This window comes from Chrysemys picta, chromosome 20 (genome assembly GCF_011386835.1).
Source record: "Chrysemys picta bellii isolate R12L10 chromosome 20, ASM1138683v2, whole genome shotgun sequence".
Classification (NCBI taxonomy): domain Eukaryota; kingdom Metazoa; phylum Chordata; order Testudines; family Emydidae; genus Chrysemys; species Chrysemys picta.
In genome coordinates this window covers 495,013-634,115 of record NC_088810.1, presented here as the reverse complement: position 1 = coordinate 634,115, position 139,103 = coordinate 495,013, and the positions used below count along the sequence as shown (strand labels likewise).

The 139,103-nt window shown below is 59.8% G+C and overlaps 3 protein-coding genes and 1 long non-coding RNA gene across 4 annotated transcripts; 2 read left to right on the top strand and 2 right to left on the bottom strand.

Moving 5' to 3' along the window:
* The first annotated feature begins 10,503 nt into the window (after positions 1 to 10,503).
* Positions 10,504 to 20,405, top strand: CEACAM3 (CEA cell adhesion molecule 3). The gene is made up of 6 exons (XM_065573898.1): positions 10,504 to 10,783; positions 11,593 to 11,976; positions 18,038 to 18,148; positions 18,267 to 18,358; positions 18,609 to 18,650; positions 18,994 to 20,405. The coding sequence occupies exons 1-6, from the start codon at positions 10,609 to 10,611 to the stop codon at positions 19,039 to 19,041; spliced, it is 852 nt and encodes a 283-aa protein (XP_065429970.1). The 5' UTR covers positions 10,504 to 10,608; the 3' UTR covers positions 19,042 to 20,405.
* Positions 20,406 to 42,596: 22,191 nt separating this feature from the next.
* On the bottom strand, positions 42,597 to 136,616 carry LOC101946241 (hemicentin-2-like). The gene is made up of 17 exons (XM_065574632.1): positions 136,541 to 136,616; positions 135,368 to 135,727; positions 127,126 to 127,401; positions 126,588 to 126,848; positions 126,330 to 126,428; positions 126,094 to 126,185; positions 125,822 to 125,863; positions 125,430 to 125,473; positions 113,972 to 114,044; positions 101,592 to 101,940; positions 100,406 to 100,777; positions 98,428 to 98,703; positions 98,000 to 98,266; positions 97,741 to 97,839; positions 97,506 to 97,597; positions 97,211 to 97,252; positions 42,597 to 43,342 (listed from the first exon to the last, which is right to left on the bottom strand). The coding sequence occupies exons 1-17, from the start codon at positions 136,593 to 136,595 to the stop codon at positions 43,295 to 43,297; spliced, it is 2,847 nt and encodes a 948-aa protein (XP_065430704.1). The 5' UTR covers positions 136,596 to 136,616; the 3' UTR covers positions 42,597 to 43,294.
* Positions 58,793 to 88,524, top strand: LOC135976725 (uncharacterized). The gene is made up of 2 exons (XR_010594026.1): positions 58,793 to 58,873; positions 87,808 to 88,524. It is a non-coding gene; the product is annotated as an uncharacterized LOC135976725 (long non-coding RNA).
* On the bottom strand, positions 65,756 to 69,781 carry LOC135976718 (carcinoembryonic antigen-related cell adhesion molecule 6-like). Its single transcript, XM_065573869.1, has 6 exons — positions 69,769 to 69,781; positions 67,761 to 68,009; positions 67,305 to 67,571; positions 67,049 to 67,147; positions 66,807 to 66,898; positions 65,756 to 66,214 (listed from the first exon to the last, which is right to left on the bottom strand). The coding sequence occupies exons 1-6, from the start codon at positions 69,779 to 69,781 to the stop codon at positions 66,167 to 66,169; spliced, it is 768 nt and encodes a 255-aa protein (XP_065429941.1). The 3' UTR covers positions 65,756 to 66,166.
* Positions 136,617 to 139,103: the final 2,487 nt, after the last annotated feature.

Here is a 139,103-nt window from a genome sequence, read left to right as displayed (position 1 = left end):
AGTGCTGGGGCAGCCCTTTCCCCGTGGCTGGGAGTGGGAGGGAGGAGGGGGCGGAGTTGGGGCGGGGCTAGGGGGTGGGGAAATGGGCGGGGCCAGGGCCCGTGGAGGGTCCTCTTTTTTTATTTATTAGATATGGTAACCCTATTTAAGCCCTTTAGGGCAGGAGCGGGGAACCACCCCGCTACACCTGCAAAGGAACCCTGAAGCCCATTAACCGGAATGTGTGCCAGCCAGTGCCCTCCCTGACTAAAGGCTCAGTCACACCCAAACAGCTAAAATTATCCTGGCCCTTTTAGGCTAAACGACCAGGTGCTGCTAACAGGGAGTTTCGCAAGGGAGTTGGGAAGGGGAGTGGGAAGGGCGCGCAGGTCCCTTGCTGGTTCTATCTTATACCCTTTTCAGAGTAACAGCCGTGTTAGTCTGTATCCGCAAAAAGAAGAACAGGAGTACTTGTGGCACCTTAGAGACTAACAAATTTATTAGAGCATAAGCTTTCGTGGACTACAGCATCCGAAGAAGTGGGCTGTAGTCCACGAAAGCTTATGCTCTAATAAATTTGTTAGTCTCTAAGGTGCCACAAGTACTCCTGTTCTTCTTTTTGCTTATACCCTTTATTCCCCTTAAAAGCTATAAACCAAACTACATTCAAAACTTCTTGCTTTAAACAACCCTTTCACTAACTAGGAGACAATGCAGCCAGAAGCCCAGCTGCAGAGTGGGGGCTATCCAGTTTATTGCACTGAGTGCAGCATGTATGATTACCTGCCCTGTGGGGGGTTGGTGTATGTGTGCATTCGGTGCAAGGAGCTCCTGGCCCTCAGAGACCACGTACGGACTCTGGAGGCCAGGGTGGCGGAACTGGAGGAGCTAAGGGAGGCAGAGAGGTATGTTGATGAGGCTTTCCGGGACACTGTAGAATTGTCCCACCTCCGGTCAGACAGCCCCTACGCTGTTGAGGAGGATGAAAGGCCCAGGGAAGCAGAGCAGTCAACGGGAGCAGAGGGAAACCTTCCCATAGTTGGGACCCTCCTTCCAGATGGTACTGGGGTTGCCTCTCACACTGAGGTTGCCTCTCCGGGGGAGGGAACTCCAGTTGCTAGGAAAAGGCAGGTATTAGTATTGGGAGATTCAATCATTAGAAACGTAGATAGCTGGGTTTGTGATGACCGGGAGAACCGTATGGCGACTTGCCTGCCTGGTGTGAAGGTTGCGGATCTCTCGAGGCATCTAGACAGACTTATGTGTAGTGCTGGGGAGGAGCCGGTGGTCGTGGTACATGTAGGTACCAATGACATAGGGAAGGGTAGGAGAGATGTCCTGGAGGCCAAATTTAGGCTGCTAGGGAAGAGACTGAAATCCAGGACCTCTATGGTGGCATTCTCAGAAATGCTCCCAGTTCCACGTGCAGGGCCAGGTAGGCAGGCAGAGCTTCAGTTTCTCAATGCGTGGATGAGACGATGGTGTAGAGAGGAGGGGTTTACATTCATTAGGAACTGGGGAAACTTTTGGGATGGGGGAGCCTATACAGGAGAGATGGGCTCCACCTAAACCAAAGTGGAACCAGACTGCTGGCACTGAACATTACAAAGGTTGTAGAGCAGTTTTTAAACTAGGAGATGGGGGAAAGCCGACTGCTGCAGAGGAGCATGTGGCTCGGACAGAGACTTCTCTTAGGGAAGAGTCTAATGGTAGAGAATCTCCAGGTTATAGTCAGGAGCAGAGGATGGAGGAGGATAATGTAAGGGCCAGATCAGATGAGAAACATTCACATAAAAGAGAATCTGACACATCAGAAAAGGGCAGACAGATAAACAGTGACAAGTTTTTAAAGTGCTTGTACACAAATGCTAGAAGTCTAAATAATAAGATGGGTGAACTAGAGTGCCTCGTGATAAAGGAGGATATTGATATAATAGGCATCACAGAAACCTGGTGGAGTGAGAGCAATCAATGGGACACAATCATTCCGGGGTACAAAATATATCGGAAGGACAGAACAGGTCGTGCAGGAGGGGGGAGTGGCACTATATGTGAAAGAAAATGTAGAATCAAATGAAGTAAAAATCTTAAGTGAATCCACATGTTCCATAGAATCTCTATGGATAGTAATTTCATGCTCTAATAAGAATATAACATTAGGGATCTATTATCGACCACCTGACCAGGACGGTGATAGTGATGATGAAATGCTAAGGGGGATTAGAGAGGCTATCAAAATTAAGAACCCAATAATAGTGGGGGGTTTCAATTATCCCATATTGACTGGGAACATTTCACTTCAGGACGAAATGCAGAGATAAAATTTCTCGATAATTTAAATGACTGCTTCATGGAGCAGCTGGTACGGGAACCCACAAGGGGAGAGGCAACTCTAGATTTAGTCCTGAGTGGAGCGCAGGAGCTGGTCCAAGAGGTAACTATAACAGGACCGCTTGGAAATAGTGACCATAATACAATAGCATTCGACGTCCCTGTGGTGGGAAGAACATCTCAACAGCCCAACACTGTGGCATTTAATTTCAAAAGGGGGAACTATGCAAAAATGAGGGGGTTAGTTAAACAGAAGTTAAAAGGTACAGTGACTAAAGTGAAATCCCTGCAAGCTGCATGGGCGCTTTTTAAAGACATCATAATAGAGGCCCAACTTCAATGTATACCCCAAATTAAGAAACAGAGCAAAAGAACTAAAAAAGAGCCACCGTGGCTTAACAACCATGTAAAAGAAGCAGTGAGAGATAAAAAGACTTCCTTTAAAAAGTGGAAGTCAAATCCTAGTGAGGCAAATAGAAAGGAGCATAAACGCTGCCAAATTAAGTGCAAGAATGTAATAAGAAAAGCCAAAGAGGAGTTTGAAGAACGGCTAGCCAAAAACTCCAAAGGTAATAACAAAATGTTTTTAAGTACATCAGAAGCAGGAAGCCTGCTAAACAACCAGTGGGGCCCCTGGACGATCGAGATACAAAACGAGCGCTTAAAGACGATAAAGTCATTGCGGAGAAACTAAATGGATTATTTGCTTCAGTCTTCATGGCTGAGGATGTTAGGGAGATTCCCAAACCTGAGCCGGCTTTTGTAGGTGACAAATCTGAGGAACTGTCACGGATTGAAGTGTCACGAGAGGAGGTTTTGGAATTAATTGATAAACTTAACATTAACAAGTCACTGGGACCAGATGGCATTCACCCAAGAGTTCTGAAAGAACTCAAATGTGAAGTTGTGGAACTATTAACTAGGGTTTGTAACCTGTCCTTTAAATCGGCTTCTGTACCCAATGACTGGAAGATACCTAATGTAACGCCAATATTTAAAAAGGGCTCTAGAGGTGATCCCAGCAATTACAGACCAGTAAGTCTAACGTCAGTTCTGGGCAAATTAGTCAAAACAATAGTTAAGAATAAAATTGTCAGACACATAGAAAAACATAAACTGTTGAGCAATAGTCAACATGGTTTCTGTAAAGGGAAATCGTGTCTTACTAATCTATTAGAGTTCTTTGAAGGGGTCAACAAACATGTGGACAAGGGGGATCCAGTGGACATAGTGTACTTAGATTTCCAGAAAGCCTTTGACAAGGTCCCTCACCAAAGGCTCTTATGTAAATTAAGCTGCCATGGGATAAAAGGGAAGGTCCTTTCATGGATTGAGAACTGGTTAAAAGACAGGGAACAAAGGGTAGGAATAAATGGTAAATTCTCAGAATGGAGAGGGGTAACTAGTGGTGTTCCCCAAGGGTCAGTCCTCGGACCAATCCTATTCAACTTATTTATAAATGATCTGGAGCAGAGGTTCCCAAAGTGGGCGATACCGCCCCCTGGGGGGCGCTGGAACGATCCAGGGGGGCAGTAGTAGCCTCGGGTGCAATTGGGGGGCGTTGAATAAAAATAAGGGGGCAGTGGAAGCATAAAGAAAGAATATAAGAAAATTTTGAAAAACCGTTCGTACATGTTTCATCTGTTGTGTAACATAGAGTTAAAGTTGTAGTGATTACTTTATTTTCCAAATAAATTCACAAATTATAACCGATCAGGTGTCAAGTCTGCCAACAGCTCTTAACAAGCAAGTGTTGGCAGGCGAGCGTGTCGCGCATTGTCGGGAAGTCCAGCATGCATCGGCAGGAATATGTGCGTGTAATGACTTGTTTACAATACGATACTATAAATAGGTGACATGTATGAAATCTAATTTAGATTGTTTCTTAATTGTGTAAAAAGCAGTTAACAATAGTGCAATAAGTATTTAAAATTTTTTATTCATATTCAATACCTTCGATCTTTACGGATTACAGATCACATACAAAGCAAATTGTATTATTGTTGTTTCAATAAAACAGCAATTTACACGTGAGTATTTTTATACATTTTCTTACATATCTACCGTATGTTTCTGTGTCTCTAGTGCTTACTAATAATAAAATCGTAGCAGGCTTGTGTCGGTACAGTACTATTTGAAGTGTACAGTCAATATATTTGTCATATTTTTTATTACAATATTAACGAAAACGGGAATGAAATCATAAAAAAACTTAACTATTAACATTTATTTATATCTATCGAATCATCTGTGTTAATTGGTAAATAAAGCGTGTGTTAATAAGGGACAATTATTTAAATAAGGGCAAACTAAATTAAAACTATTAACTGATTTTTAATTGCATATTGATTATTTTTTAATTAATTATTTCTTGATAAATTTAGTTTGATATTTGACAATTTAATATCAAATACATATATCTAATGCTGAGCAAAGAACAAAACCCAGTTTATTAGTTTCATTAGTATTTTAGTTTGGTTGTCTTTTGCCGTATTACGCAAAAACCACTGTATACCTGATGTCGTGGGCGATATTCTAATAACACATCTTTCTTTACTATATTGTAGGACGTAGGTAGAAATATAGATACATAAAAGAACACAAATTTGTCACTGCATCTTTCTGTTTGTTCGCTTAAAGAAGGTAGATTTCTAGGGGGGCGCTGAGTAATTTTTTTTCTGAAAAGGGGGGCGCTGAGTAATTTTTTTTCTGAAAAGGGGGCGGTAGGCCAAATAAGTTTGGGAACCTCTGATCTGGAGAAAGGGGTAAACAGTGAGGTGGCAAAGTTTGCAGATGATACTAAACTGCTCAAGATAGTTAAGACCAAAGCAGACTGTGAAGAACTTCAAAAAGATCTCACAAAACTAAGTGACTGGGCAACAAAATGGCAAATGAAATGTAATGTGGATAAATGTAAAGTAATGCACATTGGAAAAAATAACCCCAACTATACATACAATATGATGGGGGCTAATTTAGCTACAACAAGTCAGGAAAAAGATCTTGGAGTCATCGTGGATAGTTCTCTGAAGATGTCCATGCAGTGTGCAGAGGCAGTCAAAAAAGCAAACAGGATGTTAGGAATCATTAAAAAAGGGATAGAGAATAAGACTGAGAATATCTTATTGCCCTTATATAAATCTATGGTACACCCTCATCTCGAATACTGCGTACAGATGTGGTCTCCTCATCACAAAAAAGATATATTGGCACTAGAAAAGGTTCAGAAAAGGGCAACTAAAATGATTAAGGGTTTGGAACGGGTCCCATATGAGGAGAGATTAAAGAGGCTAGGACTGTTCAGCTTGGAAAAGAGGAGACTAAGGGGGGATATGATAGAGGTCTATAGAATCATGAGTGATGTGGAGAAAGTGGATAAGGAAAAGTTATTTACTTATTCCCATAATACAAGAACTAGGGGTCATCAAATGAAATTAATGGGCAGCAGGTTTAAAACAAATACAAGGAAGTAGTTCTTCACACAGCGCACAGTCAACTTGTGGAACTCCTTGCCTGAGGAGGTTGTGAAGGCTAGGACTATAACAGAGTTTAAAAGAGAACTGGATAAATTCATGGTGGTTAAGTCCATTAATGGCTATCAGCCAGGACGGATAAGGAATGGTGTCCCTGGCCTCTGTTTGTCAGAGGGTGGGGATGGATGGCAGGAGAGAGATCACTTGATCATTGCCTGTTAGGTTCACTCCCTCGGGGGCACCTGGCATTGGCTACTGTCGGTAGACAGGACACTGGTCTGGATGGACCCTTGGTCTGACCCGGTACGGCCGTTCTTATGTTCTTATAATCCTAACGAAGGTTTCAGAGTAGCAGCCGCGTTAGTCTGTATCCGCAAAAAGGAGTACTTGTGGCACCTTAGAGACTAACAAATTTATTAGAGCATAAGCTACAGCCCACTTCTTCGAATGCATAGAATGGAACATATATTGAGGAGATCTATAGACACGTACAGAGAGCATGAACAGCTGGGAGTTGTTTACCAACTCTGAGAGACCAATTAAGTAAGAAAAAAAAACTTTTGAAGTGAAAATCAAAAGTACAGTACAGACAGGTTGATAAGAAGTGTGAGAATACTTACAGGGGGAGGTAGATTCGATGTTTGTAATGGCTCAGCCATTCCCAGTCTCTGTTCAAGCCTAAATTGATTGTATCCTAACACAGTGTCACCAAATCCTCTAACCAATCCCACCCCCCCCCTTCATTCATTTACACCCAGCAACATTAATTCTGGAACAGACAGAAACAATCAAAGACCAGCCAGAGACAGAGACGCAGACGCAGTAGGGAAGTGGGGACAAAACAGATAAAACAATGAAGAAATGAGGATTTCACAGCCACAGCTATTGATAAGTGGTTTCTTGGCAGACAGATGCCGTCAGGCTCAGTTTTCTGTACCCAGTTGACGGTCGGTGTCTTTCCCTGGGGGAGGTGGGGGTCACTGGGACGGGGTCTCCTCACCAGCCCCAGATGTCAGCAGTTTAATGTCATTTTGCTGGAATGTGGGGATGTGACGCCCCACTTCTCCCCCAATCGCTGCTGCCCCCTGCTGGCGACGCGCGGCCCAGCCCCCCGCAGGGCTCAGCCGGACAGGGGCTGCCCCGGGAGGGAGCTCTCGGCCCCCCTCCTGGTGAGCCGGGGGGCGGCCCCGCTGGGCCAGGCCTGATTTGCACTCCTGGACTGGGACCCTCTGGGCTTTGCCCCCGCCCCCCGCTGCAGGGGGGGGGCCGGGCTGGGTGGGGGGCCCAGGGAGCCGTGTCTGGTTAAGGTGCCCCAGGAGACTGGTTTAGTGGGTGTTTGGAGGCGATGGGCAGCGCTGGTTTGGGCTTTGTGACCCCAGCTTGTCCGTCAGGCTGGCTGGGGGGGGGGGGGTCTGTGTCTGGCTGGGGGGGGTCTGTCACCTGTTTCTGCTGGTTCCTGTTCCCCACGTGCCCTGTCTCTCACCCTCGGCTGCTTCTCTTTTCAGGGAGTCCGACTTTCCTCCTGGCCGTGCCCTGTCTGACCGCACGGGGTGGGGGGTGGGGGATCTTCACAGGGAGGGTGGGGGCCCCGTGACCAGTCAGTCCCTGCCCCTGACTCACCCCCCCCCCCACAGGACAAGCCCAGTCACGCCAGGCTCTGGGTCCCAGCACAGCCCCCTTCACGCCCTGCCGAGCACCAGGGATCCACCTGCCTGCCAGGGACAGGACATGGGGCAGAACTGTGACCCCCGGGGACGGCCCCACAGTGGTCAGCAGGTGGGAGGGGCTGGTCCTGACTGGTGGTGGGAGTCCAGAGCTGGGCTAACAGGGGGCTGCAGGTCGGGAGTGAGGGGCACCGGCAGAGCTAGGGGGGAGGGCTCGGCTGGCAGGGGCTGCAGGTCGGGAGTGAGGGGCACTGGCAGAGCTGTGGGGGGAGCCCAGGGCTGGGGGTAGCAGGGGGCTGCGGGTCGGGAGTGGGGGAGGCTGGGGGTGGGGGAAGCCCAGGGCTGGTGGTAGCAGGGGGCTGCAGGTTGGGACTGAGGGGCATCAATTTGTATCAGTCTCTCTTATTTCTCCCTCGGCCTCCTCTGGCCTGAGCTCCTGCCTCCAGCTGGCCGCGGAGCCCAGCTCCCCATCGCCCCGACCCACAGAGCCCCGGGACGGGCGGGGAGCCAGCCTGGCCCTGCAGCCCCTGGCCTGCGGCTGGCACCGCTCAGCGAGTGCAGATGGAGCCCGACGGCCCCTCCCAGCCCCTGCTCGGCCCCACGGCCCCCGGGGGCAGCCACAATGGGCCGGCGACTCCCCGACATCCCGGGGTAACGCTCAGCCACGCCGGGAACCGCTGGACGCAGCTAGTGGGGACCCCACCCCGGCCCCCGTGTGTCCCTGCACCCCCTGCTGGACGGGATGGGCCCTGATCTGTGTGTGTGTGTGGGGGGGTGAGTGTGTTCAGGTGTGTATGGTGGGGGTGCAGGTGTGCATGGGTGTGTGGTGTATGGTGGGTGTGGGTGTAGAGTGTGTGTGTGTGTGTTTATGGGTGTGTGCGCATGTGTGTATGGTGGGGTTGGGGGGTGTTACCCGAAGCTGGAGTATTGTGTCCAGTTCTGGGTGCCGCATTTTAAAAAAGATGTGGAGAAATTGGAAAGGGTCCAAAGAAGAGCAACAAGAATGATTAAAGGTCTTGAGAACATGACCTATGAAGGAAGGCTGAAAGAATTGGGTTTGTTACGTTTGGAAAAGAGAAGACTGAGAGGGGACATGATAGCAGTTTTCAGGTATCTAAAAGGGTGTCATAAGGAGGAGGGAGAGAACTTGTTCACCTTAGCCTCTAAGGATAGAACCAGAAACAATGGGTTTAAACTGCAGCAAGGGAGGTCTAGGTTGGACATTAGGAAAAAGTTCCTAACTGTCAGGGTGGTTAAACACTGGAACAAATTGCCTAGGGAGGTTGTGGAATCTCCGTCTCTGGAGATATTTAAGAGTAGGTTAGATAAATGTCTATCAGGGATGGTCTAGACAGTATTTGGTCCTGCCATGTGGGCAGGGGACTGGACTCGATGACCTCTCGAGGTCCCTTCCAGTCCTATAATCTATGAATCTATGAATCTATGAAATTGGGCCAGCTAGTGAGCTTAGGGAGGACTAATGACCCACCAGAGTTTGGCAGAAAGCAGTACGTTTATTATATTGATAGCTAAGCTCAAAAGAAGGGGGGCGGAGGGTCACACTCACACTCGCACACTCTACTCCCAGGACAGGCACAGCACTGCAGATGTCAGGATCCTTCAAGGTAAGTGTCCCTCAGCGCAGCGATGGATGGGGCGATGAAGGTAAGTCTTCCCGAGGCACGATGGACTGCAACGCGGCGAACACTGGCCAGGCGGTCCGGTGAAGGGCCTTCACGGGAGGTACAATCTGGTGAGTGCACTGCTGAGCACAGGGCCCCTTCCCCTTTTACAGACCTGCTCCTCATGGCCTGCGACTAGAGATGACTTGGCTGCGTCTGGCTGGTCACACTCCACCTCGGGCAGTGCCCGTGCATTGGGTGTGTGAGCGCTGCCTAATCAGAGTCCCAGATACCTTGTCTGCCTGGGAGCTCTTCTGATCTTCCAGCCCATGCATCCCACCAGCATTGCAGGAGGGGGGGGGGGGAGCCACTTCACAGGTATTCAGAGGGGGGCAGGGGAGTGCAACAGACCTTTTGAGCATACAGGTTATACAGAGCACACAGATCACTGCTGCTCCTATGTGTGTGTGTGTGTGTGTGTGGTGACCAGACAGCAAACGTGAAAAATTGGGACAGGGGGTGGGGGGTAATAGGAGCCTATATAAGAAAAACCAGGACTGTCCCTATAAAATCAGGACATCTGGTCACCCTAGGTGGGGGTGGGTGTATAGGTGTGTGTGTATGGGGGGGGGTGGACACATGTGGCCCCACAGGCATGTCGGGATCAGGCTGTCCAGCCCAGCTCTGGGTGTCTGTGCCCGGGGGCCTCACCCTGTGTGTCCTGTTCCCCCCCCCAGCCCCGGCCCATCCTGCGGGGGGGGGGCGCTTTGACTCACAGCAATGTCCCAGGTTCCCGTCAGTTTGGGCTCTGCCCCCCCAACACACAGGGGTCCCCCTGTGCCCCCCACACCCTAACAGAGGGTCTATCTGCTCCCCCCACTTCCCATGGGTGGCCTCCAGGGATGAGCCCCCCCCCCACACAACCTCCACTGGGGGGGCGATATCTGGGGGGATTCCTGGAGGGCCCTGTCCTCTTCCATGCCCCAGCCCCCCAGGGGACGATTTCTCCCCCGTGCAATCCCCCCCCCGCATGTGCCAGGGCCAGACCCACCCCGCCGAAGGAACAGCGGGGGAGGGGGGGGGGCTGGAGACGCCTTTGCTATTGTCAAGTATCAGAGGGGTAGCCGTGTTAGTCTGAATCTGTAAAAAGCAACAGAGGGTCCTGTGGCACTTTTAAGACTAACAGAAGTATTGGGAGCATAAGCTTTTGTGGGTAAGTACTTGCATCTGAAGAAGTGAGGTTCTTACCCACGAAAGCTTATGCTCCCAATACTTCTGTTAGTCTCAAAGGTGCCACAGGACCCTGTGTTGCTCTTTGCTATTGTGTCCGTCTGGAGTTCCCCTGAGGCTGCAGCGACCGGATTGCTACACCGCTCTCTCCCCCGCCCCCCCCCCGTGTCTGGGTGGGGCAGGGGGAGGGGCGGGTGAGTCCCCCTCCCCCCGGGGGCAGGCAGGGCTGTCAGGAAGGGGGGGCACGGTGCCAAAGGGGCCGCACCCCCTGCCCCGTCCCTGCGCTGGGCCGGGCAAGGGAGGTGCTTCATGCCAGCTCCGCTCCCCCCCACCACCACTTCCCCCGTCTCTGCCCTTTGCCCCCAGCTGGGAACCAGGCGTCTCTGCCGCCCCGGCAGCTCCCGGCGGGTCCCGCAGCAGCGACGGGCGATGGGGCGAATCCCCCACAGACCGGGCGGCCCTTGGACGGGGATTCTCCTGGCAGGTCAGAGGGGAGAACGTGGGACCCAGGTGTCCGGGACACAAAGGCCTCCAATAGGAGCCCCTGTCAATGAAAGCCGAGGGGCTGCGGGTCGGGACTGAGGGGCACCGGCAGAGCTGGGTGGGGGACCCCAGGGCTGGGGTAGCAGGAGGGGGGCTCTGACACTTCCCTCCCCAGGCTGGTTCCATCCCAGGCTCCCCCGAGGCTGCGCCCCAAAGCCCCGGGGACCCCATAGAAGCCCCATTGTTCCCCCCAGCTTCTACTTTGTGTGGGGGATTATCAGAGATCAGTTGTTTGTTTGTGTCTCTGTCCCAGAGCACTGGGGGGGGGGACACACCCAGACCCCCCCCCACTGAACTCCCTCCCCCCAGATCTAGCAGGCGGAACCAGCCCCACGCAGAGACCCAGGGACCGGGAACCCGCAGGGGGAGAAGGGAGAAGAAAATCCCCTCCCCCTCCCCCCACTGGTTCCTTCCTCCAAAGCGAAGGGGAAGTGGGCGGACGAGGCCGGGAGGGGAAGTCTGAGGCCGGAGGGGCCCCTGGGGCTGCCCTGCCTGTGGGTCCGGACTCCAGGGTCCCGGCCCAGAGACGCTGCCCCTGGGTCGAGGCAGGTCCCGCTCCAGGAAAAGGCGCCGGGCGGCACCTGGCGAGGGGTCCCTTGCAGCTGAGAGGGTGGAGCGGGGGCAGGGGGGACCCAGGTGTCCGGGACACACAGGGCTGTAACAGGGGACAGTGCAAATGAAAGCAGAGGGGCTGCAGGTCGGGAGTGAGGGGCACCAGTTAGTATCAGTCTCTCTGGTCTCCCCCCGCAGCCTCCGTCCTGGGCTCCTGCCTCCAGCCGGCGCCGGCCCAGACCCCGACCCCAGTGACCATCATCATCATCTCGCCGAGCCCCGTGGTGGGAGGGGGCGTCAGCCTGGCCCCGCAGCCACCGCCAGAGAACTTGGTGTCCTGCAGCTGGTACCGATCAGCGACCGTGACTGATCCAAACAGCCGGATCCTCACCTACGTCCAATATCCAAACCCCGTTCAGATCCCCGGCCCGGCCCACACGGGGCGGGAGACATTGGGGCCGGGCTGCGCCCTGAACATCGCGGGGTTAACGCTCAGCGACACCGGGAACTACACGGTGCAGATACAGATCCCTACCGCTCCTAACCCTGATCTCTCCATCACGGTGGCTCTGCGCGTCTATGGTAAGTGCCACCCCTCCCCCCGGGAGCTGAGCTGATCCCAGGCCGTGCCCCCCCCATACCCTCCCCCCAGCGATGGGGCTTTGGGCGTCTCCCCCGGGGATGAGCCCGGCTGGTGAGGGGCTGTCGGGGGCCTGTGTGTGTGTGGGGTCTGGGCCCCCCAGGGCGGGGGTGTCTCTGACCCCTCCCCGTTTCCCTAGAGCTGCAGGCTGCACAGTGGGGTGTGTACGACCAGCTGCGGAGATGAGGCCCCCCCAGGTACCTTGGTGCATGCTGGGAAGACCCCTGTACGGGGGGAGGGCGGTGTCTTTGTTGGGAGGTGGTGGTCAGACCCTGCTCTTTTACACCCACTTTGCTCAGTTTTGGCGCCTACGGGGTGGGGGTGGGGGGCTCCTGACGTTATTGTGGGGCCCTTTGCCTGGAACTCCCCAGATCCAGCCCCCCCCCAGGTTGTCTGCGGGGGGGGGGGAGCCAGGCGCTGTTGGGGTCACACTCACCAGTCCCTGAAGGTGAAACTGGACCCAGAGCACCCAGCTGGAGGGCTGACCCTGGGGGGCTCAGTGGGGGGTACTGGGACCTAATACCCAGCCTGGGGGGTCACTGCTGGCCCTGGGAGGCTCGGCGGGGGGGCACTGGGACCAGCAGGCATCCAGGAGCCGGATGGCTAGAGCCACGGGCTGGAACCTGCCCAGGGAGCTGGCGAACGCCCGGGCCCCACATGCGGGTCCTGACCCAGCCCCCCAGCGAGGCCCAGCGGGGGCAGCTCATCGGGGGAGGGGGGGCTCTGCCTGTCAGCGTCTCCTGGGCGTTGCTGGGCTCAGCTCCTGCTCCGGGACGGGGCGTCCCTCGCGCCCAGTGAGCGGCTGGTGCTGTCCCCTGACAACCGGACCCTCACGGTGCTGGGTGTCCCCCGGGGCGACGCTGGCGCCTACCAGTGCGAGGTCGGGAACCCCGTCAGCACCATTGCCCCATTGAACGAATGAGGAAGGCGTGCAAGGCAGGCACCTCCAGACAGCTGTAACCCTTGGAGAGGGGCTGGGAGCCAGACCAAGGACAATCAAACTTGTCAAGTGGGCTGACTAGAGAAGAGCAGACATGCTGACGGCCTCAGGGGTTAGAAGCCAGCACCTTCCTTTGGGAACACCCTCTTTGCAGCATTGGCACAACCCCCAGCCCAGAGAAAAGCAGCAAAAAGGACCAACAGACACAGTCCCAGATTTTGAACCTGGGAGACTTGCCCCCATCCAGCCACCGACTCGCCCCACCTCCAAGTATCAGGAGTGGCAGGTTTGTAGAAATCTTGGTGGTGCCCAGAACGCTCAGAGCCTCCTGCCCCAACTCTGCCCCACACCTGCCTAAGGCTCTGCAAGGGAGTTTGGGTGGGGGGAGGAGGTCTGGGGTGCAGGCCCTGGGTTGGGGCAGGGGATTGGGGTGTAGGACGGTTGAGAGGTTGGGCTCTGGGAGGGAGTTTGGGTGGGGGGAGGGGGTCTGGGGTGCAGGCCCTGGGTTGGGGCAGGGGATTGGGGTGTAGGATGGTTGAGAGGTTGGGCTCTGGGAGGGAGTTTGGGTGGGGGGAGGGGGTCTGGGGTGCAGGCCCTGGGTTGGGGCAGGGGATTGGGGTGTAGGACGGTTGAGAGGTTGGGCTCTGGGAGGGAGTTTGGGTGGGGGGAGGGGGTCTGGGGTGCAGGCCCTGGGTTGAGGCAGGGGATTGGGGTGCAGGACGGTTGAGAGGTTGGGCTCTGGGAGGGAGTTTGGGTGCTAGGTGCAGGCTCCGGATCACAGGGTCGAACACTCACCAAAGCCCCAGCAGCGGTTCAGGTGAGTGAGGTCCACTGGCTGAGGATGACCTGTCTGTCTCCAACCGGCAGCCCCCTTGGCGTCTCCTCCAGGTGGGTGCCGGGGGAGGGGAGGGCTGCGAAGCACCTGTGTGCCTCCTCCCACCCCCATCCTGACATGAAGCAGCCGGGTGCTGGCGTCCTGTTGCCAAGGCAGCAGCGGCTTGTCAGGCCCATGGGTCCTGGGGGGTCTATCCTGGCGGGCTGTGGCCCATCTACACAGAGGGACGGGATCGGGGGGAGGGAGGGCACCAGCAGGGCAAGGTATAAACAGGTGCCTGCCCCACCCGCTGACCCTGAGGTGTGTCACTGACTCCGTCCCAGCCCCGAGCTATCGCTGGGTTCTCAACGGCACCGACACTAACGAGACCAGGAGAATCTTGACCTTTAACCCCACGACCTTGGATCAGCTGGGCACATACAAATGCCAGGCTCACAACCCCGTCACCGGCCTCACGGCTAGTGCGGAGACCGAGGTGCTGGGTGAGTAGCCAGGCACCGCGCCCCACACACACCTCTGTCTGTCCAGCCAGCGCCCCGGCCACTCCAGATCTGTCCAGTCTCCAGCCGGGCTCCCTGTCTGCCTGGGACATTCTCTGTCGCCTGTTACTCTGTGCACCAACCCCGCGGGTCAGCACCGTTCCTGCGCCCTGGGCTCTGCCTGTCTCTGAAGCCGGGTCTGGGGTGTGACGAAGTGGGACTGTTCTTAATGTTTCCTCTGAATACTGTGTGTGCCTCAGTTTCCCCTATGCAGCTCTTAAGTCTCTAGGAGGTGGGATAAAGGCCAGTGAGCATAAATCACTGACGCTCTGTCTCCCTGGCAACAAATGGCCAGGGCCTTTCCCCCCTGCATGGAAATAGCTAAAGGTGAACAAAGTGATCAGGTGACCTCCTGGCCCAGGAAAGAGACAAGGGCCAGAGGAGAAGGGGCTGGAGGGGGTTTCAGTTTGGAGCTGGCTGGGGACTAGGAGGGAGGGCAGACATGGGTGTCTAGCTCTCTGAACCCCAGAATGGACCCGGCTGAGGGTTCCAGTTCTCTGGACCTACAAGCTCTGTTTTAGACCATGTTCCTGTCATCTAATAAACCTCTGTTTTACTGGCTGTCTGAGAGTCACGTCTGACTGTGAAGTGGGACTGTTCTTAATGTTTTCCTCAGTTTCCCCTATGCAGTTCGTAAGTCTCTAGGTGGTGGGATAAGGGTGTATGGTTGCTGCAGAGCAAAGGGCCAGGGTACATAAATGCCCGACACTCTGTCTCCTAGCAACTGATGACCTGGGCCCCTCCTCTGCAAAGGTGCCAACTGAAGGTGTTGGAGACAAAGGGATCAGGTGACCTCCTGGCCTGGGAAAGAGACAAACCCCAGAGAGGAGGGGCTGGATGGGGGTGGGAGTTTGGAGCTGGCTGGGGACTGAAAGGGAGGGCAGACGCGGGTCTGCCTCACTGGGCCCCAGAATGGACCCTGCCCAGGGGTCCCATTCGCTGGACCTACAAGCTCTGTTTTAGCCCGTGTTCTTGTCATCGAATAAACCTCTGTTTTACTGGCTGGCTGAGAGTCACGTCTGACTGCGAAGTGGGGGGTGCAGGACCCTCTGGCTGCCCCAGGACCCCGCCAGGACGGACTCACTGTGGGAAGCGCACGGAGGGGCAGATGCTGAATGCTCCAAGGTCAGACCCAGGGGGTGAAGCCGTGTGAGCTTCTTGCTCTGAAGACAGTCTGCTCCGAGGGAGAGGAGGCTCCCCAGAGTCCTGCCTGGCTTTGTGGGGAGCAGTTCCAGAGCATCGCCCGGGGACTCCGTGACATGGGGTCTTCAGCTCAGTTCTGGATTCACCCCTCAGGCTCTGTTCTCCAGGGGACGCTCCCGTCTGTCTGGATCAGACACGGCTCTATCACCTGTCACTGCCTGCGCCGATCCCGCTCCCCGTGCTGGGCGCTCTCGGCTAGTTCACTGTCAGTCCAGCCACATCCCCCTGCGCTCCGGTCCTGTCCAGGGCCCAGCTATACCCCGTGGGCTCTGTCCTGTGGGGGCTGCTCCCAGCCGTGCTGCAGCTGGGCCGGACGCTACCTGTCGCTTTCCAAGCGGTGCCCGACCCGTCCGATCAGCGCGTCGAGTGCCCTGCTCTGTGCCCGTCTCTCCCTCCCGGCTCTGTCCTGTCTCTGCCCCCCGCCCCTCCGGGGCATCTGTCCCCTGTGGGACACCCCACTGCAGCTCCGACAGCAGATTCCTGTCCACCTGGCGCCTGAGATCTGGGCACTGCTGGCCCCGGCGCTGCCTCCTGGGGGTGGGTAGCGGATGGGGCAGATTGGGGGGGGAGGGGGAGGCACCATCTCTCTGAGCCGCTGTTTTCTCCTTCGTTCTCTTGATTCTCTCCTGGGACTTACCGGCTCCTTCCTGGTGCGCCTGCCCCCCACGGCCCCCGCGCTGCTCGGTGCCCCCCAGCAAGGGGTGCTGGAAAGTGAATTAGCCAGTGGGCAGGACAGGGAGCTCGGAGCAGGACAGGTGGATGGGGGCTGCCCTGAGGGAAGAGACGGGAGGGGACGTTCCCAGCCCCCCGGGGAAGGGGGTACAGACTGGAGGAGTTTCCTTGGCCCTGCCGCTGGAGTCCGGATGCCCCCTCCCCAGTCGGACTCTCGTGGGTCGTGGGGAGAACCCAGGGGGCCTGGGCTGTGAGGCCCTTGCTGAGCTATAGGGCTAGGTGGGAATAGGGGGCAGTGCTAGGCTGGGGGGCTGCCCCCCTCACCCCCACTGTGTCTCCCTGATCCGAGAGTAACACTGGCTGACTGCCCATGTTGCACCAGCGGGGTCACCCCCACCCCCGGCCTGGGTCTGGGATGGGCAGCGCCGTCCGGGTCAGAGGGGACAGCAAGGAACCAGTACAGGGCTGTGCCCACGGGGTGTCCCATGGCACCAAGAAACCTGTGGGGTCGTGATATCAAGTCCGGCCTGAACTGTCATGGGATCGGCTTGAAAACCCTTCAGTCGGGCTGGAGCCTGGGAGCCAGAGCGTCGCTCTCCCTTTGAACCACAGCTGAGAGTCTCCCAAAAATCACAGGACTCCGGGAGGCAGAGCATCAGGGAGGCACCAATAACTGAGAGACTCAACGCCAGGGAGAGGGACCCTCTGCCGGACCCCAGAAGATGACCGCCCATCTCCGCAGCTCTGAGGGGCAAAGGGCGAAGGACCCTTTCCACGACACCGGAGGACAGTGGCGCTGGGACCCTTCCCACAACCTCACATGGTGGCAACACCAGCACCCTTGCCCCGGTCCCGCATGGAGGGGCAGAGACACACGGTAATGCTCTCTCTGTTCCCTGCACAGAAATGCTGCCCAGGCCCCCAGTGACGCCAAACCAAACCCTCGTGCTGGAGAACGGGGCCTTCACCCTCACGTTTAACGGCTCCCCCAGTGCTGACACCATGCTCTGGGACGGGTCGTACCTCGTGCCCAGTGTGCGGCTGGGGCTGTCCCCTGACAACCGGACCCTCACGGTGCTGGGTGTCACCCGGGGCGACGCCGGCGCCTACCAGTGCGAGGTTGGGAACCCCGTCAGCACCAACCACAGCGAGCCCAGCACCGTGACGCTGGCCTGTGAGTAACTGCAGCCCCAGCCGCACTGCCCCTGACCCTGCCGGCATCACCCAGCCACGGAGATGCGGCTGCCTCTGGGGTGGGGCAGGGTGCTGGTTAAACAGGGACCCCTCGCTGGTGCCATCCATCCGCTGACCCTGTCCCTCTCTGTGGAGATGGGCCGGACTGTACCAGGATAGACCCGCCAGGACCAATCGCCCTGACTCAGGGTCAGGGGAACCGGGACGTGCGTCGCCGACTCTGTCCCAGCCCCGAGCTATCGCTGGGTTCTCAACGGCACCGACACTAACGAGACCGGGAGCAGGTTGACCTTTAACCCCATGACCTGGGCTCAGCAGGGGACGTACGAGTGCCGGGCTCACAACCCCGTCACCGGCCGCACTGCCTGGGCGTCTGTCGCCGTGCGGGTGACAGGGACGGGTGAGTCCCTGGGATGGAGCAACACGCTGCAGACACAGGGATCCCAGTGCTGGCACCAACGCCCCAGCGGGCTCAGTAGGGGGCGCTCTCCCCTGGCAGTCAGTGCTGCCCCCAATGGGTGCTGGGGGGTGCTGGGCTGCAGGGAGTGGGGTGGGGGGATTGTGGCTGAACCATCTGATCCAAATCCCCTCCCCCCCTCCCACCCACGTCTCTCCTCCAGACGCCCATCGCTCAGGTTCTCCTTCAGGTCTCATTCCCGGGGCCGTCGCTGGGATTGTCATCGGGTTACTGGTGGGGGCGGCGCTGGTCGGAGCCGGGGTCTATTTCCTCTGTGAGTAACAGCCCCCCACCCCCTGGGGAGCCAGGACTCCTGGGTTCTATCCCTGGCTCTGGGAGGGGAGCGGGGTTGGGAGACAGACCCCAATTCCAGCATCTCTGATTCCTCCCAGACTCTCGCTGCCAGAATGAAACCCCCAAGGAGAACGAGGCACCCGTCCTGGTGTACGAGAACCTGCCCCCGACAGCCTGGATGGGGTCTGTGGTGAGTGACAAGGGCTCAGCCCCTCCCTCTGCTATTCCAGTCCCGCCCCCTCCTCTGCAGGCACCACTCAGTCCCGACCTGCAGCCAGTTTACCCTGTCCCCTTTGGGCGGGGGTGGGGGGGGTTACACAAACCCGGGGTCCCATTGACTGTCCCAGGGTCTCTTCCCCCCACCCCCCAAGCTAAGCTGGAGGGAGGGGGGGGTCTCTGGGGTCTGGTGGTAACGACCCTCTTGCCTTTGCCTCCTGCAGGCCCAGCCCGGGAACCCCCCTGACCCCAGCCCCACATACCAGGTGAGCACCGGCCTCTTGTGCTGTATCCTCCCCCTGAGGGGTGGTTGGACCCAGTGGGGGGAGGGGGGAGCTGCCCCCAAACCAGCCCTATGGCTGAGAACGGGGCTGGTTATCACATCCCAGAGCTGGGGGGGGGGCAGAGTGAGCCACAGGGGGACCAGCCAGGAGCCCCAGAGCTGAGGGGAGGGGCTGGGGGGGCCCAGCACTGGGGGGGAGGGATTGGCCTGCAGGATGGGAGGGGCTTTGGGGCCAGTGGGGGGAGCTAGGGGGCTGTGTCCTGCAGGGCGAGGTCCTCAGCTCTCCCCTGGGGCGTCTCTGGCTGAATTGTTCCTGTTTCCCCCAGACGCTGCAGCCCCGACAGCCGGACGTGTACGAGGAGCTGAAGAAGTGATGCCCCCTTCTGCCCCCCGGGGCATGCTGGGAGGGGCCCGGGGCATGCTGGGAAAGGCGCGTCCCTAAGCCTGGGTCCCGCCGCCCCGAGGACATCCTGTTGATGAAGCGTTAAAGGGCAGGAACAGTCACCACCTGGCCTGGGGGGTCCGTCCGTCTGTCTGTCCATGCTGCTTCCCTGGGGCCCATCACCGCAGAGTCTGGGCCCCTGCGAGGAGATCAGAAATTCGGCGCCTGTGACTGGCTCCGGCTCCGTTGTGCCCAGCCCAGGATTTGGCTTGGTGACGTCTCACGACCAAACACCCCCAGCCTGGGCACGTGCCCTGTTCTCTGCCCGCCTGACCTGAGCCTGGCGCTCTGTGTCCCACACCAGGCCGCGGGAGCTCCCCACTGCACGGAGGGGCCCGGGCGGCTCAGTGACTGGCCTGGGTCCCACGGGGAGTCTGTGGGGCTGCAGGGACTCAGACCTGGGTCTCCCCAGTGCCCGGCTGGTGCCCAAACCAGGGCCAGGGGACCCTGCCCAGGGCTTCCCCCGACCCTCCCCCCAGCGCCCAGCCCTGCGTCTTCCCCTCCCCGGGGCAGTTCTCCCCTGCAGAGCTGTGAGCAGCGAATCCGACCCGCCCGGCCGGGACCCGGGGCCCCTGGCAGAGGGCACAGGGGACCGAGGGACTCGCAGGTCCCCTGGCTCTGATGTCTCCAGAGGGGACTCGGGAGGTCCCTGCCCAGAGCCGGCAGCGCTGGGCACGGTGACCGTGGTGAGCTGTGTGCCGGAGGCATGGCCGGAGCTGTGTCTGGCTTGGGTCCCAGGGGCTGGTTCCAGCCGGGCAGCAGGAGGCACCAGGCCGTTCCCTCTGTGAACCCCACAGGAGCTGTCAGGGGCGGGTTCAGGATGTCGGGGCTCTGGGAAGCGTGTTCCCATTTTATTCTCCATGTCACCCATTGTCCCGTTAACTCCATAAGAACGGTGATACTGGGTCAGACCAAAGGTCCATCTAGCCCAGTGTCCTGTCTGCCGACAGTGGCCAATGCCAGGTGCCCCAGAGGGAGTGAACAGAGCAGGGAACATCCAGTGATCATCCCCTGTCACCCATTCCCAGCTTCTGGCAAACAGGCTAGGGACACCATCCCTGCCCATCCTGGCTAATAGCCACTGATGGACCTGTCCTCCAGGAACTTCTCTAGTTCTTTTCTGAACCCTGTTATAGTTTGGCCTTCACAACCTCCTCTGGCAAGGAGTTCCACGGGTTGACTGCGTTTTATGAAGTAATTTCATTTGCTGACCCCTAGTTCTTGTGTTATGAGGAGTAAATAACAGGAGCCCCCAGCGGCTCCTTCCCCCAGCTCTGGGCTCTGGCTGGTCCAGACACTCAGCCTGGTTTGCTCTGTAAGGCCTGGCCGTGCCGGGGCTGAGCGGGGCGCTGGCTGGGGGAGGGGTCACTGCTCAGCTGGGGGTTCGGGGCCTTGGGGGGCAGCTGGGAACTCGGCCAGTGGGTGATTCGGGGGACGATCATTGACCTGTCGAGGGCTGAGCGGGGGGTTGTGCTGCCTGCAGAGGGGGGTCGGGGGTCTGACCCCCAGCAGGGCCAGACGAGGCTCCTCACAGTGGGGCAGGGGGTCACAAGGGGCCTGCCGGTGCAGGGGGAGCAGAGCGGGAGCAAAGGCCCCACCCGTGAAGGAGCCAGACCGCGGGAGCCCCCGGCGCGATCCGGCCCCAGCAGGGCCAAGGGGACCCCAGTGCATCTGGCCCGGAGCCCGGCCGCGCTGGGCACTCGCTGCTGCCCCCTGCTGGCGAAGCGTGGCCCAGCCCCCCGCAGGGCTCAGCCGGACAGGGGCTGCCCCGGGAGGGAGCTCTCGGCCCCACTCCTGGTGAGCCAGGGGGCGGGCCCGCTGGCCCAGGCCTGATTTGCTTCCCTGTGTAGATAAATCTCTGATAATTTTCATATGACTTTATATTGTGCCTCTTCATGTAACCTTGTAGTGGGTCTACCCATGTGGGACCTCTGTTTTCATGGGACTTTGTATCAAAGTCTCATATAGAAACCTTGTTCTGATGAGCCTTGGTATAATGTTATAGCCCCTAAGGATAGAATAAGATAAAAGAAAAATGTCTTTTTGCTAGCAGTAGAACAAGAGCTCTTCCCCCGGGCCCCCCATCCACCCACACTTTGTAATCAATTGCCCTGTTGAATGAAGGAGGTGTGGATGAGGAAGGCGGGAGGCAGCACCTCCAGACAGCTGCAACTCTTGAAGAGGGGCTGGGAGCCAGACCCAAGGACAATAAAACGTGTCAAGTGGGCTCACTAAAGAAGATCAGACATATTGATGGCCTCGGGGGGAGGGGAGGGACGTTAGAAGCAAGTACCTTCTTTTGAAAACACCCTCTTTGAACAGCATTGGGACAACCCCCAGAGAGAAGCAGCACAAAGGACCAATGGACACAGACACGGATTTTGAAGCTGGTACAGATTTGCATAAGAGAAAAGCTGCTATAAATGTGAGGTGTCTTGCAGAGGACCACGGGTCTCATCTTGTCAACACGGGAGCATCAATCCGGATCGGCAGAAGCCCGGCTCCACCCCTCCCACATCTAACTCACCTGGCCAGTGCAGTGAAGGGGAGCAACTAATTGGTAACAACAACAAGACAGAGTGTGCTTGTGTGAGTGCATGAGTGTAATATATTAATTGATTGATACATGTATTACCAATAAATGTGGCGCTTTGCCTTATGTCACGGACTCACAGATCGTGCCCACTCTTGGCCCCATGCGTTCCGTGGGGGGTGCCCCTTTCAGTGTGACAGCCCTTCTCGGGGGTCCACTCTCTCCCGGGGTCAGGCCCCTCCACCTCCTGGAGCCGCACCTCTCGGAGCCTTAGCACGTCTGTCTCTGCCGTGGGGCCCCTGTGATGAACTGGGATTGTTCTTAATGTGGTCTTTGAATGCTGAGTGGGGAGTTTGGCTGGGACGGTCTGCATTGGGGGATGGGAGACTGGCCTTGAGGGAAGATACCTGAGCATGTAACGTGAGAACCCAGGAAGGGGGTTGCAGGCCTGTGACGAACTGGGCCTGTTCTCACTGTGGTCTGTGAATGCTGACAGGGGAGTGGGGCTGGGATAGTCTGCATTGGAGGATGGGATCTGCCGGAGGGCGCATACCTGAGTGTGTAACATGAGAACCCAGGAAGGGGTTGAAGGCCAGGTGACTCCTGAGCCCGGGAAACTGAACAAAGGCTGTGGGAGGGGTCGCTGAGGGCAGAGTGCTGGAAGCGAGCTGGAGAGATGGCTGGGAGACAGAGATGGCTCTGACCCCCCCGAAGGGGGGTGGGCTGGAATGCCCTGGGACCCCAAGCTGGACTTAACTGAGGGGGTCCTGTTGTCTGTGCCTGCAAGACCTGTCTTGGACTGTATTCCTGTCATCCAAATAAACCTTCTGCTTTACTGGCTGGCTGAGAGTCATGGTGAATCGCAGGAAGCCGGGGGTGCCGGGCCCTGAGTCCCCCAATACTCGGTGACAACTGGTGGCAGCGGTGGGATCTACTGCACCCCGTGGACGGCGCTTCCTGCAGTAAGTGACTGGGGAGCAGTAAAACGAAGGGGGATTGACGGGGACCAGGCCTGCTGAAGAGTGGGCGAGAGACGGTTATTACCCCTGGGAGTGTGTGACCAGCGAGAAGGACTTTTGCAGTAACAGGGTTCCCCGGGGGGATCGCAGCGAGTGGTCCCAGGGGCGGAGGAGTCTGCAGCTCGACCCTGGCAGAGAGGCGGTGACCTCGAGAAGGGCTGGCACACTAGGGGTCCCCCTGGGAACTGTGGGGAGCTGTGAGCACACAGGCCGGTGAGTGGCCAGCAGGAAGATGTATGCCAAGCGGCTTAAGAGCGACCTGGTGGAGCTGTGCAAGCAGAGGCGGCTGCGCATTGGGAGGCTCACCAAAGAACAGCTCATTGCCCAGCTGGAGGCGGAAGATCGCGCGAATGAACTGATCCCTGTGTCTCAGGGAAGCAGCCTGGCAAATGCAGCGCAGGCACCAGTGTCTGTCCCAGCTGGGAGTGGTCAGCCGGCTGCTGAGGGCTTCCCGAGACCCCTCCTTCCTATGCCTAGGGGAAGGGTGGGGAGGAGCCCAGCAAATACTGAAGGCGCCGTGACCCCGCCGGCCAGCAGGGGATCCCCCCGGCGAAGCCCGCCGGCCAGCAGAGGATCCTCCCGGCGACGTTCGGCATCCGTGGAGCGGAATTGGCTGGAATGGGAGAAAGAGCTAAAACTGAGAGAGCTGGAGGATCGTGAACGACAGAGACAGCATGAACGGGAGGAGAATGAGAGACAGAGACAGCATGAAGAGAGACAGAGACAGGAGAATGAGAGACAGCGTCAGCATGACCTGGAACTGGCGAGATTGAAGGGCAGCGAACCCCCGGCTGTGGTGGGTGAGGTGGGACCCAGGACTGCACGGAGCTTTGATAAGTGCATCATGGCCCCATACAAGGAGGGGGAGGACATGGATGACTTCCTGGAGGCCTTTGAGACGGCCTGCGAGCTGCACCGGGTTGATCCCGCGGACAAACTCCGGGTCCTTACCCCCTTACTGGACCCCAAAGCCGTGGCATTGTACCGCCAACTGGGAGAGGCAGAGAAAGGGGACTACGAACTATTCAAAAAGGCCCTGCTACGTGAGTTTGGGCTGACTCCTGAGATGTACCGGGAAAGGTTCCGGAGTCAGGATAAAACCCCTGAGATCTCATATCTGCAACTAGCCGTCCGCATGGAAAGATACGCCAGCAAGTGGGCTGGTGGGGCCCAGACGAAGGAGGACCTGATTAAACTGCTGGTACTGGAGCAACTGTATGAGCGGTGCCCCTCCGACCTGAGGCTGTGGTTGGTGGACAGAAAGCCAGAGAACCCGCGACACGCAGGGCAGCTGGCTGATGAGTTTGTAAAGAGCCGGTCAGGGGGTGGCAGGGAGGAGCCCCAAAGGAACAGGCCCGCCGCGATGCAGAGAGAGAGTCACCCTGGGACCTCCCAAAGGGGGAATATGGGGAATCCCCTCCCACGGGGAATGCCCAGCGTCAGGGACAATCGACCGGCTCGAGGGGACCCATGGGACATGAGCTGCTATTACTGCGGCCGAAGAGGCCACGTTCGGGCCCAGTGCCCCAAGCTCAAGGACAGACTGAGCAGACCGAACCCGCACCGGGTTAACTTGGTAGAGGCCCAGACGGACGAGGGGCAGGCTTCTCACGCAAGAGGGGCTGGCAGCTTATCAACTGCTCAAGAAAGAGAAGGGCCCCAGGCCAGCTTCTCTGGGGGGCCAGATGCTCCGGATTCAAAGTTCTCCGTTTACAGGGTTGGCGCGGGGCTGTCCCTGCGGAGCGAGTGCCTTGTTCCCCTGGAGGTGGATGGGAAGAAAGTTTATGGATACTGGGACACGGGCGCAGAGGTGACACTGGCCCGGCCCGAGGTGGTGGCCCCAGATCGGGTGGTGCCCAACACCTTCCTGACCCTGACCGGGGTGGGCGGGACCCCATTCAAGGTTCCCGTAGCGAGGGTACACCTGAAATGGGGGGCCAAGGAGGGCCCCAAGGACGTGGGAGTGCACCACCATTTGCCCACTGAGGTGTTGATGGGGGGGGACCTAGAGGACTGGCCAAGCAGCCCCCAGACCGCCTTAGTCGTGACCCGCGGTCAGAGCCGGCGAGGGGCACTGCGCCCTGGCCTTGGGGGGGGTGCCTTGCCTGAGGCGCAGGACCCTAACCTGGTGGGGAGGGAGCGCCCAGGGACACGGCTCAGGGAGGCTGCAGCTTCGGACCCAGCGGGCGAGAAAGAGCAGGTGGCCATCCCTGTCCCAGCTGCTGAGTTCCAGGCCGAGGTGCAGAAAGATCCCTCCTTGCGGAAGATAAGGGACCTGGCCGACCTCAATGCGGTACAGACCATGGGACGAGGTGGCCGGAAAAGGTTCCTGTGGGAGAAGGGGTTCCTGTACCGAGAATGGGCTCCCCCAGGGAAAATGGAGTCAGGGGGGATCAGGAGGCAGCTGGTGGTACCCCAGAAGTATCGCCGCCAGCTGCTGTGCCGGGCCCATGACATTCCCCTCTCAGGGCACCAGGGAACCTGGCGTACCCAGCAGAGGCTGCTACGGAGCTTTTACTGGCCTGGGGTCTTTGTTACTGTCCGACAGTACTGCGGATCCTGTGACCCCTGTCAGAGGGGGAGGAAGGCCTGGGACAAGGGGAAAACAGCTTTAGGACCCTTGCCCAGCATAAAGGAGCCTTTCCAGAGGGTGGCCAAGGTAAAAAGGGCGGCTCTAAACCAAGAGAGCCCAAAGCACAGACCTCCAGACTGGAGCGCTGGGAGAAGACCACAGCCCAGTTGGAGCCCCAGAGGTATGGGGGTGGGAAAAGGGCACAGGCCGCATAAACCTTCCCACATGCGAACTGCGAGTGCCATCAAGCACCCCCGACCTAAGGGGGGGGCGTGAAACTGGAGGGGCCTGGTGTAATTCTCACCAAGGAATGGGAGGGATGCGGGGGCATCCATGGGAACGGGGGTAGGTTCGAACTTCCCCGGGTCACTGGCTAAAGTGACCCTGCTCAGTTCGGTCTCGAAGGGGGGAGAGATGTGACGAACTGGGACTGTTCTTACTGTGGTGTGTGAATGCTGACAGGGGAGTGTGACTAGGATGGTCTGCATCGGGGGATGGGAGCCGGCCCAAGGGAACATACCTGAGCTTGTAACATGAGAACCCAGGAGGGGGTTGGAGGTCAGATGACTCCGGGGCCCGGAAACTGAACAAAGGCTGTGGGAGGGGTCGCTGAGGGGAGAGTGCTGGAAGGAGGCTGGAGAGATGGCTGGGAGGCAGAGATGCATAGGCAGTTGCTTGACTACACTTCGGTTTGTTATGAGGTAGATTCAAGTGACCGAATAACCAGGATCAGCGAGGTTTATTGCTGAAAGCCAGTAATAAGATAGTACAGGGAAAAGGTTCTATACGATACCAGTCTCCAGGAAGCCGTCTCATTCAGCGTTGTTACATTCACCTAACACGGAAGGTGTGCTCACGAAGTTACGCCCCTAAAGCCATCTTTTTATACCCTGTCTGTTTACAAGTACAAGGTACTCTGTATGTCATCTGAAACTAGATTTAACTAATCCGCTTTCTACCTTGTTTTCCTGGTACCATGTCCTACCCCTTATCTCTTTGTTCTGAAGACTTGCATTCCAGGGACCAAAGAGCATGAAGGCACCTCCTGGGTCTGAGGGTACATCTACACTACAGCGGGGAGTCGGTTTAAGATACGCAAATTCAGCTACGTGAACAGCGTAGCTGAATTCGACGTATTACAGCCGACTTACCCCGTTGTGAGGACGGCGGCAAAATCGACTTCTGCCGCTTTTTGTCGGCGGCGCTTACTACCACCTCCGCTGGTGGAGTTAGAGCGCCGATTCGGGGATCGATTGTCGCGTCCCGTCGGGACGCGATAAATCGATCCCCGAGAGGTCGATTTCTACCCGCCGATTCAGGCGGGTAGTATAGACCAGACCTGAGAGAGGGTAGAACAATCATGTCTTGTCCTTTTCCTTAGGGACATTCCAGTATAGGCCTATAAGAGCAATTCCTTATCTGGTGCTATGGTAAAACTGTCATCTGTCCTGGGCTTGACAGCTTCCCTATTTGCTTAAGCCAAAACTTTCTTTAGAAAATGGAAGGGGCTATGGGATACTTAGCATAAGTGAGCAGGGTTCTATAACAAGCATAGGCCACTCTAGGCTATGTAACTGTTATATTGCTCTTATGTGTTTTAATACTTACTGATATATACCTATTGATAATGTGAGTTATATAAGCACTAGCCCAGCATATATTAGTCAACACACGTCTCCACTCCTGCTGGACAGAGGCAGGACACAGCAGAGGACCTGGCCCTTCATCCATCCCTAATACAGAGCATGGACGCAGCGATGCCCAGGTGAACCCAGAGGTTTCAGCTGCTCCATTACTAATGCACTAGCTCCGGCAGAAATTACACTTTGTTTCATTTTAATCCTTAGCTGGAGCCTGTTTAATTTCACTCTGACTTTGCAGCTATGTCCCTGCCACTCGTCACTACCGAGCTCCACAAGCTAGCCTGGCTGCATACAACATAATTACCTGCCGCCGCAAGCAACGCCAGCACGAGCCACATTGTCATACTTCTCTCCAGGCTGTTGGACAGAAAAGAACAAGCCCCAGCCCTCAGGTATTTATAGGGGAGCTGTTATGGAAAGGTTATTACTAATCTGCTTGCTGGAGGTTTCTCCAGGTGGGCAGCAGATGCGGCTTTCACATGAGCCACTGACAGGGTAATGAAACATGTGATAAAGTATGTCTGGCTTGTTTATTTCTGATTCTTAGCCAGATCTATTTTTCTAATACTAGACACCTCAATATGCACCATAGGAGCGGTCCAATGGCAGGTGTCTGGACTTCTGGATACCATTCCTAACAGTTGGCCTTAGTAAAAACCCAGGTTGCTACAGGGAGTGGGGTGGGAGCTCAATAGAGATGCTCTTCCCTTGCAGTCAATGCCCAAGTGCAGTGTTAGGGGTTGCTGTGCTACAGTCAGTGGGTTGGGGTCTATTAGGGGGTGCTCTCCCCACTCAGTCAGTGCTGGACCCAGTACCCTATCATGGCACTAGAGGGAGCTGTATTACACAGAGCCAGGTGGGGATGTGAATGGAGACACTCTCTCCTTGCAGTCAGTGCGGGCCCCAGTGCCCCATCATGGCAGTATGAGGCGCTGTAGGGTAGGGAACAAGGTGGGGATGTGAATGGGGGAACTCTCTCCTTGCAGTCAGTGCAGGCCCCAATACCCCAGTGTGGCAGTATGAGGCACTGTAGGGTAGGGAACAAGGTGGGGATGTGAATGGGGGCACTCTCTCCTTGCAGTCAGTGCAGGCCCCAATACCCCAGTGTGGCAGTAGGGGGCACTGTGCTGCTGGAAGTACCATTTTCGGGCTGGGACATGTTACCCTGGCCATGGATTCTGTGGTTGCTGAAGACCCCATGCCATCAGCTGTGAGAGGTCGCTCTTAAGCCCCCTGTCCTGGCAAATCCCAATAAGCTTTGAGAGAGGAATGCAGTGTGCACCTGGAGAAAGTTGTGAGAATGGCAGGGTTGTTGCCTCATGGCTCCCTTTCTGTAGGAGGTCTTGCTAAGGTTGTGCCTGCACTGGGCCATTGGGGACCTTGGCTCTTCTCCAGTACAGACAAGGCTATGGAGCAGGGGAAGCTCCTTAGTGGCTGGCTGCTTAGACTGTGAGCTCTGGGTCAGGGTCTGTCTCTTGTGTGTACAGCCAGGGGTGTGATGGGGCCCCGACCCCAGACTGGGAAAGTCAGCCATGCCCATGGTACAGTAACCTGAACCCGCTGGACTCTCCAGATGCCGCGGGCAGAGCTGTCCCAGCAGTGAATTACAGACCTGCTTTCCTAGTGTTTAACTAGTGGTGCTATTGGCGATGAGGGACAGGCTACACAGCTCTACAGCCAAAATGCTTCTGAAATAAATGTAGTCAAACTTTACTAATTCTGGGTCACTGAGAACGAAAATGATGGTTAAAATTGTTGATTGGCTCTAGTTTTCAAGATATGCTATTGGGTCAGTATATACGACCCTTGACTTGGGAATGGCGGAGGATAAGTGAGTTATAAAGGGAAGGGATCTCAATTTAAACCAGAAATGACTAAAATACATCTTTGACTGGATCTATGAATAAATCTGTGACTGGGTTTGGACAGTACTTGCTTTTTAGGCAAAACAATGAATGATGCAATCTGAAGCTGGTATTGCATCATACATGATATGAATTGCATCATGTTATTCCTAGAAGTCATGGATGATGCAATCATAACGAAGCTTACATCACTCTGCTGAACAAATTGCCCTAAATCAGCTCTAGAAATCACACAGTGTTGTGCTCTCTTATTTGTCAGTGTTTGATTTTGCAAAGGGACACATTTCTGTTTAGCCAAAATGAGCAGAGATGCCTCGTACTTGTGTGAACAGTGCAGATAACTTCTGCTATGTTTGTGGTGAAGTGACTTTTGCATCACAAAAGCGCAGTATAACCACTATGGTTAAGAAAGCCTATCACCTTTCTTTTGGCTGCAAAATTGGAGCTCAGGACAAGAGGTGGGCCCCACACATATGCTGCATCACTTGTGCAACAAATCTTCGCCAGTGGTTGAACAGGAAAAGGAAATCTCTGCCTTTTGCAGTGCCAATGATTTGGAGAGAGCCAACAGATCATACCAGCAATTGTTACTTCTGCATGGTGCCTCCAGTTGGGAAAGGTGTGTCAAAGAAGAAAAAGTGGACTGTGCATTATCCAAACATTCCATCAGCTATACGCCCAGTACCCCACGAAGAAGGACGGCCGGTTCCTGATGCACCAGAATCATTCTCACTTGAGTCACTCGAGGAAGAGGATGAAACTTCAAGCCCAGATTACAGATTTAAAAGTCACTATCATTGAACAAAAAAACTTCAGAAACAGACTTCAAAGAGAAACAGCAGAACTAAAATTCATTTGCAAATTCAACACCATTAATCTGGGCTTGAATAGGGACTGGGAGTGGCTGGCTCACTACAGAAACAGCTTTTCCTCTCCTGGAATTGACACCTCCTCATCTATTATTGGGATTGGACAACATCCACCCTGATTGAATTGGCCCTGTCAACACTGGTTCTCCACTTGCGAAGTAACTCCCTGCTCTCCACATGTCAGTATATAATGCCTGCATCTGTAACTTTCACTCTATGCATCCGAAGAAGTGAGGTTTTTACTCATGAAAGCTTATGCCCAAATAAATCTGTTAGTCTTTAAGGTGCCACCAGACTCCTTGTTGTTTTTGAACAAAGGCTGTGGGAGGGGTCGCTGAAGGGAGAGTTTCAGGAGCTGGCTGGGGAGATGGCTGGGAGGCAGACAGGGCTCTGACCTCCCAAGGGGGCTGTGGGGCCCTTGGGACCCCAAGATGGACCTAACTGGGGGGGATCCTGTTGTCTGTGCCTGCAAGACCTGTCTTGGACTGTATTCCTGTCATCTAAATAAACCTTCTGCTTTACTGGCTGGCTGAGAGTCATAGTGAATCGCAGGAAGTCGGGGGTGCAGGACCTTGTGTCCCCCCACACTCCGTGACAACTGGTGGCAGCGGTGGGATGTACGGCACCCCGTGAATGGCGCTTCTTGCAGTAAGTGACTGGGGAGCAGTAAAACAGAGGGGGGACGGTGTCAGGGGGCGATTAACCCCTAGGAGTGTGTGACCAGCGAGAAGGACTGTTGGAGTAACAGGGTCCCCTGGGGGATCGCAGCGAGCGATCCCAGGGGCGGAGGAGTCTGCAGCTCGACCCTGGCAGAGAGGTGGTGACCTGAAGAGGGGCTGGCACACTAGGGGTCCCCCTGGAACGGTGGAAAGCGGAGAGCACAGGCCGGCGAGTGGCCAGCAGGAGGATGGATGCTAAACGCCTTAAGAGCGACCTGGTGGAGCTGTGCAGGCAGAGGGGGCTGCACATTGGGAGGCTCACCAAAGAACAGCTCATTGCCCAGCTGGAGGAGAGGGATCGCTTGGATGAACCGAGCCCTGTCCCTGAGGGAAGCCGCCCGGCGGATACAGCGTGGGCCCCGGGGCCTGACCTGGCTGGGAGGGGTCAGACTGCTGCCGAGGACATCCTGAGACCCTGCCTACCTATACCTAGGGGAGGGGTTGGGGGAAGCCCAGCGAATACCGAGGACACCCTGACCCCGGCGGCCAGCAGGGGATCGTCCCGGCGGAGCTCCCTGTCCCGGGAGCGGTTGCGACTGGAATATGACAGGGAGCTGAGACGGGAAGAGCTCGAGTTAAGGCAGCAAGAACTGAAGCAGGAGCGGGAGGAGAAGGAGAAACAACGTCAGCATGAGCTGGAACTGGCCAGGCCGAGGAGCAGTGGGGCCCTGGCTACGGTGAGCGAGGGGGGACCCAAGACTGCAAAGAGCTTTGATCAGTGCTTCCTGGCCCAGCGTAAGGAGGGGGAGGACATGGATACCTTCCTGACGGCCTTTGAGAATACCTGCGAGCTGCTCCAGGTTGACCCTGCCAACAGGCTCCAGTGTCTCATCCCCTCAGTGGACCCCACAGCCAGGGAGGTGTACAGCCGACTGAAAGGGGTGGAGACAGGGGACTACGAACTGTTCAAAAAGGCCCTGCTCCGCGAGTTGGGGCTGACCCCTGAGATGTACCGGCAAAGGTTCCGGAGTCAGCGTAAAACCCGTGAGGTCACATACCTACAACTGGCCAACCGGGCGCAGGGGTATGCCCGCAAGTGGACAGCTGGGGCCCAGACTAAAGAGGACCTGCTTGACCTATTCGTACTGGAGCACGTGTATGAGCAGTGCCCATCCGACCTGAGGCGATGGTTGATGGACCAAAAGCCAGAGAACCCGCAGCACGCAGGCCAGCTGGCCGACGAGTTTGTGAACAGTCAGGCAGGGGATAACCGGGAGGAGTCCCAAAGGAACAGGCCCGTCACAGCGCAGAGCGAGAGTCACCATGGGACCTCCCAGCGGGGAAATATGGAGAACCCCCACCAAAGGGGAACATCCGGCGTCAGGGCCATCCGACCCGCTCGAGGGGACCCACGGGACATGGGCTGCTATCACTGTGGCCAGAAAGGCCACATACGGGCCCAGTGCCCCAGGCTCAGGGACAGACTGAGCAGGCCAAACCCACAGAGGGTTGACTGGGTAGAGACCCAGCCCGGCGAGAGGCAGCATTCCCCGGCCAGGGGGGCTGGCAGAGTACCACCTGCTAAGGAGGGAGGAGAGCTCCAGGCCAGCTCCTCTGCGGGGCTGGATGCTCCAGACTCAGGGTTTTTGGTTTATATGGTGGATGCGGGACTGTCCCTCCGGAGAGAGTACCTTGTTCCCCTGGAGGTGGATGGGAGGAAGGTCAATGGATACTGGGATACGGGCGCAGAGGTGACACCGGCCCGGTCCGAGGTGGTGGCCCCAGATCTGGTGGTGCCCGACACCTACCTGACCCTGACGGGGGTGGGCGGGACCCCATTCAAGGTGCCCGTGGCGAGGGTACACCTGAAGTGGGGAGCCAAGGAGGGCCCCAAGGAAATGGGGATACACCCGTATTTGCCCACTGAGGTGTTGATGGGGGGGGGACCTGGAGGACTGGCCAAGCAACCCCCAAAGGGCACTGGTTGTGACCCGCAGTCAGAGCCGGTGAGGGGCACTGCGCCCTGGCCTTGGGGAGGGTGCCTTGCCCAAGGCACAGGACCCTAACCTGGTGGGGAGGGAACACTGAGAGACACGGCTCAGGGAGGCTGCGGCTTCAGACCCAGCCGGCGAGAAAGAGCAGGTGGCCATCCCTGTCCCAGCTGCTGAGTTCCAGGCCGAGGTGCAGAAAGATCCCTCCTTGCGGAAGATAAGGGACCTGGCCGACCTCAGTGCGGTACAGACCATGGGGAGAGGTGGCCGGAAAAAGTTCCTGTGGGAGAAGGGGTTCCTGTACCGAGAATGGGCTCCCCCAGGGAAAATGGAGTCAGGGGGGATCAGGAGGCAGCTGGTGGTACCCCAGAAGTATCGCCGCCAGCTGCTGTGCCGGGCCCATGACATTCCCCTCTCAGGGCACCAGGGAACCTGGCGTACCCAGCAGAGGCTGCTACGGAGCTTTTACTGGCCTGGGGTCTTTGTTACTGTCCGACAGTACTGCCGATCCTGTGACCCCTGTCAGAGGGGGAGGAAGGCCTGGGACAAGAGGAAAACAGCTTTAGGACCCTTGCCCAGCATAAAGGATCCTTTCCGGAGGGTGGCCAAGGTTAAAAGGGCGGCTCTGAACCAAGAGAGCCCAAAGCACAGACCTCCAGACTGGAGCGCTGGGAGAAGACCACAGTCCAGTTGGAACCCCAGGGGTATTGGGGTGGGAAAAGGGCACAGGCCGCATAAACCTTCCCACATGCGAACTGCGAGTGCCACCGAGCACCCCCGACCTAAGGGGGGGCGTGAAACTGGAGGGGCCTGGTGTAATTCTCACCAAGGAATGGGAGGGATGCGGGGGCATCCATGGGAACGGGGGTAGGTTCGAACTTCCCCGGGTCACTGGCTAAAGTGACCCCACTCAGTTTGGTCTCGAAGGGGGGAGAGATGTGAGGAATTGGGACTGTTCTTACTGTGGTCTGTGAATGCTGACAGGGGAGTGTGGCTAGGATAGTCTGCATTGGGGAATGGGAGACTGCCCGAAGGAGAATACCTGAGCATGTAACTGTGAGAACCCAGGAAGGGGTTAGAGGCCAGGTAACACCTTTGCCGGGGAAACTGAACAAAGGCTGTGGGAGGGGTCGCTGAAGGGGGAGTTTCAGGAGCTGGCTGGGGACATGGTTGGGAGGCAGACGGGGCTCTGACCTCCCAAGGGGCTGGGGCGCCCTGGGACACCAAGATGGACCTAACTGAGGGGGGTCCTGTTGTCTGTGCCTGCAAGACCTGTCTTGTTCCTGTGTTCCTGTCGTCTAAATAAACCTTCTGATTTACTGGCTGGCTGAGAGTCATGGTGAATCGCAGGAAGCCGGGGGGGGCGGGGGGACAGGGCCTTGTGTCCCCTCCACACTCCATGACAGGGGCGCTCACCCTCTGCGGGCCCCAGTGCAGCGCTAGGGGGTCTGGGCTGCAGGGCGCAGGGTGGGGGGATTGTGGCTGAACCATCTGATCCACTTCCCCCCACACACGTCTCTCCTCCAGACCCCCCTCGTCCAGGTCTCTCTGCCGGGGCCGTCGCTGGGATCGTCATTGGGTCACTGGCAGGGGCGGCGCTGGTTGGAGTCGGGGTCTATTTCCTCTGTGAGTAACAGCCTCCCCCTGCCCCCCCACCGGTGAGCCAGGATTCCTGGGTTCTATCCCCAGCTCGGAGGGGGGGGTCTGGTGGGTTAGAGCGGGGGGGGCCTGGAAGGCAGCACCCCAATTCCAGCACCTCTGATGATTCCCCCCCCCCAGGTTCAGGCCGCCAGAGCAAGACCCCCAGGCGGGGTGAGATGACCCCCCCAGAGTACGAGAACCAGCCCCCCGCAGCCCGGGCAGGCCCAGCGGTGAGTGACAGGTCCTCAGGTTTCCTGCTGTCCCAGCCCTGGGGTCCCCCCTTCCCAGACCACAGCCGGGGTGTCACAGCTCTGCAGGCCGGTGCCCTCACCCGGCTCTGGGACGGTCCCTGGGGACCCCGTCAGCCTGCTGGTCCTTGGGGTCCCACTCTCCCTGGGTTCAGACCCTCAGTTTCCCTGCCCCGGGGGCCGACCCTCGGAGCCTGCAGCCCTCTGGGTCACACCAGGAGCCCCCCTGGGTAGGACACAGTGGTGCTGGGACAGTTTTTGGAGTGGGGGTGCTGAGCTGTACCCCCCCTTACCCCGTCCGTGCCTCTCACCGCCCCCTAAAGCTGGGGTCAGGAGCCGTGGCTCTGGGAGGGGGGGACACAGACGGGTGTGAGGTGGCGGAGGCTGGGGCCACAGTTGGGGAGGGTGCGGAGCCCCAGGCGTGGGGCTGGTGGCCGGGACGCTGGCCGCAAAACCTGGTGGTGTTGCAGCACCTCCGGCATCCCCACTTCCCGCCCCTATGGTAGGACACCTCGGGGAGACTCGAACCCCCAACGGGAGCCCCCCCCACTCTGCAGTGACTCAGCCAGCGGGTGAACACAGGCGGGTTATTGGGTGTCCGGACCCAGCGTCGAGAACGGACAGTTACAGCCTGGGCCCCCTGGGTCAAGCCGGAGCCCAGAGCCCCCCTGAGCCCTCTGCAGTCCCAGGCCAGCCGCCTCCTGCTTCCAGCAGCCCACACGTAACGACCCCGCAGCCCCTCCTGGTCCTGCCCCCCCACCCCCCTGCAAGCCTCCTAAGGGTCTCCTAAGGGGTGGGAGCATCCCTGGGTATTTGTTGCTAGGCGCCAAATGCCCAGGCAATGGGATGGGATGTTGTCTTCTGGGGCTGTCCGTTGTGCCCAGGCCCCAGGCAGCCCGGCGTCGGGCAGGCTGGTCTCTGCAAGGAGAGAAGAACCCTTCCCCCACCTCGTTAACCAGGCACCCCCTAGGGGAAACTGAGGCACACATAATAGTCATCCAAAATATTATGAAAAATTCCTGCTTCGTCACATGGGGCCCCTCACTCCCAACCCACAGTTCTCTGCTAGCCCAGCCCTGCCGGTGCCCCTCACTCCCGACCCGCATCCCCTGCTAGCCCAGCCCTGGGCTCCCCGCAGCTCTGCCGGTGCCCCTCACTCCCGACCCGCAGCCCCTGCTAGCCCAGCCCTGGGCTCCCCGCAGCTCTGCCGGTGCCCCTCACTCCTGACCTGCAGCCCTCTCCCTTTTCCGCTCTCTCTGTGGGGGTCAGGAGTGTCCCAGTCTCCTGGGGCTCATCAGTTCCCCTCCCCCCTGGGCTGGGCTGGGGGCGTCTCTCGTGTCCAGTGACCCACCTGCCTCATTCTCTTCCCCAGACCCCGCCCAGGAGCCCCCCAGACACCAGCCCCACGTATGAGGTAGGTACCAGCCTGGGGGGATCCGAACTCGATGTGGGGAGTGGGGATCTGCCCCCAATACAGCCTGTGGGAGGGAGGGGACCCCGTGTTGGGGGGAGGCTACAGGGTACCAGGGGGGAATGTGGGGAGAGGGCTCGCCGGGGCTGTTGTGTCTCTAGGGGGGGGGTGGGCTCCGTGGGGGAAGTGTCCCCAGCTCCCCCCGTAACGTCTCTGACCCCTCCCCATTTCCCCAGACGCTGCAGCCGGGACAGCTGCAGAGATGAGGCCCCCCCAGTGCCCTGGTGCATGCTGGGAAGATCCCGTATTGTGGGGGGGGGTCTCTGCTGGGGGTGTCAGACCCACCTGCTCTTTTACAGCCACTTTGCTCAGTTCACTAACCGCCCCCCGCCCTGGGGGGTCACTAGTCCCGGGGGGGCTCTGGGACAGGCTGGCATCCAGCCCTGGGGGGGAGGGGCCCCCCTTAGGCTTCGGGTCCAGCCAGGGGCCAAGGAAGCGGCTGGAGGAGAGACGCTGGGATCCCACAGCGGTGGGTGGGGGGCTCCCCGAGGTCTCTCCCCAGAGGGCCCCTGGCTGACCCCAGAGCGGTTGCAGTGGGTCTGTCACAGGAATCCAGCGCAGCCCTGGCCGTGTGCCCCCATTGGGGGGCCCAGCACAGCCGTGGGGTCTGGGACCGCAGGAGAGGGGGGCGAGCCGGGGGCTCTGCTGTCAGTGAGCCAGGCTGGATGGACCAGCCGGTCAGTCTGAGTCCTGCGTCCCACCCGCCACCAGCCCCCCCAGCACCCACCAGGTCCACCCAGTGCCTGAAGTCAGAGCAAAGTGTCACGGCCCCCAGGGCCCAGCCCGTTCTGTGCCGTGGGCAGGGCCCGGAGGGACCAGGTGCGGCAGGGCGGGGGATGGAGTGAGAGAGACCCAGAGACTCCCGGCCAGTGACCTGCCCCATACTGCAGAGGGAGGGGAATCCCCCACGGGCCCTGCCAGTCTGACCAGGGGGAAAAACCCTCCTGAGCCCAGACGTGGCGACCGGCTGGACACTGGGCGTGTGAGCAAGAACCAGCCAGCTGGGAAGAGATCCCTTCCTGACCCCTGCCGGCAGCTGGCTGAGACCCTGAAGCATGAGCATTAGCAATGTGAGATGTAAACCAGACGTGACCCCGGAGCTGCTGAGTCCGGCCCCTGCCCTTGTCCTGGCCCAGCCCCGTCACAAGCCCCCCCCACCCCCCCGTCAGTTTGTCCAGCTCTCTGGTAACACTAGTTATCGCCCCTCCCCCAGCACCTCTCCCCTCCCATGGGTAGAAACCCTCTAGTGTCTGGCCTGGTCTGTGCCCCCAGGGTCCTTGGGCTGAACTATCTCATGCCCCCCCCAGGTAGTTACAGCCCCCCTAGTGCAGTTACTGCGAGCACACAGCCCCCCCTGTCTGTTCCAGAATTAAAGTTGCTGGGTGTAAATGAATGAAGGTGGGGGGTGGGATTGGTTAGAGGATTTTGTGACACTGCGTTAGCATTGGGTAGGTGGGGGCAGGTGCCCTAGAGTGTGAGGTGACACCTGACCCCAGTGCCGTCTGTCGGAAAGGGTCGCTACCTGCCTGGCAGAATGACCCCCCAGAGAGAACGGGAAGGAAGACAAGGGACCAGGAGGGGTGGGGGCTAGTTGAGGAGCCCCCCCCCGCTAAATGGTTAGTGGAACAAAGCCTGGGCGCATGGGAAGGGACGGTTCAGCGAGGAAAGCAGGATCAGGCCCAGACACGCAGGCAGGCAAGAGATAAAGAGATTGAGCAGGTCCTCAAGGAATCAATTCTGAAGCACTTGGAGGAGAAGAAAGTGATCAGGAACAGTCAGCATGGATTCACCAAGGGGAAGTCATGCCTGGCTAACCTAATTGCCTTCTATGAGGAGATAACTGGCTCTGTGGATGAGGGGAAAGCAGTGGAAGTGTTATTCCTTGACTTTAGCAAAGCTTTTGATACGGTCTCCCACAGTATTCTTGCCGCCAAGTTAAAGAAGTCTGGGCTGGATGAATGGGTGGTATCTGGGGTGATGAAGGTGTCATTTTGGGAGATAAGTGAGTGATTTAAGGAAAGCGAGTGAGAAGTTAACCCTGCCGAGGCTGGAGGGAATTGAACAGTTGATAGATGTGAAAATGTTTAAAAAAGGGAAAGTGAGAGGAAGAGAATTCTTGGTTTCTCTGCAGCCATTCTGAAGGGAAAACGGGCCCTTTTCCAAAGCAATGTCTGTCAATAATCCAGGCAAAGAGACAATCTGATTGAAATCATTGGACTCTGGACAATTTAGTCAGATTTGCTAAGAGAGCATAAGGGGTTTCTACTGGAACTTACCTGCCCTGGTTGGCCCCGTTCTGGGCCATCCCTAGCCATTTTGGCGCCCTGCGCAGGCCCCCCGTGGGGGAGCTGTGTGGGGGCCCCAGGCCTCAGCATGGGGGCAGGAGCAGGCTTGGGGGGCAGGGGAAACCGCCCCCCAGCACGAGCCGGCGGAGCCCCAAATTTCCTGGTGCGCTACTCAGCTGCATACTTTGCGTATGGGTAGGGACAGCCCTGGACCATTTCTGGTGAAATAAAATTATTCTACTTAACTGCCAGGGGGCAAATTTGTCCCGTACACATGGGAGAAAGTAGAAGGGAGATATGCAGCGTTAGCTATGGACAGTCTAAACTCAGGAAGTTCCTTGGAGAGGAAATGTAGCCAAACTCCAAACCTGGAGACAATGGACCTTTCTGTGCCTGCGTCCTGTAGATCCCTAACTGCTTGGTTTGCAAAATAACGCAATGGGGGAGCAAGGAGATGAACAATAAGGGGTCATAAGAGGGGCAGATACATGTAGCTTGCTAATTAGGTATGGTAATGATGGCAAATTTTGGCCAATCATAGAGCGATAGATTATCATAGTCAACTGCATATAATGCTTTGGTGTAAGTGTTTCCTTGGTTCTTGCTGACTTATGAGCTCGAACCCAATTGCAATTGAAATAAACGGATCGTCCCTCCCGGGGCTCCTTGCTTGGCGAGCTGTGTCCGTCTCTTCTTATTCCTCAGCCGGAACGGACAGAAATTTCCACGACACTGGGCACCACCAAAAATTATACAAACCTGGCGCCCATGGTCAGGACCAGCCCCTTCCACCTGCTGACTACTGTGGGACCATCCCCGGGGGGCGCAGTTCTGCCCCATGTCCCGTCCCTGGCAGGCGGGTGGATCCCTGGTGCCCGGCAGGGCGTGATGGAGGCTGTGCTGGGACCCAGAGCCTGGCGTAACTGGGCTTGTCCTGGGATACACATCCCCTGGGGGGGGCCAGGGGTCATGCAGTCCCCGGGTGATGCTCGGGAACTGCTCCCCACAAAGCCAGGCAGGACTCTGGGGAGCCTCCTCTCCCTCGGAGCAGACTGTCTTCAGGGCAAGGAGCTCACATGGCTTCACCTGCCTGGGTCTGACCTGGGAGCATTCAGCATATGCCCCTCCGTGCGCTTCCCACAGCGAGTCCGCCCAGGCGGGGTCCTGGGGCAGCCAGAGGGTCCTGCACCCCCACTTCACAGTCAGACGTGACTCTCAGCCAGCCGGGAACATAGAAGGTTTATTAGACGGCAGGAACACGGTCTAAAACAGAGCTTGTACGTACAGAGAACCGGATCCTTCAGCCGGGCCCATTCTGGGGGGCAGTGAGCCAGACATGCACGTCTGCCCTCACCTCCGGTCCCCAGCCAGCTCCAAACTGACTCACCCTCCGGCCCCTTCTCCTCTGGGCTTTGTCCCTTTCCCGGGCCAGGAGGTCACCTGATCTCTTTGTTCTCCAACACCTTCAGTTGGCACCTTTGCAGGGGAGGGGCCCAGGCCATTAGTTGCCAGGAGACAGGGTGTTGGCCATTCTCTGTGCAGACACCGTCACACTGGCCCCCCTAAGGCTCTGCACCAATCACACCCCCTGATCCCCCCACCTAGCTACCTAAGAACTGCATAGGGGAAACTGAGGCACCCACACAGTAGTCAGAGGAAACATTAAGGATAGTCCCACTTTGTCACTGGGGGTGAGTCAGGGGCAGGGATTGACTGGTCACGGGGCCCCCACCCTCCCTGTGAAGATTCCCCCCCCCCCCCGTGCGGTCAGACAGGGCACGGCCAGGAGGAAAGTCGGACTCACTGAAAAGAGAAGCAGTCCAGGGCGAGAGGCAGGACACGTGCGGAACAGGAACCAGCATAGGGTTACCATATTTTAATTTAAAAAAAGGAGGACACTCCACGGGGCCCTGGCCCCGCCCCAACTGCGCCCCTTCCCCTGAACGCTCCGCCCCCCTACTCCTCCCCCTTCCCTGCTTCCCGTGAATCAAATATTCGCGGGAAGCCTGAAACAGGGAGGCAGCAGGTAAGCTGGGGCTGGGGCGGGGTGCGGCCCAGTCCGACCCCTCCCCCGGCTGAGCGGCTCCCTCCAGCGGCCGGCCGGCCCAGACCAAGAGGCTCTGGCCCCTGCCTCTCCCGCCCGGCTCGGCTCGGGCCCTGGGGCGCCGTCAGCCCCGGCCCGGCCCCGGCCCCCGGCCCCACACCACCAGCCCCGGCCCCGCACCGCTGGCCCCTCCCTCCCTATTTTCCCAGACATGTCCGGCTTTTTGGGATTTCCTCCCGGATGGGGGTTTGAAGCCCAAAAAGCCGGACATGTCCGGGAAAATCTGAACGTATGGTAATTCTTAACCAGCAGCAACAGGCATCAGACCCCCCCAGCCTGACCCAGACCCCCCAGCCGGACTGACAAGTTGGGGTCACAAAGTCCAAACCAGCGCTGCCCGTCGGCCCCAAACACCCACTAAACCAGTCTCCTGGGGCACCGTAACCAGATACGGCTCCTTGGGCCCCACCCAGCCCGCCCCCCCCCCCTGCAGTGGGGGGGGGGCAAAGCCCAGGGGGTTCCAGCCCAGGGGGGCAAATCAGGCCTGGCCCAGCGGGGCCGCCCCCCGGCTCTCCAGGAGGGGGGCACAGAGCTCCCTCCTGAGGCATCCCCTGTCTGGCTGAGCCCTGCGGGGGGGGGGGCTGGGCTGCACTTCGCCAGCAGGGGGCAGCAGCGAGTGCCCAGCCCGGCCGGGCTCCAGGCCAGACGCACCCGGGTCCCCTTGGCCCTGCTGGGGCCGGATCGCGCCGGGGGCTCCCGCGGTCTGGCTGCCTCACGCCGACCCCCGTACCCTGACCGGAGCCCCCAGCCTGCAGGGACGGCCTGCGTCCGGGTCCTGGTGGGGGGGGAGGCCGGCCTGGGGCCAGGTTATAACACAATGGGGTGCAGGGGGCCCGGCTGTGGGTCTGTAATCCCAGGCAGACGTGATCCCCCCCACAGGCATCACAATCTCCCCTCAGCCCTGGGCAGGTCAGCGATCGGCCCCCCAACTGCCCAGTATCCCCCTGGGGCACCCAGCCCCTGTCACTGCCCACTGGCCGAGTTCCCAGCTCCCCCTCAAGGCCCAGAACCCCCAGCTGAGCAGTGACCCCCAACCCGCGCCCCGCTCGGCCCCGGCCCGGCCAGGTGTAACAGAGAAAACCAGGCTGAGTTTATTGCCCAGAGCTGGGAGAAGGAGCCGCTGGAGTTAACGGGACAATGGGTGTGTCACGGAGTATGGGGGACTCAGGGCCCTGCCCCCCCGGCTTCCTGCGATTCACCATGACTCTCAGCCAGCCAGTAAAGCAGAAGGTTTATTTAGACGACAGGAACACAGTCCAAGACAGGTCTTGCAGGCACAGACAACAGGGCCCCCCCCAGTTAGGTCCATCTTGGGGTCCCAGGGCCCCACAGCCCCCTTGGGAGGTCAGAGCCCCGTCTGCCTCCCAGCCATGTCCCCAGCCAGCTCCTGAAACTCTGTCCTCAGCGACCCCTCCCACAGCCTTTGTTCAGTTTCCCGGGCCAAGGTGTCACCTGGCCTTCAACCCCTTCCTGGGTTCTCACGTTACACGCTCAGGTATTCGCCTTCGGGCAGACTCCCATCCTCCAATGCAGACTATCCCAGCCACACTCCCCTGTCAGCATTCACAGACCACAGCAAGAACAGTCCCAGTTCGTCACAGGGTGAGATGGAGAATAAACTGGGAACGTGCTTCCCAGCGCCCCGACGTCCCAAACTCACCCCTGGCAGCTCCTGCGGGGTTCAGCTCCGTCCAGCGTCCGGCTCCCCCCGGCTCCCAGCCGGCCAGGCTCCGACACTCCCTGCAGGAGACAAACCCCCTGGCAGCTGCTCCCCTCGGGGCAGGACCCTGGGTGCCCACCGCACCCTACGCTACCTCCCCCGAAGCCAGCATTTCTCCTCAGAAAAACCACCCTCCCCCGGCACTGGGCGCTTTTGTGAGGAAGTGGGACTGTTCTTAATGTTTTTCTTAGTTTTCCCTATGCAGCTTCCCCAGGGCTGGTGCAGATGCTGCTGGGGCCTGGCGCCGGGTGGAACCAGCCACCTGGCGAGCTCGGCACCACCCAGCACCCCCGGAGCCGGGCACAGAGAGAACGGCCCGGTGCCTCCTGTCTGCCAGGGACGGGCCTGGCGCCTCCCGCTGCCGGGCTGGAACCAGCCCCTGGGACCCAGGCCAGACACAGCTCCGTCCGTGCCCCCGGCACACGGCTCACCACAGTCACCGCACCCAGCGCTGCCGGCTCTGGGCAGGGACCTCCCGAGCCCCTTTTGGGGGCTGGTTTGGAGATGTGAGAGCCGGGGGCCCGGGTCCTGGCCGGGCTGGTGGACGTCGCTGCTCACAGCTCTGTAGGGCAGAACTGCCCCTAAAAGGGGAAGATGCGGGGCGGGCTGTCACGGAGTCCCCGGGCGATGCTCTGGAACTGCTCCCCACAAAGCCAGGCAGGACTCTGGGGAGCCTCCTCTCCCTCGGAGCAGACTGTCTTCAGGGCAAGGAGCTCACACGGCTTCACCTTCCTGGGTCTCTCCTGGGAGCATTCAGCATCCTCTGCCCCTCCGTGCGCTTCCCACAGCGAGTCCGCCCAGGCGGGGTCCTGGGGCAGCCAGAGGGTCCTGCACCCCCACTTCGCAGTCAGACGTGACTCTCGGCCGGCCAGTAAAACAGAGGTTTATTAGATGACAGGAACACGGTCTAAAACAGAGCTTGTAGGTCCAGAGAACGGGACCCCTCAGCCGGGTCCATTCTGGGGGGGCAGAGAGCCAGACACCCCTGTCCGCACTCACTTCCCGTCCCCAGCCAGCTCCAAACTGACTCACCCTCCAGCCCCTCCTCCTCTGGGCTTTGTCTCTTTCCCGGGCCAGGAGGTCACCTGACCTTTAGCTATCTCCTTGCAGTGGGGGTAAGGGCCCCGGACCATAGTTGCCAGGAGACAGTGTCGGCCCTTTGTGTGCCCTGGCCCTTTGCTCTGCAACAATCCCACCCCCTAGAGACTTAAGAACTGCATAGGGGAAACTGAGGCACCCACACAGTATTCAGAGGAAACATTAAGAACAGTCCCACTTCGTCACAGGTGGGCTCCCAAATCCTGTGCTGGGCACAACTCAGCCGGAGCCAGTCACAGGCACTTTCTGATCTCCTCGCAGGGGCCCAGATGCTGCGGTGATGGGCCCCAGGGAAGCAGCATGGACAGACGGACGGACGGACCCCCCGGGCCAGGTGGTGACTGTTCCTGCCCTTTAATGCTTCATCGGCGGGACGTCCCCAGGTCGTCAGGACCCAGGCTCAGAGACACGCCTTTCCCAGCATGCCCCGGGCCCCTCCCAGCATGCCCCGGGGGCAGGAGGGGGCGTCACTTCTTCAGCTCCTCGTACACGTCCTGCTGTCCGGGCTGCAGTGTCTGGGGGAAACGGGGATGAATCAGCCAGAGATGCCCCTCCCATCCTGGGGACCCCATCCCTCCCCACAGTGCTGGGCCCCCCATAACACCTCCCCTCAGCCCTGGGGCTCCTGGATGGTCCCTCCCAGCCCCTCCCCTCAGCCCCGGGGCTCCCGGCTGGTCCCCCTCTGGCTCACTCTGCCCCCCCCCCGCTCTGGGATGTGATAACCAGCCCCGTTCTCAGCCATAGGGCTTGTGGGGGGCAGCTCCCCCCTCCCCCCACTGGGTCCAACCCTCCCTCAGGGGGGAGGATACAGAGCAAGGGGCCGGTGCTCACCTGGTACGTGGGGCTGGGGTCAGAGGGGCTCCCGGGCTAAGCCTGGGGGAGGCAGACGCAAGAGGGTTGTTAGCACCAGACCCCAGAGACCCCCCAGGTCCCCAGCCGAGCTCGGGGGGGGGGACCCTGGGACAGTCAATGGGACCCCGGGTTTGTGTAAACCCCCCCTCCCCCGCCCAAAGGGGACAGGGTAAACTGCCTGGGGGCTGCGGGTCCAGACTGAGGGGATCCACACAGGAGGGGGCGGGACAGGAATAAAGGGGGGGGGCTGAGCTCTTGTCATTCACCACTGGCCCCGCCCAGGCTGTCGGGGGCAGGTTCTCGTACATCAGGACGGGTGCCCCGTTCTCCTTGGGGGTCTCGTTCCGGCAGCGAGAATCTGGGAGGAATCAGAGACGCTGGAATTGGGGCCTTGGCTTCCAGCCCCCCCTGCTCTAACCACTAGACCCCACTCCCCTCCCGGTGCCAGGAGAGAACCCAGGAGTCCTGGCTCTCCCGGGATGGGGGGGGCTGTTACTCACAGAGGAAATAGACCGTGACTCCGACCAGCGCTGCCCCTGCTAGTGACCCGATGACGATCCCGGCGACGGCCCCGGCAGAGAGAGCTGGACGAGGGGCGTCTGGAGGAGAGATGCGGGGGGGAGGTTGGATCAGACGTTCAGCCACAATCCCCCCACCCGGCTCCCTGCAGCCCGGCACCGCCTAGCACCGCACTGGGGCGTTGGTGCCAGCACTGGGATCCCTGTGTCTGCAGCGCGTTGCTCCATCCCGGGGACTCACCCGTCCCTGTCACCCGCACGGCGACAGACACCCAGGCAGTGCGGCCGGTGACGGGGTTGTGAGCCTGGCACATGTACGTGCCCTGGTGATCCTGAGTAATGGAGTTAAAGGTCAAGCTGCTCTCGGTCTCCTTAGTGTCGGTGCCGTTGAGAAGCCAGCGATAGCTCGGGGCTGGGACGGAGTCGGCGACGCACCGCAGGGTCAGAAGCGACCCGAGAGTCAGGGCGATGGGTCCTGGTGGGTCTATCTGGGCAGAGTTCGGCCCATCTACAGAGAGAGGGACAGGGTCAGGGGATGGATGGTGCCAGCGAGGGGTCCCTGTTTAACCTGAACCCTGCCCCACCCCAGAGGCAGCTGCATCTCTGTGGCTGGGTGATGCTGGCAGGGCCAGTGGCAGCGCGGCCGGGGCACGGGACTGCAGTTACTCACAGGCCACCGTCACGGTGCTGGGCTCGCTGCGGTTGGTGCTGACGGGGTTCCTGACTTCGCACTGGTAGGCGGCGGCGTCGCCCCGGGTGACATTTGGCACCGTGAGGGTCCGGTTGTCAGGGGACAGCACCAGCCGCTCACTGGGCACGAGGGACGCCCCGTCCCGGAGCCAGAGCACGATGTCGGCACTGGGGGAGCTGTTACACGTGAGGGTGAAGGTCCCGTTCTCCAGTACGAGGGTTTGGTTTGGCGTCACCGTGGGCTTGGGCAGGATTTCTGTGCAGGGAACAGAGAGAGCGTTACCATGTGTCCCTGCTCCTCCATGCAGGATTGGGGCTGCTGTCCTGCAGGACTGGGGCAAGGGTGGTGGTGTTGCCACCATGTGAGGTTGTGGGAAGGGTCCTTTGCCCCTCAGAGCTGCGGAGGCGGGCGGTCATTTTCTGGACTCTGCAGAGGGTCCCTCTCCCCGGCGTCAAGTCTCAGTTATAGGTTCCTCCCTGAGGCTCTGGCTCCCGGAGCCCCATGATTTTTGGGAGACTCTCGGCTGTGGTTCAAAGGGAGAGCGACGCTCCGGCTCCCAGGTCTGTCCCAGGATCCAGCCTGACAACAGGGTTTTCAATGCTTGGTGTCACCGGACGCCCCGTGGGCACAGCCCTGTGCCGGTTCCTTGCCGTCCCCTCCGACCTGGACGGAGCTGCCCATCCCAGACCCAGGCCGGGGGTGGGGGTGACCTCGCTGGTGCATCATGGGCAGTCAGCCAGAGTGTGATGAAGTGGGACTATTCTTAATGTTTCCTCTGAATACTGTGTGGGTGCCTCAGTTTCCCTTATGCATTTCTGGAGTTTCTAGGGGGTGTGATAGTTGCAGAGTCTGAGAGGGCCAGTGCACATAAATCACTCACACTCTTTCTCCTGGCAACTGATGGCCTGGGCTCTTCCCCCCTGCACGGGGATGCTAAAGGTGAACAAGAGATCAGGTGACCTCCTGGCCCGGGAAAGGAACAAAGCCCAGAGGAGGAGGGGCTGGAGGGTTTCAGTTTGGAGCTGGCTGGGGATGGGGAGTGAGGGCAGATGTGGGTGTCTGGTTCACGGCCCCCCAGAATGGACCCGGCTGAGGGGTCCCGTTCGCTGTCCCTACAAGCTCTGTTTTAGACCATGTTCCTGTCGTCTAATAAACCTCTGTGTTACTGGCTGGCTGAGAGTCACGTTTGACTGCGGAGTGGGGGGTGCAGGACCCTCTGGCTGCCCCAGGACCCCGCCGGGGCGGACTCGCTGTGGGAAGCGCTCAGAGGGGCATATGCTGAATGCTCCCAGGAGAGACCCAGGAGGTGAAGCCGTGTGAGCTCCTTGCCCTGAAGACAGTCTGCTCCGAGGGAGAGGAGGCTCCCCAAAGTCCTGACTGGCTTTGTGGGGAGCAGTTCCAGAGCATCGCCCGGGGACTCCAGGACATCCAGTTTCACCTTCAGCGACTGGTGAGTGTGACCACAACAGCGCCCGGCTCCCCCGCCGCTGCAGACAGCCGGGGGGGGGGGACGGACTGGATCTGGGGAGCCCTGGTGCAAAGGGCCCTAAAGTAACATCATGAGCCCCCCCCCTCCCCCGTAGGCGCCAAAACGGAGCAAAGTGGGTGTAAAAGAGCAGGTGGGTCTGACCCCTCCCCCACATGATACAGGGGTCTTCCCAGCATGCACCAGGGCCCCTGGGGGGGGGCCTCATCTCCGCAGCTGATCGTACACACCCCACTGTGCAGCCTGCAGCTCTGGGGAAACAGGGAGGGGTCAGAGACACCCTGGGGATCCGGGGACACCCCCACCCTGGGGGGCCCAGACCCCCCCCCCACAGGCCCCTGACAGCCCCTCACCAGCCGGGCTCATCCCTGGGGGAGACTCCCAGAGTCTGGAAGGGGGGGGTATGGGAGGGGGGACACGGCCTGGGATCAGCGCAGCTCCCGGGGGGAGGGTGGCACTTACCATAGACGGGCAGAGCCACCGTGATGGAGAGAACAGGGTTAGTGGCGGTTGGGATCTGTATCATCACCGTGTAGTTCCCGGTGTAGTTGAGCGTTAACCCCGCGATGTTCAGGGCGCAGCCCGGCCCCAATGTCTCCCGCCCCGTGTGGGCCGGGCCGGGGATCTGAACGGGGTTTGGATATTGGACGTAGGTGAGGATCAGGCTGTTTGGATCAGTCACGGTCGCTGATCGGTACCAGATGCAGGACAGGAAGCCCTGTGGCGGTGGCTGCGGGGCCAGGCTGACGCCCCCTCCCACCACGGGGCTCGGCGAGATGATGATGATGGTCACTGGGGTCTGCGGGTGGGGGGAGACCAGAGAGACTGATACTAACTGGTGCCCCTCACTCCCGACCTGCAGCCCCTCTGCCTTCATTTGCACTGTCCCCTGTTACAGCCCTGTGTGTCCGGGACACCTGGGTCCCCCCTGCCCCCGCTCCACCCTCTCAGCGGCAAGGGACCCCTCGCCAGGTGCCGCCCGGCGCCTTTTCCTGGAGCGGGACCTGCCTCGACCCAGGGGCGGCGTCTCTGGGCCGGGACCCTGGAGTCTGGACCCACAGGCAGGGCAGCCCCACGGGGCCCCTCCGGCCTCAGACTTCCCCTCCCGGCCTCGTCCGCCCACTTCCCCTTCGCTTTGGAGGAAGGAACCTCTGGGGCGGGGGAGGGGTCTTCTCCCGTCTCCCCCCTCCCCCCGTCGGGTTCCCGGTACCTGGGTCTCTGCGTGGGGCTGGTTCCGCCTGCTAGATCTGGGGGAGGGAGTTCAGTGGGGGGGGGTCTAGGTCCCCCCCCAGTGCTCTGGGACAGAGACACAAACAAACAGCTGATCCCTGCTAATCTCCCCATGCAAAGCAGAAGCTGGGGGGAACAATGGGGCTTCTATGGGGTCCCCGGGGCTTTGGGGCGCAGCCTCGGGGGAGCCTGGGATGGAGCCAGCCTGGGGAGGGAAGTGTCAGAGCCCCCCTCCTGCTACCCCAGCCCTGGGGTCCCCCCACCCAGCTCTGCCGGTGCCCCTCAGTCCCGACCCGCAGCCCCTCGGCTTTCATTGACAGGGGCTCCTATTGGAGGCCTTTGTGTCCCGGACACCTGGGTCCCACGTTCTCCGCTCTGACCTGCCAGGAGAATCCCCGTCCAAGGGCCGCCCGGTCTGTGGGGGATTCGCCCCATCGCCCGTCGCTGCTGCGGGACCCGCCGGGAGCTGCCGGGGCGGCAGAGACGCCTGGTTCCCAGCTGGGGGCAAAGGGCAGAGACGGGGGAAGTGGGGGGGGGGGGGAGCGGAGCTGGCACGAAGCACCTCCCTTGCCCGGCCCAGCGCAGGGACGGGGCAGGGGGTGCGGCCCCTTTGGCACCGTGCCCCCCCCCTTCCCGACAGCCCTGCCTGCCCCCGGGGGGAGGGGGACTCACCCGCCCCGCCCCTCCCCCTGCCCCACCCAGACACGGGGGGGGGGGTGTAGCAATGCGGTCGCTGCAGTCTCAGGAGAACTCCAGACGGACTCTATAGCGAACTCCAGCCCCCCCCCCCCCCCGCTGCTCCTTCGAGGGGGGGGTCTGGCCCTGGCAGATGCAGTGGGGGGGGGGCGCACACGGGGGAGAAATCGTCCCCTGGGGGGCTGGGGCATGGAAGAGGACAGGGCTCCCCTGGCTCTGGGAATCCCCCCCTAGCTCCCCCCAGGTATTGCCCCCCAGTGGAGGTTGTGTGGAGGGGGGGCTCATCCCTGGAGGCCGCCCATGGGAAGTGGAGGGGCACAGAGAGACAGACCCCTCTGTTAGGGTGTGGGGGGCACAGGGGGACCCCTGTGTGTCAGGGGGCAGAGCCCAGACTGATGGGAACCTGGGACATTGCTGGGAGCCAAAGCCCCCCCCCCCGCAGGATGGGCCGGGGCTGGGGGGGGCAGGGGGGGAACAGGACACACAGGATGAGGCTCCCGGACACAGACACCCAGAGCTGGGCTGGGCAGCCTGATCCCGACACGCCTGTGGGGCCACATGTGTCCACCCCTCCCCCCCACCACACAGCTCAGGGCCCGTCCCGTCCAGCAGGGGGCGCAGGGACACACGCGGGGCCCGGGGGGGGGGGTCCCCACTAGCTGCATCTGGCGGTTCCCGGCGTTGCTGAGCGTTACCCCGGGATGTCGGGGAGTCGCCGGCCCATTGTGGCTGCCCCCGGGGCCGTGGGGCCGAGCAGGGACTGGGGGGGGCTGTCCGGCTCCATCCGCGCTCGTTGAGCGGTGCTAGACGCAGGCCAGGGGCTGCAGGGCCAGGCCGGCTCCCCGCCCCTCCCGGGGCTCTGTGGGTCGGGGCGATGGGGAGCTGAGCTCCACGGCCTCCAGAAAGCGACCAACCTGTCTGGCTCCCAGGTGCTGCTCCCACCCCCAGCACCAGCCTGGCCGCGCTTCTGCCAAGGAGCCGGAGGGACACGCCGGCCGCTTCTAGGCGCTGACCACAGGCACAGTCTGAAGGGGAGCATTTAAACCACGCTGGCATTGCCACACATCAGCTGTGCAAGGGGCTCTATTTCTGCCAGGGGTTAGTGACATTTCTGCTTGTTTACTGGAGGTGCAGGAAGAGGTGGTGGGACCTGGCCAAAAGGGACAAGTGAAGCTGTTCATTTCCCGCAAGGGGTGAGGGATAGATCCGTGTATATGCGCGCGGGACTCACCCCTGCGGCGCCTCCTGCTGGTGTCCAGGGAATTAGCTCGTTTCCAGCCTTGGAGCCACCTCTGCAGGCCGATGTCCCATTGCCACTGGGCCCCCACATCCCTCCCTGGACTCCGGTGCCCTGTTATCTGGGGTGCTGCCCCTGGCAATGACCCCTCACTCTCAGGGGGTCTCCCCTCCCCAGGGAACCCCCACCCCATCCCCAGCTCACCTTAATCATAGGCTACTGCCAGTCATAACTGGCCCCCGCGCCCTGGGGCAGACTGCAGGGTCAGCCACTCCTCACAGGCAAGGGGGGGGTCTGGACTTGCTGCCTCGGCCTGTCCTTGGGCTGCCCCCAGCAACCCCAGTCCCTGTTCGCCCTTAGACTAGGCCGCAGCCTGGGGGGTTCCAGGCCGGAGCTCCCCAGCTCCCTTGGACTTCCCCAGCCCTGCCCCACTCCAGGTCCCTTCTCTAGCTCCTGCAGCCAGGCCCGTCTCTCTCCACCGCTACAGGAGACTGTGTGTCTGCCCCTGGCTTTATAGGGCCAGCTGGGGCTGTTTGGGGCATGGCCCAGCTGTGCTGCCCCCCCAGTCAGCCCAGCCCAAGGCTCCCAGCCCCCGCCAAGGGCCGGCTTCTAACCCCTTCAGGCCGGGAGCGGGTGACCACCCCGCTACAGTACAGCACCGGAGTGAACATCAGAGGATCTGTTTCTTCTCTCCGCTGAAAGAAATGCAGCTCTTGCCTTTCCAGATGTGACTGACTTCAGAAATAAAGTCAGAGGTGGAGCGATGACTGTCCGGGACGCAGGAGAGCGTCTTCTGATTCTAGTTTGGGGGAAAGGAGAGCGACCACAAATACACATCCAGCTTCAGCATCAGGGCCCTGGAGTCAGCAGAACAGCACTGACTAGGACGGGGGGGAGGGGCACATTGGGGTTACGAAACTGTCTGGAGGGCCGGGTAGGGAAGGCTGTGCCCCCCCAAACAGCCTGGGCCCCACCCCTATTCGCCCCTTCCCACTTCCCGCCCCCTGACTGCCCCCCTCAGAACCTCCAATCCATCCAACTCCCCTGGTCCTTGTCCCCTGACTGCCCCCCGGCCCCTAACTGCCCCCCTGCCCTTAACCGCCCCCCCCACCCTTAACCGCCCCCGCACCTTACCATGCCCAGCCCTTATGGCCATTTAGAAACTGACAATAACAAATGTTAGAAAGTGAAATCTGTCCCCTTTCATCATTGCCTCCCTCCCCCTGGGACCTTCCCACCAAGAGCAGGGTGACCCTCCCCCACAATCTCTGCAGCTCTCCCCACTTGTTCCCTTCATTTTCTTTCCACTTTCTGGGGCTATTTCCATCTGAAATTTTGTGTTTTTGCTCTATTTACTTCCTGCATTAGGGTGGATTAGGCCAGAGGGTCAGGTTTGGAAGGGCTCTCAGGAGGTATCTAGTCCAACCGCTGCTCAAAGCAGGTCCAAGGCCCAGGCAGATTTTTGCCCCAAAGTCCTATATGGTCCCCTCAGGGATTGAGCTCACAACCCTGGGTGTACTAGGCCATTGCTCAAACCACAGACCTAGCCCAGGCAAGGAGCAGTGGAGCTAAGTCCTCCGAGCAGCCTAGAGAGACTGTGCAGGAAGCGACCAATCAGGGAAAGGCTGCAGAAAGCAGCCAATCAGGGCTCAGGAGGGCCCTATAAGAGGAGCTGCAGCGGCACAATCACTCAGTCTCTTGCTGGAGCTAGAGGAGGGTAGAGGGGCTCCTGGCTGGCCCAAGGCAATGGCAGCACCATGGACAGCTCGGTGAGGAGGAGCTCCCGGCTGGTTGCTGGGCCTGGACGTAGACGAGCCCGGTGGTGAGGGTGACGTGCTGGCGAAGGCTGGGGCTGTGGGGAAGTGGCCCTGGGAAGTAGCCGTGGTGTGTGGCTGCTATTCTTAGGCTCCCTGGGCTGGGACCGGGAGTAGTGGGTGGGCCTGGGTCCCTCCCCTCCCATAGGCCACTGGGGAAGTGGGCTGATGGTTGAAGTGTGATCCACCCCCAGAAGGTGAACTGAATGGCTAAGAGGCCCAGCTGGGGCCAGAAGAGACCCCGTGGGTGAAGATGATTGTCTCCAGGGAGGCAGAACTTTCTGGCCTGATACTATGTGAAGGCTGCAGAGACACTTGACCAGGGGGTGCTCATGAAAGATGGGAGCCACCCTGTCATATGTCCCTTTCCCTTGCTGTTCTCTGGCTGCCTCCCCTCCTGGCCCAAAGCTTCCCAATCTCCTGCTCTGCTCCCTGGCTGTTTCTAATCGGCTCCAGGTGCCAACAAAGAAGCAAAGTCAGATTCAGATACTGAACGAAGGAGTCTTCTAAAAACCCCTGTAGTAAAGGGAGACTGACAAGCTCCCCCATCAGGTGAAATTCCCCATGGTGCAGAGAGCTGGGCCAAGGCCTGTGCCCCAGGTAAACGTGCAAAGCAGGGTTTAGCTCACACCGTTCACACACAAGCTCAGAGTTGTGCACTCCACTGTAATGCAGAGCGGCGGCATTTCCCCTGGGTCACCTCCATAAGACCCTACTGCAGTAAAACCCAGCCCCGGCCTTTCTACCCCTTCCGAGGAAGCCGTGTGACTGTTCCCAGCTGTGATGGGGGAAGGAGACCAGGGTAACGTTCTGGCCCCACTGACTCAAGGGGAACTTTGCCATTGACTCCCGTAGTGCTGGGAGCTCACCCGTAGCCCTGCTGATCGCAGGTCAGACAGAAGCATGGACACGCCTCTCAGTTCAATGCACACGGGGGGTGTTTGTCGTTAACCAAGAGATGCTCGGCTGTCAGAATGACCTGCAGCTGTGAACACTGGCAGAGTCCGACTGGGGGACTGGATGGGGGGTCAGCCGGGAACACACGACTGCAGGTGCTTGGAGAGAGCAGCTGTGGGGGCAGAGTGGGGGGCAGATGGAGGGAGGTTGAGTTGGGTGCGTCTCTAGGGGCTCGGTAGCATGGTGGGAGGCAGGAAGGGAGTGAAGGATTAGGCATTACCAGAGGGTTCGTGTCCTTTAGCAGAAGGAATGACAAGTGGGCACCAGACGAGGATTTACTTGTCAAGGGACCTGTGTTGAGGATCTGAGGACTGAGTTGACGTGTGCTTGGCGCTCTAAGGGTGAAACGATAAATCTGACCACACCGGTAACAGCAGGTGCTGCTGTTCCTGGCCAGGTGCTGGGGCAAAACTGCTCCACCAAGAGACCACCCAGGTGGTAGCTGCTGGTACTGTGCCCCCCCCGCCCCCCAATGCAGCTGCCAGGTGGGCTATTGTCTAATCCCATCACGTGCGGCAGAGATATGGTGGGGGGGACATGGGGCCAGAGGCAAGCGGGACACCGGCCTGCAGAGGGCGCTCCGGAGGCTCAATGAGCTAATTCCCTGAGCCGACCAGCAGGAGGTGCCGCAGGGGTGAGTCCCGCACCTCTACAAGGACAATAAGTGGGTGTAGATGATAAACAGGACTCTGCAGGCGTATTTATTTTAACAGAATTGCTACATTCTCTGGTTTCCTTGCCCCCCCCCCCAATAAATAAATCGGGTGCTGGTCAAGTCCGGCAATCACTGGTGACGCTGGGAATTTTTCCTCACAAAAAACTCTGCTGAAAACGAACCGTTTTCGTTCTTGCTCAGATTTGTGTTTGAAACTTTTTAAAATGGACACTCGGAAAAAGTTTCCATTTTGTCAAACCAGCCGTGTTCTGTATGGACTGTTGTGCTGGGGAATGTGACTGACCTTTGTCTTGTGTTGCTGAAATGCTACACGCTGACGAACTTGCCGTAGCCATGGGGATATTTCAACAGTGGATGCCTTTAATTATGTCAATGATTAATATGATCAGTACAGTGTGCCGTATGCTGTTTGTTTTTATGCCGTCTCTCCGTTTTTAATTGTGATTGGCAGAGTTTAGTATTAAAAATGCAAATTGTCTGGGGAATTTTCTCACTCGTTCCCATTTGTGAGATAAAAGCACCGGTTGGCTGTTAAAATGATCAGCAATGAAATAGTTAATGCAGACGTTCACAATTTGGTACAGAATTAACACGTCTGCTAAGATGCACTGAGCAGTTCACATCTCTGAGCGCTTGTTCCCGCCTGCAGGCTCAGGATGACGGCTCTGCAGGGCTTTTCTGACCCCACGAAGGCTGGACACCGAGGCTGGGATCGTTAAAGGCCCAGGAGGACGGTGACCAGATGCCATCGGTGGCGCTGTGGTGGGGGTGGCGCTGGCGCTGTTCAGTGCTGTCTGAAGTCAGCAGCCGCGCCGGAGTAAATCCCAGGGCTGTGGAACAAAGGGCAGGAGGCGGCTGTCAGGCTCCCAGAGACCTTCCTCCCATTCCCCATGTGTCTCTGTCTTTGCTTTTCTCTCACACGCTGCCCCGCACATGCCAATGCGGTTCCTGGTTGTAACTAACCTGGGTGTCTCAGGCTCACCACGGCTGCTTCTCCCTGCGACCAGAGCGTGTTGCTGTCGTTCCACTGTTGTCTCCTGTGGTGCGATATCGGGAGACAAGCTGCTGCCGTCCCAGTATTGAGTCATTGTTTCTTGGGACATGGCAGATCTGGGGCAGGAGGCTCCCCTCTGAAATCCGAGGTCCCAAGAGGGGACTGACGTCAGGACAAGGAACACAAGAATCAAGGGGGGCAGGCAGGGCTCTCCACTGGTTCGGGCTTTGGGATCCCGTTCCTGGCTCTCGCTAGACTCCCTGTGGCTTTGGGCAAATCACTTCTCCTGTGTCTCAGATTCTCCCATCTGTAAAATGGAGCGAATAGTAGTGACCCCTCTGCACTCGCTTAGCACACGGCTTTCCGCTCCTGTGATCGGGCGTGGGGCTGGCGGGAGTGCTCCTAACGGGGTTCACCTGCGCTGGGAACTCAATGTGCTCTGACCCCATTTTCACTTCAAATGACCCCACGAATGGGCAGGTGGACATGGGGTGGGGCTTCTTTACAATGGATGGAGACCCCGCTGGGGAGAGCCGTGACCCACCGAGCTGCCTTACGGAGTCTGCAATGGCTGATCAAGCTGTGACCTCGGCTACACGCCCTTGCACGGGAGAACTTCCCTGAAGAGGGATTTCAAGGACGTTCAGTTTGGGGAGAACTAAAGCAGAAACTTTCAGCTTCCAGGAGTCTCTCGGGGAAGGGTCTTGTCAATTCTTGTGAGCCCCCCTCCCCGCCCCATCCCAGCTATAGTGATCTCAGCTGTGCTGGTGCTGTGTCGGGGTCCCTCACCCGAGTTCACTTCCCTCTACGGCAGCTTCAGCCAAGATCCCCCTCAAGCCGCCTCTTGCTGGGACGTCTCCTCAGTGCCACCTCTTGCCTTGTCCACCTCAGTCTTGTTCTCTCCGTTCAGTCCCATTATCCGACCAGCTTGGAGCTCGATACAGTCCCGGTGAGGACCCAGAATGTCCTGGAGGATTTCAGGTGGAAAGTGGAGGCCGTGAGGGCTTTAGCTGTACTTCCCCCGGTTGCTGACGGGGTGGCAGAGTCCCTTCTCTGGGCGGTTTGTGTCTATGGAGTCCTGGGTAAACAGCGGATGGAGCAGCTCTCCGCTGCTCTTTCCCCTCTTCGCCAATGGATGGTGGTGATGAGCTGCGTAACGTCTGCGTTTCGCGCTGCCAGGCACACACATTGCATGGGCTGGTAGCGGTGATCTCTGCTCCAGGTACCAGGGTGACTGACAGTCATAAAACACAGACAAGGTGGGTGAGGCAGGTCATTGCTTATTGAACCAACTTTTCTGGCTTTCAAGCCCCACGGAGCCCTTCAGGTCATAAGAAGCTGGAAAGCTTCTCTTCCACCCTCAGAACTTGGTCCAGTAGAAGATATGACCTCGCGCGTCTTGTCTGTGTCTCCTCCTGGGACCAACACTGCTACAACACCGCTCCTGAACCGGATAAGTTACATTCTGTTCCAGGGGCTGGATTGGTGCCTACAGCCTGAAAGAAAATTGTACAGGGACTTTTCGGCTAAACCTGGTCAGAAAAGGTTAAATACTTTCCACAAACTTTTGAAAGGAACAATGAATGTTTCTGTGAATTCTTTAGGTTTTCATTTAAAAACAAAAAATATTTCCATCAACTTTCCAGTTTTCAAAAACTGAATTTTTTGGCTTTCTTGCAATTTTTTTAAAATGAAACCCCTTCCTGAGCCTGGTTCCAAAATAACTTTCATCAGAAAATAATTTTGGAACAAACCTGGTGCCGGGCTCCACTGCAGCTCAGCGTTCTCTCCTGCCTCGTCTGAGCCCTGGAGCACTTGCAGATCGGTGCTCGGTCTCGTGTGAGGTCACTGGACCAGATATTTAGACTCCTAATTCCCGGCGATTTCAACAGGAGTTCAGGGCCTAAATACCTGGTGAGGATACAGACTGTCCCATTCTGATTCGCCAGTCCTCCAACGTCCTCTGCCAACCCAGGGTAGAGAAAATCGGCTACTTCAGGAGTGAAATGCAGCTCCCCCTGGGGCATCTCTGGCCCCTCCCCGTTTCCCCAGAGGCTGCAGCCCAGACAGTGGGAGGTGTACAATCAGCTGCGGAGATGATGCCCCCCCAGTGCCCTGGTGCATGCTGGGAAGACCCTTGTATCGCGGGGTGGGGGGTCTCTGCTGGAGGGGGGGTCAGACTCACCTGCTCTTTTACAGCTGCTTTGCTAAGATCAATAACCCCCCCCCCCCCGTCTGCCGTAGAGAGAGGTGGGGGAGCCTGAAGGTGAAACTGGGCCCCGGAGCACCCAGCAGGCGGGGGGAGGGGTCAACTCTGGTTACTCCTGGGGTGATTTTGGGCACAATATTTTAAAATTCTGCAAAATTCTGTTTTATTTGTCAAAGTAACACAATATAATCACGCCAGTTCCAGTTATTTTGTTAATTTATTTCATAAAGTTTCAGGAAACGTTTTTTCACAAATAAATTCCTTACTGGGCGTCTCAATACTGAGATCTGAGTAATAATCATGGAAACTGCAATACAGAGCCGCAGTCCCACACTCCCCAGGAGCCCCCGAGCGGTGGGAGGGGAGGGAGATGCCATGATCCCGCGCCGGGGTGGCGGGGGTGGGGGGGCTCCGTAGGGTTGCCAGGCGTCTGGTTTTTGCACAGAACACCCATCGAAAAGGGACCCTGGCAGCGCCAGTCAGCACCACCCACTGGGCTGTTAAAAGTCTGGTTGACGGCACGGCGAGGCTACGGGAGGCTCCCGGAAACGGGCGGCAGGTCCCTGCAGCCCCTAGGCACAGGTGCGAGCGGGGAATCTCCGTGAGCTGCCCCTGCCCTGAGCACCGGCTCCACAGCTCCGATGGCCTGGGAACTATGGGGCAGTGCCTGCAAGTGTGGGTAGCACGCACCTTGCAGAGCCCCCTGGCCGTACCTCTGCCTAGGGGCCGGACATGGCAGCCGCTTCTGGGAGCAGGGCAGGCAGGGAACCTGCCTTAGCCCCGCTGTGCTGCCGACTGGGAGCCGCCTGAGGTAAGTGCCGCCCGGCCGGAGTCCGCACCCCGAATCCTCTGCCCCAGGCCAGTGCCCCCCTCCTGCCCCCTAACTCCATCCCAGACCCTGCACCTGACACTTGTCACGGAGTCCCCGGGCGATGCTCTGGAACTGCTCCCCACAAAGCCAGTCAGGACTTTGGGGAGCCTCCTCTCCCTCGGAGCAGACTGTCTTCAGGGCAAGAAGCTCACACGGCTTCACCTCCTGGGTCTGACCTTGGAGCATTCAGCATCTGCCCCTCTGTGCGCTTCCCACAGCGAGTCCGCCCCGGCGGGGTCCTGGGGACACCAGAAGACCTGCACGCACCCCCACTTTGCAGTGACTCTGAGCCAGCTAGTAAAACAGAGGTTTATTAGATGACAGGAACACGGTCTAAAACAGAGCTTGTAGGTACGGCGGCGAACGGGACCCCTCGTCCGGGTCCATTATGGGGCTCAGAGAGCCAGACACCCACGTCTGCCCTCACTCCTAGTCCCCAGGTAGCTCCAACTCTCAAACCCCCTCCAGCCCCTTCTTCTCCCGGCTTTGTCTCTTTCCTGGGCCAGGAGGTCACCTGATCCCTTTGTTCACCATTAGCTATTTCCTTGCAGTTGAGGGAAGGGCCCTGGCCATTTGTTGCTAGGGAGCCAGAGTGTCAGTGATTTATGCACACTGGCCTTTCCCCACCACGTAGAGACTTAAGAAATGCATAGGGGAAACTGAGGCACCCACACAGTATTCAGAGGAAACATTAAGAATAGTCCCACTTCATCACAGAACCCCAGAATGGACCCGGCCGAGGGGTCCCGTTCGCTGGACCTACAAGCTCTATTTTAGACCATGTTCCTGTCGTCTAATAAACCTCTGTGTTACTGGCTGGCTGCGAGTCACGACTGACTGCGGAGTGGGGGGTGCAGGACCCTCTGGCTGCCCCAGGACCCCGCCGGGGCGGACTCGCTGTGGGAAGCGCACGGAGGGGCAGATGCTGAATGCTCCAAGGTCAGACCCAGGAGGTGAAGCCGTGTGAGCGTCTTGCCCTGAAGACAGTCTGCTCCGAGGGAGACGAGGCTCCCCAGAGTCCTGCCTGGCTTTGTGGGGAGCAGGTCCAGAGCATCGCCCGGGGACTCCGTGACAGGTTCAGAGAGCCAGACACCCACGTCTGCCCTCACTCCTCGTCCCCAGCCAGCTCCAACTCTCCAACCCCCGCAGCCCCTCCTTCTCTTGGCTTTGTCTCTTTCCTGGGCCAGGAGGTCACCTGATCTCTTTGTTCACCTTTAGCTATTTCCTTGCGGGTGGGGGGTGGGGGGGTGGGAAAGGCTCCCTGGCCATTTGTTGCCAGGGAGACAGAGTGTCAGTGATTTATGTGCACTGGCCTTTCCCCACCACCTAGAGACTTAAGAAATGCATAGGGGAAACTGAGGCACCCACACAGTATTCAGAGGAAACATTAAGAACAGTCCCACTTCATCACAACACCTCCTCCTGTACCCCTGCCCCAACCCTGAGCCCCTCCCGGGGCCCACACCCGATGCCCCCTCCTGCACCCCTGCCCCAGCCCGTAGCCCCCTCCCACACCCTGAAGCGTCATTTCTGGCCCCTTCCAGAACCCGCATCCCCAGCTGGAGCCTTCACCCCCCCACACACATCCCCAGCGAATCATCCTCCCCCCACAGCGGTCGAAGGGGAAGTGGGCGGATGCAGATGGGAAGGGAAGTCTGAGCCGGGAGGGGCCTGTGGGGCTGTTCTGCCTGTGGGCCCCGGTCCTAGTGCAGAGTCCCCCCCCGCCAGGTTCGAGGCAGGTCCTGGTGCAGCAAAGGGCGATGGAGCAAACCCCCAACAGGCCGGGCGGCCCCTGGAGAGGGATTCTCTTGGCAGGTGAGAAGGGGGAACCCAGGTGTCCGGGACACAAATGCATCCAACAGAGAAGAGCAGAAACGAAGGTAGAGGGGCTGCAGGTCTGGAGTGAGGGGCTCTGGCAGAGCTGGGGGGGGAGACAGGGCTGGGAGAGCAGGGGGCTGTGGGTCGGGATCGAGGGGCTCTGGCAGAGCTGGGGGGGGAGACAGGGCTGGGAGAGCAGGGGGCTGTGGGTCGGGATTGAGGGTTGGATCGGACCACAGATGGGGGGGGGCCCATTGTGTCGTGCTGCACAGACCCCGACCCATATCAGGGACCTTTCTCGCTCTTGCTGATTTCCTGCTCATCTCCGTCTGTCCCGTCGCTGTGGGTGGCCCGGACACACTGTCACGGACTCACAGATCGTGCCCACTCTTGGCCCCGTGCGGTCCGTGGGGGGTGCCCCTTTCAGTGCGACAGCCCTTCTCGGGGGTCCACTCTCTCTCGGGGTCAGACCCCTCCACCTCCTAGAGCCTCACCTCTCTGAGCCTTAGCACGTCTGTCTCTGCCGTGGACCCCCTCAGGGAGTCCACTCGCTCTGGACCCTCGGGACCTCCACCCCCAAAGGGGTTGATGCAACCCTGTTCTCTAGACCAGAGTGACTCTCAGCCAGCATAAAACAGGAGGGTTTATTGAGAGTTGAACACAGCACAGGAAATTCTCAGGGCCTCAGGCCTGGCCTTCCTCAGCCCAGCACATCCCAGTCTCCCTGCATCCAGATGGGCTCTGCCTGCTCCCCCTCTCCAGCCCCGAGCCCCCCTGCTCCCAGCTGGGCATCTGAGATCTCCGGCCCCAGGCCCCACCTCTGTCCATTGTCTTCTCTCCAGGGAAACAGGGTCGTAAACCGGGGCCTCCTCTCCTCGCTTCTGTCCTCTGGCTGGAACCGGCTGGTTCGGTCACTGGGTCCTCACTCTGCAGCCCATTGTCCACCCACTGGCCAGAACCGGCTGCGTCTCCTCAGCTGGGCCTCCGGGTCGCCAGGTCACCGGTCGCTGGGGTATCCATCCTCCCGGCCATGGGCTGGGTCCCCACGTCCTCTCTCCGGTCCTCTGCAAAACACAATCCCTCTCCCCTGACCTCGTTAAACCAGTAACACCCAGGGAAACTGAGTCCCACCCCCTCCGCATGCAAACCATTGAAACTCCACAGGAAACAAGAAACCCCCCCACTTCGTCACACACACACACACACATACCTGCAGCTACACACACTGCGCACACGCGGCACAGCCACAGCTGTGCTCAGACACACGGAGACTCAATCACACACAGCCGCAGAGTTACCGCTGTGCACACACACAAAGAACACACACACACTGTGACGAACTGGGACTGTTCTTACTGTGGTCTTTGAATGCTGAGTGGGGAGTGTTGGCTGGGAAGCAGGGGAGTGTGGCTAGGATAGTCTGCATTGGGGAATGGGAGCCTGGCCGTGAGGGAAGATACCTGAACATGTGTGACGAAGTGGGGGGTTTTCTTGTTTTCTGTGGAGTTTCAATGGTTTGCATGCGGAGGGGGTGGGACTCAGTTTCCCTGGGGGTTACTGGTTTAACGAGGGGAGGGGAGAGGGAGTGTGTTTTGCAGAGGACCGGAGAGAGGACGTGGGGACCCAGCCGATAGCCGGGAGGATGGAGACCCTAGCGACCGGCGACCTGGCGACCTGGTGACCCGGAGGCCCAGCTGAGGAGACACAGCCGGTTCTGGCCAGTGGGAGGACAATGGGCTGCAGAGTGAGGACCCAGTGACCCAACCAGCCGGTTCCAGCCAGAGGAGAGAAGAGGGGAGAGGAGGCCCCGGTTTACGACCCTGTTTCCCTGGAGAGAAGACAATGGACAGAGGCGGGGCCTGGGGCCGGGGATCTCAGATGCCCAGCTGGGAGCAGAGGGGCTCGGGGCTGGAGAGGGGGAGCAGGCAGAGCCCACCTGGATGCAGGGAGACTGGGATGTGCTGGACTGAGGGAGGCCAGGCCTGAGGGTCAGAGAGTTTCCTGTGCTGTGTTCAACCCTCAATAAACCCTCCTGTTTTATGCTGGCTGAGAGTCACTCCGGTCTAGAGAACAGGGTTGCATCAACCCCTTCGGGGGTGGAGGCCCCAGGGGTCCAGAGCGAGTGGTCTCCCTGAGGGGGCCCACGGCAGAGACAGACGTGCTAAGGCTCAGAGAGATGCGGCTCCAGGAGGTGGAGGGGCCTGACCCCGAGAGAGAGTGGACCCCCGAGAAGGGCTGTCTCACTAAAAGGGGCACCGCCCACGGACCGCACGGGGCCAAGAGTGGGCACGATCTGTGAGTCCGTGACAGTGATATCTGGGGTGATGAAGGTGTCATTTTGGGAGATAAGCGAGTGATTGAAGGAAAGCAAGTGAGAAGTTAACCCTGCAGTGGCTGTAGGGAACTGAACAGTTGATAGATGTGAAAATGTTTAAAAAAGGGAAAGTGGGAGAGGAAGAGAATTCTTGGTTTCTCTGCAGCCATTCTGAAGGGAAAACGGGCCCTTTTCCAAAGCAATGTCTGCAAATAATCCAGGCAAAGAGACAATCTGATTGAAATCATTGGACTCTGGACAATTTAGTCAGATTTGCTAAGAGAGCATAAGGGGTTTCTACTGGAACTTACCTGCCCTGGTTGGGGCCATCCCTAGCCATTTTGGCGCTCTGCGCAGGCCCCCCGTGGGAGAGCTGTGTGGGGGCCCCAGGCCTCAGCATGGGGGCAGGAGCAGGCTTGGGGGGCAGGGGAAACCGCCCCCCAGCACGAGCCGGCGGAGCCCCAAATTTCCTGGTGCGCTACGCAGCTGTGTACTTTGCGTATGGGTAGGGACAGCCCTGGACCATTTCTGGTGAAATAAAATTATTCTACTTAGCTGCCAGGGGGCAAATTTGTCCCGTACACATGGGAGAAAGTAGAAGGGAGATATGCAGCGTTAGCTATGGACAGTCTAAACTCAGGAAGTTCCTTGGAGAGGAAATGTAGCCAAACTCCAAACCTGGAGACAATGGAACTTTCTGTGCCTGTGTCCTGTAGATCCCTAACTGCTTGGTTTGCAAAATAACGCAAGGGGGGAGCAAGGAGATGAACAATAAGGGGTCATAAGAGGGGCAGATACATGTAACTTGCTAATTAGGTATGGTAATGATAGCAAATTTTGGCCAATCATAGAGCAATAGATTATCGTAGTCAACTGCATATAATGCTTTGGTGTGAGTGTTTTCTTAGTTCTTGCTGACTCATGAGCTCGAACCCAATTGCAATTGAAATAAACAGATCGTCCCTCCCGGGGCTCCTTGCTTGGCGAGCTGTGTCCGTCTCTCCTTATTCCTCAGCCGGAACGGACAGGAATTTCCACGACACTGGGCACCACCAAAAATTATACAAACCTGGCGCCCATGGTCAGGACCAGCCCCTTCCACCTGCTGACTACTGTGGGGCCATCCCCGCGGAGCGCAGTTCTGCCCCATGTCCTGTCCCTGGCTGGCGGCTGGATCCCTGGTGCCCGCAGGGCGTGATGGAGGCTGTGCTGGGACCCAGAGCCTGGCATGACTGGGCTTGTCCTGGGATACACATCCCCTGCTGGGGGGTGTCATGCAGTCCCCGGGTGATGCTCGGGAACTGCTCCCCACAAAGCCAGTCAGGACTCTGGTGAAGTCTCCTCTCCCTCGGAGCAGACTGTCTTCAGGGCAAGAAGCTCACACGGCTTCACCTCCTGGGTCTCTCCTGGGAGCATTCAGTATATGCCCCTTCGTGCGCTTCCCACAGCGAGTCCGCCCAGGCAGGGTCCTGGGGCAGCCAGAGGGTCCTGCACCCCCACTTCGCAGTCAGACGGGACTCTCAGCCAGCCAGTAAAACAGAGGTTTATTAGATGACAGGAACACGGTCTAAAACACAGCTTGTTGGTCCAGCGAACTGGACCCCTCAGCTGGGTCCATTGTGGGGGGGCAGTGAGCCAGACACCCATGTCTGCCCTCACTCCCTGTCCCCAGCCAGCCCCAAACAGCCTCCACCTCCAGCCCCTCCTTCGTCTCTTTCCCAGGCCAGGAGGTCACCTGATCCCTTTGTCTCCAACACCTTCAGTTGGCACCTTTACAGGGGAGGGGCCCAGCCCATTAGTTGCCAGGAGACAGGGTGTCGGCCATTCTCTGTACACCTAGCTACCTAAGAACTGCATAGGGAAAACTGAGGCACCCACACAATATTCAGAGGAAACATTAAGAACAGTCCCACTCCTTCACAGGGGGTGAGGCAGGGGCAGGGATTTTAAATAAATTAATGGAGATCTCCTAGAACTGGAAGGGACCTTGAAAGGTCATCGAGTCCAGCCACCTGCCTTCACTAGCAGGACCAAGTACTGATTTTGCCCCAGATCCCCAAGTTGCCCCCCCTCAAGGATTGAACTCCCAACCCTGGGTTTAGCAGGCCAATGCTCAAACCACTGAGCTATCCCTCCCCTTGACTGGTCAAGGGGCCCCCACCCTCCCTGTGAAGATCCCCCCCCCCCCCCGTGCGGTCAGACAGGGCACGGCCAGGAGGAAAGTTGGACTCGCTGAAAAGAGAAGCAGCCCAGGGCGAGAGACAAGGCACGTGGGGAACAGGAACCAACAGAAACAGGCGACAGACCCCCCCAGCCTGACACAGACCCCCCCAGCCGGACACAGACCTCCCCAGCCAGACACAGACCCCCCCAGCCTGACACAGACCTCCCCAGCCTGACACAGACCCCCCCAGCCTGACACAGACCCCCCCCAGCCGGACGAACAAGCTGGGGTCACAAAGTCCAAACCAGCGCTGCCCATCGGCTCCAAACACCCAGTAAACCCTGCGCCTGGGGCACCGTAACCAGACACGGCTCCCTGGGCCCCACCCAGCCCGGCCCCCCCCGCAGCGAAGGGCAAAGCCCAGAGGGTCCCAGCCCAGGGGTGCAAATCAGGCCTGGCCCAGCAGGGCCGCCCCCCGGCTCTCCAGGAGGGGGGCAGAGAGCTCCCTCCCGGGGCAGCCCCTGTCCGGCTGAGCCCTGCGGGGGACTGGGCCGTCCTTCGCCAGCAGGGGGCAGCAGCGAGTGCCCAGCATGGCCAGGCTCTGGGCCAGACGCACCCGGGTCCCGTTGGCCCTGCTGGGGCCGGATCGCGCCGGGGGCTCCCGCGGTCTGGCTGCTTCACGCCGACCCCCGGACCCTGCCCGGAGCCCCCAGCCTGCAGGGATGGCCTGTGCCCGGGGCATGGGGGGGCCCCTGCCCAGAGCCCCCAGACTGCAGGGACGGCGTGCGCCCAGAACATGGGGGGGGAGGCGCCCCGGCTTGGGGCCAGGTTATAACACAATGGGGTGCAGGGGGCCCGGCTGTGGGTCTGTAATCCCAGGCAGACGTGCTTCCCCCGCAGGCATCACAACCTCCCCTCAGCCCTGGGCGGGTCAGCGATCGGCCCCCCAACTGCCCAGCTGCCCCCTGAGTGCCCAACCCCTGGCACTGCCCACTGGCCGAGTTCCCGGCTCCCCACCAAGGCCCAGAACCCCCAGCTCAGCAGTGACCCCCAACCCACGCCCCGCTCGGCCCCAGCACGGCCAGGCGTTACAGAGAAAAAGTTTATTGCCCAGAAAAGCTGGGAGAAGGAGACGCTGGAGTTAACGGGACAATGGGTGAGATGGAGAATAAACTGGGAACGCGCTTCCCAGCGCCCCGACGTCCCGAACCCGCCCCTGGCAGCTCCTGCGGGGTTCAGCTCCCCCCAGCGTCCGGCTCCCCCCGACTCCCAGCAGGCCGGGCTCCAACGCTCCCTGCAGGAGACAAACCCGCTGACAGCTGCTCCCCTCGGGGCAGGACCCTGGGTGCCCCCCCGCGATACCTCCCCCCAAGCCAGCCTCTGGCCTCAGAAACACCTCCCCCCTCTTGCCACACACTGGGTGCTTTTCCCTGCCGGCTGCTTCCCTGGGGCTGGTGCAGACGCTGCTGGGGCCTGGCTCTGGGTGGAACCCGCTGCCTGGCGAGCTCGGCACCACCCAGCACCCCCGGAGCCGGGCACAGAGAGAACGGCCCAGTGCCTCCTGTCTGCCAGGGACGGCCCTGGCACCTCCCGCTGCCCGGCTGGAACCTGCCCCTGGGACCCAGGCCAGACACAGCTCCGGCCGTGCCCCATGCCCCCGGCACACGGCTCACCACGGTCACCGTGCCCAGCGCTGCCAGCTCTGGGCAGGGACCTCCCGAGCCCCTTTGGGGGCCGGTCTGGAGATGTCAGAGCCGGGGGCCCCGGGTCCCGGCCGGGCTGGTGGGCATCGCTGCTCACAGCTCTGCAGGGCAGAACTGCCCCTGAGAGGGGAAGACGTGGGGCGGGCTGTCACGGAGTCCCTGGGCGATGCTCTGGAACTGCTCCCCACAAAGCCAGGCAGGACTTTGGGGAGCCTCCTCTCCCTCGGAGCAGACTGTCTTCAGGGCAAGAAGCTCACACGGCTTCACCTCCTGGGTCTGACCTCGGAGCATTCAGCATCTGCCCCTCTGTGCGCTTCCCACAGCGAGTCCGCCCAGGCGGGGTCCTGGGGCAGCCAGAGGGTCCTGCACCCCCACTCCGCAGTCAGACGTGACTCTCAGCCAGCCAGTAACACAGAGGTTTATTAGATGACAGGAACACGGTCTAAAACAGAGCTTGTAGGTACAGAGAACGGGACCCCTCAGCCAGGTCCATCCTGGGGTCCCGCGAGCGAGACACCCCCTGTCTGCCCTCACTTCCCGTCCCCAGCCAGCCCCAAACTGAAACCCCCTCCAGCCCCTCCTCCTCTGGGCTTTGTTCCTTTCCCAGGCCAGGATGTCACCTGACCTTTAGCTATCTCCTTGGGGGGGAGGGGGGAAGGGCCCCGGCGCTTGGTTGCCAGGAGACAGTGTCCGCCCTTTATGTGCACTGGACCTTTGCTCTGCAACAATCCCACCCCCTAGAAACTTAAGAACTGCATAGGGGAAACTGAGGCACGCCTACAGTATTCAGAGGAAACACTAAGAACAGTCCCACTTCGTCACAGGTGGGCTCCCAAATCCTGTGCTGGGCACAACGGAGCCGGAGCCAGTCACAGGCACCGACTTTCTGATCTCCTCGCAGGGGCCCAGACGCTGCGGTGATGGGCCCCAGGGAAGCAGCATGGACAGACAGACGGACGGACCCCCCCGGGCCGGGCGGTGAGTGTTCCTGCCCTTTCACGCTTCATCAGGGGGATGTCACCGGGACAGCGGGACCCAGGCTCAGGGACGCACCTTTCCCAGCATGCACCGGGCCCCTCCCAGCATGCACTGGGGGGCAGGAGGGGGCGTCACTTCTTCAGCTCCTCGTACACGTCCGGCTGTCGGGGCTGTAGTGTCTGGGGAAAACGGGGACGATTCAGCCAGAGATGCCCCAGGGGGCCACGACAGCCCCTCACATCCTGGGGGGCCCATCCTTCCCCCCCACTGTTGGGCCTCCCGTAACGCCTCCCCTCAACCCTGAGGCTCCAGGCTGGTCCCCCTCTGGCTCACTCTGCCCCCCCCCCCCCGCTCTGGGATGTGATAACCAGCCCCGTTCTCAGCCATAGGGCTTGTAGGGGGGCAGCTCCCCCCCTCCCCCCACTGGGTCCAACCCCCCTCATGGGGGAGGATACAGTGCAAGGGGCCGGTGATCACCTGGTACGTGGGGCTGGGGTCAGGGGGGCTCCCGGGCTGGGCCTGGGGGAGACAGAGGCAAGAGGGTTGTTAGCACCAGACCCCAGAGACTCCCCAGCCCCCCAGCCGAGCTCGGGGGGGGACGGACCCTGGGACAGTCAGTCAATGGGACTCCGGGTTTGTGTAACCCCCCCTCCCCCTTACCCAGGGGACAGGGTAAACTGGCTGGGGGCTGCAGGTCCAGACTGAGGGGACCCACAGAGGAGAGGGCGGGACTGGAATAGCGGGGGGTAGAGCTGAGCCCTTGTCACTCACCACTGGCCCCGCCCAGGATGTAGGGGGCAGGTTCTCATACACCAGGACGGGTGCCTCGTTCTCCTTGGGGGTCTCGTTCTGGCAGCGAGAGTCTGGGAGCAATCAGAGACGCTGGAATTGGGGCCTTGACTTCCAGCCCCCCCACCCCACCCCGCTCTAACCACTAGACCCCACTCCCCTCCCAGTGCCAGGAGAGAACCCAGGAGTCCTGGCTCTCCTGGGATGGGGGGGCTGTTACTCACAGAGGAAATAGACAGTGACTCCGACCAGCGCTGCCCCCGCTAGTGACCCGATGACGATCCCGGCGATGGCCCCGGCAGAGAGAGCTGGACGAGGGGCATCTGGAGGAGAGATGCGGGGAGGCTGGATCAGATGTTCAGCCACAATCCCCCCACCCCGCTCCCTGCAGCCCGGCACCGCCTAGCACCGCACTGGGGCGTTGGTGCCAGCACTGGGATCCCTGTGTCTGCAGCGCCTTGCTCCATCCCGGAGACTCACCCGTCCCTGTCACCCGCATGGCGACAGACGCCCAGGCAGTGCGGCCGGTGACGGGGTTGTGAGCCCGGCACTCGTACGTGCCCTGCTGAGCCCAGGTCGTGAGATTAAAGGTCAATCTGCTCCCGGTCTCCTTAGTGTCGGTGCCATTGAGAACCCAGCGATAGCTCGGGGCTGGGATGGAGTCGGCGACACACGTCAGGTTCAGAAGCGACCCGAAGGTCAGGTTGATGGGTCCTGGTGGGTCTATCTGGGCAGAGTCCGGCCCATCTACATAGAGAGGGACAGGGTCAGGGGATGGATGGCGCCAGCAAGGGGTCCCTGTTTAACCAGCACCCTGCCCCACCCCAGAGGCAGCTGCATCTCTGTGGCTGGGTGATGCTGGCAGGGCCAGGGGCAGGGCGGCCGGGGGACGGGACTGCAGTTACTCATAGGCCACCATCACGGTGCTGGGCTCACTGCGGTTGGTGCTGACGGGGTTCCCGACCTCGCACTGGTAGGCGCCGGCGTCGCCCCGGGTGACACCCAGCACCTTGAGAGTCCGGTTGTCATGGGAGAGCCCCAGCCGCTCACTGGGCACGAGAGACGCCCCGTCCCGGAGCCAGAGCACGGTGTCGGCGCTGGGGGAGCTGTTACACGTGAGGGTGAAGGTCCCATTTTCCAGAACCAGGGTTTGGTTTGGCGTCACTGTGGGCTTGGGCAGGATTTCTGTGCAGGGAACAGAGAGAGCGTTACCATGTGTCCCTGCTCCTCCGTGCAGGATTGGGGCTGCTGTCCTGCGGGACTGGGGCAAGGGTGGTGGTGTTGCCACCATGTGGGGTTGTGGGAAGGGTCCTGCGGTGTCGTGGGAAGGGTCCTTCGCCCTTTGCCCCTCAGAGCTGCGGAGGCGGGCGGTCGTCTTCTGGGATCCGGCAGAGGGTCCGTCTCCCCGGCGTCAAGTCTCACAGTTATTGGTGCCTCCCTGAGGCTCTGGCTCCCGGAGCCCCGTGATATTTGGGAGACTCTCGGCTGTGGTTCGAAGGGAGAGCGACGCTCCGGCTCCCAGGTCTGTCCCAGGATCCAGCCTCACAGCAGGGTTTTCAATGCTTGGTGCCACCGGACGCCCTGTGGGCACAGCCCTGTGCCGGTTCCTTGCCGTCCCCTCTGACTCGGACGGAGCTGCCCATCCCAGACCCTGGCCGGGGGTGGGGGTGACCTCGCTGGTGCATCATGGGCAGTCAGCCAGAGTGTGACAAAGTGGGACTATTCTTAATGTTTCCTCTGAATACTGTGTGGGTGCCTCAGTTTCCCCTATGCATTTCTGGAGCCTCTAGGTGGTGGGATTAGGGAGTGTGATAGTTGCAGAGTCTGAGAGGGCCAGTGCACATAAATCACTCACACTCTGTCTCCTGGCAACTGATGGCCTGGGCCCTTCCTCCCTGCTAGGGTGACCAGACAGCAAGTGTGAAAAATCGGGACGGGGGTGGGAGGTAATAGGAGCTTATATAAGAAAAAGACCCAAAAATCGGGACTGTCCCTATAAAATCGGGACATCTGGTCACCCTACCCCCTGCATGGGGATGCTAAAGTGAACAAAGGGATCAGGTGACCTCCTGGCCTGGGAAAGGAACAAAGCCCAGAGGAGGAGGGGCTGGAGGGTTCAGTTTGGAGCTGGCTGGGGAGGGGGAGTGAGGGCAGACGTGGGTGTCTGGTTCACGACCCCCCAGAATGGACCCGGCTGAGGGGTCCCGTTCGCTGGACCTACAAGCTCTGTTTTAGACCATGTTCCTGTCGTCTAATAAACCTCTGTGTTACTGGCTGGCTGAGAGTCACGTCTGACTGCGAAGTGGGGGGTGCAGGACCCTCTGGCTTCCCCAGGACCCCGCCTGGGCGGACTCGCTGTGGGAAGCGCACGGAGGGGCAGATGCTGAATGCTCCGAGGTCAGACCCAGGAGGTGAAGCCGTGTGAGCTCCTTGCCCTGAAGACAGTCTGCTCTGAGGGAGAGGAGACTTCACCAGAGTCCTGCCTGGCTTTGTGGGGAGCAGTTCCAGAGCATCGCCCGGGGACTCCGGGACATCCAGTTTCACCTTCAGCAACTGGTGAGTGTGCCCCCAACAGTGCCCGGCTTCCCCCCCCCGCCGCTGCAGACAGCCGGGGGGGGGGGGCTGGATCTGGGGAGCCCTGGTGCAAAGGGCCCCACAGTGACATCATGAGCCCCCCCCCGTAGGTGCCAAAACTGAGCAAAGTGGGTGTAAAAGAGCAGGTGGGTCTGACCCCCCCCCCCCCGTGATACAGGGGACTTCCCAGCATGCACCAGGGCCCCTGGGGGGGGGGGGGGCTCATCTCCGCAGCTGGTCGTACACACCCCACTGTGCAGCCTGCAGCTCTGGGGAAACAGGGAGGGGTCAGAGACACCCTGGGGATCCGGGGACACCCCCGCCCTGGGGGGCCCAGACCCCCCCACACAGGCCCCCGACAGCCCCTCACCAGCCGGGCTCATCCCCGGGGGAGACTCCCAAAGCCCCATCGCTGGGGCGGGGATGGCGGGGGAGGGGGGACACGGCCTGGGATCAGCGCAGCTCCCGGGGGAGGGGGGGGGCACTTACCATAGACGCGCAGATGCACCGTGATGTAGAGATCAAGACTAGGCCAGCTCGCTATCTGCACCGTGTAGGTCCCGGTGTCATTGAGCGTTAACCCCGCGATGTTCAGGGCGCAGCCCGGCCCCGCTGTCTCCCGCCCCGTGTGGGCCGAGCCGGGGGTCTGAACGGGTGTTTGTGGGAAGTAGGTGAAGATCCGGTTGTTTTCAGCAGCGGTCGCTGATCGGTGCCAGCTACAGGACAGCACGTCCTGTGGCAGATTCTGTGGGGCCAGGCTGACGCCCCCTCCCACCACGGGGCTCGGCGGGGTGAGGACGATGGTCACTGGGGTCTGGGCCGGCGCCGGCTGGAGGCAGGAGCCCAGGACGGAGGCTGCGGGGGGAGACCAGAGAGACTGATACTAACTGGTGCCCCTCACTCCCGACCTGCAGCCCCTCTGCTTTCATTTGTACTGTCCCCTGTTACAGCCCTGTGTGTCCCGGACACCTGGGTCCCCCCTGCCCCCGCTCCACCCTCTCAGCTGCAAGGGACCCCTCGCCAGGTGCCGCCCGGCGCCTTTTCCTGCAGTGGGACCTGCCCCGACCCAGGGGCAGCGTCTCTGGGCCGGGACCCTGGAGTCTGGACCCACAGACAGGGCAGTCCCATGGGGCCCCTCCAGCCTCCAGTCCCAGCCTCGTCCGCCCACTTCCCCTTCGCTTTGGAGGAAGGAACCTGTGGGGGGGGGGGGAGGGGAAGGGTCTTCTCCCCCCTTGCCCCGTGGGGTGCCAGGTCCCTGGGTCTCTGCGTGGGGCTGGTTCCGCCTGCTAGATCTGAGGGAGGGAGTTCAGTGAGGGGGTGTATAGCTGTGTCCCCCCCCAGTGCTCTGGGACAGAGACACAAACAGCTGATCCCTGCTAATCTCCCCATGCAAAGTAGAAGCTGGGGTGAACAATGGGGCTACTATGGGGTCCCCGGGGCTTTGGGGCGCAGCCTCGGATGGAACCAGCCTGGGGAGGGAAGTGTCAGAGTCCCCTCCTGCTACCCCAGCCCTGGGGTCCCCCCACCCAGCTCTGCCGGTGCCCCTCAGTCCTGACCCGCAGCCCCTCGGCTTTCATTGACACGGGTCTCCTATTGGAGGCCTTTGTGTCCCGGACACCTGGGTCCTACGTTCTCCCCTCTGACCTGCCAGGAGAATCCCCGTCCAAGGGCCGCCTGGTCTGTGGGGGATTCGCCCCATCGCCCGTCGCTGCTGCGGGACCCGCTGGGACAGCAGAGACGCCTGGTTCCCAGCTGGGGGCAAAGGGCAGAGACGGGGGAAGTGGTGGGGGGGGGGGGGAGCGGAGCTGGCACGAAGCACCTCCCTTGCCCGGACCAGCACAGGGATGGGGCAGGGCGTGCGGCCCCTTTGGCACCATGCCCCCCCTTCCCGAGAGCCCTGCCTGCCCCCGGGGGGAAGGGGACTCACCCGCCCCTCCCCCTGCTCCACCCAGACACCGGGAGGGGGGGCGGTGTAGCAATCCGGTCGCTGCAGCCTCAGGGGAACTCCAGACGGACTCTATAGCGAACTCCAGCCCCCCCCACACTGCTCCTTCAAGGGGAGTCGGGCCCTGGCAGATGCGGGGGGGGGGGTGTTGCACGGGGAAGAAATCGTCCCCTGGGGGGCTGGGGCATGGAAGAGGACAGGGCCCCTCAGCCTCCAGGAATCCTCCCCCCCAGATATCGCCCCCTAGTGGAGGTTGTGTGGAGGGGGGGCTCATCCCTGGAGGCCGCCCATGGGAAGTGTGGGGGGGGCAGATAGACAGACCCTCTGTTAGGGTATGGGGGGGCACAGGGGGACCCCTGTGTGTCGGGGGGGCAGAGCCCAGACTGACGGGAACCTGGGACATTGCTGGGAGCCAAAGCTCCCCCCTCCCCGCAGGATGGGCCGGGGCTGGGAGGGGACAGGGGGGGAACAGGACACACAGGGTGAAGCCCCCGGACACAGACACCCAGAGCTGGGCTGGGCAGCCTGATCCTGCCACCCCTGTGGGGCCACATGTGTCCACTCCCCCCCTCCCCCACACAGATCAGGGCCCGTCCCATCCAGCAGGGGGCGCAGGGACACACGTGGGGACCGGGGGGGGGGTCCCACTAGCTGCATCCGGCGGTTCCCGGCGTGGCTGAGCGTTACCCCGGGATGTCGGGGAGTCGCCGGCCCGTTGTGGCTGCCCCCGGGGTCGTGGGGCCAAGCAGGGGCTGGGGGGGGCTGTCGGGCTCCATCCGCGCTCGCTGAGCGGTGCCAGCCGCAGGCCAGGGGCTGCAGGGCCAGGCCGGCTCCCCGCCCCTCCCGGGGCTCTGTGGGTCGGGGCGATGGGGAGCTGGGTTCCGTGGCCAGGTGGAGGCAGGAGCTCAGGACAGAGGAGGCTGGGGGAGAAATAAGGGAGACTGATACAAACTGATGCCCCTCACTCCCGACCTGCAGCCCCCTGCTACCTCCAGCCCTGGGCTCCCCTACTCCCGACCCACAGCCCCCTGCTATCCCCAGGCCTGGGCTCTCCCCCCAGCTCTGCCAGTGACCCTCACTCCGAACCCACAGCCCCCTGCTACCTCCAGCCCTGGGCTCCCCTACTCCCGACCCACAGCCCCCTGCTATCCCCAGCCCTGGGCTCCCCCCCCAGCTCTGCCAGTGCCCATCACGCCGGACCTGCAGCCCCCTGCTAGCCCAGCCCTGCCCGCCCCCCACCAGCTCAGCCAGTGCCCCTGGGTATGTCTACACTACGGGATTAATCCAAATTTATATAATTCGAATTTTGGAAACAGATTGTATAAAGTCGAGTGCATGCGTCCACACTAAGCACATTAATTCGGTGGTGTGCGTCCATGTACTGGGGCTAGCGTCCATTTCCGGAGCGTTGCACTGTGGGTAGCTATCCCATAGCTATCCCATATTTCCCGCAGTCTCCTCCGCCCATTGGAATTCTGGGTTGAGATCCCAATGCCTGATGGGGCCATAAACATTGTCGCGGGTGGTTCTGGGTACATCATCCCCCCTCTCCAGGGAAACAATGGCAGACAACCATTTCGCGCCTTTTTCCTGGGTGAACACTGCAGACTCCATACCACGGCAAGCATGGAGCCCGCTCAGCTCAAGACAGCAGTCATGAACATTGTAAACACCTCGCGCGTTATCGTGCAGTTTATGCTGAACCAGAACCTGCAAAACCAGGCGGTGAGGAGCAGGCTACGGCAGCGTGGCGAGGAGAGTGATGAGGACATGGACATGGAATTCTATCGAACCACGGTACCCGGTGCTTTGGAGATCATGCTGTTAATGGGGCAGGTTATAGCCATGGAACGCCGATTCTGGGCCCGGGAAACAAGCACAGACTGGTGGGACCGCATAGTGTTGCAGGTGTGGGACGATTACCAGTGGCTGCGAAACTTTCGCATGCGTAAGGGCACTTTCATGGAACTTTGTGACTTGCTTTCCCCTGTCCTGAAGCACCAGAATACCAAGATAAGAGCAGCCCTCACAGTTGAGAAGCGCGTGGCGATAGCCCTGTGGAAGCTTGCAACGCCAGACAGCTACCGGTCAGTCGGGAATCAATTTGGAGTGGGCAAATCTACTGTGGGGGCTGCTGTCATCCAAGTAGCCAAAGCAATCACTGAGATGCTGCTACGAAAGGTAGTGACTCTGGGAAATGTGCAGGTCATAGTGGATGGCTTTGCTGCAATGGGATTCCCTAACTGTGGTGGAGCGATAGATGGAACCCATATCCCTATCTTGGCACCGGAGCACCAGGGTACCCAGTACATAAACCGCAAGGGGTACTTTTCAATGGTGCTGCAAGCACTTGTGGATCACAGGGGACGTTTCACCAACATCAACGTGGGCTGGACGAGAAGGGTTCATGACGCTTGCGTCTTCAGGAACACTAATCTGTTTAAAGGGCTGCAGCAAGGGACTTACTTCCCAGACCAGAAAATAACCGTTGGGGATGTTGAAATGCCAATAGTTATCCTTGGGGACCCAGCCTACCCCTTAATGCCATGGCTCATGAAGCCATACACAGGCAGCCTGGACAGGAGTCAGGAGCTGTTCAACTACAGGCTGAGCAAGTGCAGAATGGTGGTAGAATGTGCATTTGGACATTTAAAAGGTTGCTGGCGATCGCTACTGACTCGCTCTGACCTCAGCCAAAGAAATCTCCCCATTGTTATTTCTGCTTGCTGTGTGCTCCACAATCTCTGTGAGAGTAAGGGGGAGACCTTTTTGGCAGGGTGGGAGGCTGAGGCAAATCGTCTGGCTGCCGATTACGCGCAGCCAGACACCAGGGTGATTAGAAGATCACACCAGGAAGCGCTGTGCATCAGAGAAGCTTTGAAAACCAGTTTCATGACTGGCCAGGCTACAGTGTGTAGCTGATGAGATTATCCCCGCCTCGGAATCCACGGTCAGAGGTGGGGTAGTGGTGGCAGCCCCCCCTAGAACTGCATGCAGCTCGGCGTAGAAGCGGCATGTCCGCGGCTCTGACCCGGAGTGACCGTTTGCCTCCTTTGTTTTCTGGTAAGCTTGTCTGAGCTCCTTGGCTTTCTCGCGGCACTGATATGAGTCCCTATTGTGGCCTCTCTCCATCATGCCCTTGGAGATTTTTTCAAAAGTTTTGGCATTTCGTCTTTTCGAACGAAGTTCTGCTAGCACTGAATCCTCTCCCCATATAGCGATCAGATCCAGTACCTCCTGTACGGTCCATGCTGGTGCTGTTTTTCGATTATCGACCTGCATGGTTATCTGTGCTGATGAGCTCTCTGTGGTCACCTGTGCTCTCCTGTGCTGGGCAAACAGGAAATGAAATTCAAATGTTCGCGGGGCTTTTCCTGTCTGCCTGGCCAGTGCATCCGAGTTCAGATTGCTGTCCAGAGCGGTCACAATGGTGCACTGTGGGATAGCTCCTGGAGGCCAATACCATCGAATTGTGGCCACACTAACCCTAATTCGAAATGACAATATCGATTTTGGCGCTACTCCGCTCGTTGGGGAGGAGTACAGAAATTGATTTTAAGAGCCCTTTATTTCGAAATAAATGGCTTCGTTGTGGACGGGTGCAGGGTTAATTCGATTTAACGCTGCTAAATTCGAATTAAACTCATAGTGTAGACCAGGCCCCTCACTTCTGACCCACAGCCCCCTGCTAGCCCAGCCCCCTGCTAGCCCAGCCCTGCCCCCCCGCACATGTCAGGACCAGCCCCTCCCACCTGCTGACCATTGTGGGGCCATTCCTGGGGGACGCAGTTCTGCCCCATGTCCTGTCCCTGGCAGGCGGGTGGATCCCTGGTGCCCGGCAGGGCGTGAAGGGGGTTATGCTGGGACCCAGAGCCTGGCGTGACTGGGCTTCTCCTGGGGGGGGGGGGGGGGGTGAGTCAGGGGCAGGGATTGACTGGTCAAGGGGCCCCCACCCTCCCTGTGAAGATCCCTGCCCCCATGTGGTCAGACAGGGCACGGCCAGGAGGAAAGTCGGACTCACTGAAAAGAGAAGCAGCCGAGGGCGAGAGACAGGGCACGTGGGGAACAGGAACCAGCAGAAACAGGCAACAGACCCCCCCCAGCCTGACACAGATCCCCGCCCAGCCAGACACAGACCCCCCCCCCCCCCAGCCGGACACAGACCCCCCCCCCCAGCCGGACACAGACCCCCCCCCCAGCCTGACACAGACCCCCCCCAGCTGGACAGACAAGCTGGGGTCACAAAGCCCAAACCAGCGCTGCCTGTCGGATCCAAACACCCACTAAACCCGTCTCCTGGGGCACCGTAACCAGACACGGCTCCCTGGGCTCAACCCAGCCCGGCCCCCCCTGCAGCAAAGGGCAAAGCCCAAAGGGTCCCAGCCAAGGGGTGCAAATCAGGCCTGGCCCAGCGGGGCCGCCCCCCGGCTCACCAGGAGGGGGGCAGAGAGCTCCCTCCCGGGGCAGCCCCTGTCCGGCTGAGCCCTGCAGGGGGCTGGGCCGCGCTTCACCAGCAGGGGGCAGCAGCGAGTGCCCAGCCGGGCTCTGGGCCAGACACACCGGGGTTTGGGTTACCAGGCGTCCGGTCGGCACTGGTGACCCGGCCATTACAAGGCTGGTCGGCGGCCACGGGGCCCGGGGCTAAGGCAGGTTCCCTGCATGTTTTGGTTCCGCGCGGCTCCGGAAAGCGACCAGCCTGTCTGGCTCCCAGGCGCTGCTCCCACCCCCAGCGCCAGCCTGGCCACGCCTCTGCCGAGGAGCCGGAGGGACACGCCGGCCGCTTCCAGGAGCGCACACAGGCACAGTCTGAAGGGGAGCATTTAAACCACGCTGGCATTGCCACCCATCAGCTGTGCAAGGGGCTCTATTTCTGCCAGGGGTTAGTGACATTTCTGCTTGTTTACTGGAGGTGCAGGAAGAGGTGGTGGGACCTGGCCAAAAGGAACCAGTGAAGCTGTTCATTTCCAGCAAGGGATGAGGGATAGATCCGTGTATATGCGCGCGGGACTCACCCCTGCGGCGCCTCCTGCTGGTGTCCAGGGAATTAGCTCGTTTCCAGCCTTGGAGCGCCCTCTGCAGGCCGGTGTCCCACTGACGCTGGGCCCCTGCCTCCCTCCCCGGACTCCGGTGCCCTGTTATCTGGGGTGCTGCCCCCTGGCAGTGACCCCTCACTATTGGGGTCTCCCCTCCCCAGGGAACCCCCACCCCATCCCCACCTCGCCTCACTCATAGGCTACTGCCAGTCACAACTCGCCCCCACGCCCTGGGGCAGACTGCAGGGTCAGCCACTCCTCACAGGCAAGGGGGGTCTGGACCTGCTGCCTCGGCCTGTCCTTGGGCTGCCCCCGGCAACCCCAGTCCCTGTTTGCCCTTAGACTCGGCCGCAGCCTGGGGGGTTCCAGGCCGGAGCTCCCCAGCTCCCTTGGCCTTCCCCAGCCCTGCCCCACTCCAGGTCCCTTCTCTAGCTCCTGCAGCCAGGCCCGTCTCTCTCCACCGCTACAGGAGACTGTGTGTCTGCCCCTGGCTTTATAGGGCCAGCTGGGGCTGTTTGGGGCATGGCCCAGCTGTGCTGCCTCCCCCAGTCAGCCCAGCCCAAGGCTCCCAGCCCCCGCCAAGGGCCAGCTTTTAACCCCTTCAGGCCGGGAGCGGGTGACCACCCCACTACAGTACAGCCCCGGAGTGAACATCAGAGGATCTGTTTCTTCTCTCCGCTGAAAGAAATGCAGCTCTTGCCTTTCCAGAGGTGACTGACTTCAGAAATAAAGTCAGAGGTGGAGCGATGCCTGTCCGGGACGCAGGAGAGCGTCTTCTGATTCTAGTTTGGGGGAAAGGAGAGCGACCACAAATACACATCCAGCTTCAGCATCAGGGCCCTGGAGTCAGCAGAACATCACTGACTCGGACGGACGGGGGAGGCACATTGGGGTTACGAAACTGTCTGGAGGGCCGGGTAGGGAAGGCTGTGCCCCCCCAAACAGCCTGGGCCCTGCCCCCCATCTGCTCCCTCCCACTTCCCGCCCCCTGACTGCCCCCCTCAGAACCCCCCAACCCATCCAACTCCCCCTGCTCCTTGTCCCCTGACCACCCCCTCCCAGCATCCCTGCCCCTAACCGCTCCCCCTGGCTCCCCACCCTTTATCCAACCCCCCTGCTCCCAGTCCCCTGACTGCCCCCCTCAGAACCTCCGACCCGTCCAACTCCCCTGGTCCTTGTCCCCGACCGCCCCCTCCCAGGACCCCCACCCCTAACCACCCCCCTGCCCTTAACCTCCCCCCCCTTACCATGCCCAGTCCTTAGGGCCATTTAGAAACAGACAATAACAAATGATAGAAAGTGAACTCTGCCCAGACCCACCGCACTGCCCCGCGGGCTGCAGGGCTGGAGCAGCCCCCACGCTGCACTCCTGGCCCTGGCCCCCGTGTGCAGCGGCCCAGGGGCAGGAGCCTTCTGGCGTGGCAGGGGGCTCAGAGCTGAGCCCCCCTGTCTCCCTCCATCCCTTGCCAGCCTCCCTTTGCCCGCCCGCCTGGTGCACGGGTGCCGGAGCTGACTCACCAGCTCCAGGATCCAGGCACCGCCGCCGCTGCCATCCCCTCCCTCCCAGGCTTGCACCGCCATGCAGCTGCAAACCTGGGAGGGAGGAGGAATGCCGCGTGGTTGGGGAAGAGGCGGGGCCAGGGCGGGGATTTGGGGAGGGAGCCAATGGGGGAAGGGGGAGCGGAGCCGGGGCAGGGGTGGGGCAAGAGTCCCTCTGGGAGGGCAAAGTTTCTTGTTTGTCCAGTGTCCCGACCAATGTTTGGTCGGGACGTGGGACAAAGAAGCAAATATTGGGACAGTCCTGATAGAATTGGGACATCTGGTCACTCTATAGTTCTCCCCACTTGTTTCCTTCATTTTCTTTCTCCTTTCTGGGGCTATTTCTAGCCAATCTTTTCTTTTTGCTCCATTTACTTCCTGCAACAGGGTGGACGAGGCCAGAGGGCCCGTGTGGGAGGCCTTAGGGTGATAGAAAATAAGGATTGGAAGGGACCTCAGGAGGTATCTAGTCCAACCCCTGCTCAAAGGGGGTCTAAGCCCCAGGCAGATTTTTGCCCCAAATCTCTACATGGTCCCCCCCAGGGATTGGGCTCACAACCCTTGCTTTAGGAGGCTGATACTTAAACCACTGAACTATCCCAGGTGCTGCCACACCCAGCCCATGCAAGGAGCAGTGGAGCTAAGTCCTCCAAGCAGCCTAGCGAGACTGTGCAGGAAGCGACCAATCAGGGAAAGGCTGCAGAAAGCAGCCAATCAGGGCTCAGGAGGGCCCTATAAGAGGAGCTGCAGCAGCAGCTCCCAGTACTTCTGTTAGTCTCAAAGGTGCCACAGGACCCTCTGTTGCTTTTTACAGATTCAGACTAACACGGCTACCCCTCTGATACTTGCAGCAGCACAGTCACTCAGTCTCTTGCTGGAGCTAGAGGAGAGGAGAGGGGCTCTTGGCTGGCCCAGGGCAATGGCAGCACCCTGGACAGCTCAGGGTGGATGGTGAGGGTGAGTTCCCGGCTGGTTGCTGGGCCTGGACGTAGACGAGCCCGGTGGTGAGGGTGACGTGCTGGCGAAGGCTGGGGCTGTGGGGAAGTGGCCCTGGGAAGTAGCCGTGGTGTGTGGCTGCTATTCTTAGGCTCCCTGGACTGGGACCTGGAGTAGTGGGTGGGCCTGGGTCCCTTCCCCTCCCATAGGCCACTGGGGAAGTGGGCTGACGGTTGACATGTGATCCACCCCCAGAAGGGGAACTGAATGGCTAAGAGGCCCAGCTGGGGCCAGAAGAGACCCAGTGGGTGAAGATGATTGTCTCCAGGGAGGGAGAACTTTCTGGCCTGATACTATTTGAAGGCTGCAGACACACTTGTCCAGGGGGTGCTCATGAGAGATGGGAGCCACCCTGTCATATGTCCCTTTCCCTTGCTGTTCTCTGGCTGCCTCCCCTCCTGGCCCAAAGCTTCCCAATCTCCCGCCCTGCTCCCTGGCTGTTTCTAATCGGCTCCAGGTGCCAACAAAGAAGCAAAGTCAGATTCAGATACTGAATGAAGGAGTCTTCTAAAAACCCCTGTAGAAAAGGGAGACTGACAAGCTCCCCCATCAGGTGAAATTCCCCATGGTGCAGAGAGCTGGGCCAAGGCCTGTGCCCCAGGTAAACGTGCAAAGCAGGGTTTAGCTCACCACTGTTGAGGCACAAGCTCAGAGTTGTGCACTCCACTGTAATGCAGAGCGGCGGCATTTCCCCTGGGTCACCCCCATAAGACCCTCCTGCAGTAAAAACCCGGGCTTCCTACCCCTTCCGAGGAAGCCGTGTGACTGTTCCCAGCTGTGATGGGGAAGGAGACCAGGGTAACGTTCTGGCCCCACTGACTCAATGGGAACTTTGCCATTGACTCCCGTAGTGCTGGGAGCTCACCCGTAGCCCTGCTGATCGCAGGTCAGACAGAAGCATGGACACGCCTCTCAGTTCAATGCACACGGGGGGTGTTCGTTAACCGAGAGATGCTCGGCTGTCGGAACGACCTGCAGCTGCGAACACTGGCAGAGTCTGACTGTGGGACTGGATGGGGGGTCAGCCGGGAACACACGACTGCGGGTGCTTGGAGAGAGCAGCTGTGGGGGCAGATGGAGGGAGGTTGAGTTGGGTGCGTCTCTAGGGGCTCGGTAGCATGGTGGGAGGCAGGAAGGGAGTGAAGGATTAGGCATTACCAGAGGGTTCGTGTCCTTTAGCAGAAGGAATGACAAGTGGACACCAGACGAGGATTTACTTGTCAAGGGACCTGTGTTGAGGATCTGAGCACTGAGTTGACGTGTGCTTGGCGCTCTAAGGGTGAAACGATAAATCTGACCACACCGGTAACAGCAGGTGCTGCTGTTCCTGGCCAGGTGCTGGGGCAAAACTGCTCCACCAAGAGACCACCCAGGTGGTAGCTGCTGGTACTGTGCCCCCCGCCCCCCAATGCAGCTGCCAGGTGGGCTATTGTCTAATCCTATCACGTGCGGCAGAGACGGGGCCGATAATCGCCGGGTTCTATGTAGTGTTTTACTCGGGTTGAATCTGTGTCTCACACTGGGGAGAAATGAAGCCGTGTTACATTATGCAAATGCCAGATGTGCAGTGGTTGCTCACAGCCCCAGAGACAGGTCTCCTCTTCAATTGAGACCCGATCGAAAGCCCATCATTGGGAGCCCCTCCCCTGACTTTAACGGACACTGGACTGAGTGCCAGATGTTTTATTTGACTAGGTTAGATCATGTCCAAATCCCACTGCCATTGTCCTGCCTGCTGGGTAATGTTCTCTGCACAGGCCCATAAGGTTCCCAGGCAGACAATACCCATTCGTCTCCCAGTTGTTTGTGTCCCCAAATCCCCATTGTCTTCCTGCCCGGGTTCTCCCTTCCCTGTAACGTTCCCGTTGGCTATAGATGTTGTACTTAAAGTACTGCACAGGATCTTTTCAGGGGGAATAAGACAAAACGCCACATTTATTAGTAATACATGTATTCATTAACACTGTATCATATGCATATAATATATTACACTTACACTCACACACACACACAAACACACTCCGTCTTGTTGTTACCAATTAGTTGCTCCCCTTAACTTCACTGGCCAGGTGAGTTAGATGGGGGAGGGGTGGAGCCGGGCTTCTGCCGATCCGGATCGATGCTCCCATGTTGACAAGACGAGACCCGGGGTCCTCTGTGAGACACCTCACTTTTATAGCAGCTTTCCTCTTATGCAAATCTATACCAGATTCAAACTGTGTCTGTGTCCATTGGTCCTTTGTGCTGCTTTCTTTTGAGTGTTGTCCCAATGCTGCAAAGAGGGTGTTTCCAAAAGAAGGTGCTTGCTTCTAACCCCCGAGGCCCTCGGTATGTCTGCTTGTCTTTAATGAGTCCACTTGACACGTTTTATTGTCCTTGGGTCTGGCTCCCAACCCCTCTCCAACAGTTGAGGCTGTCTGGAGGTGCTGCCTTCCATGCCTTGCTCATCCACACCTCATTCATTCAACAGGGCAATTGATTAAGAGGGGGGGGGGGTAGAGCTCTTGTTCTACTCCTAGCAAAAATTTTTTTTTCTTCTATCTTATTCTATCCTTAGGGGCTATAATATTATACCAAGGGCAATGCAAAGTTTCTAAATGAGGCTTTGATACAAAGTCCCATGAAAACAGAGGTCACACGTGGGTAGACCCACCACAAGGTTATATAAAGAGGCACAATGTAAAGTCATATGAAAATTATCAGAGATTTATCTACATAGACAAGGCGTTCTACATTGGACAGCAGCTTGACCTCAATGTTGCAGCAGGACCCCCTGTGGAGAGTTGGCTGGATGTGACGAGTGAGCTCTCCTATGAGTGGAAGGCAGCAAAAAACCCACCAACAACCCCTCAGCTGTAGATAACAGATGACCCCGAATGTGAAAAGTAGGGCATGTTCCTGTCGCGCCGAGTAACCACCAATCTTCTCAGAGGCTGCTGGTGGTGGGAGAGGTCTGGGACCTGTGTCAGACCCAGCTCACCCCACGGCTGGAAGGAAAAGCCGTGCTGAAGAGCACCTTACTGCTCACGGAGTGGCAGAGGCTGTACTGAAGACGGCATCAGATCAGTGTCTGGTGACGTAACCCCGTGGAAAAGAAGGTCCTGAATTTGGGGGAGTTTGGTACGGAGGTGGGCCTGTGACGAAGTGGTGGGTGACAGCCTCAAACAGACAGGAAAAGAGATTTTGGGTTTCTAGAGCTTGGTGAACTCATGGGGAAATGGGACAACAAGTGGGTGTAGATGTGTCGCGGAGTGTGGGGGAGTCAGGGCCCTGCACCCCTCTTCCTGGGATTCACTGCGACTCTCAACCAGCCAGTAAAGCAGAAGGTTTATTTAAGGACAGGAACACAGTCTCAAGCAGAGCATGTAGGTGTCGGGGACTTTTTAACCCAGACGGCAAGGTTCGTTGTCTGACCGCAGAGAGACAGGCAACACTAGCAAGGTCCAATACAAGCTCTTTATTGAAGAGTGCACACAACAATAGAGAGCGGCCCGTCTCCAGAGAGAACCAGCCCCGATTACAATAACTAGTGAGGTTATATAGACAGTTCCGTCGCGTCATAGTTAAAACAACCCAATCCCCCCCTTTACTAGTTAAAAGCTTCTAATATTCATGCATATCTATCTTCTTTGACACTACAAACAGTTCATGATGCTTCAGCAGCTTCTTATCAGCTTTTTCGTCATGCACTAGAAACTAAGAGAAAGTAGGGAGTTAAGAACAGAAACAGGGAGTGGAGGCTGCAAGTCTCCATATGTCCAAACAAACCGTTCCTAGTACATTTGGTACAAGAATACGGCCCCCCCCCCCCCCGCTTATCTTATTCTTTGTAGCCCAAGCAAGCATGTCCTCATGTTTCACAGAGAGACAGGAATGGCCCAGCAACTACAGTTAGCCTAACTTTGGCTAAGCTGGCCAAACAACCTGTTCTGTACTCCATATTTTTTTGGCCTAACATAGGTACGACCAGACCCCCTCAATTAGGTCCCTCTGGGAGGTTCAGGGAGCTTAGACCCCAGCTTGGGGTTCCCTGCGTTGCACCACCCAGCCCCAACCGAAACTAAACTCCAAACTCCTCCCGCTGCTCCTCTCCTTTGTTCAGTCTCCCGGGCAGAAGGTGTTAATTCTCCCCACCCCCGTTCCTGGCTCAGGTTACAGCTCAGGTCGCTTCCTTCAAGGGAAGTCCCCCCTCCTCACTGCAATCCCCCTGCAACATTCCCAGGTCAAATCTGCCCTGCTCCCTGCTCCGTCACAAGATGATAAAATAAATACGACAACAGAGTCCTGTGTAACCTAATTGCTACATTCTCCGGCTTCCTTGCCACCCTCTTCCCCCCTCCCCAAATAAATCGGGTGCTCGTCAAGTCAGGCAATCACTGGTGACGCTGGGAATTTTTCCCCACAAAAAAATCTGCTGAAAACGAACCATTTTCGTTCTTGCTCAGATTTCTGTTTGAAACTTTTTTAAAAATGGACACTCAGAAAAAGTTTCCATTTTGTCAAACCAGCCGTGTTCTGTATGGACTGTTGTGCTGGGGAATGTGACTGACCTTTGTCTTGTGTTGCTGAAATGCTACATGCTGATGAACTTGCCGTAGCCATGGGGATGTTTTAACAGTGGATGCCTTTAATTATGTCAATGATTAATATGATCAGTACAGTGTCCCCTGTGCTGTTTGTTTTTATGCCGTCTCTCCGTTTTTAATTGTGATTGTCCGGCCGAGTTTAGTATTAAAAATGCAAATAAAAATCGTCTGGGGGATTTTCTCACTCGTTCCCATTTGTGAGATAAAGGCACTGGTTGGCTGTTAAAATGATCAGCAATGAAATAGTTAATGTGGACGTTCACAATTTGGTACAGAATTAACACGTCTGTTAAGATGCACTGAGCAGTTCACATCTCTGAGCTGTTGTTCCCGCCTGCAGGCTCAGGATGACGGCTCTGCAGGGCTTTTCTGACCCCCACGAAGGCTGGACACTGAGGCTGGGATTGTTAAAGGCCCAGGAGGACGGTGACCAGATGCCATCGGTGGCGCTGTGGTGGGGGTGGCGCTGGCGCTGTTCAGTGCTGTCTGAAGTCAGCAGCCGCACCGGAGTAAATCCCAGGGCTGTGGAACAAAGGGCAGGAGGCGGCTGTCGGTCTCCCAGAGACCTTCCTCCCATTCCCCATGTGGCTCCGCCTTTGCTTTTCTCTCACACGCTGCCCCGCACATGCCAATGCGGTTCCTGGTTGTAACTAACCTGGGTGTCTCAGGCTCACCACGGCCGCTTCTCCCTGCGACCAGAGTGTGTTGCTGTCGTTCCACTGTTGTCTCCTGTGGTGCGATATCGGGGGACAAGCTGCTGCCGTCCCAGTATTGAGTCATTGTTTCTTGGGACATGGCAGATCTGGGGCAGGAGGCTCCCCTCTGAAATCCCAGGTCCCAAGAGGGGACTGACGTCAGGACAAGGAACACAAGAATCAAGGGGGGCAGGCAGGGCTCTCTACTGGTTCGGGCTCCGGGATCCCGTTCCTGGCTCTCGCTAGACTCCCTGTGGCTTTGGGCAAATCACTTCTCCTGTGTCTCAGATTCTCCCATCTGTAAAATGGAGCGAATAGTAGTGACCCCTCTGCGCCCGCTTAGCACACGGCTTTCCGCTCCTGTGATCGGGCGTGGGGCTGGCGGGAGTGCTCCTAACGGGGTTCACCTGCGCCGGGACCTCAATGTGCTCTGACCCCATTTTCACTTCAAATGACCCCACGAATGGGCAGGTGGACATGGGGTGGGGCTTCTTTACAATGGATGGAGACCCCGCTGGGGAGAGCCGTGACCCACCGAGCTGCCTTACGGAGTCTGCATTGGCTGATCAAGCTGTGACCTCGGCTACACGCCCTTGCAGGTGAGAACTTCCCTGGAGAGGGATTTCAAGGATGTTCAGTTTGGGGAGAACCAAAGCAGAAACTTTCTGCTTCCAGGCGTCCCTCGGGGAAGGGTCTTCACAATTCTTGTGAGCCCCCCTCCCCGCCTCATTCCAGCTATAGTGATCTCAGCTGTGCTGGTGCTGTGTCGGGGTCCCTCACCCGAGTTCACTTCCCTCTACGGCAGCTTCAGCCAAGATCCCCCTCAAGCCGCCTCTTGCTGGGATGTCTCCTCAGTGCCACCTCTTGCCTTGTCCCCCTCAGTCTTGTTCTCTCCGTTCAGTCCCATTATCCGACCAGCTTGGAGCTCGATACAGTCCCGGTGAGGACCCAGAATGTCCTGGAGGATTTCAGGTGGAAAGTGGAGGCCTTGAGGGCTTTAGCTGTACTTCCCCGGTTGCTGACGGGGTGGCAGAGTCCCTTCTCTGGGCAGTTTGTGTCTATGGAGTCCTGGGTAAACAGCGGATGGAGCAGCTCTCCGCTGCTCTTTCCCCTCTTTGCCAATGGATGGTGGTGATGAGCTGTGTAACGTCTGCGTTTCGCGCTGCCAGGCGCACACATTGCATGGGCTGGTAGCGGTGATCTCTGCTCCAGGTACCAGGGTGACTGACAGTCATAAAACACAGACAAGGTGGGTGAGGCAGGTCATTGCTTATTGAACCAACTTTTCTGGCTTTCAAGCCCCACGGAGCCCTTCAGGTCACAGGAAGCTGGAAAGCGTCTCTTCCACCCTCAGAACTTGGTCCAGTAGAAGATATGACCTCGCGCGTCTTGTCTGTGTCTCCTCCTGGGACCAACACTGCTACAACACCGCTCCTGAACCGGATAAGTTACATTCTGTTCCAGGGGCTGGATTGGTGCCTACAGCCTGAAAGAAAATTGTACAGGGACTTTTTGGCTAAACTATTGCAGCTCAGCGTTCTCTCCTGCCTCGTCTGAGCCCTGGAGCACTTGCAGATCGGTGCTCGGTCTCGTGTGAGGTCACTGGACCAGATATTTAGACTCCTAATTCCCAGTGATTTCAACAGGAGTTCAGGGCCTAAATACCTGGTGAGGATACAGACTGTCCCATTCTGATTCGCCAGTCCTCCAACGTCCTCTGCCAAACCCAGGATAGGAAAAATCGGCTACTTCAGGAGTGAAATGCAAGCAACAAAAACCTTGTCCCAGGTCACACACCCTGTGATGTTCCCTTTTCAAGTGACATCACTGAGGCAGTGAGCTCGGAACCACAAATTCCCCTGTGCTCTTTGCGGATACAGACTAACATGGCTGCGACTCTGACACCAGCTAATCCTAGGTACCAGGCTGGGAAATGGATAAAACCTTCAGGCTGATGGGAGAAAAGGACATTGTATCTCTAGTAACGTGTCAGTATTTTAAGATGCAGGAGACGGGTTCCAGTGTCAGTCACGGGGGGTATTGATCTGCCAGCGATAATTCTGCCGGTGGTTAAATGCCCAGTGACATTAGGGGCTGAAGTGTCACCGCGTTGAAGCTGGAAACTGCTCCCCTCCCCCGTGGTCGTGTTACATCCCAGGGGCCATCCCAGGCAAGGGGAGACCGGGCGCACGGCCAGGGGACACGGGACAGGGTTAGTTAGTATTCGTAGCACACGGCTGGGAGAGCCAGGACTCCTGGGTTCTATCCCCAGCCCTGGGAAGGGTGTGGGGGGCAGAAGCTGTCCTCCGTATAGGCCCTGTGGCTGAGAATGGAGCTGGTTATCACATCCCCAGAGCAGGAGGGACAGAATTGGCTGGGGGGGGGGGAGACCCCCTCGGGGGAAGAGCTGGGAGCCCCAAGGCTGGCAGAGGGGCTATGGGGGTCCCTAGCTGGGGATGTGCAAGGGATGGGCCTCAAGGGGGGGGCTATAGGGTCCCAGGGGTGGAACATGGGGAGATGGGCCCCCAGGGCAGGGTTGTTGGGGCCCTGTGCGGGTGGGAGTCTGGGCCCACGGGCTGTTAGGGCCGTGTGATGTTAGGGGTCTGGGCCCCCAGGGCGGGGGTGTCCCCAGCTCCCCCTGGGGCATCTCTGGCCCCTCCCCGTTTCCCCAGAGGCTGCAGCCCAGACAGCGGGATGTGTACGACCAGCTGCGGAGATGATGCCCCCTTCCCTCCTGGTGCTCTTGTGCATGCTGGGAAGACCCTTGTATCGCAGGGTGGGGGTCTCTGCTGGAGGGGGGGGTCAGACTCACCTGCTCTTTTACAGCTGCTTTGCTAAGATCAATACCCCCCCCCCCCATCTGCCATAGAGAGAGGTGGGGGGAGCCTGAAGGTGAAACTGGGCCCCGGAGCACCCAGCGGGCGGGGGGGGGGTCAGCTCTGGTTACTCCTGGGGTAATTTTGGGTGCCACAAGGACTCCTCTTAGGATTTATGGGGCCCTGTGCAGTATTATTAACCTGGTGCCCCTGTGCCCGACGGCAGCCCGGGCTCGCCTGTGTATGTTAGAGTCAGGGGGTGGGGGGGCTTTTGAAGGCTTTATTAGGAAAACTGAATGTCTGAAGATCCAAGCGTTTAAGGCTAAAGACGAATACTCAGATTGTGCATCTAAAAATCTACGCAAGGATTTTTTAGAGATGTGATTTTATAATCTTCTGCAACACACAGTTTAAAATGTGCTTTAAAAATATTTCATTCAAGGTCCTGCAGAGTGACATGTTCGGAGTAACTATGACAGTGACACACAGCTGGTTTTGTCAGTAAATTCAGAACCTGTCAGCGTATCCCTGGGGGTCGGCAAACGCCTGTGAAATGGCTTCGTTACCCCTCAGTGGCTCCTTAGCAGTTTCACTGTTGTGCTGATGGGCCCGGCCGGCCGGAGGCGTTTTCACTTTCAGGTCCTAGATCCTCCCCCACCCAGGAACCTCACCAGGCCGCAGCAGCCAGGGGTGGTGGGAGCCTGCGGGAAGGGTCAGAACAGGGATAGGAAGGGGGCCCCAACTGACCCCCCACACCCCGGCCTCTCGCTGCCCAACTGAGACTTTCCTCCCCCCGCAGCCTCCGTCCTGGGCTCCTGCCTCCAGCCGGCGCCGGCCCGGACCCCAGTGACCATCGTCCTCACCCCGCCGAGCCCCGTGGTGGGAGGGGGCGTCAGCCTGGCCCCGCAGCCACCGCCACAGGGCTTCACGTCCTGCAGCTGGTACCGATCAGCGACCCTGATCCTCACCTACTTCCCAGAAACGCTCCCTATTCTGTATGGCGGCCGGGCCTGTTGGGGTCCACTAGGCATAGCTACCAGGTAACTCGGGAGAGTGGAAGGCCACAAGTGCCGATGAAGCTCTTTTGCTCTGGGCCTATCTGAACCCCCAGACTCCATCTTGGGAACTCTCACCTACTTCTGTGCTAACTGCTGACAGGCTCTGAAGCAGGCTGAAGCAGAAATGTAATGTCAGCTTTTTAGCAGATGGCTGCAGTTTCACTCACACTAGCAGAAATAATAGAGATCAGGAGCGAGGGAAAGGAGGGGTAGTTAGCTTGCAGGCGTCTAATCCAAGGTCGCAAAGACTGGGAAAGTTTTCTCACAAGCTTCTGTAGAGCTTATTGTAACAGTTGTCTGGAAGGGAGGGGGAAGGGGGAACAGCCAGACAAAGAGATGTATGCAAACAGTTTGGAGTATAAAAGGTAAAAGTTATTTGTATTTGTTGCACTGGATTTGAGACATGCTGGTCTCCTAGTGCCATTTCAGAGCTCTGAAATAAACTTGGCTTGCTTTCTCCCCTCGGGGTCTTTATTGGTGCCAAGCACACCGGGCGACGGACCATTGTTGTCCCCTCGAGCCCTTTAGGGCAGGCAACAGTTTTGGCGTCCCTGGGTGGGCTCGAGGCTGAAATTTAGCCTTGCCCGGATCCCTCCTGGTGGCCGAGGGATTACAGCAACGACCGACGCCCAGAGCTCACCGGTGACTTCATCGGGGGCCTCGGTGGAGACATGATTTGCTCGACCCCAGAGGGCACAACGGTGCAACGCACACAGACAGTGGAGAAGCAGCTGCGGGCGACGGTGAGGAACCGGTCCCGTTGATAGGGCGACGGTGACGGTGCAGAACCAGACCCTTGGATAAGGTAGGAACAGTCCAGTGGGGACTTGTCTGTTGTGACCTGGGGACGCCCAGAGTCTGCCTATTTTGACCTGGGGACGCCCAGAGTCTCCCTCGGTATGGGGCAGGGACAGAGTACAGCCGGCAGGGTACAGTGTACACCCTTAGAATGCATTCTGGGGAACTGGAAAGTGTTTGGATCTGATCAGTTGATTAAAAGTAAATTGAAAAGGTTCTGTACAGTTGATTGGCCTCAGTGCCAGCTGGAGTGCCAAGAAAGGTGGCCACCGGAAGGATCCTTCAATTGCTTTTGTTCTGTCAGAGAACAGGTAATTGGAATGAACATCTCTATGCGTATACGTTCATGGTGTTAAGAAATAGGACTGATATTTTGCTCAAGTGCCATTTGACTCCGACAGGCTCGGTAGTGACAGCTGCTAAACCCCAGAACCCTCCCACTGTTGTAATGCCAGAATCGGTGTCCCCTTCGGCTCCTCCACCCCCACAGGCTTCAGAGAGTACCCCACCCCGTGGGATTGTATCTGTTGATTACTGAGAGTGTGGTAGCCCGTCCAGGAACACAAGAACGGCCAGCACAGATAGTGTCTGTCTACTCGCATGTACCTTTTAACCCTGTACATCTGGCTGCTTTTAAGGCAGAGGCAGGAGAATTTTCGATGAATCCAAGCAAGTTCATTTCTATCTTTGAAGGGTGTCTAGCTAGCCATAAGCCTGACTAGAATGACTGTAATATACTTATGAGAACCCTGTTGTCTGAAGTGGAGCGGAATCAGGTCATAGCCAAAGCCAGGGAGGAGGCACAGAAAAGGCATGATGAGGATAGAGAAGGCAAGCCCTTGCCGGATGTCGCTGTCCCCCTAGGGGACCCCCGGTGGAATCCGAATGAGGAGGGGGATCTGAGGCTGCTTAACTCCTATAAGGAACTGCTTATGCATGGTCTCCCACACTCAGCTGTCAGGCATAACAATTGGGCTAAGCCTTATGAACTAATCCAGGACTCGAAAGAAAGTCCAGGGGTTTTCCTGCAGCGTATTCGGGATACCATCAGGCAAACTACTAGTGCAAACCCAGATGATCAGGCAACTGAGGCAATTATAAAGGGTATCTTCACCAGCCGTGCGGCCCCTGATGTTAAAAGGAAATTGCAGAAGAAGGAGGATTTAATGGGAATGTCTATGGCTCAGATTTTGGAGACTGCAAACAGGGCTTATAGCCTTAGAGAGGGAGAGAAGGAAAAAAGGCAAGTGAAAATGATGGTAGCGGCGGTGCAGGCCGGCGGCAACGAAAGGCCACGGAAAGGTGGAAGGGGCCGGGGAATGAAAGGCCGTGAACGTGGGTGCCCTGGTGCCCAGGAAAGGCGCCTGGGTCGTAACCAGTGTGCCATATGCCGAAAGGAGGGACACTGGAAACATGAATGCCCTGACAGGGAAGGTACCCCTATAATGGCAGCGAAGAATCGAAATTAGGGGTGTCAGGGGAGACGGACCATCCTACCCCCGGAACCCCGAGTAAATGTGCGGGTGGGAGATGCGGATATACACTTTTTAATAGACTCTGGAGCAGCAAGGACCGCTGTAAACAAACCCCTGCAGTTGCCAGTGGCAGGCTCCCTCACTGTGGTGGGTGCCACAGGGAAAGGAACCAAGTGCCCAGTAGATGCCCCAGCGGAATGTGCCTTGGGAAACAAAACTGTATCACACAAGCTGGTTTACCTCCCTGATTGTCCTACACCACTACTAGGACGGGACCTGCTTTGTCGCTTAGGTGCCACCCTGCCTTTCACTCAAGATGATATAACTCTCACCTTACCCCCTGAGAATGCTTGGATAATGACCCTTGCAGTCGAACCCTCAGCTATGCAAGCCCCAGAGTGGAGTGAGTGGGAAAAGCAGGTTTTTCCTCTAGTCTGGGCATCAGGGGTCCCAGGGAAAGCAAACCGTCAAACCCCTGTGCATATTCAGCTCCTCCCAGGAAAAAGCCCAGTGCGGATCAAACAGTATCCGATTAAAAGGGAAGCCAGAGAGGGACTACAAGAGACTATAGATCGGTTCCTGGAGTGCGGTGTACTACGGGAATGCCAGTCAGCTTGGAACACCCCCATTCTGCCCATACAGAAGCCCAATGGCACGTATCGGCTGGTACAGGACCTCAGGGCAGTTAATGAGCGGGTTAAGACACTGCACCCCCTGGTTCCAAATCCGTATACACTGTTGGCCTCTATAGGGGGGCAATATACCCATTTCTCAGTCCTAGATTTAAAAGATGCTTTCTTCACGATTCCAGTTGACACCTAGTCCCAGGAGATATTCTCCTTCGAATGGGAAGACAAACGAAGGGTTAAAAAGCAGTTTTGCTGGACAGTATTGGCCCAGGGATTTAAAATTCCCCCACTCTGTTTGGACAGGCTTTGGCCAAAAACTTGGAGGAGTGGGATAATTCAGACAGAGCCCTCCTGCTGCAATATGTAGATGACTTGTTGATTGCTGCTGTGGGTCTAATCCCTTGTCTCAGAGCTACTGTGAGTCTCCTGAACTTTATTGGACTGCGAGGATACAGGGTATCTCAAAGCAAAGCCCAAATTGCTCTTTCAGAGGTTCAATATCTGGGATTTCACATCAGGCAGGGAGAGAGACAGCTCTCAAATGAAAGGAAGGAGGCTATCTGCCAAGTTCCCATCCCCAGCAACCGTAAACAGCTTAGGGCATTCCTGGGCATGGCAGGTTTTTGCAGAATATGGATTCCAGAGTTTGGACTGTGGGCTAAACCTCTGTATGAATGTGTTAAGGGAGCGGATCATGACCCCTTTCACTGGTCCCCAGAAGCGGACAGGGCATTTCAGTTATTAGGTGCCTGGAAACGTCCTGTGGCATACTTCTCTAAACAACTGGATCAAGTTTCAAAGGGATGGCCAGCCTGTTTGAGGGCGGTCGCAGCTACTGCTCTAGTGCTTGGGGAAGCTGAGAAGCTGATACTGGGAGGAACTGTGCAAGTGTATGTTCCCCATATGGTCCGAGCCTTGCTAGACACTAAGGGTGGTCTTTGGCTTACACAGGCTCGGGTTGCTCGGTACCAGGCGAAGCTGTTAGAGACTCCTGAAGTCACCCTGCAGATCTGTCCCTCCCTTAATCCAGCTACACTGCTACCAGAGACAGAAAAGCAGGAACATGACTGTCTAGAAATCATAGATGTTCAGTATTCTAGCCGCCCAGATCTAAAAGATCAGCCACTCCCAAATGCTGACTTGGAATGGTATACAGATGGAAGTAGTACTGCTGTGGATGGGCAAAGGAGGGCTGGTTATGCTGTTGTGTCTCTTCATGATACCGTGGAAGCTGGAAGTTTACCAGCTGGGACATCTGCCCAGCTTGCTGAACTAGTGGCCCTGACTCGTGCACTCGAGCTGGCAAAAGACAAACGGGTTAATATCTTTACTGACTCAAAGTATGCTTTTGGGGTATTGCATGCTCACGCTGGTCTGTGGAAGCAAAGGGGAATGCTAACAGCCCAAGGCTCTCCGGTCAAGCATGGGTCTCAAATTCTCCGGCTGTTAGAAGCAGTACAACTTCCCTCAGCAGTAGTAGTGGTGCATTGCAAAGCCCATCAAAGGGAAGATCAAGATGTATCCAAGGGCAATGCCAGAGCAGACAGGGAAGCCAAGCGAGCTGCTACCCTGAAATCACCAACAGAGGAGAATGCCCAAATGCATGCCCTCATCCCATCAGTGGGTGAGCTTGCAGCCCCTCAGTACTCCCAAGAGGACAGAAACCTGGCTGACAGTCTCGGTCTCCAGAAAAAGGAGGGGTGGCTTTATTCCACAGAGGGAAAAATCCTCCTGCCCAAGGGCTTGATTCGACCAGTGTTGCAGAAACTGCATCAAACCACACACGCAACCATTTCTGCAAACATCTTGTCTCGCGTCTTCTTTTTCCGACGCCTTATCTGTGTTAGCCTTCGGGATGGAGGAGGGAGGCTTGAAGAATTTGCAGCTGCTGTAGGGAGGGAAAAAAAGAGAGAATTTTTTAAAAAGATACATTTTGCAGAACAATGCTTATACTCTTTCCTGGTGACCAACACTATTTACATTACATAGCACATGTGATTTCTGTGCAAGGTCGCATTTTGCCTCTTAATACTGAGTGCCTGTGGCTTTGCTGCTAGAGATCACAGGTCCAGGCAACAGAATTCGGCTTGCATGCGGCCATGGTAGGCCATTGTCTTACAGCTTCTGCGCCCTCCTTTCCCACATACCAAGCAAAGCCCGTTGACTGCTGCGGTTTTCCTGTTAACATTCAGCAGCAGCAGCAAACAAACTAACCCCCCCCCCCCAATCCAATTCTCTGGATGATTGCTTTATCCCTCCCCCCACCGCGTGGCTGGTATCAGGGAAGATCCCTGCAGGAACCAAACTAACCCCCCCGTCCCCCCCTCCCACCATGAATTCTCTGGGATGATCGCTGTACCCCTCCCCCCACCGCGTGGCTGGTAACAGGGAAGATCACTGCTAGCCAAACGCGAAAAGCTCTGGGCCAATTCCCCCCCCTGCGCTTGGCTAACTGCAGGGAAGGATTTCTTTTCAGCCACAGGCAAAGAGCCCAGTAGGAATGGCCACCTCTGTCCCCTTAATTAAGTTCCCGTATTTCAACCAGGTTACCATGAGCGATATCACTCTCCTGAGGATCACACAGCGAGATAAAGAACGGATGTTGCTTGAATGCCAGCAAACACCGGGACCATACGCTGCCAGGCTTTGTCGTGCAATGATACCAGATTACTTGCTGCAAGCATGGCGCGGTCAAGTGTCCTACCATGGAGGACGGAATAAGACTGCACTGCCCAGAAACCTTGTGGCAAGGCTTTTGGGTTACCTCCAGGACAGCTTCATGGAGATGTCCCTGGAGGATTTCCAGACACGTTAACAGACTTTTCCAGTAGCTGAACTGGCCGCGAATGCATCCCAAGTCCTCAGGGCAAAGTAATAATTAAAAAACGCTTGCTTTTAAAACAAGTTTTATATTTTAAAAGGTAAACTCACCTGAGGTCCCTTCCATGGGGTCTTGGTCTTGGATACTGGGTTGGGAGGGTACTTCAGTCAGGCTGAGAAAAAGAGCCTGGCTGTTGGGGAGAACAGAGTGCTGTATGCTCTCCGCAAGCTCCTCCTCCTTGTCCTCGTCTTCCCCGTCCGCAGAATCCTCAGGCGTCGCTGATGAGACTATCCCCGACCCGGAATCCACGGTCAGAGGTGCGATAGTGGTGGCGGCCCCCCCTAGAATTGCATGCAGCTCGGCGTAGAAGCGGCATGTCCGCGGCTCTGACCCAGAGCGGCCGTTTGCCTCCTTTGTTTTTGGATAGGCTTGTCTGAGCTCCTTGACTTTCACGCGGCACTGCTCAGAGTCCCTATTGTGGCCTCTCTCCATCATGCCCTTGGAGATTTTTTCAAAAGTTTTTGCATTTCGTCTTTTCGAACGAAGTTCTGCTAGCACTGACTCCTCTCCCCATATAGCGATCAGATCCAGTACCTCCCATACGGTCCATGCTGGTGCTCTTTTTCGATTATCAGCCTGCATGGTTACCTGTGCTGATGAGCTATCTGTGGTCACCTGTGCGCTCCAGGCTGGGCAAACAGGAAATGAAATTCAAATGTTCGCAGGGCTTTTCCTGTCTACCTGGCCAGTGCATCCGAGTTTAGATTGCTGTCCAGAGCGGTCACAATGGTGCACTGTGGGATAGCTCCTGGAGGCCAATACCATCGAATTGCGGCCACACTAACCCTAATTCGAAATGCTAAAATTGATTTTGGTGCTACTCCGCTCGTCGGGGTGGAGTACAGAAATCGATTTAAAGAGCCCTTTATTTCGAATTAAATGGCGTCGTTGTGTGGACGGCTGCAGGGTAAATTCGAATTAACGCTGATAAATCCGAATTAAAGTCGCAGTGTAGACCAGGCCTTAGAGGAGAGGAAAGTGATCAGGAACAGAACAGTCAGCATGGATTCACCAAGCGCAAGTCATGCCTGACTAACCTAATTGCCTTCTCTGAGGAGATAACTGGCTCTGTGGATGAGGGGAAAGCAGTGGATGTGTTATTCCTTGACTTTAGCAAAGCTTTTGATACGGTCTCCCACAGTATTCTTGCCGGCAAGTTAAAGAAGTCTGGGCTGGATGAATGGGTGATATTTGGACTGATGAAGGTGTCATTTTGGGAGATAAGCGAGTGATTGAAGGAAAGCGAGTGAGAAGTTAACTCTGCAGAGGCTGGAGGGAATTGAACAGTTGATAGATGTGAAAAGGACAGGTAAAATTTCTGGTGAAATAAAATTATTCTACTTACCTGCCAGGGGGCAAATTTGTCATGTACACATGGGAGAAAGTAGAAGGGAGATATGCAGCGTTAGCTATGGACAGTCTTAACTCAGGAAGTTCCTTCGAGAGGAAATGTAGCCAAACTCCAAACCTGGAGACAATGGAACTTTCTGTGCCTGCGTCCTGTAGATACCTAACTGCTTGGTTTGCAAAATAACGCAAGGGGGGAGCAAGGAGATGAACAATAAGGGGTCATAAGAGGGGCAGATACATGTAACTTGCTAATTATGTATGGTAATGATGGCAAATTTTGGCCAATCATAGAGCGATAGATTATCATAGTCAACTGCATATAATGCTTTGGTGTAAGTGTTTTCTTGGTTCTTACTGACTTATGAGCTCGAACCCAATTGCAATTGAAATAAACAGATCGTCCCTCCCGGGGCTCCTTGCTTGGCGAGCTGTGTCCGTCTCTTCTTATTCCTCAGCCGGAACGGACAGGAATTTCCACGACACTGGGGGCCACCAAAAATTATACAAACCTGGCGCCCATGGTCAGGACCAACCCCTTCCACCTGCTGACTATTGTGGGGCCGTCCCCGGGAAGTGCAGTTCTGCCCCATGTCCCGTCCCTGGCAGGTGGGTGGATTCCTGGTGCCTGGCAGGGCGTGATGGAGGCTGTGCTGGGACCCAGAGCCTGGTGTGACTGGGCTTGTCCTGGGATACACATCCCCTGTGGGGGGGCGGGGGTCATGCAGTCCCCGGGCGATGCTCTGGAACTGCTCCCCACAAAGCCAGTCAGGACTCTGGTGAAGTCTCCTCTCCCTCAGAGCAGACTGTCTTCAGGGCAAGGAGCTCACACGGCTTCACCTCCTGGGTCTGACCTCGGAGCATTCAGCATCTGCCCCTCCGTGCACTTCCCACAGCGAGTCCGCCCAGACGGGGTCCTGGGGCAGCCAGAGGGTCCTGCACCCCCCACTTCGCAGTCAGACGTGACTCTCAGCCAGCCAGTAAAACAGGGGTTTATTAGATGACAGGAACACGGTCTAAAACAGAACTTGTAGGTACAGAGAACAGGACCCCTCAGCCGGGTCCATCCTGGGGCCCAGTGAGCCAGACCCCCCCCGGCCCCCGTCTGCCCTCCCCAGCCAGCTCCAAACTAACTCACCCTCCAGCTCCTCCTCCACTGGGCTTTGTTCCTTTCCCAGGCCAGGATGTCACCTGACCTTTAGCTATCTCCTTGGGGGGGGAGGGGGGGACCCCAACCCTTAGTTGCCAGGAGACAGTGTCGGCCCTTTATGTGCACTGGCCCTTTGCTCTGCAACAATCCCACCCCCTAGAGACTTAAGAACTGCATAGGGGAAACTGAGGCACCCCTACAGTATTCAGAGGAAACATTAAGAACAGTCCCACTTCGTCACAGGTGGGCTCCCAAATCCTGTGCTGGGCACAACAGAGCCGGAGCCAGTCACAGGCACTTTCTGATTTCCTCGCAGGGGCCCAGACGCTGCGGTGATGGGCCCCAGGGAAGCAGCATGGACAGACGGACGGACGGACCCCCCAGGCCAGGTGACTGTTCCTGCCCTTTAATGCTTCATCGACGGGACATCCCCGGGGCGGCGGGACCCAGGTTCAGGGACTCGCCTTTCCCAGCATGCCCCGGGCCCCTCCCACCATGCACCAGGGGCAGGAGGGGGCGTCACTTCTTCAGCTCCTCGTACACGTCCGACTGTCGGGGCTGCAGAGTCTGGGGGAAACGGGGATGATTCAGCCAGAGATGCCCCAGGGGGCCATGACAGCCCTTCACATCCTGGGGGGCCCATCCTTTCCCCCCAGTGCTGGGCCCCCCATAACGCCTCCCCTCAACCCTGAGGCTCCCAGCTGGTCCCGCTTTGGCTCACTCTGCCCCCCCCCCACTGCTCTGGGATGTGATAACCAGCCCCGTTCCCAGCCATAGGGCTTGTTGGGGGGCAGCTCCTCCCTCCCCCCACTGGTTCCAACCCCGCTCATGGGGGAGGATACAGCACAAGGGGCCGGTGCTCACCTGGTACGTGGGGCTGGGGTCAGGGGGGCTCCCGGGCTGGGCCTGGGGGAGACAGAGGCAAGAGGGTTGTTAGCACCAGACCTCAGAGACCCCCCAGGTCACCAGCCAAGCTCGGGGGGGGGACCCTGGGACAGTCAGTCAATGGGACTCCGGGTTTGTGTAACCCCCCCTCCCCCACCCAAAGGGGACAGGGTAAACTGGCTGGAGGCTGCAGGTCGGGACTGAGGGGCACCCACAGAGGAGGGGGCGGGACTGGAATAGCGGGGGGGGGGGGGGCTGAGCCCTTGTCACTCACCACTGGCCCCGCCCAGGCTGTCGGGGGCAGGTTCTCGTACATCAGGACGGGTGCCTCATTCTCCTTGAGGGTCTCGTTCTGGCAGCGAGAGTCTGGGAGGAATCAGAGACACTGGAATTGGGGCCTTGACTTCCAGCCCCCCCAGCTCTAACCACTAGACCCCACTCCCCTCCGGGTACCAGGAGAGAACCCAGGAGTCCTGGCTCTCCCGGGATGGGGGGGGGCTGTTACTCACAGAGGAAATAGACCGTGACTCCGACCAGCGCTGCCCCCGCTAGTGACCCGATGACGATCCCGGCGATGGCCCCGGCAGAGAGAACTGGACGAGGGGTGTCTGGAGGAGAGATGGGGTGGGGAGGTTGGATCAGACGTTCAGCCACAATCCCCCCACCCGGCTCTCTGCAGCCCGGCACCGCCTAGCACCGCACTGGGGCGTTGGTGCCAGCACTGGGATCCCTGTGTTTGCAGCGCGTTGCTCCATCTCGGAGACTCACCCGTCCCTGTCACCCGCACGGTGACAGACGCCCAGGCAGTGCGGTTGGTGACGGGGTTGTGAGCCCGGCACTCGTACATCCCCTGCTGAGCCCAGGTCGTGAGATTAAAGGTCAAGCTGCTCCCGGTCTCCTTAGTGTCGGTGCCATTGAGAACCCAGCGATAGCTCGGGGCTGGGATGGAGTCGGCGACGCACATCAGGTTCAGAAGAGACCCGAGAGTCAGGGCGATGGGTCCTGGTGGGTCTATCTGGGCAGAGTCCGGCCCATCTACAGAGAGAGGGACAGGGTCAGGGGATGGATGGCGCCAGCGAGGGGTCCCTGTTTAACCAGCACCCTGCCCCACCCCAGAGGCAGCTGCATCTCTGTGGCTGGGTGATGCTGGCAGGACCAGGGGCAGCATGGCCGGGGACGGGGCTGCAGTTACTCACAGGCCACCGTGACGTTGCTGGGCTTGCTGCGGTTGATGCTGACGGGGTTCCTGACCTCGCACTGGTAGGCGCCGGCGTCGCCCCGGGTGACACCCAGCACCGTGAGGGTCTGGTTGTCAGGGGACAGCACCAGCCGCTCACTGGGCGCGAGAGATGCCCCGTCTCGGAGCCAGAGCACGGTGTTGGCGCTGGGGGAGCTGTTACACATGAGGGTGAATGTCCCATTCTCCAGCACCTGGGTTTGGTTTGGCGTCACTGTGGGCTTGGGCAGGATTTCTGTGCAGGGAACAGAGAGCGCGTTACCATGTGTCCCGGCTCCTCCATGCAGGATTGGGGCTGCTGTCCTGCAGGACTGGGGCAAGGGTGCTGGTGTTGCTGCCATGTGAGGTTGTGGGAAGGGTCCTTCACCCTTTGCACCTCAGAGCTGCGGAAGCTGGCGGTCGTCTTCTGGACTCCGGCAGAGGGTCCCTCTCCCCGGCGTCGAGTCTCACAGTTATTGGTGCCTCCCGGAGCCCCGTGATTTTTGGGAGACTCTCGGCTGTGGTTCGAAGGGAGAGCGACGCTCCGGCTCCCAGGTCTGTCCCAGGATCCAGCCTGACAACAGGGTTTTCAATGCTTGGTGCCACCGGACGCCCCGTGGGCACAGCCCTGTGCCGGTTCCTTGCCGTCCCCTCTGACCCGGACGGAGCTGCCCATCCCAGACCCAGGCCGGGGGTGGGGGTGACCTCGCTGGTGCATCATGGGCAGTCAGCCAGAGTGTGACAAAGTGGGACTATTCTTAATGTTTCCTCTGGATACTGTGTGAGTGCCTCAGTTTCCCCTATGCATTTCTGGAGTTTCTAGGGGGTGGGATTAGGGGGTGTGATAGTTGCAGAGTCTGAGAGGGCCAGTGCACATAAATCACTCACACTCTGTCTCCTGGCAACTGATGGCCTGGGCCCTTCCCCCCTGCACGGGGATGCTAAAGGTGAACAAGAGATCAGGTGACCTCCTGGCCCAGGAAAGGAACAAAGCCCAGAGGAGGAGGGGCTGGAGGGTTCAGTTTGGAGCTGGCTGGGGAGGAGGAGGGAGGGCAGACGTGGGTGTCTGGCTCGCTGGGCCCCAGAATGGACCCTGCCCAGGGGTCCCGTTCGCTGGACCTACAAGCTCTGTTTTAGACCGTGTTCCTGTCATCTAATAAACCTCTGTGTTATTGGCTGGCCGAGAGTCACGTCTGACTGCGAAGTGGGGGTGCAGAACCCTCTGGCTGCCCCAGGACCCCGCCGGGGCGGACTCGCTGTGGGAAGCGCACGGAGGGGCATATGCTGAATGCTCCCAGGAGAGACCCAGGAGGTGAAGCCGTGTGAGCATCTTGCCGTGAAGACAGTCTGCTCCGAGGGAGAGGAGGCTCCCCAGAGTCCTGACTGGCTTTGTGGGGAGCAGTCCCAGAGCATCGCCCGGGGACTCCGGGACATCCAGTTTCACCTTCAGGGACTGGTGAGTGTGACCCCAACAGCGCCCGGCTTCCCCCCCCCCCGCCGCTGCAGACAGCCGGGGGGGGGGGGGGCTGGATCTGGGGAGCCCTGGTGCAAAGGGCCCCACAGTGACATCATGAGCCCCCACCTCCCCCATAGGCGCCAAAATGAGCAAAGTGGGTGTAAAAGAGCAGGTGGGTCTGACCCCCCCCGTGATACAGGGGTCTTCCCAGCATGCACCAGGGCCCGTGGGGGGGCCTCATCTCCGCAGCTGGTCGTACACACCCCACTGTGCAGCCTGCAGCTCTGGGGAAACAGGGAGGGGTCAGAGACACCCTGGGGATCCGGGGACACCCCCACCCTGGGGGGGCCAGACCCCCCCTCACAGGTCCCCGACAGCCCCTCACCAGCCGGGCTCATCCCCGGGGGAGATGCCCAAAGCCCCATCGCTGGGGCGCGGGGGGGGGGGGGACACGGCCTGGGACCAGCGCAGCTCCCGGGGGAGAGGGAGGGGGGGCACTTACCATAGACGCGCAGACCCACCGTAACAAGGACAGGGTTAGCAGCGGTAGGGATCTGTATCTGCACCGTGTAGTTCCCGGTGTCATTGAGCGTTAACCCCGCGATGTTCAGGGCGCAGCCCGGCCCCGCTGTCTCCCGCCCCGTGTGGGCCGAGCCGTTCTGCTGAACGGGGGGTGTTAGTGGGAAGTAGTTGAGGATCAGGCTGTTTGGATCAGTGGTCGCTGATCGGTACCAGCTGCAGGACACGAAGCCCTGTGGCGGTGGCTGCGGGGCCAGGCTGACGCCCCCTCCCACCACGGGGCTCGGCGGGGTGAGGACGATGGTCACTGGGGTCTGGGCCGGCGCCGGCTGGAGGCAGGAGCCCAGGACGGAGGCTGCGGGTGGGGGGAGACCAGAGAGACTGATACTAACTGGTGCCCCTCACTCCCGACCTGCAGCCCCTCTGCTTTCATTTGCACTGTCCCCTGTTACAGCCCTGTGTGTCCCGGACACCTGGGTCCCCCCTGCCCCCGCTCCACCCTCTCAGCTGCAAGGGACCCCTCGCCAGGTGCCGCCCGGCGCCTTTTCCTGCAGCGGGACCTGCCTCGACCCAGGGGCGGCGTCTCTGGGCCGGGACCCTGGAGTCCGGACCCACAGGCAGGGCAGCCCCATGGGGCCCCTCCGGCCTCAGTATTCCCCTCCCAGCCTCGTCCGCCCACTTCCCCTTCGCTTTGGAGGAAGGAACCTGTGGGGGGGGGAAGGGTCTTCTCCCGTCTCCCCCCTCCCCCCGTGGGGTGCCAGGTCCCTGGGTCTCTGCGTGGGGCTGGTTCCGCCTGCTAGATCTGGGGGATGGAGTTCAGTGGGGGGGGGTCTGGGAGTGTCCCCCCCAATGCTCTGGGACAGACACACAAACAAACAGCTGATCCCTGCTAATCTCCCCATGCAAAGCAGAAGCTGGGGGGAACAATGGGGCTTCTATGGGGTCCCCGGGGCTTTGGGGCGCAGCCTCGGGGGAGCCAGGGATGGAACCAGCCTGGGGAGGGAAGTGTCAGACCCCCCCCTCCTGCTACCCCAGCCCTGGGGTCCCCCCACCCACCTCTGCCGGTGCCCCTCAGTCCCGACCCGCAGCCCCTCGGCTTTCATTGACACGGGCTCCTATTGGAGGCCTTTGTGTCCCGGACACCTGGGTCCCACGTTCTCCCCTCTGACCTGCCAGGAGAATCCCCGTCCAAGGGCCGCCCGGTCTGTGGGGGATTCGCCCCATCGCCCGTCGCTGCTGCGGGACCCGCCGGGAGCTGCCGGGGCGGCAGAGACGCCTGGTTCCCAGCTGGGGGCAAAGGGCAGAGACGGGGGAAGTGGTGGTGGGGGGAGCGGAGCTGGCACGAAGCACCTCCCTTGCCCGGCCCAGCGCAGGGACGGGGCAGGGGGTGCGGCCCCTTTGGCACCGTGCCCCACCTTTCCTGACAGCCCTGCCTGCCCCCCGGGGGGGAGGGGGACTCACCCGCCCCTGCCCAACCCAGACACGGGGGGTGGGGGGGGCGGTGTAGCAATCCGGTCGCTGCAGCCTCAGGGGAACTCCAGACGGACTCTATAGCGAACTCCAGCCCCGCCCCCGCTGCTCCTTCGAGGGGGGGTCTGGCCCTGGCAGATGCGGGGGGGGGGCGCACATGGGGGAGAAATCGTCCCCTGGGGGGCTGGGGCATGGAAGAGGACAGGGCTCCCCTGCCTCCAGAAATCTCCTCCAGCTCCCCTCCCGATATTGCCCCCCAGTGGAGGTTGTGTGGAGGGGGAGCTTATCCCTGGAGGCCGCCCGTGGGAAGTGGGGGGGGAGGGGGCACTGAGAGTCAGACCCCTCTGTTAGGGTGCAGGGGGCACAGGGGGGACCCCTGTGTGTCAGGGGGTAGAGCCCAGACTGACAGGCACCTGGGACATTGCTGGGAGCCAAAGCCCCCCCCCACACACACACACAGGATGGGCCGGGGCTGGGGGAGGGCAGGGGGGGAACAGGACACACAGGGTGAGGCCCCCGGGCACAGACACCCAGAGCTGGGCTGGGCAGCCTGATCCCGACACCCCTGTGGGGCCACATGTGTCCACTCCCCCCCCCCCACGCCCCCCCCCCCATAGATCATGGCCCGTCCCGTCCAGCAGGGGGCGCAGGGACACACACGCGGGGGCCGGGGGGGTCCCACTAGCTGCGTCCGGCGGTTCCCGGCGTGGCTGACTGTTACCCCGAGATGTCGGGGAGTCGCCGGCCCATTGTGGCTGCCCCCGGTGCTGGGGGCCGAGCAGGGGCTGTCAGGCTCCATCTGCGCTCGCTGAGCGGTGCCAGCCGCAGGCCAGGGGCTGCAGGGCCAGGCCGGCTCCCCGCCCCTCCCGGGGCTCTGTGGGTCGGGGCGATGGGGAGCTGGGCTCCGCGGCTAGCTGGAGGCAGGAGCTCAGGACAGAGGAGGCTGGGGGAGAAATAAGAGAGACTGATACAAATTGATGCCGCTCACTCCCAACCCACAGCCCCCTGCTACTCCCAGCCCTGGGCTCCCTCCCCAGCTCTGCCAGTGCCCCTCACTCCTGACCCACAGCCCCCTGATAGCCCAGCCCTGCCCCCCCTCACGTCAGGACCTGTCCCTCCCACCTGCTGACCATTGTGGGGCCATCCCTGGGGGATGCAGTTCTGCCCCATGTCCCGTCCCTGGCAGGCGGGTGGATCCCTGGTGCCCAGCAGGGCGTGAAGGGGTTATGCTGGGACCCAGAGTCTGGAGTGACTGGGCTTCTCCTGGGGTGGGGGGGGGGGGGGTGAGTCAGGGGCAGGGATTGACTGGTCAAGGGGCCCCCACCCTCCCTGTGAAGATCCCCACACCCCCCTCCGTGCGGTCATACAGGGCACAGCCAGGAGGAAAGTCGGACTCACTGAAAAGAGAAGCAGCTGAGGGCGAGAGACAGGGCATATGGGGAACAGGAACCAGCAGAAACAGGCAACAGACCCCCCCAGCCTGACACAGACCCCCCCAGCCGGACACAGACCTCCCCAGCCAGACACAGACCCCCCCAGCCTGACATAGACCCTGACGGACAAGCTGGGTCACAAAGCCCAAACCAGCGCTGCCCGTCGGATCCAAACACCCACTAAACCAGTCTCCTGGGGCACCGTAACCAGACACGGCTCCCTGGGCCCCACCAGCCCGGCCACCCCTGCAGCAAAGGACAAAGCCCAGAGGGTCCCAGCCCAGGGGTGCAAATCAGGCCTGGCCCAGCAGGGCCCCCCCCGGCTCACCAGGGCGGGGGCAGAGAGCTCCCTCCCGGGGCAGCCCCTGTCCGGCTGAGCCCTGCAGGGGGCTGGGCCGCGCTTCACCAGCAGGGGGCAGCAGCGAGTGCCCAGCCGGGCTCCGGGCCAGACGCACCGGGGTGAGGGTTACCAGGCGTCCGGTTGGCACTAGTGACCCGGCCATTACAAGGATGGTCGGCGGCCACGGGGCCCGGGGCTAAGGCAGGTTCCCTACATGTCTTGGCTCCGCGCGGCTCCGGAAAGCGACCAACCTGTCCGGCTCCCAGGTGCTGCTCCCACCCCCAGCACCAGCCTGGCCGCGCCTCTGCCGAGAAGCCGGAGGGACATGCCGGCCGCTTCTAGGCGCTGACCACAGGCACAGTCTGAAGGGGAGCATTTAAACCACGCTGGCATTGCCACACATCAGCTGTGCAAGGGGCTCTATTTCTGCCAGGGATTAGTGACATTTCTGCTTGTTTACTGGAGGTGCAGGAAGAGGTGGTGGGACCTGGCCAAAAGGAACAAGTGAAGCTGTTCATTTCCCGCAAGGGGTGAGGGATAGATCCGTGTATATGCGCGCGGGACTCACCCCTGCGGCGCCTCCTGCTGGTGTCCTGGGAATTAGCTCGTTTCCAGCCTTGGAGCGCCCTCTGCAGCCGATGTCCCACTGCCGCTGGGCCCCCACATCCCTCCCTGGACTCCGGTGCCCCGTTATCTGGGGTGCTGCCCCTGGCAGTGACCCCTCACTATTGGGGTCTCCCCTCCCCAGGGAACCCCCACCCCATCCCCAGCTCGCCTCAGTCATAGGCTACTGCCAGTCACAACTCGCCCCCGTGCCCTGGGGCAGACTGCAGGGTCACCTCTCCTCACAGGCAAGGTGGGTCTGGACCTGCTGTCTCGGCCTGTCCTTGGGCTGCCCCCGGCAACCCCAGTCCCTGTTCGCCCTTAGACTAGGCCACAGCCTGGGGGGTTCCAGGCCGGAGCTCCCCAGCTCCCTTGGCCTTCCCCAGCCCTGCCCCACTCCAGGTCCCTTCTCTAGCTCCCTGCAGCCAGGCCCATCTCCCTCCACCGCTACAGGAGACTGGGTGTCTGCCCCTGGCTTTATAGGGCCAGCTGGGGCTGTCTGGGGCATGGCCCAGCTGTGCTGCCCCCCCCAGTCAGCCCAGCCCAAGGCTCCCAGCCCCCGCCAAGGGCCGGCTTTTAACCCCTTCAGGCCGGGAGCGGGTGACCACCCCGCTACAGTACAGCCCCGGAGTGAACATCAGAGGATCTGTTTCTTCTCTCCGCTGAAAGAAATGCAGTTCTTGCCTTTCCAGAGGTGACTGACTTCAGAAATAAAGTCAGACGTGGAGCGATGCCTGTCCGGGACGCAGGAGAGCGTCTTCTGATTCTAGTTTGGGGGAAAGGAGAGCGACCACAAATACACATCAAGCGCCAACATCAGGGCCCTGGAGTCAGCAAAACATCACCGACTAGGATGGGGGGGGCACATTGGGGTTACGAAACTGTCTGGAGGGCCGGGTAGGGAAGGCTGTGCCTCCCCAAACAGCCTGGGCCCCACCCCCTATCTGCCCCCTCCCTCTTCCCGCCCCCCTCAGAACCCCCAATCCATCCAACTCCCCTGGTCCTTGTCCCCTGACTGCCCCCCGGCCCCTAACTGCCCCCCTGCCCTTAACCGCCCCTCCTCCCCCCCCCCGGCTCCCTGCTCCCTTACCATGCCCAGCCCTTAGGGCCATTTAGAAACTGACAATAACAAATGTTAGAAAGTGAAATCTGTCCCCTTTCATCTTTGCCTCTGTCCTTCTTTAAAGAAAAAAAGCTGCCCTCCCCCTGGGACCTTCCCTCTAAGAGCAGGGTGTGCCCCCCATCCCCCTGCAGCTCTCCCCACTTGTTCCCTTCATTTTCTTTCCCCTTTCTGGGGCTATTTCCATCAGATCTTTTGTCTTTTTGCTCTATTTACTTCCTGCATTAGGGTGGACTAGGCCAGAGGGTCAGGGTTGGAAGGGTTCTCAGGAGGTATCTAGTCCAACCCCTGCTCAAAGGGGGTCTAAGCCCCAGGCAGATTTTTGCCCCAAACCCCTACATGGCCCCCTCAGGGACTGAACTCACAACCCTACATGTAGCGGGCCATTGCTCAAACCACTGAGCTATCCCAGGTTCTGCCACACCCAGCCCATGCAAGGAGCAGTGGATCTAAGTCCTCCGAGCAGCCTACAGAGACTGTGCAGGAAGCGACCAATCAGGGACAGGATGCAGAAAACAGCCAATCAGGGCTCAGGAGGGTCCTATAAGAGGAGCTGCAGCGGCACACCCAGTCAGTCTCTTGCTGGAGCTGGGGGAGAGGAGAGGGGCTCTTGGCTGGCCCAGGGCAATGGCAGCACCATGGACAGCTCAGGGCGGGCGGTGAGGACAAGCTCCCGGCTGGTTGCTGGGCCTGGACGTAGACGAGCCCGGCGGTGAGGGTGATGTGCTGGCGAAGGCTGGGGCTGTGGGGAAGTGGCCCTGGGAAGTAGCTGTGGTGTGTGGCTGCTATTCTTAGGATCCCTGGGCTGGGACCGGGAGTAGTGGGTGGGCCTGGGTCCCCTCCCCTCCCATAGGCCACTGGGGAAGTGGGCTGATGGTTGACGTGTGATCCACCCCCAGAAGGGGAACTGAATGGCTAAGAGGCCCAGCTGGGGCCAGAAGAGACCCAGTGGGTGAAGACAATTGTCTCCAGGGAGGGAGAACTTTCTGGTTTGATACTATGTGAAGGCTGCAGACACACTTGACCAGGGGGTGCTCATGAGAGAGGGGAGCCACCCTGTCATATGCCCTCTTTCCCTTGCTGTTCTCTGGTTGCCTCCCCTTCTGGCCCAAAGCTTCCCAATCTCCTGCCCTGCTCCCTGGCTGTTTCTAATCGGCTCCAGGTGCTAACAAAGAAGCAAAGTCAGATTCAGATACTGAACGAAGGAGTTTTCTAAAAACCCCTGTAGTAAAGGGAGACTGACAAGCTTCCCCCATCAGGTGAAATTCCCCATGGTGCAGAGAGCTGGGCCAAGGCCTGTGCCCCAGGTAAACGTGCAAAGCAGGGTTTAGCTCACCACTGTTGACGCACAAGCTCAGAGTTGTGCACTCCACTGTAATGCAGAGCGGTGGCATTTCCCCTGGGTCAGCCCCGTAAGACCCTACTGCAGTAAAACCCAGCCCCGGCCTTCCTACCCCTTCCGAGGAAGCCGTGTGACTGTTCCCTGCTGTGATGGGGAAGGAGACCAGGGTAACGTTCTAGCCCCACTGACTCAATGGGAACTTTGCCATTGACTCCCGTAGTGCTGGGAGCTCACCCGTAGCCCTGCTGATCGCAGGTCAGACAGAAGCATGGACACGCCTCTCAGTTCAATGCACACGGGGGGCGTTCGTTAACCAAGAGATGCTCGGCTGTCGGAACGACCTGCAGCTGCGAACGCTGGCAGAGTCCGACTGGGGGACTGGATGGGGGGTCAGCCGGGAACACACGACTGCAGGTGCTTGGAGAGAGCAGCTGTGGGGGCAGAGTGGGGGGCAGATGGAGGGAGGTTGAGTTGGGTGCGTCTCTAGGGGCTCGGTAGCATGGTGGGAGGCAGGAAGGGACAGAAGGATTAGGCATTACCAGAGGGTTCGTGTCCTTTAGCAGAAGGAATGACAAGTGGGCACCAGACGAGGATTTACTTGTCAAGGGACCTGTGTTGAGGATCTGAGGACTGAGTTGACGTTTGCTTGGAGCTCTAAGGGTGAAATGATAAATCTGACCACACCGGTAACAGCAGGTGCTGCTGTTCCTGGCCAGGTGCTGGGGCAAAACTGCTCCACCAAGAGACCACCCAGGTGGTAGCTGCTGGTACTGTGCCCCCCGCCCCCCCCATGCAGCTGCCAGGTGGGCTATTGTCTAATCCCATCACGTGCGGCAGAGACGGGGCTGATAATCGCCGGGTTCTATGTAGTGTTTTACTTGGGTTGAATCTGTGTCTCACACTGGGGAGAAATGACGCCGTGTTACATTATGCAAATGCCAGATGTGCAGTGGTTGCTCAGGGCCCCAGAGACAGGTCTCCTCTTCAATTGAGACCCGATCGAAAGCCCATCGTTGGGAGCCCCTCCCCTGACTTTAACGGACACTGGACTGAGCGCCAGATGTTTTATGTGACTAGGTTAGATCATGTCCAAATCCCACTGCCATTGTCCTGCCTGCTGGGTAATGTTCTCTGCCCAGGCCCATAAGGTTCCCAGGCAGACTCTACCCATTCGTCTCCGAGTTGTTTGTGTCCCCAATTCCCTGTTGTCTTCCTGCCCGGGTTCTCCCTTCCCTGTAACGTTCTCGTTGGCTATAGACAAGGCGTTCTACATCGGACAGCGGCTTGACCTCAATGTTGCAGCAGGACCCCTGTGGAGAGTTGGCTGGATGTGAGGAGTGAGCTCTCCTATGAGTGGAAGGCAGCAAAAAACCCACCAACAACCCCTCAGCTGTAGATAACAGACGACCCCGAATGTGAAAAGTAGGGCATGTTCCTGTCGCGCCGAGTAACCACCAATCTTCTCAGAGGCTGCTGGTGGTGGGAGAGGTCTGGGACCTATGTCAGACCCAGCTCACCCCACGGCTGGACGGAAAAGCCGTGCTGAAGTGCACCTGACTGCTCACGGAGTGGCAGAGGCTGTACTGAAGACGGCATCAGATCAGTGTCTGGTGACGTAACCCTGTGGAAAAGAAGGTCCTGAACTTGGGGGAGTTTAGGTACCGGCTGAAGTTGTTATACGGAGGTGGGCCTGTGACTAAGTGGGGGGTGACGGCCTCAAGCAGACAGGAAAAGAGACTTTGTGTTTCTAGAGCTTGGTGCACTCATGGGGAAATGGGACAAGAAGTGGGTGTAGATGATCAAATAAATAAGACGGCAGAGTCCAGTTTAACTGAACTGCTACATTCTCCGGCTTCCTTGCCACCGTCTTCTTCCCCCCCCCCCCCCCAAATAAATCCGGTGCTCGTCAAGTCCGGCAATCACTGGTGACGCTGGGAATTTTTCCCCACAAAAAACTCTGCTGAAAACGAACCGTTTTTGTTCTTGCTCAGATTTCTGTTTGAACCTTTTTAAAATGGACACTCGGAAAAAGTTTCCATTTTGTCAAACCAGCCGTGTTCTGTATGGACTGTTGTGCTGGGGAATGTGACTGACCTTTGTCTTGTGTTGCTGAAATGCTACACGCTGAAGAGCTTGCGGTAGCCATGGGGATGTTTTAACAGTGAATGCCTTTAATTATGTCAATGATTAATATGATCAGTACAGTGTCCCCTGTGCTGTTGCGTTTGACTGTTTTTATGCCGTCTCTCCATTTTTAATTGTGATTGTCCGGCCGAGTCTAGTATTAAAAATGCGAATGAAAATCGTCTGGGGGATTTTCTCACTCGTTCCCATTTGTGAGATAAAGGCACCGGTTGGCTGTTAAAATGATCAGCAATGAAATAGTTAATGTAGACGTTCACAAATTGGTACAGAATTAACACGTCTGCTAAGATGCACTGAGCAGTTCACATCTCTGAGCTGTTGTTCCCGCCTGCCTGCAGGCTCAGGATGACGGCGCTGCAGGGCTTTTCTGACCCCACGAAGGCTGGACACCGAGGCTGGGATTGTTAAAGGCCCAGGAGGACGGTGACCAGATGCCATCGGTGGCGCTGTGGTGGGGGTGGTGCTGGCGCTGTTCAGTGCTGTCTGAAGTCAGCAGCCGCGCCGGAGTAAATCCCAGGGCTGTGGAACAAAGGGCAGGAGGCGGCTGTCGGTCTCCCAGAGACCTTCCTCCCATTCCCCATGTGGCTCCGTCTTTGCTTTTCTCTCACGCGCTGCCCCGGCACATGCCAATGCGGTTCCTGGTTGTAACTAACCTGGGTGTCTCAGGCTCACCACGGCTGCTTCTCCCTGCGACCAGAGTGTGTTGCTGTCATTCCACTGTTGTCTCCTGTGGTGCGATATCGGGGGACAAGCTGCTGCCGTCCCAGTATTGAGTCATTGTTTCTTGGGACATGGCAGATCTGGGGCAGGAGGCTCCCCTCTGAAATCCCGGGTCCCAAGTGGGGACTGACGTCAGGACAAGGAACACAAGAATCAAGGGGGGCAGGCAGGGGTCTCCACTGGTTCGGGCTTCGAGATCCCGTTCCTGGCTCTCACTAGACTCCCTGTGGCTTTGGGCAAATCACTTCTCCTGTGTCTCAGATTCTCCCATCTGTAAAATGGAGCGAATAGTAGTGACCCCTCTGCACTCACTTAGTACACGGCTTTCTGCTCTTGTGATCGGGCGTGGGGCTGGCGGGAGTGCTCCTAACGGGGTTCACCTGCGCCGGGACGTCAATGTGCTCTGACCCCATTTTCACTTCAAATGACCCCACGAATGGGCAGGTGGACATGGGGTGGGGCTTCTTTACAATGGATGGAGACCCCGCTGGGGAGAGCCGTGCCCCACCGAGCTGCCTTACGGAGTCTGCATTGGCCGATCAAGCTGTGACCTCGGCTACACGCCCTTGCATGGGAGAACTTCCCTGGAGAGGGATTTCAAGGACGTTCAGTTTGGGGAGAACCAAAGCAGAAACTTTCCGCTTCCAGGCGTCCCTCGGGGAAGGGTCTTCACAATTCTTGTGAGCCCCCCTCCCCGCCCCATCCCAGCTATAATGATCTCAGCTGTGCTGGTGCTGTGTCGGGGTCCCTCACCCGAGTTCACTTCCCTCTACTGCAGCTTCAGCCAAGATCCCCCTCAAGCCGCCTCTTGCTGGGATGTCTCCTCAGTGCCACCTCTTGCCTTGTCCCCCTCAGTCTTGTTCTCTCAGTTCAGTCCCATTATCCGACCAGTTTGGAGCTCGATACAGTCCCGGTGAGGACCCAAACTGTCCTGGAGGATTTCAGGTGGAAAGCGGAGGCCGTGAGGGCTTTAGCTGTACTTCTCCCGGTTGCTGACGGGGTGGCAGAGTCCCTTCTCTGGGCGGTTTGTGTCTATGGAGTCCTGGGTAAACAGCGGATGGAGCAGCTCTTCGCTGCTCTCTCCCCTCTTCGCCAATGGATGGTGGTGATGAGCTGTGTAACGTCTGCGTTTCGCGCTGCCAGGCACACACATTGCATGGGCTGGTAGCGGTGATCTCTGCTCCAGGTACCAGGGTGACCGACACTTGTAAAATACAGACACGGTGGGTGAGGCAGGTCATTGCTTATTGAACCAACTTTTCTGGCTTTCAAGCCCCACAGAGCCCTTCAGGTCACAAGAAGCTGGAAAGCTTCTCTTCCACCCTCAGAACTTGGTCCAGTAGAAGATATGACCTCGCACGTCTTGTCTGTGTCTCCTCCTGGGACCAACACTGCTACAATACTGCTCCTGAACCGGATAAGTTACATTCTGTTCCAGGGGCTGGATCGGTGCCTACAGCCCGAAAGAAAATTGTACAGGGACTTTTCGGCTAAACTATTGCAGCTCAGCGTTCTCTCCTGCCTCGTCTGAGCCCTGGAGCACTTGCAGATCGGTTCTCGGTCTCGTGTGAGGTCACTGGACCAGATATTTAGACTCCTAATTCCCAGCGATTTCAACAGGAGTTCAGGGCCTAAATACCTGGTGAGGATACAGACTGTCCCATTCTGATTCGCCAGTCCTCCAATGTCCTCTGCCAAACCCAGGGTAGGAAAAATTGGCTACCTCAGGAATGAAATGCAAGCAATAAAATCCTTGTCCCAGGTCGCACACCCTGTTCTGTTCCCTTTTCAAGTGAGCTCACTGCCCCAGTCATGTAGGAACCACAAGTTCTCCTGTTTTCTCTTTACGGATACAGACTAACACGCTGCTACTCTGACACCAGCTAATCCCAGTGTGACAAAGTTCCTCCTCTATCTTGGTGGGTCCTGCGCTTATTGGCGGATTTTCTTGCCTCAGAGATTCACCCTGTGGGTTGGGGAACAGCCCAGAGACCTTCCCCTCTGGGAGAACCCACAGTCCAGGTCAATTGGGAGGTTTGGGGGGAACCCGGGGCCACCCTCTACTCCGGGTTCCAGCCCAGGGTCCTGTGGACTGCAGCTGTCTATAATGCCTCCTGTAACAGCTGCATGACAGCTACAACTCCCTGGGCTACTTCCCCATGGCCTCCTCCAAACCCCTTCCTTCTCAGATTCCCTGCCTGCCCTGGCTCTGCACTGCGGACTGGGAGCTGCCTGAGGTAAGTGCCGCCCGGCTGGAGTCTGCATCCCAACCCCCTGCCCCAGCCTGGAACCCCTCCCGGAGCCTGCACCTGACACCCCCTCCTGCACCCCAACCCCCTGCCCCAGCCCGTAGCCCCTCCCACGCCCTGAAGCCTCATTTCTGGCCCCGCCCAGAACCCGCACCCCCAGCTGGAGCCTTCACCCCCCCCCCCCACATCCCCAGCGAATCATCCTCCCCCCACAGTGGCCGAAGGGGAAGTGAGCAGATGCAGCTGGGAAGGGGAAGTCTGAGCCGGGAGGGGCCCCGTGGGGCTGTTCTGCCTGTGGGCCCCGGTCCCAGTGCAGAGTCCCCCCCGCCAGGTTCGAGGCAGGTCCTGGTGCAGCAACAGGCGATGGGGCAAACCCCCAACAGGCCGGGCGGCCCCTGGAGAGCGATTCTCTTGGCAGGTGAGAAGGGGGGTCAGACCGGGAAACCCCGGTGTCCGGGACACAAATGCATCCAACAGAGAAGAGCAGAAACGAAGGTAGAGGGGCTGTGGGTCGGGAGTGAGGGGCTCTGGCAGAGCCGGGGGGGGGAGACAGGGCTGGGAGAGCAGGGGGCTGTGGGTCGGGAGTGAGGGGCTCTGGCAGAGCTGGGGGTGGGAGACCAGGGCTGGGAGAGCAGGGGGCTGTGGGTCGGGAGTGAGGGGCTCTGGCAGAGCTGGGGGTGGGAGACCAGGGCTGGGAGAGCAGGGGGCTGCAGGTCGGGAGTGAGGGTTGGATCGGACCACAGATGGGGGGAGGCCTATTGTGTCGTGCTGCACAGACCCCGACCCATATCAGGGACCTTTCTCGCTCTTGCTGATTTCTGGTTCATCTCTGCCTGTCCCGTCGCTGTGGGGTGGGGGCACCAGCCCCCTTGTGTCCCTCGCTCTGATCCACCCTGTGTCCAGGGGTCTCAGACCCCTCAGGGGGAGTTCGTGTGTTTGAATCCCCCAGCAGCTTTGGGGAAACCCCCCGTCTCCACGGGGCCATCGGCAGCACCTGCCCCCACCCCGCCCTCTGCTCTGTGACTGGGGAGTGACAGCCAGAGCTGGGGCCCCAGAGACCCGCATCCCCCGCCACGGCACAGAGACTCTTGTGTGACGGAGCAGGGACCGGGGCGGATTTGACCTGGGAATGTAGCCTGGGAGTTACATTGAGGTACCTGAGCTGTAACCTGAGCCAGGAGGGGGGTGGGAGAAGTGACACCTTCTGCCCGGGAGAGGGACAAAGGAGAGGAGGAGCAGAGGGGAGGGGGGAGAGCTGCTGGAGGGATTTGGGAGTTTTCAGTTTTGGGCTGGGAGGTGCAATGCAGGGAACCCCAAGCTGGGGTCTAAGCTCCCTGCGCTCCCCAAGAGGGCTTGATTGAGGGGTCCTGGTTGTAGCTACGAGCTCTGCTGTAGACTGTGTTCCTGTTCTCCAATAAACCTTCCGCTTTACTGGCTGGCTGAGAGTCATGGTGAATCGCAGGAAGCCGGGGGTACAGGGCCCTGAGTCCCCCACACTCCGCGACAACTGGTGGTAGCCGTGGGATCTACTGCACCCCGTGGACGGCGCGTCCTGCAGTAAGTGACTGGGGAGCAGCAAAACGAAGGGGGATCGACGGGGACCAGGTGGGCTGAAGAGTCGGAGAGAGACAGTTTCAGGGGGCGATTAACCCCTAGGAGTGTGTGACCAGCGAGGAGGACTGTTGCAGTAACAGGGTCCCCCGGGGGGTCGCAGCGAGCGGTCCCGGGGCGGAGCAGTCTGCAGCTCGACCCTGACAGAGAGGGGGTGACCTGAAGAAGGGCTGGCACACTAGGGGTCCCCCTGGAACGGTGGAAAGCGGAGAGCACAGGCCGGCGAGTGGCCAGCAGGAGGATGGATGCTAAACGCCTTAAGAGCGACCTGGTGGAGCTGTGCAGGCAGAGGGGGCTGCGCATTGGGAGGCTCACCAAAGAACAGCTCATTGCCCAGCTGGAAGAGGGAGATCGCTTGGATGAACCGAGCCCTGTCCCTGAGGGAAGCCGCCCGGTGGATGCAGCGTGGGCCCCGGGGCCTGACCTGGCTGGGAGGGGTCAGACTGCTGCCGAGGACATCCCGAGACCCTCCCTACCTATACCTAGGGGAGGGGTTGGGGGAAGCCCAGCGAATACCGAGGACACCCTGACCCCGGCGGCCAGCAGGGGATCGTCCCGGCGGAGCTCCCCGTCCCGGGAGCGGATGCGGCTGGAATATGACAGGGAAATGAGACTGAAAGAGCTCGAGTTAAGGCAGCAAGAACTGAAACAGGAGCGGGAAGAGAAGGAAAAACAGCGTCAGCATGAGCTGGAACTGGCCAGGCTGAGGAGCAGTGGGGCCCCGGCTGCGGTGAGCGAGGGGGGACCCAAGACTGCAAAGAGCTTTGATAAGTGCTTCCTGGCCCAGCGTAAGGAGGGGAAGGACATGGATACCTTCCTGACGGCCTTTGAGAATACCTGCGAGCTGCTCCAGGTTGACCCTGCAGACAGGCTCCAGTTTCTCATCCCCTCAGTGGACCCCACAGCCAGGGAGGTGTACAGCCGACTGAAAGGGGCGGAGACGGGACTATGAACTGTTCAAAAAGGCCCTGCTCCGCGAGTTTGGGCTGACCCCTGAGATGTACTGGAAAAGGTTCCGGGGTCAGCGTAAAACCCGTGAGGTCACATACCTACAACTAGCCAACCGGGCGCAGGGGTATGCCCACAAGTGGACAGCTGGGGCCCAAACTATAGAGGACCTGTTTGACCTAGTCGTACTGGAGCACGTGTATGAGCAGTGCCCATCCGACCTGAGGCGATGGTTGATGGACTGAAAGCCAGAGAACCAGCAGCACGCAGGCCAGCTGGCCGACGAGTTTGTGAACAGTCGGGCAGGGGATAACAGGGAGGAGTCCCAAAGGAACAGTCCCACCACAACGCAGAGAGAGAGTCACCATGGGACCTCCCAGCGAGGAAATATGGAGAACACCCACCAAAGGGGAACATCCAGCGTCAGGTCCATCCGACCCGCTCGAGGGGACCCACGGGACATGGGCTGCTATCACTGTGGCCAGAGAAGCCACATACGGGCCCAGTGCCCCAGGCTCAGGGACAGACTGAGCAGACCGAACCCACAGAGGGTTGACTGGGTAGAGACCCAGTCGGACCAGGGGCAGCGTTCCCCGGCCAGTGGGGCTGGCAGAGTACCACCTGCTAAGGAGGGAGGAGAGCTCCAGGCCAGCTCCTCTGGGGGTTTTTGGTTTATACGGTGGGCGCGGGGCTGTCCCTCTGGAGAGAGTACCTTGTTCCCCTGGAGGTGGATGGGAGGAAGGTCAATGGATACTGGGATACGGGCGCAGAGGTGACGCTGGCCCGGCCCGACGTGGTGGCCCCAGATCAGGTGGTGCCCAAAACCTACCTGACCCTGACGGGTGGGTGGGACCCCATTCAAGGTGCACACCGACCACTCTCCTCTGACCTGGCTGCACCAGAGGAAAGGAGCCAACGCCAAGCTCCTAAGGTGGAGCCGGCTCCTGCAGGATTATGACATGGACGTGGTCCATGGGAAGGGAAGAGACAACCTGATAGCGGACGCGTTGTCCCGGAGACGGGGCCCTGAACTTCCCCAGGTCACTGGTCAGAGTGACCCCGCTCAGTTCAGTCTCGAAGGGGAGAGAGATGTGACGGAGCAGGGAGCCGGGCGGGTTTGACCTGGGAATGGAGCCTGGGAGTTACATTGAGGTACCTGAGCTGTAACCTGAGCCAGGAGGGGGGGTGGGAGAAGTGACACCTTCTGCCCGGAGATGGACAAAGGAGAGGAGGAGCAGAGGGGAGGGGGGAGAGCTGCTGGAGGGATTTGGGAGTTTTCAGTTTTGGGCTGGGAGGTGCAACGCAGGGAACCCCAAGCTGGGGTCTAAGCTCCCTGAACCCCCCAAGAGGGCCTGATTGAGGGGTCCTGGTTGTATCTACAAGCTCTGCTGTAGACTGTGTTCATTATCCAATAAACCTTCCGCTTTACTGGCTGGCTGAGAGTCACGGTGAATCGCAGGAAGCCGGGGATACAGGGCCCTGAGTCCCCCACACTCCGCGACAGCTAGACACACACGTGTGCAGAGACCCGCAGACACGTGACACCCACACAGAGACCCGCACCCCCACCACGGCACAGAGACACTAGCCACATGCGTGTGCACAGGGTCACATGCAGACACATGACACCCACACAGACACGGCTGTGGCCGGGACACAGATACAGACACACACAGTGCACGGACACAGCTGTGCTCACACTCACGGAGACTCAATCATATACACACAGCCGCAGAGATACCGCTGTGCGTACACACAGAGAATGCACACACAGCTCAGCTCAACAAACACACACCCCGCCCGGGCTGGGGTCCAGGGGAAGGTGTTTGGGACGATGCTGTCGCCAGCTCGACGTCGCTGTCTGTGTCCCTGGTGCAGCCCCAGCCTGGGGGTCCCGTTCCCCAGGGGCCTGGGGCAGGTTCCCCCAGTCGGGGACCGAGCTCTGAAAGGCCAGGCCGGGCCGTCCTTAGGATTTATGGGGCCCTGTGCAGTATTATTAAACTGGTGCCCCTGTGCCCGACGGCAGCCCGGGCTCGCCTGTGTGTTTTAGAAAAGGGGGGGTGGGTCTTTTGAAGGATTTATTAGGAAAACTGAATGTCTGAAGCTCCAAGCGTTTAAGGCTCAAGACGAATACTCAGATTGTGCATCTAAAAATCTACGCAAGGATTTTTCAGAGATGTGAATTTATAATCTTCTGCCACACACGACTGAAATATCTTTAAAGCAAATTTTAAACTCAGGTCCTGCAGAGTGACATGTTCGGAGTAACTATGACAGTGACACACAGCTGGTTTTGTCAGTAAATTCAGAACCTGTCAGTGTATCCCTGGGGGTCGGCAAATACCTGTGAAATGGCTTCCTTACCCCTCAATGGCTCTTTAACAGTTTCACTGCTGTGCTAATGGGCCCGGCCGGCTGGAGGCTTTTTCACTTTCAGTTCCTAGATCCCCTCAGAGCAGTGGTTCCCAAACTTTAACAACCTGTGAACCCCTTTCACTAAAATGTCAAGTCTCATGAACCCCATCCTAAAAATGCATATTTCCAGGGATTTTCTCCTTTAGCTGAGTATAAATTATAAAAAGAAGTGATCTTGGAAATATAAAATGTGATTTTATGACATGCTTATTACACACTATTTATTATTAATTATTATTTATCATTACAGTATTTTTATTACATTATGAAAACGGCAACACTCTTCCAGGATCTCACTTTCGTAGCTTGTATCACTTTGAATAAGTCTGTTATAAGACAAGGCTCCTATGTTTCATCAAGGAGTATCAGATGCGAAACAGCATGAACGTATTTAAGAAGCCAACTCAAAGAGTTCCTCCTACACAAGCACTCAGGTCTTGAGCAGTCCAGGCCACCTCCCTTTCCATTTCTTATAAGGAGTTTTGAAGTTTAAATTTCCTCAGTGTGATCGATATGCTTGCTTTGAGCTGCTTAGCTCTTGGAAGTCTAGAGGCTCCGGGCTGCTTGCCCCGTGCTGCCCGGGGTCCCTATGGACAACTCTGTCCGCCATTAGGGAATTTTTTCCCAAGAAACCCCTGTAACACTTCATGAACCCCCAGGGGTTCATGAACCCCAGTTTGGGAACCACTGCCTCAGAGGAACCACACCAGGCCGCAGCAGCCAGGGGTGGTGGGAGCCTGCGGGAAGGGTCAGAACAGGGAGAGGTTAGGGTTGCCATATTTCAACAATCGAAAAAGAGGACACGGGGTGCCACGCTAGCCCCGCCCCCCCCACTTCCCATCCACCTCAGAATCCCCCTAAATCCTACTTGTCCCCCCCCCACCCTAACTGCCCCCAGGACCCTACTCCCTAAGTCTCCCTGCTCCCTGTCCCCTGACTGCCCCAACCCCGACAGCCCCCACAGAACTCCCAACCAATCTAACCCCCCGTTCCCTGTCCCTTACCTGCCTCGACCACTCTCTACACCCCCTTCTCCTGACAGCCCCCCCGAACCCCTGACCAATCTAACCCCCCGTTCCCTGTCCCTTGCCTGCCCCAACTGCTCTCTACACCCCCTTCTCCTGACAGCCCCCCCGAACCCCCGACCAATCTAACCCCCCCGTTCCCTGTCCCTTGCCTTCCCCAATCGCTCTCTACACCCCCTTCTCCTGACAGCCCCCCCAGAACCTCTGACCAATCTAACTCCCCCGTTCCCTGGCCCCTGCCTGCCCCAACCGCTCTCTACACCCCCTTCTCCTGACAGCCCCCCCAAACCCCCGACCAATCTAACCCCCCCGTCCCCTGCCTCCCCCCCCCCCCCGGCCGAGGGGGAGCTGTGGGCTCCTCGTGCAGCCAAACACTGGGGCGCTGCTCTGCGGGGGAGGAGGGAGCGGGGGAGGGTCTCTGGCTGCTAGAGGCCCCAGTGGCTGCGAGCGGGTTTCAATCAGGCCCAGCCGTCCAATCAGCCGCGCCGCACTCTGCATGAGGGGAAGGGGGAAATCCCGAACATTTCTACCTTATTAGAAATCCCCCCCGGACGGCCATTTACAGCTGAAATTCCGGAATTGTCCGGGGAAACCCAGACGGGTGGTAACCCTAGGATAGGAAGGGGGCCCCGACTGACCCCCCCACGCCCTGGCCTCTCGCTGCCCAACTGAGACTCTCCCCCCCCCCGCAGCCTCCGTCCTGGGATCCTGCCTCCAGCCGGCGCCGGCCCAGACCCCAGTGACCATCGTCCTCACCCCGCCGAGCCCCGTGGTGGGAGGGGGTGTCAGCCTGGCCCCGCAGCCACCGCCACAGGGCTTCGTGTCCTGCATGTGGTACCGATCAGCGATCAGCACTGATGGAAACAGCCGGATCCTCACCTACTACCCACTAACACCTCCCGTTCATCAGAACGGCTCGGCCCACACGGGGCGGGAGACAGCGGGGCCGGGCTGCGCCCTGAACATCGCGGGGTTAACGCTCAATGACACCGGGAACTACACGGTGCTGATAGCGAGCTGGACTAGTCCTGATCTCTACATCACGGTGCATCTGCCCGTCTATGGTAAGTGCCAGCCCCGGGAGCTGCGCTGACCCCGTCCGTGTCCCCCCACCCCCGCCATCCCCGCCCCAGCGATGGGGCTCTGGGCGTCTCCCCCGGGGATGAGCCCGGCTGGTGAGGGGCTGTCAGAGTCTGGCCCCCCCAGGGCGGGGGTGTCCCCACATCCCCCAGGGTGTCTCTGACCCCTCCCTGTTTCCCCAGAGCTGCAGGCTGCACAGTGGGGTGTGTACGACCAGCTGCGGAGATGAGCCCCCCCACCCCCCTAGGGGCCCTGGTGCATGCTGGGAAGACCCCTGTATCACGGGGGGGGGGGGGGGGGGCTCAGACCCACCTGCTCTTTTATAGCCGCTTTGCTAAATTCACGAATACCCCCTCCCCCATCGGCCTGGCGTTTTGGCGCCTACGGGGTGGGGTGGGGCTCATGATGTCACCGTGGGGCCCTTTGCAACGGGAATCCCCAGATCCAGCCCCCCCCCCGGGCCTTTCTGCAGCGGGGGGGGGAGGGGTGGAGCTGGACACTGTTGGGGTCACACTCACCAGTCCCTGAAACTGGACCCAGTGCGGGGGGGGGAGGGCTGGTCCTGGGGGGCACCGGGGGCTGGAATCCAGCCTGGGTGGGGGGTCAGCGCTTGACCTGGGGGCAGTGGGAGCTGGCCCAGGATGCCACTGCTGGAGCAGGAGCCGGCGCCCGGAGCCAGAGCTGGGGGCTGGCGAATGCCGGGGTCCCGCGTGCGGGTCCTGACCCAGCCCCCCAGCAAGGCCCAGTGGGGGCGGCTCATCGGGGGAGGGGGGGCTCTGCCTGTCAGCGTCTCCTGGGCGTTGCTGGGCTCAGCTCCTGCTCCGGGACGGGTCGTCCCTCGTGCCCAGTGAGCGGCTGGTGCTGTCCCCTGACAACCGGACCCTCACGGTGCTGGGTGTCACCCGGGGCGACGCCGGCGCCGGCACCTACCAGTGCGAGGTCAGGAACCCCGTCAGCACCAACCGCAGCGAGCCCAGCACCGTGACACTGGCCTGTGAGTAACTGCAGCCCCGTCCCCCGGCCGCGCTGCCCCTGGCCCTGCCGGCATCACCCAGCCACAGAGATGCGGCTGCCTCTGGGGGGCGGTGGCTGTTTATACGGGGAACCCAGTGCCCCCGAGTGGTGCTAGTGCCTGTGCAGCAGGGGGTGGGGGCTCAGTAGGGGGCGCTCTCCCTCTGCAGGCCCCAGTGCGGTGCTAGGGGGCCTGGGCTGCAGGGAGTGGGGTGAGGGGATTGTGGCTGAACCGTCTGATCCCTCCCCCCACCCCCCCGCCCCCCCAGTCTCTACTCCAGACGCCCCTCGTCCAGTTCTCTCTGCTGGAGCCATCGCCGGGATCGTCATCCGGTCACTAGCGGGGGCAGTGCTGGTCGGAGTCGGGGTCTATTTCCTCAGTGAGTAACAGCCCCCCCCCCGCCGGAGAGCCAGGACTCCTGGGTTCTATCCCCAGCTCTGAGAGGGGGGGGGGGGGGGCTGGTGGATTAGAGCAGGGGGGGGCGCTGGGAGCCAGCACCCCAATTCCAGCACCTCTGATGATTCCCCCCCCCAGGTTAAGGCCACCAGAGCAAGACCCCCAGGCGGAGCGAGATGACCCCCCCAGAGTACGAGAACCAGCCCCCCGCAGTCGGGGCAGTCCCAGCGGTGAGTGACAGGCGCTCAGGTCTCCTGCTGTCCCAGCCCTGGGGTCCCCCCTTCCCAGACCTCGGCCGGGGTGTCACAGCTCTGCAGGCCGGTGCCCTCACCCGGCTCTGAGACATTCCCTGGGGACCCCGTCAGCCTGCTGGTCCTTGGGGTCCCACTCTCCCTGGGGTCAGCCCCTTGGCTTCCCCACCCCCGGGGCCGACCCTCGGAGCCTGCAGCCCCCTGGGTCACCCCAGGAGCCCCCCTGGGTAGGACACAGTGGTGCTGGAACAGTTTTTGGAGTGGGGGTGCTGAGCTGTACCCCCCCTTACCCCGTCCGTGCCCCTCACCGCCCCCTAGAGCTGGGGTCAGGAGCCGTGGCTCAGGGACGGGGGGGGACACAGACAGGTGTGAGGTGGCGGAGGCTGGGGCCACAGCTGGGGGGGTGCGGAGCCCCAGGCGTGGGGCTGGCAGCCGGGACCCCACATGCAGGGCCGGCGGCCGAGTGGGACCCAGGGCTGGCAGCGGAGCCCCAGGCAGTAGCGGGACTGGTGGCCGGGACCCAGGCAGCAGGGGCACAGAGCTGGCGGCTCACTCCCGACCCGCAGCCCTCTCCCTTCTCCCCTCTCTCTGTGGGGGTCAGGAGTGTCCCAGTCTCCTGGGGCTCATCAGCCCCCCTCCCCCCGGGCTCGTCTGGGGGCGTCTCTCGTGTCCAGTGACCCACCTGTCTCATTCTCTTCCCCAGACCCCACCCGGGAGCCCACCCGACACCAGCCCCACGTATGAGGTAGGTGCCAGCCTGGGGGTCCGAACTTGATGTGGGGAGAGGGGAGCTGCCCCCCATATAGGCCCTGTGGCTGAGAACGGGGCTGGTTATCACATCTCTGGAATATGGGGGGTGGGGACAGAATCACCCCCTCAAGGGAAAGGCTGGGGCCCAAGGCTGGGTGAGAGGCTATGAGGGTTCCCAGCTGGGGGTGTGATAGGGAGGGGGGCCCCGTGTTGGCAGGGGGGCTATAGGGTACCGAGGGGAGAGGGGCCCCAGGGGGATGGGCTGTTGGGGCTGGGGGGAGGCCCCTGGGGGGTATCCCCAGCTTCCCAAGAGGCATCTCTGACCCCTCCCCATTTCCCCAGACGCTGCAGCCGGGACAGTGGGACGTGTACAACCAGCTGCAGAGATGAGGCCCCCCAGTGCCCTGGTGCATGCTGGGAAGTTCCCTGTATCGTGTGGGGGGGGTCTCTGCTGGGGGTGTCAGACCCACCTGCTCTTTTACAGCCACTTTGCTCAGTTCACTAACCACCCCCCGCCCTGGGGGGGTCACTAGACCCGGGGGGGCTCTGGGACAGGCTGGCATCCAGCCTGGGGGGGAGGGGACCCCCTTAGCCTTCGGGTTGAGCCAGGGCCAAGGAAGCGGCTGGAGGAGAGAGATGCTGGGATCCCACAGCAGTGTGTGGGGGGGGTCCCCGAGGTCTCTCCCCAGAAGGCCCCTGGCTGACCCCAGAGCGGTTGCCGTGGGTTTGTCACAGGAACCCAGCGCAGCCCTGGCCGTGTGCCCCCATTGGGGGGCCCAGGGCAGCTGTGGGGTCTGGGACCGCAGGAGAGGGGGGCAAGTTACCACCAGGACTGCGATTACTCTGCCATGCACGGTGCGGGGGCAGCCCGGCCGCTCGGTACCGGCCAGAGCCCGTTTTTCCCTTTCTGCGCCGTGAGCGTGTGTCCTGGGCGCTCCGACTCGGCAAGTACCGGGGCCCAACACCAGCCTGGGACGCGTCCACCCAGCTGTGACAGGAGCTGTGGGAGCGCGAATAGAGACCCAGAGTCAGGCCAACGAGAGCCTGGTGCATGCTGGGAGCCCAGTGCATGCTGGGAGGCCTCACAAAAAACCCTGAAAATGTGACCCAGATATGACCAGCGCTGCCTGAGTCTGCAGAGAGCCTGAGCCGATCGCTCTGGGAGAGCCAACAGCTGCCCCATCCCTGGCTCTGTGATGTTAACTCTGGTCCCTATTGACAACAGGGCTGTGCTCTTAACACTTTCGTTTCTGGTGACTTGGGAACATCCAGCCAATGGGTCAACCTCCCAGCTCTGCCCCACCCCCAATTCCCAGCTGCGGGCGGTGCGGAGAACGGGCAGCAATACCTGGTGGGAGGGGCCAAGGGTAACCGGCAGGAACAGGAGCGGGTGGAGGGCCTATGAAGGAGCGTGAGACCCAGTGACAGACACCCCCGGGAAGTCACCCCCCCACATGACCGCACACACACACACACACTGTTCCCTAGCAGCCGAAGGGGAAGTGGGCGGGTGCGGCTGGGAGGGGACAGTCTCAGCCAGGAGGGGCCCTGTGGGGCTGCCCTGTCTGTGGGTCCAGGCTCACAGAACAGACCCCCCCCCCCGGATGGAGACAGGTCCTGGCGCGGGTGCTGGAACTAGGGGGCTGCCGCCCCCCCCCAGCCGGACGTGGTTTCCATCATACGCAGGGTTTGCAGTTCGGTTCAATGGCTCTCAGCCCCCCACTGTCCATATGGCTCCAGTGCCCCTGGGTCCTGCTGCAGCGAAGGGCAAAGCCCAGAGGGTCCCAGCCCAGGGGTGCAAATCAGGCCTGTCCCAGCGGGGTCGCCCCCCGGCTCACCAGGAGGAGGACTGAGAGCTCCCTCCCGGGGCAGCCCCTGTCCGGCTGAGCCCTGCGGGGGGCTGGGCCGCGCTTCGCCAGCAGGGGGCAGCAGCGAGTGCCCAGCCCGGCCGGGCTCCGGGCCAGATGCACCCGGGTCCCCTTGGCCCTGCTGGGGCCGGATCGCGCCGGGGGCTCCCGCGGTCTGGCTGCTTCGCGGGTGGAGCCTTTGCTCCCCTCTGATCCCCCCTGACCCCCCTCCACAGGCAGCACAACCCCCTGCTCAGCCCTCAACAAGTCAGTGATCGGCCCCCCCAATTGCCCAGTATCCCCCTGGGGCGCCCAGCCCCTGGTGCTGCCACTGGCCGAGTTCCCAGCTCCCCCCCAAGGCCCAGAACCCCCAGCTGAGCAGTGACCCCCCCCAGCCAGCGCCCCGCTCAGCCCCGGCACGGCCAAGCCTGACAGAGAAAACCAGGCTGAGTGTATGGACCAGCCAGAGCCCAGAGCTGGGAGAAGGAGCCGCTGGGGGCTCCTGTTATTTACTCCTCATAACACAAGAACTAGGGGTCAGCAAATGAAATGAACAGGCAGCAGGTTTAAAACAAACACAAGGAGGTATTTCTTCACTCAACACACAGTCAGTCTGTGGAACTCCTTGCCAGAGGAGGTTGTGAAGGCCAAGACTAGAACAGGGTTAAAAAAAGAACCAGTCCAGTTCATGGAGGATCGGTCCATCAATGGCCATTAGCCAGGCTGGGCAGGGATGGTGCCGTAACCTCTCTTTGCCAGGAGCTGGGAATGGGCGACAGGGGATGATCACTGGATGGTTCCCTGGTCTGTTCATTCCCATCGGGGCACCTGGCACTGGCCACGTTTCAAAGACAGGACACTGGGCTAGATGGACCTTTGCTCTGACCCAGTCTGGCCGCTCTTATGTTCTTATGGAGTTAACGGGACAACGGGTGGGACTGTTCTTAATGTTTTCACTGAAAACTGTGTGGGTGCCTCAGTTTCCCCTATGCATTTCTTAAGTCTCTAGGGGGTGAGATTGTTGCAGAGCAAAGGGCCAGTCCACATAAATGGCCGACACTGTCTCCTGGCAATTAATGGCCGGGGCCATTCCCCCTGCAAGGTGGTGCTAAAGGTGTTGGAAAACAAAGAGATCAGGTGACCTCTGGCCCGGGAAAGAGGAGGAGGGGCTGGAGGGGGTTTCAGTTTGGAGCTGGCTGGGGACTAGGAGTGAGGGCAGACGGGGGTGTCTGGCTCACTAGGCCCCAGAATGGACCCAGCTGAGGGGTCCCGTTCTCTGTACCTACAAGCTCTGTTTTAGACCGTGTCCCTGTCATCTAATAAACCTCTGTGTTCCCGGCTGGCTGAGAGTCACGTCTGACTGCGAAGTGGGGGTGCAGGACCCTCTGGCTGCCCCAGGACCCCGCCTGGGCGGACTCGCTGTGGGACGCGCACGGAGGGGCAGATGCTGAATGCTCCCAGGAGAGACCCAGGAGGTGAAGCCGTGTGAGCGTCTTGCCCTGAAGACAGTCTGCTCCGAGGGAGAGGAGGCTCCCCAGAGTCCTGACTGGCTTTGTGGGGAGCAGTTCCAGAGCATCGCCCGGGGACTCCGTGACAGGGTGAGATGGAGAATAAACTGGGAACGCGCGTCCCAGCACCCCAACATCCCGAACCCGCTCCTGGCAGCTCCTGCGGGGTAGAGCCCCCCCCCAGCATCCGGCTGTCCCCGGCTCCCAGCCGGCCGGGCTCCAACTCTCCCTGCAGGAAACAAACCCGCTGACAGCTGCTCCCCTCGGGGCAGGACCCTGGGTGCCCCCCCACGATACCTCCCCCCAAGCCAGCGTCTGTCCTCAGAAACACGCCCCCCCACCCCGGCACTGGGCGCTTTTCCCTGCCGGCTGCTTCCCTGGGGCTGGTGCAGACGTTGCTGGGGCCTGGCTCCGGGTGGAACCAGCCGCCTGGCGAGCTCGGCACCACCCAGTGCCCCCAGAACCGGGCACAGAGAGAACGGCCCGGTGCCTCCTGTCTGCCAGGGACGGGCCTGGCGCCTCCCGCTGCCCGGCTGGAACCAGCCGCTGGGACCCAGGCCAGACACAGCTCCGGCCGTGCCCCCGGCACACGGCTCACCACAGTCACTGCACCCAGCGCTGCCGGCTCTGGGCAGGGACCTTCCGAGCCCCTTTGGGGGCTGGTCTGGAGACGTCAGAGCCGGGGGCCCTGTGAACCCCTCGGTGCCCTGTGCCATGCACTGGGGGCAGGAGGGGGCGTCACTTTTTCAGCTCCTCGTACACGTCCAGCTGTCGGGGCTGCAGCGTCTGGGGGAAACGGGGACGAATCAGCCAGAGATGCCCCAGGGTAGAGCTGGGAACCCCGTCCCGTAGGGCTCAGCCCCCCACTTCCCCCAACAGTCCCTCCCACCCCAGGGGCCCATCCCCCCACCGAGCCCCAAAAGCCCGAGTGCTGGGCCCCCCCCAGCCCCTCCCTTCAGCCCTGGGGCTCCCAGCTGGTCCCCCTCTGGCTCACTCTGCCCCCCCCCAGCTCTGGGATGTGATAACCAGCCCCGTTCCCAGCCATAGGGCTTGTTGGGGGGGCAGCTCCCCCTTCCCCCACTGGGTCCAAACCCCGCTCAAGGGGAGGATACAGCGCAAGGGGCCGGTGCTCACCTGGTACGTGGGGCTGGGGTCAGGGGGGTTCCCGGGCTGGGCCTGGGGGAGACAGAGGCAAGGGAGTCATTAGCACCAGACCCCAGAGACCCCCCAGCTGAGCTCAGGGGGTGGGGGTGGGACCCTGGGACAGTCAATGGGACCCAGGGTTTGAGTAAGCCCCCCTCCCCCGCCCAAAGGGGACAGGGTAAACTGGCTGGGGGCTGCAGGTCAGGACTGAGGGGCACCCACAGAGCACTAGCAGGGGGTGGGTCTGAGCCCTTGTCACTCACCACTGGCCCTGCCCAGGATGTAGGGGGTAGGTTCTCATACACCAGGACGGGTGCCCCGTTCTCCTTGGGGGTCTCGTTCCGGCAGCGAGTGTCTGGGAGGAATCAGCAGAGATGCTGGAATTGGGGTCCTGGCTCCCAGCCCCCCCGCTCTAACCACTAGACCCCACTCCCCTCCCAGAGCCAGGGATAGAACCCAGAAGTCCTGGCTCTCCAGGGGGGGAGGGGCTGTTACTCACAGAGGAAATAGATCCCGACTCCGACCAGTGCTGCCCCCACCAGTGACCCGATGACGATCCCGGCGACGGCCCCGGCAGAGAGAGCTGGGGGAGAGGCGTCTGGAGGAGAGATGCGGGGGGAGGTTGGATCAGACGTTCAGCCACAATCCCCCCACCCGGCTCCCTGCAGCCCAGCACCCCCTAGCGCCACACTGGGGCATTGGTGCCAGCACTGGGATCTCTGTGTCTGCAGCGCGTTGCTCCATCCCGGGGACTCACCCGTCCCTGTCACCCACACGGCGACAGACGCCGAGGCAGTGCAGCAGGTGCCGGGGTTGTGAACCCGGCACTCGTACGTGCCCTGCTGAGCCCAGGTCGTGGGGTTAAAGGTCAAGCTGCTCCCGGTCTCCTTAGTGTCGGTGCCATTGAGAACCCAGCAATAGCTCGGGGCTGGGACGGAGTCGGCGACGCACGTCAGGGTCAGAGGGGACCCGAGGGTAATGGATCCCGACTGGTCTATCTTGGCTGAGTCCGGCCCATCTACACAGAGAGGGAGGGCATCAGGCGGGGTACCAGCGAGGGATCCCTGTATAACCAGCCGCAGCCCTCTGCCCCAGGGGGTCGTAACTCAGCACAGCGCGAAGAGTCCCCATATAAACAGCCCCTGTATCATGCCCAAGAGGGACCAAACCTCAACACCAGGTGAGGGGGCCCCGTATAATCTGCCCGTTTCCCACCCCAGAGGCAGCTGCATCTCTGGGTGATGCCGGCAGGGCCAGGGGCAGCGCGGCCGGGGGACGGGGCTGCAGTTACTCACAGGCCACCGTCACGGTGCTGAGCTCACTGCGGTTGGTGCTGATGGGGTTCCCGACCTTGCACTGGTAGGCGCCGGCGTCGTCCCGGATGGCACCCAGCACCGTGAGGGTCCGGTTGTCAGGGGACAGCCCCAGTCGATCACTGGGCGCAAGGGACGCCTCATCCCGGAGCCAGAGCACGGTGTCGGCACTGGGGGAGCTGTTACACGTGAGGGTGAAGGTCCCGTTCTCTAGCACGAGGGTTTGGTTTGGCATCACCGTGGGCCTGGGCAGCATTTCTGTGCAGGGAACAGAGAGCGCGTTACCATGTGTCCGTGTTGCTCCATGCGGGATTGGGGCTGCTGTCCTGCGGGACTGGGGCAAGGGTGCTGGTGTTGCTGCCATGTGAGGTTGTGGGAAGGGTCCTGCGGTGTCGTGGGAAGGGTCCTTCGCCCTTTGCCCCTCAGAGCTGCGGAGGCGGGCGGTCGCCTTCTGGGGTCCAGCAGAGGGTCCGTCTCCCCGGCGTCGAGTCTCACAGTTATGGGTGCCTCCCTGAGGCTCTGGCTCTCGGAATCCTGTGATTTTTGGGAGACTCTCGGCTGTGGTTCAAAGGGAGAGCGACGCTCCGGCTCCCAGGCTTCGGCCCGACAGCAGGGTTTTCAAGCCGATCCCATGACAGTTCAGGCCGGACTCAGTCGCGACCCCACAGGTCTCTTGGTGCCACCGGACGCCCCGTGGGCACAGCCGTGTGCCGGTTCCTTGCCGACCCCCCGACCCGGACGGAGCTGCCCATCCCAGACCCAGGCCGGGGGTGGGGGTGACCCCGCTGGTGCATCATGGGCAGTCAGCCACAGCCGCTCTCACTGACCCCGGGGAGATCAGGGAGACCCAGTGGGGTGACGGGGGCAGCCCCCCAGCCTAGCACTGCCCCCCATTCCTACCCAGCCCCATAGCTCAGCAAGGGCCTCACAGCCCCAGGCCCCCTGAGTTCTCCCCACGGCCCACGAGAGTCCGACTGGGGAGGGGGAGTCCGGACTCCACTGGCTAAAGTGACCCCGCTCAGTTCGGTCTCGAAGGGGGGAGAGGTGTGACGAACTGGGCCTGTTCTTACTGTGGTCTGTGAATGCTGACAGGGGAGTGTGGCTAGGATAGACTGCATTGGGGGATGGGAGACTGACCGAGGGAGAATACCTGAGCATGTAACATGAGAACCCAGGAAGGGGTTAGAGGCCAGGTGACACCTTGGCCCGGGAAACTGAACAAAGGCTGTGGGAGGGGTCGCTGAAGGGAGAGTTGGAGGAGCTACCTGGAGAGATGGCTGGGAGGCAGACGGGGCTCTGACCTCCCAAGGGGGCTGGGGCGCCCTGAGACCCCAAGATGCGCCTAAGTGTGGGGGGGTCCTGTTGTCTGTGCCTGCAAGACCTGTCTTGGACTGTGATCCTGTCGTCTAAATAAACCTTCTGCTTTACTGGCTGTCTGAGAGTCATGGTGAATCGCAGGAAGCCGGGGGGGGCAGGACCTTGTGTCCCCTCACACTCCGTGACACAACCCCCCCGCCCGGGGGGCTTGGAACATCCCCTCCCGTCTGTTCCCTCAGGGCAGCCCCCCCCCATCACCCTGTCCCCCTCCGAGCTCCCTGTCCTGCCCGCTGGCTAATTCACTCTCCAGCACCCCTTGCTGGGGGGCACCGAGCAGCATGGGGGCCTTGGGGGGCAGGCGCACCAGGAAGGAGCCAGTAAGTCCCAGGAGAGAATCAAGAAAGTGAAGGAGGAAACAGCGGCTCAGAGAGATGGTGCCTCCCCCTCCCCACCCAATCTGCCCCACCCGCTACCCACCCCCAGGAGACAGCGCCGGGGCCAGCAGCGCCCAGATCTCAGGTGGGGACACAGACCCGGTGCACGGCTGGGGGCCTGGAGCCAGCCCGTAGGCTGATAGTGGGTACAGACCGACACCCCCCCCCAACCCCGGCAGAGCCATGGCCACATGCCCGGCCCAGGTGGGAACCAGCCGGAGGCACCAGGTGGACAGGAATGTGCTGTCGGAGCTGCAGTGGGGCGTTCCACAGGGGACAGATGCCCCGGAGGGGCGGGGGGCAGAGACAGGACGGAGCTGGGAGGGAGAGACGGGCACAGAGCAGGGCACTCGGACTGATCGGACGGGTCGGGCACCGCTTGGAAAGCGACAGGTGGCGTCCGGCCCAGCTGCGGCATGGCTGGGAGCAGCCCCCACAGGACAGAGCCCACGGGGTGGAGCTGGGCCCTGGACAGGACCAGAGCGAAGGGGGATGTGGCTGGACTGACAGTGAACTAGCCGAGAGCGCCCAGCACGGGGAGCGGGATTGGCGCAGGCAGTGACAGGTGATAGAGCAGTGTCTGATCCAGACAGACGGGAGCGTCCCCTGGGGAACAGAGCCCGAGGGGTGTGACGAACTGGGCCTGTTCTCACTGTGGTCTGTGAATGCTGACAGGGGAGTGTGCTGGGATAGTCTGCATTGGAGGATGGGATCTGCCCGGGGGCGCATTCCTGGGTGTGTAACATGAGAACCCAGGAAGGGGTTGGAGGCCAGGTGACTCCTGAGCCAGGGAAACTGGACAAAGGCTGTGGGAGGGGTCGCTGAAGGCAGAGTGCTGGTAGCGAGCTGGAGAGATGGCTGGGAGACAGAGATGGCTCTGACCCCCCCCCGAAGGGGGGCGGGCTGGAATGCCCGGGGACCCCAAGCTGGACTTAACTGAGGGGGTCCTGTTGTCTGTGCATGCAAGACCTGTCTTGGACTGTATTCCTGTCATCCAAATAAACCTTCTGCTTTACTGGCTGGCTGAGAGTCATGGTGAATCGCAGGAAGCCGGGGGTGCAGGGCCCTGAGTCCCCCAATACTCCGTGACAACTGGTGGCAGCGGTGGGATCTACTGCACCCCGTGGACGGCACTTCCTGCAGTAAGTGACTGGGGAGCAGTAAAACGAAGGGGGATTGACGGGGACCAGGCCTGCTGAAGAGTGGGAGAGAGACGGTTATTACCCCTGGGAGTGTGTGACCAGCGAGAAGGACTTTTGCAGTAACAGGGTCCCCCGGGGGGATCGCAGCGAGTGGTCCCAGGGGCGGAGGAGTCTGCAGCTCGACCCTGGCAGAGAGGTGGTGACCTCGAGAAGGGCTGGCACACTAGGGGGCCCCCTGGGAACTGTGGGGAGCTGTGAGCACACAGGCCGGTGAGTGGCCAGCAGGAAGATGTATGCCAAGCGGCTTAAGAGCGACCTGGTGGAGCTGTGCAAGCAGAGGCGGCTGCGCATTGGGAGGCTCACCAAAGAACAGCTCATTGCCCGGCTGGAGGCGGAAGATCGCGCGAATGAACTGATCCCTGTGTCTCAGGGAAGCAGCCTGGCAAATGCAGCGCAGGCACCAGAGTCTGTCCCAGCTGGGAGTGGTCAGCCGGCTGCTGAGGGCTTCCCGAGACCCCTCCTTCCTATGCCTAGGGGAAGGGTGGGGAGGAGCCCAGCAAATACCGAAGGCGCCGTGACCCTCCCGTCCAGCAGGGGATCCCCCCGGCGACGTTCGGCATCCGTGGAGCGGAATTGGCTGGAATGGGAGAAAGAGCTAAAACTGAGAGAGCTGGAGGATCGTGAACAACAGAGACAGCATGAACGGGAGGAGAAAGAGAGACAGCATCAGCGTGAACGGGAGGAGAAAGAGAGACAGCATCAGCGTGAAGAGAGACAGAGACAGCATGAACGGGAGGAGAATGAGAGACAGCGTCAGCATGACCTGGAACTGGCGAGATTGAAGGGCAGCGAACCCCCGGCTGCGGTGAGTGAGGGGGGACCCAGGACTGCACGGAGCTTTGATAAGTGCATCATGGCCCCATACAAGGAGGGGGAGGACATGGATGACTTCCTGGAGGCCTTTGAGACGGCCTGCGAGCTGCACCGGGTTGATCCCGCGGACAGACTCCGGGTCCTTACCCCCTTACTGGACCCCAAATCCGTGGCATTGTACCGCCAACTGGAAGAGGCAGAGAAAGGGGACTACGAACTATTCAAAAAGGCCCTGCTACAAGAGTTTGGGCTGACTCCTGAGATGTACCGGGAAAGGTTCCGGGGTCAGGATAAAACCCCTGAGATCTCATATCTGCAACTAGCCGCCCGCATGGAAGGATACGCCAGCAAGTGGGCTGATGGGGCCCAGACGAAGGAGGACCTGGTCAAACTGCTGGTACTGGAGCAACTGTATGAGCGGTGCCCATCTGACCTGAGGCTGTGGTTGGTGGACAGAAAGCCAGAGAACCCGCGACAGGCAGGCCGGCTGGCCGATGAGTTCGTAAAGAGCCGGTCAGGAGATAAAAGGGAGGAGTCCCAAAGGAGCAATCCCACCACAACGCAGAGAGAGAGTCACCATGGGACCTCCCCGTGGGAAAATACAGAAAAACCCCATCAGAGGGGAACATCCGGCATCAGGACCATCCGACCCACTCAAGGGGACCCATGGGACATGGGCTGCTACCACTGTGGCCAAAAGGGCCACATACGGGCCCAGTGCCCCAGGCTCAGGGACAGACTGAGCAGGCCGAACCCACAGAGGGTTGACTGGGTAGAGACCCAGCCCGGCGAGAGGCAGCATTCCCAGGAAAGGGGGGCTGGCAGAGTACCACCTGCTAAGGAGGGAGGAGAGCCCCAGGCCAGCTTCTCTGGGGGGCCAGATGCTCCGGATTCAAAGTTCTCCGTTTACAGGGTTGGCGCGGGGCTGTCCCTGCGGAGCGAGTGCCTTGTTCCCCTGGAGGTGGATGGGAAGAAAGTTTATGGTTACTGGGACACGGGCGCAGAGGTGACACTGGCCCGGCCCGAGGTGGTGGCCCCAGATCGGGTGGTGCCCAACACCTTCCTGACCCTGACCGGGGTGGGCGGGACCCCATTCAAGGTTCCCGTAGCGAGGGTACACCTGAAATGGGGGGCCAAGGAGGGCCCCAAGGACGTGGGAGTGCACCACCATTTGCCCACTGAGGTGTTGATGGGGGGGGACCTAGAGGACTGGCCAAGCAGCCCCCAGACCGCCTTAGTTGTGACCCGCGGTCAGAGCCGGCGAGGGGCACTGCGCCCTGGCCTTGGGGGGGGTGCCTTGCCTGAGGCGCAGGACCCTAACCTGGTGGGGAGGGAACGCCCAGGGACGCGGCTCAGGGAGGCTGCAGCTTCGGACCCAGCGGGCGAGAAAGAGCAGGTGGCCATCCCTGTCCCAGCTGCTGAGTTCCAGGCCGAGGTGCAGAAAGATCCCTCCTTGCGGAAGATAAGGGACCTGGCCGACCTCAATGCGGTACAGACCATGGGACGAGGTGGCCGGAAAAGGTTCCTGTGGGAGAAGGGGTTCCTGTACCGAGAATGGGCTCCCCCAGGGAAAATGGAGTCAGGGGGGAGCAGGAGGCAGCTGGTGGTACCCCAGAAGTATCGCCGCCAGCTGCTGTGCCGGGCCCATGACATTCCTCTCTCAGGGCACCAGGGAACCTGGCGTACCCAGCAGAGGCTGCTACGGAGCTTTTACTGGCCTGGGGTCTTTGTTACTGTCCGACAGTACTGCGGATCCTGTGACCCCTGTCAGAGGGGGAGGAAGGCCTGGGACAAGGGGAAAACAGCTTTAGGACCCTTGCCCAGCATAGAGGAGCCTTTCCGGAGGGTGGCCAAGGTAAAAAGGGCGGCTCTGAACCAAGAGAGCCCAAAGCACAGACCTCCAGACTGGAGCGCTGGGAGAAGACCACAGCCCAGTTGGAGCCCCAGAGGTAGGGGGGTGGGAAAAGGGCACAGGCCGCATAAACCTTCCCACATGCGAACTGCGAGTGCCATCAAGCACCCCAACCTAAGGGGGGGCGTGAAACTGGAGGGGCCTGGTGTAATTCTCACCAAGGAATGGGAGGGATGCGGGGGCATCCATGGGAACGGGGGTAGGTTCGAACTTCCCCGGGTCACTGGCTAAAGTGACCCTGCTCAGTTCGGTCTCGAAGGGGGGAGATGTGACGAACTGGGCCTGTTCTCACTGTGGTCTGTGAATGCTGACAGGGGAGTGTGCTGGGATAGTCTGCATTGGAGGATGGGATCTGCCCGGGGGCGCATTCCTGGGTGTGTAACATGAGAACCCAGGAAGGGGTTGGAGGCCAGGTGACTCCTGAGCCAGGGAAACTGGACAAAGGCTGTGGGAGGGGTCGCTGAAGGCAGAGTGCTGGTAGCGAGCTGGAGAGATGGCTGGGAGACAGAGATGGCTCTGACCCCCCCCCGAAGGGGGGCGGGCTGGAATGCCCGGGGACCCCAAGCTGGACTTAACTGAGGGGGTCCTGTTGTCTGTGCATGCAAGACCTGTCTTGGACTGTATTCCTGTCATCCAAATAAACCTTCTGCTTTACTGGCTGGCTGAGAGTCATGGTGAATCGCAGGAAGCCGGGGGTGCAGGGCCCTGAGTCCCCCAATACTCCGTGACAAGGGGTGAATCCAGAACTGAGCTGAAGACCCCAGACCCGGCTCCAGAGCCAGGGAGAGCCCAGGGTGCAGGAACGGTGCTGACCCGCGGGGTTGGTGCACAGAGTGACAGTGGACGTCCCATGCAGACAGGGAGCCCGGCTGGAGACAGGACAGATCCGGAGTGGGGCACAGGCTGGACAGACAGAGGGGGGTGTGGTGCCCGGCTACTCACCGGCACCTCGATCTCCGTGCTAGCCGTGAGGGGTTGTGAGCCTGGCACTTGTACGTGCCCACCTGATCCAAGGTTGTGCTATTAATGGTCAAGCTGCTCCCGGTCTTGTTAGCAGGGGCGGCTCTAGTTTTTTTGCCGCCCCAAGCACGGCAGTCAGGCGGCGTTCGGCAGCTTGCTTGCGGGAGGTCTGCCGGTCCCGCGGCTTCGGTGTATCCACGGCCGAATTGCCGCTGAAGCTGCGGGACTGGCGGACCTCCCACAGGCAAGCCGCCGAGAGCTCCCTGACTGCCGCCCTCGCAGGGACCGGCAGGGCCCCCCCGCGGCTTGTCGCCCCAGGCACGCGCTTGGAGCGCTGCTGCCTGGAGCCGCCGCTGCTCGTTAGTGTCGGTGCCATTGAGAACCCAGTGATAGCTCGGGGCTGGGACGGACTCGGTGACACACGTCAGGGTCAGAGGGGACCCGAGGGTCAGGCCGATGGGTCCTGGGGGGTCTATCCTGGCGGAGTCTGGCCCATCTACACACAGTGGGAGGAGATCAGGGGGAGGGATGGCACCAGTAAGACCAAGTATAAACAGGTGCCATGTCCCACCCCAGAGGCAGCCGCATCTCTGTGGCTGGGTGATGCCGGCAGGGCCAGGGGCAGCGCGGCCGGGGGACGGGGCTGCAGTTACTCACAGGCCAGCGTCACGGTGCTGGGCTTACTGCGGTTGGTGCTGACAGGGTTCCCGACCTCGCCCTGGTAGGCGCCAGCGTCGCCCCGGGTGACACCCAGCACTGTGAGGGTCCGGTTGTCAGGGGACAGCCCCAGCCACTCACTGGGCGCGAGGGACGACCCGTCCCGGAGCCAGAGCTGAGCCCAGCAATGCCCTGGAGACGCTGACAGGCAGAGCCTCCCTCCCCCCCGCCATGAGCTGCCCCCACTGGGCCTCGCCGGGGGACTTGGTCACTACCCGCACGTGGGATCTGGGCATTCGCCAGCTCCCTGGGCAGGTGCCAGCCCCCAGCTCTGGCTCCGGCCCTCCGGCTCCTGGATGCCAGCTGGTCCCAGTGCCCCCCACTGAGCCCCCCAGGGTCAGCCCCCCCCCTGGCTGGGTGCTATGGGTCCAGTTTCACCTTCAGGGACTGGTGAGTGTGACCCCCCCAACAGTGCCCGGCTCCCCCCCCCCGCTGCAGACAGCGGGGGGGGGCTGGATTTGGGGAGCCCTGGTGCAAAGGGCCCCACAGTGACATCATGAGCCCCCCTCCCCCGTAGGCTCCAAAACTGAGCAAAGTGGGTGTAAAAGAACAGGTGGGTCTGACCCCCCCCCCGTGATACAGGGGTCTTCCCAGCATGCACCAGGGCCCCTGGGGGGCCTCATCTCCGCAGCTGGTCGTACACACCGCACTGTGCAGCCTGCAGCTCTGGGGAAACATGGAGGGGTCAGAGACACCCTGGGGATCCGGGGACACCCCCACCCTGGGGGGCCCAACCCCCCCACAGGCCCCTGACAGCCCCTCACCAGCAGGGCTCATCCCTGGGGGAGACGCCCAAAGCCCCATCGCTGGGGGGGGGGAGGGGAAGGGCAGGGCCCAGGGTCAGCCCAGCTCCTGGGGGTGACACTTACCATAGACGCGCAGAGTCACTGGGATGGAGAGGAAAGCAGGGGTCTGTATCTGCACCGTGTAGGTCCCGGTGTCGCTGAGCGTTAACCCCGCGATGTTCAGGGCGCAGCTCGGCCCCGCTGTCTCCCGCCCCGTGTGGGCCGGGCCGGGGGTCTGAGGGGGGCTTGTAGCTGGACTGTAACTGAGGATCCGGCTCTTTTCATCAGTCACGGTCGCTGATCGGAACCAGCTGCAGATCACCAAGTTCTCTGGCGGTGGCGGTGGGGCCAGGCTGACGCCCCCTCCCACCACGGGGCTCGGCGGGGTGATGGTCACTGGGGTCTGGGCCGGCGCCGGCTGGAGGCAGGAGCCCAGGACGGAGGCTGCGGGTGGGGGGAGACCAGAGAGACTGATACTAACTGGTGCCCCTCACTCCCGACCTGCAGCCCCTCTGCTTTCATTTGCACTGTCTCCTGTTACAGCCCTGTGTGTCCCGGACACCTGGGTCCCCCCTGCCCCCACTCCACCCTCTCAGCTGCAAGGGACCCCTCGCCAGGTGCCGCCCGGCGCCTTTTCCTGCAGCGGGACCTGCCTCGACCCAGGGGCGGCGTCTCTGGGCCGGGACCCTGGAGTCCGGACCCACAGGCAGGGCAGCCCCATGGGGCCCCTCCGGCCTCAGACTTCCCCTCCCAGCCTCGTCCGCCCACTTCCCCTTCGCTTTGGAGGAAGGAACCTCTGGGGCGGGGGAGGGGTCTTCTCCCTTCTCCCCCCTCCCCCCGTGGGGTGCCAGGTCCCTGGGTCTCTGCGTGGGGCTGGTTCCGCCTGCTAGATCTGGGGGAGGGAGTTCAGTGGGGGGGGTCTGGGTGTCTCCCCCCACCCCAGTGCTCTGGGACAGAGACACAAACAGCTGATCCCTGCTAATCTCCCCATGCAAAGCAGAAGCTGGGGGGAACAATGGGGCTTCTATGGGGTCCCCAGGGCTTTGGGGCGCAGCCTCGGGGGAGCCTGGGATGGAACCAGTCTGGGGAGGGAAGTGTCAGACCCCCCCTCCTGCTACCCCAGCCCTGGGGTCCCCTCACCCAGCTCTGCCGGTGCCCCTCAGTCCCGACCCGCAGCCCCTCGGCTTTCATTGACACGGGCTCCTATTGGAGGCCTTTGTGTCCCGGACACCTGGGTCCCACGTTCTCCCCTCTGACCTGCCAGGAGAATCCCCGTCCAAGGGCCGCCCGGTCTGTGGGGGATTCGCCCCATCGCCTGTCGCTGCTGGGGGAAGTAGGAGGTGGGGGGAGCGGAGCTGGCACGAAGCACCTCCCTTGCCCGGCCCAGACACGGGGGGTGGGGGGGGGCGGTGTAGCAATCCGGTCGCTGCAGCCTCAGGGGAACTCCAGACGGACTCTATAGCGAACTCCAGCCCCGCCCCCGCTGCTCCTTCGAGGGGGGGGTCTGGCCCTGGCAGATGCGGGGGGAGGCGCACATGGGGGAGAAATCGTCCCCTGGGGGGCTGGGGCATGGAAGAGGACAAGGCTCCCCTGCCTCCAGGAATCCCCCCCCAGCTCCCCCCAGATATTGCCCCCAGTGGAGGTTGTGTGAAGGGGGGGGCTCATCCCTGGAGGCCACCCATGGGAAGTGGGGGGGCACAGAGAGACAGACCCTCTGTTAGGTTGTGGGGGGCACAGGGGGACCCCTGTGTGTCAGGGGGCAGAGCCCAGACTGACGGGCACCTGGGACATTGCTGGAACCCAAAGCCACCCCCCCCCCCGGCGGGATGGGCCGGGGCTGGGGGGGGGCAGGGGGTGGGAACAGGACACACAGGATGAGGCCCCCGGGCACAGACACCCGGAGCTGGGCTGGGCAGCCTGATCCCGACACGCCTGTGGGGCCACATGTGTCCACTCCCCCACCCCGCCCCACACACAGATCAGGGCCCGTCCCGTCCAGCAGGGGGCGCAGGGACACACGCGGGGCCGGGGGGCGGGAGGGTTCCACTAGCTGCGTCCGGCGGTTCCCGGCGTTGCTGAGCGTTACCCCGGGATGTCGGGGAGTCGCCGGCCCGTTGTGGCTGCCCCTGGGGCCGTGGGGCCGAGCAGGGGCTGGGGGGGGGCCGTCGGGCTCCATCCGCGCTCGCTGAGCGGTGCCAGCCGCAGGCCAGGGGCTGCAGGGCCAGGCCAGCTCCCCGCCCCTCCCGGGGATCTGTGGGTCGGGGCGATGGGGAGCTGAGCTCCTCGGCCTCCAGAAAGCGACCAACCTGTCCGGCTCCCAGGTGCTGCTCCCACCCCCAGCACCAGCCTGGCCGCGCCTCTGCCGAGGAGCCGGAGGGAAACGCCGGCCGCTTCCAGGAGCGCACACAGGCACAGTCTGAAGGGGAGCATTTAAACCACGCTGGCATTGCCACACATCAGCTGTGCAAGGGGCTCTATTTCTGCCAGGGGTTAGTGACATTTCTGCTTGTTTACTGGAGGTGCAGGAACAGGTGGTGGGACCTGGCCAAAAGGGACAAGTGAAGCTGTTCATTTCCCGCAAGGGGTGAGGGATAGATCCGTGTATATGCGCGCGGGACTCACCCCTGCGGCGCCTCCTGCTCGTGTCCTGGGAATTAGCTCGTTTCCAGCCTTGGAGCGCTCTCTGCAGGCCGGTGTCCCACTGCCGCTGGGCCCCCACATCCCTCACTGGACTCCGGTGCCCTGTTATCTCATAGACTCATAGACTCATAGACTTTAAGGTCAGAAGGGACCATTATGATCATCTGGTCTGACCCCCTGCATGCTGCAGGCCATAAAACCGTCCCTACCCCTTCGCTGGACTCTGCTGTTGAAGTCCCCAATCCTGTTTTTAGTGACTTCAATCGGCAGAGACCCTCCTGCTAGAGATCCCTGCCCCATGCTGCGGAGGAAGGCGAAAAACCTCCAGAGGCTCAGCCAATCTGACCTGGAGGAAAATTCCTTCCCGACCCCAAATGTGGCGATCAGTAAAACCCCGAGCATATAGGCAAGAGTCTCTAGCCTGACCCCTGTTAGCCATTATACTATTTACCTACCATTGCTTGGCTTTCCTTGACTACTATGTTTTACCATTAAACCATTCCCTCCATAAACTTATCTAACTTTATCTTAAAACCAGACAGGTCCGTCACCCCCACCGTTTCCCTCGGTAGGCCGTTCCAATATTTCACCCCTCTGACGGTCAGAAACCTTCGTCTAATTTCAAGTCTGAACTTCCCCACGGCCAGTTTGTATCCATTCGTTCTGGTATCCACGTTAGTACTAAGCTGGAATAATTCTTCTCCCTCCCTTGTATTAATCCCTCTAATATATTTAAAGAGAGCAATCATATCCCCTCTCAGCCTTCGCTTTGTCAGACTAAACAACCCAAGCTCCTCTAGTCTCCTTTCGTACGACAGCTTTTCCATTCCTCTGATCATCCTAGTGGCCCTTCTCTGCACCCGTTCCAGTTTGAGTTCATCTTTTTTAAACATGGGAGACCAGAACTGCACGCAGTACTCCAAATGAGGTCTCACCAGCGCCGTATACAACGGAAGCAGGACCTCCTTATCCCTACTAGATATACCTCGCCTAATGCATCCCAAGACAGCATTGGCTTTTTTCACAGCCACGTCACATTGTCGACTCATAGTCATCCTGCGGTCCACAAGGACCCCTAGGTCCTTCTCCTCTTCCGTTACTTCTAACCAATGCGTCCCCATCTTGTAACTAAAATTGTTATTAGTCATCCCCAAGTGCATCACCTTACACTTTTCACTAT

Coding starts and splice junctions, on each gene's coding strand:
- CEACAM3 (XM_065573898.1), top strand. CDS start 10,609: ATGCCAGCTCCGCTCCCCCCCACCACCACTTCCCCCGTCTCTGCCCTT. Junction 10,784..11,592: donor GACGGGGATTCTCCTGGCAG/GTCAGAGGGGAG, acceptor CTCCCCCCGCAG/CCTCCGTCCTGGGCTCCTGC. Junction 18,359..18,608: donor CAGCCTGGATGGGGTCTGTG/GTGAGTGACAAG, acceptor TGCCTCCTGCAG/GCCCAGCCCGGGAACCCCCC.
- LOC135976718 (XM_065573869.1), bottom strand. Junction 67,148..67,304: donor CATGCGGGTGACAGGGACGG/GTGAGTCTCCGG, acceptor TCTCTCCTCCAG/ATGCCCCTCGTCCAGCTCTC. Junction 66,215..66,806: donor CATCCTGGGCGGGGCCAGTG/GTGAGTGACAAG, acceptor CGTTTTCCCCAG/ACACTACAGCCCCGACAGCC.
- LOC101946241 (XM_065574632.1), bottom strand. CDS start 136,595: ATGGGGCGAATCCCCCACAGACCGGGCGGCCCTTGGACGGGGATTCTC. Junction 98,704..100,405: donor GGTGGGTCTGCGCGTCTATG/GTAAGTGCCCCC, acceptor TTCCCTGCACAG/AAATCCTGCCCAAGCCCACA. Junction 98,267..98,427: donor CAGCAACGTCACGGTGGCCT/GTGAGTAACTGC, acceptor CTCTCTCTGTAG/ATGGGCCGGACTCTGCCCAG.